The 121,590-nt window shown below is 43.3% G+C and overlaps 10 protein-coding genes across 20 annotated transcripts; 4 read left to right on the top strand and 6 right to left on the bottom strand.

Annotated features, from left to right (window-relative positions):
- Positions 1-12,012: 12,012 nt before the first annotated feature.
- Positions 12,013-12,396, top strand: LOC310868870 (histone H2A-like; the record flags this gene model as incomplete). The annotated part of the gene is made up of 1 exon (XM_083779346.1): positions 12,013-12,396. The coding sequence occupies one exon, from the start codon at positions 12,013-12,015 to the stop codon at positions 12,394-12,396; it is 384 nt and encodes a 127-aa protein (XP_083635472.1).
- Positions 12,397-13,055: 659 nt separating this feature from the next.
- LOC310869242 (histone H2B 1/2-like) lies at positions 13,056-13,455 on the bottom strand. Its single transcript, XM_083779877.1, has one exon. The coding sequence runs from the start codon at positions 13,443-13,445 to the stop codon at positions 13,068-13,070; it is 378 nt and encodes a 125-aa protein (XP_083636003.1). The 5' UTR covers positions 13,446-13,455; the 3' UTR covers positions 13,056-13,067.
- Positions 13,456-14,493: 1,038 nt separating this feature from the next.
- LOC310868687 (transketolase-like protein 2) lies at positions 14,494-16,374 on the bottom strand (the record flags this gene model as incomplete). Its single annotated transcript, XM_083779143.1, has 1 exon — positions 14,494-16,374. The coding sequence occupies one exon, from the start codon at positions 16,372-16,374 to the stop codon at positions 14,494-14,496; it is 1,881 nt and encodes a 626-aa protein (XP_083635269.1).
- Positions 16,375-19,678: 3,304 nt separating this feature from the next.
- Positions 19,679-20,428, top strand: LOC310868688 (THO complex subunit 4-like; the record flags this gene model as incomplete). Its single annotated transcript, XM_083779144.1, has 1 exon — positions 19,679-20,428. One exon carries the CDS (start codon positions 19,679-19,681, stop codon positions 20,426-20,428), a length of 750 nt encoding a protein of 249 aa, XP_083635270.1.
- A 4,508-nt stretch (positions 20,429-24,936) lies between these two features.
- LOC310868414 (histone H2B-like) lies at positions 24,937-25,564 on the top strand (the record flags this gene model as incomplete). The annotated part of the gene is made up of 1 exon (XM_083778859.1): positions 24,937-25,564. One exon carries the CDS (start codon positions 24,937-24,939, stop codon positions 25,309-25,311), a length of 375 nt encoding a protein of 124 aa, XP_083634985.1. The 3' UTR covers positions 25,312-25,564.
- Positions 25,565-29,696: 4,132 nt separating this feature from the next.
- On the bottom strand, positions 29,697-35,324 carry cdk9 (cyclin-dependent kinase 9 (CDC2-related kinase)). The gene is made up of 8 exons (XM_083780601.1): positions 35,198-35,324; positions 34,995-35,108; positions 34,282-34,363; positions 33,579-33,669; positions 32,655-32,821; positions 32,081-32,252; positions 31,249-31,397; positions 29,697-30,575 (listed from the first exon to the last, which is right to left on the bottom strand). The coding sequence occupies exons 1-8, from the start codon at positions 35,284-35,286 to the stop codon at positions 30,210-30,212; spliced, it is 1,230 nt and encodes a 409-aa protein (XP_083636727.1). The 5' UTR covers positions 35,287-35,324; the 3' UTR covers positions 29,697-30,209.
- Positions 35,325-40,469: 5,145 nt separating this feature from the next.
- On the bottom strand, positions 40,470-49,598 carry znf207a (zinc finger protein 207, a). 2 transcript variants are annotated; one of them, XM_083780837.1, is made up of 11 exons: positions 49,470-49,598; positions 48,758-48,884; positions 47,787-47,925; positions 47,041-47,241; positions 46,103-46,178; positions 45,933-46,003; positions 44,252-44,412; positions 43,625-43,717; positions 42,802-43,020; positions 42,374-42,500; positions 40,470-41,286 (listed from the first exon to the last, which is right to left on the bottom strand). In XM_083780837.1, the coding sequence occupies exons 1-11, from the start codon at positions 49,508-49,510 to the stop codon at positions 41,123-41,125; spliced, it is 1,419 nt and encodes a 472-aa protein (XP_083636963.1). In that variant the 5' UTR covers positions 49,511-49,598; the 3' UTR covers positions 40,470-41,122. The 2 variants fall into 2 exon arrangements, with proteins under 2 accessions (XP_083636963.1, XP_083636964.1); XM_083780838.1 differs by lacking the exon at positions 43,625-43,717.
- A 14,112-nt stretch (positions 49,599-63,710) lies between these two features.
- Positions 63,711-72,448, top strand: cUnh17orf75 (chromosome Un C17orf75 homolog). Of its 2 annotated transcripts, XM_083779222.1 has the most exons (10): positions 63,711-64,004; positions 65,266-65,346; positions 66,008-66,133; positions 66,830-66,958; positions 67,509-67,569; positions 67,673-67,792; positions 68,904-68,968; positions 69,125-69,264; positions 69,791-69,894; positions 70,322-72,448. In XM_083779222.1, exons 1-10 carry the CDS (start codon positions 63,862-63,864, stop codon positions 70,535-70,537), a joined length of 1,185 nt encoding a protein of 394 aa, XP_083635348.1. In that variant the 5' UTR covers positions 63,711-63,861; the 3' UTR covers positions 70,538-72,448. The 2 variants fall into 2 exon arrangements, with proteins under 2 accessions (XP_083635348.1, XP_083635349.1); XM_083779223.1 differs by lacking the exon at positions 65,266-65,346.
- A 2,268-nt stretch (positions 72,449-74,716) lies between these two features.
- Positions 74,717-83,064, bottom strand: LOC310868690 (uncharacterized protein; the record flags this gene model as incomplete). Its single annotated transcript, XM_083779146.1, has 11 exons — positions 82,755-83,064; positions 82,406-82,483; positions 82,166-82,198; positions 81,875-81,961; positions 80,935-81,020; positions 79,223-79,536; positions 78,886-78,970; positions 78,185-78,498; positions 77,834-77,938; positions 75,341-75,415; positions 74,717-74,844 (listed from the first exon to the last, which is right to left on the bottom strand). Exons 1-11 carry the CDS (start codon positions 82,815-82,817, stop codon positions 74,717-74,719), a joined length of 1,368 nt encoding a protein of 455 aa, XP_083635272.1. The 5' UTR covers positions 82,818-83,064.
- Positions 83,065-83,606: 542 nt separating this feature from the next.
- rhot1a (ras homolog family member T1a) lies at positions 83,607-118,353 on the bottom strand. 9 transcript variants are annotated; one of them, XR_014570118.1, is made up of 22 exons: positions 117,894-118,353; positions 115,713-115,771; positions 115,173-115,254; positions 114,474-114,517; positions 114,300-114,353; positions 113,178-113,230; positions 111,910-112,018; positions 109,728-109,829; positions 109,286-109,384; positions 108,785-108,893; positions 108,387-108,507; positions 106,787-106,871; positions 105,406-105,551; positions 104,794-104,894; positions 104,359-104,489; positions 95,854-95,937; positions 95,591-95,713; positions 94,400-94,602; positions 92,555-92,677; positions 87,074-87,223; positions 85,804-85,967; positions 84,717-84,848 (listed from the first exon to the last, which is right to left on the bottom strand). XR_014570118.1 is itself a non-coding variant. In XM_083779541.1 (21 exons), exons 1-21 carry the CDS (start codon positions 117,928-117,930, stop codon positions 84,731-84,733), a joined length of 2,133 nt encoding a protein of 710 aa, XP_083635667.1. In that variant the 5' UTR covers positions 117,931-118,353; the 3' UTR covers positions 83,607-84,730. The 9 variants fall into 9 exon arrangements, 8 of the variants coding, with proteins under 8 accessions (XP_083635667.1, XP_083635669.1, XP_083635668.1 ...); XM_083779541.1 differs by lacking the exon at positions 85,804-85,967 and having other exon boundaries at positions 83,607-84,848; XM_083779546.1 differs by lacking the exons at positions 84,717-84,848; positions 85,804-85,967; positions 92,555-92,677 and adding exons at positions 89,591-89,665; positions 91,643-91,732 and having other exon boundaries at positions 87,189-87,223.
- Positions 118,354-121,590: the final 3,237 nt, after the last annotated feature.

Raw genomic sequence — 121,590 nt, forward strand, 5'->3', positions numbered from 1 at the left:
ATGAAACATTTCAAAGTTTCCTTTTCAGGCAAACATGTACACCGTAAGATGAACCTAAGTAGGCTAGAATGGGGTTGCTAGGTGTAAGTATGTAGGACTAGTAGCATGCCAAAGTTTGTGCTATTGCCATAGAGAATGCATTGGGCGTTTAAGTTAAATAACTCATAAACTACAAACCATAAAAATAAAAAAAAGTTCCAACATGTGTCTCCACAGTAAGCTGAATAATAAAAAGTGTGAATGGAGTTTCTAGGTGAAAGTGACTTTTGACGTGCCTATAGAGCTGCCATTGAGCCCCATGTTAAATGTCTCAAATTTGAAAGCACTATATTTCTAAAACTATGAAACATTTCAAAGATTCCTTTTCAGGCAAACATGTCCACCGTAAGATGAACCTAAGTAGGCTAGAATGGGGTTGCTAGGTGTAAGTATGTAGGACTAGTAGCATGCCAAAGTTTGTGCTATTGCCATAGAGAATGCATTGGGCGTTTAAGTTAAATAACTCATAAACTACAAACCATAAAAATAAAAAAAAGTTCCAGCATGTGTCTCCACAGTAAGCTGAATAATAAAAAGTTTGAATGGAGTATCTAGGTGAAAGTGACTTTTGACGTGCCTATAGAGCTGCCATTGAGCCCAATGTTAAATGTCTCAAATTTGAAAGCACTATATTTCTAAAACTATGAAACATTTCAAAGATTCCTTTTCAGGCAAACATGTCCACCGTAAGATGAACCTAAGTAGGCTAGAATGGGGTTGCTAGGTGTAAGTATGTAGGACTAGTAGCATGCCAAAGTTTGTGCTATTGCCATAGAGAATGCATTGGGCGTTTAAGTTAAATAACTCATAAACTACAAACCATAAAAATAAAAAAAAGTTCCAACATGTGTCTCCACAGTAAGCTGAATAATAAAAAGTGTGAATGGAGTTTCTAGGTGAAAGTGACTTTTGACGTGCCTATAGAGCTGCCATTGAGCCCCATGTTAAATGTCTCAAATTTGAAAGCACTATATTTCTAAAACTATGAAACATTTCAAAGATTCCTTTTCAGGCAAACATGTCCACCGTAAGATGAACCTAAGTAGGCTAGAATGGGGTTGCTAGGTGTAAGTATGTAGGACTAGTAGCATGCCAAAGTTTGTGCTATTGCCATAGAGAATGCATTGGGCGTTTAAGTTAAATAACTCATAAACTACAAACCATAAAAATAAAAAAAAGTTCCAGCATGTGTCTCCACAGTAAGCTGAATAATAAAAAGTTTGAATGGAGTATCTAGGTGAAAGTGACTTTTGACGTGCCTATAGAGCTGCCATTGAGCCCAATGTTAAATGTCTCAAATTTGAAAGCACTATATTTCTAAAACTATGAAACATTTCAAAGATTCCTTTTCAGGCAAACATGTCCACCGTAAGATGAACCTAAGTAGGCTAGAATGGGGTTGCTAGGTGTAAGTATGTAGGACTAGTAGCATGCCAAAGTTTGTGCTATTGCCATAGAGAATGCATTGGGCGTTTAAGTTAAATAACTCATAAACTACAAACCATAAAAATAAAAAAAAGTTCCAGCATGTGTCTCCACAGTAAGCTGAATAATAAAAAGTGTGAATGGAGTTTCTAGGTGAAAGTGACTTTTGACGTGCCTATAGAGCTGCCATTGAGCCCCATGTTAAATGTCTCAAATTTGAAAGCACTATATTTCTAAAACTATGAAACATTTCAAAGATTCCTTTTCAGGCAAACATGTACACCGTAATATGAACCTAAGTAGGCTAGAATGGGGTTGCTAGGTGTAAGTATGTAGGACTAGTAGCATGCCAAAGTTTGTGCTATTGCCATAGAGAATGCATTGGGCGTTTAAGTTAACTAACTCATAAACTACAAACCATAAAAATAAAAAAAAAGTTCCAGCATGTGTCTCCACAGTAAGCTGAATAATAAAAAGTGTGAATGGAGTTTCTAGGTGAAAGTGACTTTTGACGTGCCTATAGAGCTGCCATTGAGCCCAATGTTAAATGTCTCAAATTTGAAAGCACTATATTTCTAAAACTATGAAACATTTCAAAGATTCCTTTTCAGGCAAACATGTCCACCGTAAGATGAACCTAAGTAGGCTAGAATGGGGTTGCTAGGTGTAAGTATGTAGGACTAGTAGCATGCCAAAGTGTGTGCTATTGCCATAGAGAATGCATTGGGCGTTTAAGTTAAATAACTCATAAACTACAAAACATAAAAGAAAAAAAAGTTCCAGCATGTGTCTCCACAGTAAGCTGAATAATAAAAAGTGTGAATGGAGTTTCTAGGTGAAAGTGACTTTTGACGTGCCTATAGAGCTGCCATTGAGCCCCATGTTAAATGTCTCAAATTTTAAAGCACTATATTTCTAAAACTATGAAACATTTCAAATATTCCTTTTCAGACAAACATGTCCACCGTAAGATGGACCTAAGTAGGCTAGAATGGGGTTGCTAGGTGTAAGTATGTAGGACTAGTAGCATGCCAAAGTTTGTGCTATTGCCATAGAGAATGCATTGGGCGTTTAAGTTAAATAACTCATAAACTACAAACCATAAAAATAAAAAAAAGTTCCAGCATGTGTCTCCACAGTAAGCTGAATAATAAAAAGTGTGAATGGAGTTTCTAGGTGAAAGTGACTTTTGACGTGCCTATAGAGCTGCCATTGAGCCCCATGTTAAATGTCTCAAATTTGAAAGCACTATATTTCTAAAACTATGAAACATTTCAAAGATTCCTTTTCAGGCAAACATGTCCACCGTAAGATGAACCTAAGTAGGCTAGAATGGGGTTGCTAGGTGTAAGTATGTAGAACTAGTAGCATGCCAAAGTTTGTGCTATTGCCATAGAGAATGCATTGGGCGTTTAAGTTAAATAACTCATAAACTACAAACCATAAAAATAAAAAAAAGTTCCAGCATGTGTCTCCACAGTAAGCTGCATAATAAAAAGTGTGAATGGAGTTTCTAGGTGAAAGTGACTTTTGACGTGCCTATAGAGCTGCCATTGAGCCCCATGTTAAATGTCTCAAATTTGAAAGCACTATATTTCTAAAACTATGAAACATTTCAAAGATTCCTTTTCAGGCAAACATGTCCACCGTAAGATGAACCTAAGTAGGCTAGAATGGGGTTGCTAGGTGTAAGTATGTAGGACTAGTAGCATGCCAAAGTTTGTGCTATTGCCATAGAGAATGCATTGGGCGTTTAAGTTAAATAACTCATAAACTACAAACCATAAAAATAAAAAAAAGTTCCAGCATGTGTCTCCACAGTAAGCTGAATAATAAAAAGTTTGAATGGAGTATCTAGGTGAAAGTGACTTTTGACGTGCCTATAGAGCTGCCATTGAGCCCAATGTTAAATGTCTCAAATTTGAAAGCACTATATTTCTAAAACTATGAAACATTTCAAAGATTCCTTTTCAGGCAAACATGTCCACCGTAAGATGAACCTAAGTAGGCTAGAATGGGGTTGCTAGGTGTAAGTATGTAGGACTAGTAGCATGCCAAAGTTTGTGCTATTGCCATAGAGAATGCATTGGGCGTTTAAGTTAAATAACTCATAAACTACAAACCATAAAAATAAAAATAAGTTCCAGCATGTGTCTCCACAGTAAGCTGAATAATGAAAAGTGTGAATGGAGTTTCTAGGTGAAAGTGACTTTTGACGTGCCTATAGAGCTGCCATTGAGCCCCATGTTAAATGTCTCAAATTTGAAAGCACTATATTTCTAAAACTATGAAACATTTCAAAGATTCCTTTTCAGGCAAACATGTACACCGTAAGATGAACCTAAGTAGGCTAGAATGGGGTTGCTAGGTGTAAGTATGTAGGACTAGTAGCATGCCAAAGTTTGTGCTATTGCCATAGAGAATGCATTGGGCGTTTAAGTTAACTAACTCATAAACTACAAACCATAAAAATAAAAAAAAGTTCCAGCATGTGTCTCCACAGTAAGCTGAATAATAAAAAGTGTGAATGGAGTTTCTAGGTGAAAGTGACTTTTGACGTGCCTATAGAGCTGCCATTGAGCCCAATGTTAAATGTCTCAAATTTGAAAGCACTATATTTCTAAAACTATGAAACATTTCAAAGATTCCTTTTCAGGCAAACATGTCCACCGTAAGATGAACCTAAGTAGGCTAGAATGGGGTTGCTAGGTGTAAGTATGTAGGACTAGTAGCATGCCAAAGTGTGTGCTATTGCCATAGAGAATGCATTGGGCGTTTAAGTTAAATAACTCATAAACTACAAAACATAAAAGAAAAAAAAGTTCCAGCATGTGTCTCCACAGTAAGCTGAATAATAAAAAGTGTGAATGGAGTTTCTAGGTGAAAGTGACTTTTGACGTGCCTATAGAGCTGCCATTGAGCCCCATGTTAAATGTCTCAAATTTTAAAGCACTATATTTCTAAAACTATGAAACATTTCAAATATTCCTTTTCAGACAAACATGTCCACCGTAAGATGGACCTAAGTAGGCTAGAATGGGGTTGCTAGGTGTAAGTATGTAGGACTAGTAGCATGCCAAAGTTTGTGCTATTGCCATAGAGAATGCATTGGGCGTTTAAGTTAAATAACTCATAAACTACAAACCATAAAAATAAAAAAAAGTTCCAGCATGTGTCTCCACAGTAAGCTGAATAATAAAAAGTGTGAATGGAGTTTCTTGGTGAAAGTGACTTTTGACGTGCCTATAGAGCTGCCATTGAGCCCCATGTTAAATGTCTCAAATTTGAAAGCACTATATTTCTAAAACTATGAAACATTTCAAAGATTCCTTTTCAGGCAAACATGTCCACCGTAAGATGAACCTAAGTAGGCTAGAATGGGGTTGCTAGGTGTAAGTATGTAGAACTAGTAGCATGCCAAAGTTTGTGCTATTGCCATAGAGAATGCATTGGGCGTTTAAGTTAAATAACTCATAAACTACAAACCATAAAAATAAAAAAAAGTTCCAGCATGTGTCTCCACAGTAAGCTGCATAATAAAAAGTGTGAATGGAGTTTCTAGGTGAAAGTGACTTTTGACGTGCCTATAGAGCTGCCATTGAGCCCCATGTTAAATGTCTCAAATTTGAAAGCACTATATTTCTAAAACTATGAAACATTTCAAAGTTTCCTTTTCAGGCAAACATGTACACCGTAAGATGAACCTAAGTAGGCTAGAATGGGGTTGCTAGGTGTAAGTATGTAGGACTAGTAGCATGCCAAAGTTTGTGCTATTGCCATAGAGAATGCATTGGGCGTTTAAGTTAAATAACTCATAAACTACAAACCATAAAAATAAAAAAAAGTTCCAACATGTGTCTCCACAGTAAGCTGAATAATAAAAAGTGTGAATGGAGTTTCTAGGTGAAAGTGACTTTTGACGTGCCTATAGAGCTGCCATTGAGCCCCATGTTAAATGTCTCAAATTTGAAAGCACTATATTTCTAAAACTATGAAACATTTCAAAGATTCCTTTTCAGGCAAACATGTCCACCGTAAGATGAACCTAAGTAGGCTAGAATGGGGTTGCTAGGTGTAAGTATGTAGGACTAGTAGCATGCCAAAGTTTGTGCTATTGCCATAGAGAATGCATTGGGCGTTTAAGTTAAATAACTCATAAACTACAAACCATAAAAATAAAAAAAAGTTCCAGCATGTGTCTCCACAGTAAGCTGAATAATAAAAAGTTTGAATGGAGTATCTAGGTGAAAGTGACTTTTGACGTGCCTATAGAGCTGCCATTGAGCCCAATGTTAAATGTCTCAAATTTGAAAGCACTATATTTCTAAAACTATGAAACATTTCAAAGATTCCTTTTCAGGCAAACATGTCCACCGTAAGATGAACCTAAGTAGGCTAGAATGGGGTTGCTAGGTGTAAGTATGTAGGACTAGTAGCATGCCAAAGTTTGTGCTATTGCCATAGAGAATGCATTGGGCGTTTAAGTTAAATAACTCATAAACTACAAACCATAAAAATAAAAAAAAGTTCCAGCATGTGTCTCCACAGTAAGCTGAATAATAAAAAGTGTGAATGGAGTTTCTAGGTGAAAGTGACTTTTGACGTGCCTATAGAGCTGCCATTGAGCCCCATGTTAAATGTCTCAAATTTGAAAGCACTATATTTCTAAAACTATGAAACATTTCAAAGATTCCTTTTCAGGCAAACATGTACACCGTAAGATGAACCTAAGTAGGCTAGAATGGGGTTGCTAGGTGTAAGTATGTAGGACTAGTAGCATGCCAAAGTTTGTGCTATTGCCATAGAGAATGCATTGGGCGTTTAAGTTAAATAACTCATAAACTAAAAACCATAAAAATAAAAAAAAGTTCCAACATGTGTCTCCACAGTAAGCTGAATAATAAAAAGTGTGAATGAAGTTTCTAGGTGAAAGTGACTTTTGACGTGCCTATAGAGCTGCCATTGAGCCCCATGTTAAATGTCTCAAATTTGAAAGCACTATATTTCTAAAACTATGAAACATTTCAAAGATTCCTTTTCAGGCAAACATGTACACCGTAAGATGAACCTAAGTAGGCTAGAATGGGGTTGCTAGGTGTAAGTATGTAGGACTAGTAGCATGCCAAAGTTTGTGCTATTGCCATAGAGAATGCATTGGGCGTTTAAGTTAAATAACTCATAAACTACAAACCATAAAAATAAAAAAAAGTTCCAACATGTGTCTCCACAGTAAGCTGAATAATAAAAAGTGTGAATGGAGTTTCTAGGTGAAAGTGACTTTTGACGTGCCTATAGAGCTGCCATTGAGCCCCATGTTAAATGTCTCAAATTTGAAAGCACTATATTTCTAAAACTATGAAACATTTCAAAGATTCCTTTTCAGGCAAACATGTCCACCGTAAGATGAACCTAAGTAGGCTAGAATGGGGTTGCTAGGTGTAAGTATGTAGGACTAGTAGCATGCCAAAGTTTGTGCTATTGCCATAGAGAATGCATTGGGCGTTTAAGTTAAATAACTCATAAACTACAAACCATAAAAATAAAAAAAAGTTCCAGCATGTGTCTCCACAGTAAGCTGAATAATAAAAAGTTTGAATGGAGTATCTAGGTGAAAGTGACTTTTGACGTGCCTATAGAGCTGCCATTGAGCCCAATGTTAAATGTCTCAAATTTGAAAGCACTATATTTCTAAAACTATGAAACATTTCAAAGATTCCTTTTCAGGCAAACATGTCCACCGTAAGATGAACCTAAGTAGGCTAGAATGGGGTTGCTAGGTGTAAGTATGTAGGACTAGTAGCATGCCAAAGTTTGTGCTATTGCCATAGAGAATGCATTGGGCGTTTAAGTTAAATAACTCATAAACTACAAACCATAAAAATAAAAAAAAGTTCCAGCATGTGTCTCCACAGTAAGCTGAATAATAAAAAGTGTGAATGGAGTTTCTAGGTGAAAGTGACTTTTGACGTGCCTATAGAGCTGCCATTGAGCCCCATGTTAAATGTCTCAAATTTGAAAGCACTATATTTCTAAAACTATGAAACATTTCAAAGATTCCTTTTCAGGCAAACATGTACACCGTAATATGAACCTAAGTAGGCTAGAATGGGGTTGCTATGTGTAAGTATGTAGGACTAGTAGCATGCCAAAGTTTGTGCTATTGCCATAGAGAATGCATTGGGCGTTTAAGTTAAATAACTCATAAACTACAAACCATAAAAATAAAAAAAAGTTCCAGCATGTGTCTCCACAGTAAGCTGAATAATAAAAAGTGTGAATGGAGTTTCTAGGTGAAAGTGACTTTTGACGTGCCTATAGAGCTGCCATTGAGCCCAATGTTAAATGTCTCAAATTTGAAAGCACTATATTTCTAAAACTATGAAACATTTCAAAGATTCCTTTTCAGGCAAACATGTCCACCGTAAGATGAACCTAAGTAGGCTAGAATGGGGTTGCTAGGTGTAAGTATGTAGGACTAGTAGCATGCCAAAGTTTGTGCTATTGCCATAGAGAATGCATTGTGTTGCGGAGGATGAGAGGAATGCTCTCATCCTCCGCAACACCCATTCTCATACACCGCTATACACCGCGAGGATATGGGCTATAGCCCATATCGTACGGCATACTATACTGTAGCACGCTGTTTTTCATCATTTTTGAGGATTTGAAAAAAATGGAAAAAACCATGGGTTATAGCCCATTGTTTTTTTTTATTAAAATATATATATATATCCTCGTTTTTCATCATTTTAGACCATGGGCTATAGCCCATATCGTACGGCATACCATAGCACGCCGTTTTTCATCATTTTTGAGGATTTAAAAAAAAGGAAAAAATGAAGGAAAAAAAAACGATTGGTTATAGCCCATCGTCTTTTTTTTTTTTTTTTTTCTCCTTGTTTTTCATTTTCATTTTTAAAGAAATCACTCCCATATGGTCCATGGTCTCGGAGTGATTTTCATCTTTTCTTCAAATCCTCGTTTTTCATCATTTTTGAGGATTTGAAATAAAGACGAAAATCACTCCGAGGCCATGGGCCCATGGTCCATGGCTTCAGAGTGATTTTCGTCTTTTTTCAAATCCTCAAATGTATAAAAATGGCGTGGTATAGTATGCCGTCCGAGGCCATGGGCTATAGCCCATAGCCTATATTGTGCAATTTTTTCATGTTTTTCAGCATTTTTTGTAATCGTCTTGTGGTTCATACATTCAAACGTCTAAATAAACAACAGCACAACAAACAATAGACAAATCTCCTGTTTTTTTATTTCTTTTTTGTATCAATGTTGTTACTCAAAGGCAAAGGAAGTTTGTGTTGTGGCAGGTAGAAAGTTCCTCAGTGAGTTAGCACACTGGCCACATGATCTGGATATTGTGGGTTCAAACCCCACTCAAGTCTTTACTTGCAAGACCAATTTCCAGAAGAACAACTTCAAAACAAACAAAAAAGCGGTTATCTGTGCAAGCTCAAGTAGGGAAATCAATCACAACGTAGTTTGAGCTCTGTGTCTGTTAGGATGTCACACTGTTGATCTGTAGTAGATTGTAAAGTGAAAGGATCTCCCTGCACCAACTGGCTGTCTGTGTGCCCCTGTGACATCACTCATATGGAGCCAAGTGATTTGTTTGTGATTGATACTGTTAGACAACACACTCCATATTTGGGCATAGCTTCTTTGGGAACTCCTTATATTGGTATGGCTGAGTCACGGTGACATGAGTGTGATGACGTAAAACAAACAAATGGACAAATAATCATACATTGATGATAATAATCATAAAGTACTCTAACTTAAGTATACATTAGTATTATTATTTAGAAACCTGACTTTGATACAAATATTTGGTCCCCCCCCCCCCCCCCCCCCCGTAGTAACTCAGAGTACCCCCTGTTGAAGACCTGCATGGTTTAAACTGTTCCTCATTTTGCTGGGGAACCCCCTTCAAGGACCCCTGGGCCCACATTGAGAACCAGTGTCAAACCACCTGGCCCCTCCTGCTCGTCCTCCTCCAAGTACACCATGCTAGGTTCTCTGCAAAGTCCCACATGTCCTCCTCCTTCCTTCTCCTCCTCATCCTCCTCGCCCACGCCTGCCTCGACTCCCCTCGACTCATCGCAGTCCTGCATGCGGCAACTTTTGCCATGGCTGGTGCTGCCGTCCGTCTCCTCGATGTCAGACCCACTGTCGTCGTCGTCGTCCTCCTCCTCCTCCTCCTCTCCCGGGCTGAGCTCAAAGCGGAAGTTCCCTCCGCCTGGGGGTAGGTAGCGGGCGTCCTCCGCCTCGTCCAGGGAGGAGGTGGGGCTGTGGGGGATGTGGCTCTGGTACCACTCCCTGTTGTCCTCCAGCGTGTCCAGAATGTCCTGAGCGTCGGGGTGGACCAGGTCGGCCCACGTCTCCCACAGAGGATGGACGATGTAGTCGATGAAGCCCACCTGCACAGAGGACAGATGGATGGCACAAGGGGATCAGTTTATAACCCATTCGGGTGTTTGAAGCATTGCGTTATACTTTAGCTAATGAAAAATAGCAGATCTACAAGCTCATAGCTATGAACTTGTAGGTCTGCTATCTTTTTTTAAATGGTAAAAATGTGTTGCAAATCTTTGAATATATATTCTTTCAGAGCGAACGTTTTTAAGTCAAATCTTTGCTTCTGCATGGGGGGGGGATCACTGGAACAACATATTTTTAGATGGGGGTCGGCGGCCAAATGCAGATATTTTTTGGGGTCCTTGACATGAAAATGTTTGAGAACGACCGACATAGAAAAAACACAGGTTTTTCAGAAAACTGTCAGGATTTGGAAGGCATCTGTAGAATCCTCCTCAGGTCTAAATGGGTTAAATAAAATCACACCTGTGTGAAGTGAGGGGCGCTCATATCGTCTCCTTAATTCCGGCCAATCACAATTTGCGTCCTCACTTTTGTCTTCAATGTTTGTGTTTTCACAATGTTTGTGTTTAGACAAACACTCAAAACTGGCCATTCATAGTCAATGGCATTCAATGTCTGCGTTTCAACGAACACTCTGGCCATTCATTGTCAAATGCATTCAATGTTTGAGTTAGGACAATGTTTGTGTTTATACAAACCCTCAAAGCTGGACATTTTGTAAGGTAACTTCTAGCTACTTGTAACGGAGTACATTGCAGTCTACTTTTACTTACTTACTTAAAAAGTGAGTACCGGTACTTTTTCCACCACTGATATTAGATGTTTGCCCGGGACCCAAACTAGTGAAAACAGCAGATCTACAAGCTCACACCAGCGTTTTAAAACCACCGTCTTACGGGTGTGGAGCTAAAGCGTCTGGGGACGGGACAGAGCGAGAGCGTCACCTGGTTCTTCTCCACGGAGGCGTTGTGCTTGTCACACATGGGGCTGATCTCGATGCACATGTCCCGCTCTCGGTCTCCCTGGCCGAAGAACTCCTCCGTGATGCGCTCGGTCCACTGGCGGTACAGCTGCAGCGGCTTGGTGGGGTTGCTCAGGTCAGCACAGTGCACGATGTTCTGGAGGACCTGAGGGGGAACCGCCACAGACCCACTATGAATGTGTGTTCTGGACCAGTGTTGTTGTTTTTAGTTTGAGTCATAGTCTCTTGAATAGTCGCATTTTAGTCACCTGGAATGTTTTAGTGTTTCAGTCAATGTCATATGGTTTTAGTCGACTAAATCTGCAGTTGATAATTGATTTAGTCGACTAATACATTGATCGTAATGACTGGAAATAGCTGATCTACAAGCCCACAGAAAAAAATCACAACCCATTGTCCTGATGTCATCAACATATAGTGCTTAATTCAGAACGTGAGATGCCCCTCGCCCAATGATAAAATGCTCTCACCCAGAGTTCAGAGAGGGGGGTGGGGGGGGGGCGATGGGGGTGGGGGGGCGATGGTGGGGTGGGGGGAGTAGGGGACGGGGGCGGGCGGAGAGGGGGGGTTGGGGTGACAAACAGCATACGTTGATTCAACATTGCTTCGATGTTGGCATTTCAATCATTAAAATTCGACCACAAAACAACCACAACATCTTTTCAACATTGGTTAATTGGTAGCCCCATATGTTCCCTCTCCCTACGCTCATTCTGTAGCTCCGAGATGAGGGGCGCGTTCGGCTATGCGCACCGGGAATGTGGTCAGTTTGTTGAGTGTGGTGGGCGGTGACGTCACAGAGTGCGTTCAGTGTGCCTTATTTACGAACGACCAGTTACAATCAAATTTAGCCTACACTACATTTAGTGTCATATTGCATGGATAATATTTTATCCCACTTGCTCTGAGAGACGTGTGGTCAAGAACCTCCGTCTTTGGGAAGAGTCAGAGTTTAGACTGGGAGGAACCGATCACACCACTAGCAGTGATTGGTGGGGAAACTCATACACACTCAGCCCGCGCTCTCATCCGTCTCTATGATTGGTGGGGCGCACAGCCGCACACACAGAATGTACTACGTTGAATATATAAAAGGTCTCGCACGCCTCTACTCCAGCATATTTCTTCGAGTGCTTATTATTCTAGAAATAAACCTAACCTACTACAAAATGAGTGGACGAGGAAAAACTGGAGGAAAGGTCAGGCAGAAGGCCAAGACCCGCTCATCCCGTGCCGGGCTCCAGTTCCCCGTGGGTCGTGTTCACAGGCTGCTGCGTAAAGGCAACTATGCCCAGAGAGTCGGTGCCGGCGCCCCGGTCTATCTTGCGGCTGTCCTCGAGTATCTGACCGCTGAGATCCTGGAGTTGGCTGGAAATGCTGCCCGCGACAACAAGAAGAGTCGTATCATCCCCCGTCACCTCCAGCTGGCCGTCCGCAACGACGAGGAGCTCAACAAACTGCTGGGTGGAGTGACCATCGCTCAGGGCGGTGTGCTGCCCAACATCCAGGCTGTTCTGCTGCCCAAGAAGACCGAGAAAGCCGCCAAGAAATAAATCTACTTAACTCGACTTAACAAACCCCCACAAAGGCTCTTTTAAGAGCCACCCACTGTTTCTGCATAAGAGTGATTTCCAATATTATAAATGCGCACTTTTATAGCTAGACTTAATATTTATCCAGTCTTTCCACATGTCTGCAATCATAACTGCACAGCGGGTTATTGCTTAATTTATTCAGTTGGAATGGGGAAAAGTGAAATGAACCCGCTCTATTCTACATTAGGTCCTAAATGTCTAATGTACATTTATGCTCCAAATGCTGTTCGTGTAATGCTTGCATATCTAGTAATTATTTCAGCATGTAACCACAATACTTTAAAAGATGTATCGACACATGTCTGAGCACGTTATTGCTGTATTTCTTCAGTTTGAATGGAAAAAAAAGTGAAATTAACCCACACTGCTCTATTCTACATAATGTCTAATGTACATTTATGCTGTTCGTGTAATTCTTGCATGATATCTAGTAATTTCCTTTCAGCGTGTAACCACAATAATTATCTACACGTGTCTGCACTATGTATTCACACATTAACTGGTAGTGGTTTAGCCGACATGCATTGTAATGGCCATGTTCATTATATACATATTTGGTTAAACTCTTCTTGGAAAATATGGGTGGTCCTTAAAAGGACCGTTGTGTTTTTAATAGCAAACTATGCAGTTTACTTGGAGCTGGTGTACTTGGTCACAGCCTTGGTGCCCTCAGACACGGCGTGCTTGGCCAGCTCACCGGGGAGCAGCAGGCGGACGGCGGTCTGAATCTCCCTGGATGAGATGGTGCGGCGCTTGTTGTAGTTAGCCAGTTTGGAGGCTTCACCGGCGATGCGCTCAAAGATGTCGTTGACGAAGGAGTTCATGATGCCCATGGCCTTGGAAGAGACGCCGGTGTCGGGGTGGACCTGCTTCAGGACCTTGTATATGTAGATGGCGTAGCTCTCCTTCCTCCCCTTTCTGCGCTTCTTGCCGCCCTTCGTGGCGGTCTTGGTGACGGCGCCCTTCTTGGAGCCCTTCTTGGGCGCTGGCTTTGCTACTTCAGGCATCGTGCTTGTAGTCAATAGAATAGTTCAGTTGCAGTGAGAATGTGTAAGAGGACGCTCTCGTACCACTATTTATAGAGAGCCAATGCAAATGTAGCGTGGGACTCCTAGCATATGATTGGCTGATCCTGCCACAAAGAGTCTTTGTTGTGCTCTATTGTCCCTGTAACATTGTGAGGGGCTAAATATACTAGATCCTTAATACATTATTAATATGTATGGTAAATGTATAATTTAAAGCCCCTTTTTATCATAATGTGTTTGATTTTGCATTGATCCTCCTTTATGACTGCTAGCTGTTGCTGCTATGACACCCACATTTCCCCATTATAAAGGTATATCTATCTGCATATTAATTTGCCACAACTTAAGCTTTACCTAACATACAGGGAAACACTGTAGGCCTATTCTGAATATTGCAAAGATAAACTGAGTGGGTGTCATGCCCAGGCCTCAGGTCCCACCTGACAGAAACCGGCCTGCTGAAAGCAGGAACCGGATTAACTACTACATTAATTAACATGTTCTTTATTGGCACCAAATTTCATTCATCCAGAGAGAGTACAAGCTTTACCAGAAGTAATAGAAACTGTTGTGTTGTTTTGATAGTTGTTTTTATCCCTTCCTATAATGTTTGTTTTAAAAACGCCATGTATTGACAATGAAGGGATAATTAATTGTTTTTAGTTCAATGTTTGTTTTAAAAACGCCATTGACAATAAAGATAATGTTTTGTTTGATTTATACAGAGCGGTCCTCTTGTCTGGAATTGTAAGAAAGATCCAAATTCATAGTTATGCAATGATGTTTACCAATAAACTTTTGATTGCCAGTTTGTGGCTCCAACTATTACATTCAGTCAGAGGCTACTTAAAGGACCACTTCACCACTTTTCAACCTATCTTTATATAATAGGTCCTCAATAATAACATAGTTAAGTTAAGTTGGCAAACTTGAATGAAAAAGTTATGATGTTGTGCAACATGTAACAGACATGATTCAAGTACAGATAAATATATGACAAGAGCTTGCCTGGGAATGGAGGGCGTCCTCAGTTGTCAACGATTTGGAGCACAGCGTTGACTATATGCTGGGCACTGATGCCGTACTTGTCCAGCAGTTCCTGGGGCCTTCCACTGCGGGGCACCTCAGTCACAGCCAGACGCTTCACCACAATGTCAGGTTCCTCACCCACCACAGCCAGGACCGCTTCACCAAGACCACCCTCTTTGTAATGGTCTTCCACTGTAATTATCTTTCCCCCTGTTACCCTGGCACTGGCCAAGATGGTGTCAGCATCGAGTGGCTTGATGGTGAATGGGTCAATGACTCTGATATTCTTTCCCTCTGTAGCCAGGGTATCAGCAGCTGTGAGGGCTTCGTGTAGAGTCACACCAGCTCCGATCACAGTCACCTGGTCACTGTCAGACTGACGCACAATCTTTGCCAAGCCCACTTCGAACTTCTCATCCGGGGAGTAGATGATGTTGGTGTCTGGTCTACTTGTACGGATGAAACAGATTCCCTTGGTGTTCGCTGCCAGCTCTACAGCTCTCTCTGTGGACACTGCATCACTGGGATAGAACACAGTACAGTTTGGGATGGCACGGAACATCGCCAGGTCCTCCAGAGCCATTTGGGAGGGGCCATCCTCACCAATGGAGACACCACAGTGGGAGCCCACTAGGTTGACATTGGACTGAGAGATGGCCCCCATTCTAATCTGGTCGTAGGCTCTGGACAAGAAGGCTGCAAAGGTGCTAGCAAAAGCAACCATGCGATCACGGGTGGCACAGCCAATAGCCACACTGACCATGTTCTGCTCAGCAATGAAGCACTCGATGAATCGGTCAGGAAAGTCCTTCTTGAAGGTCTCAGAGAAGGTCGAGTTTTTGGTGTCCCCGTCCAAGGCCACCACCCGTTGGCTTGACTTGCCCAATTTGGCCAGGGCAATGCCATATGCCCGCCTTGTTGCCATCTTTTCATCCTTCTTGTAGGCTGGGGGTTCATGTAGGTTAATGGCAGTAAGGTCTGCAGGAGCTGTGTCCTCATTGGGCAACTCAGGCTTGAGAGTGATGTTTGGGACCTGGATCTGATCCTCCATGTCATTCAGCAGGTCATCCACACAGTCTTTGGGGATGGGCTTCCCGTGCCAGTTGTCCATGTCCTCAATGTTTTTGAGTCCTTTGCCCTTGAATGTCTTTGCAACAATGCAGGTAGGCTTGTCCTTAACCTGCTTGGCTTGCCAGAAAGCCTCACACAGCTCCTCTACATCATGGCCATTCACAATATATGTGTTCCATCCAAAGGCTTCACAACGCTTGCGGTAGGTGTCCATGTTATGCTGCAGAGGTGTAGCCTCACTCTGGCCCAGCCGGTTGACATCAATGATGGCCACCATGTTGTCCAGCTTGTAGTAGGAAGCAAAGGCCATGGCCTCCCATACAGAGCCCTCTGAACACTCCCCATCACCCATCAGGCAGTACACACGGTAACTAGATTTGTCAAAGTATTTCCCAGTGTAGGCCATCCCACATGCAGCTCCAAGACCCTGTCCCAAGGAGCCTGTAGCCACATCGGCAAAGGCCAGTCTAGGTGTTGGGTGCCCTTCCAGGTCAGACTCAAGCTTGCGCAGGTTGAGCAGGTCGGCCTCTTTCACATAACCTGCCTCAGCCCACGCTCCATAGAGGATTGGTGCAGCGTGACCCTTTGACATGACGAAGCGGTCATTACATTGGTTTCGAGGGTCATTGGATTTGTAGCGCATAGTGTAGAAAAACAGGGTAGACATGAGCTCTGCTGCACTGCAACATGAGGTGGGGTGACCAGAGTTTGAGGCGCATGTCGCTTTGAGGGAGTGAATCCTTAGCTTGTTAGCGATGTCCTTTAACCCTTGAATAATGTTTCCATCTGGTTTAATGTAACTTGCCATGGTCTTCGATATAGGGTTGTTATCTGTATTTGAAAAGTTAAAATCTAAGGGTAGTTGAATTACTGTGTTAGTTTTCTAGCATGTATTACGTAATTTGAACAGTCTGTCCACCAATGCATGACTTAGATTATGCCTCTCAGTCAATTGCGTTAGGTCACTCACGTATACGATAACTGTATATGGCTTTGCCTGACAATGTCTAAAAACAAATCATTGCCTCAACACGCATGTGTAGTAGCTGTTATGAGTGCTGTGGGTATAATGATGGCCGTTCTCCATTGTCACAGTATTTGGGGTACAGTCTATTACGTCAGTCATGTGGTAGACTATGACTGAATTCAGGGATTTCCATATATGGGGGATAAAGTGACAAAGGCAACAGACAACACAGACAGAGTATCTTCTCTCTGTGACACTTGAGTTTTCTCCTCGATTAAAACAACATATAACAAACTACCTTTTATTTTATGAAATGCAACAAAGAGCTGACCAGCACTCTGGTTTTCAAGTTATATGCTCAAAACATCACCCTTCCACAGTCCGAGCAGTGTTTCCTCCTTTATATTTATTCTAAACCATTTAAAACTATGTCACATTAACAACAATACTCACAATCCCTTTAGCAGACATTCATGGCGACTTGATACCATAAATAAACTATAGGCTACTGTTGTTCTGTCCTTAATTTTTATATAAATGAAAGGTTTTCTGACCCCAGTAAACACACTCCAGTTAAAGTCAGCATGATGGTGGAGATGATCCTGACTTCCAATGACAGATTGTCAGCTGAAAACTTGGTCCATTTGTGGACAAATAACTTACTGTAATCAACTACAGAAAACAAAACGTGTTTAAATCTTCAATAAACTTCGGTGTCTGATCTGATTATGGTTTCACTGACACAGTCCCTTCCATGTACCACTGATAATGTGTAATCAGTCAATTGTGATAACATGGTGTATACAGAATGAATTATTTGACTAATCAGTGTTTTTTTAACACATTATATTTAGTTTCAGTTTGTAGCCAACATTATTTTAGTATACATAATGTAAAAAGAACCACGCTCATCCGCTGAAAAAACTTAAGTGAGGTGCTGGAGCCACAAAGAGAACATGAGAAAAATAAAGGGAAGCTCCGCACACTCAGATCTGCGCACAATCAATGTATTTATTTAGCAATAGGCATGTAACGATATATCGTATATCGCGATATATCGATTTTATATCCCGACGATATGTATCGATTTATTGTAGCTGTAATCATATTCCATCATATTCACATGATTTTGGAGAGAAATGAGACAGTAGAGGCCTGCAGAGGGGAGCTGTATAAAATTATGTGTCTGTGACTGTGCCCAGGTGATGGTCGTTATTGATGCTCATTAATACATCAAGGAAGGCAATTATCTTTGCAATGTAGTTAAATAAAAATTGTGAGCTTTGGGGGGAAGATAAATCATAAATTTGTCTGGAAAATCATTGTGTTGAAAATATCGTGAAAATTTGTATCATGAACCTCATATCGTGATACGTATCGTATCGTGAGTTGAGTGCCTATTTAGCAAGCTTTCGGTCTACTGACCTTCTTCAGGATAGGATCAGTATACATATTTAAAAATCGTCACATTTTACACGGTCCCACCTTGTAAAAAAATACATCTTGTTATTATTGCAATCACATGGACAGTATCACATCATCATGGTTAGATATCACAAATTCACTATCCTCACACTATCATGGTAAGCGTTTTGTCAGTATCATTTGAAAAGATAGGTAGTGTATGTAATAGTAATATTACATACACTACCTATAATGAGATAGAGATAGACAACATTGGAATGTCATTCATTCATTTGTTTTGTTGTAGGACTAGTCTATTAGTAATATCAGACATACTTCAAATGTAAGCCAGTTAGTCTCAAGTATGTATGTTTAGAATCCATACATGAGGGAGTTAACCTTAAACCTTAATGTGGTTGTGATATTGTACTGTGATGTATTAATTACTCTGATTGTATTAATTACTCTGATGACAATTCTTACACTAAATATACCTATACTAGAAACATGCTCAACCCCCACCTGTGCTTTGAGAAGCCACTGAATAGACATGTAGATTAGATTTAAACCAACACTCTAGACTTGCTTGGTACAGAAGAGTCTCATTCCGCACCCATTCCAGGACGATGAAGTGTGAACAACTGCTGGTTTTGGTGTGAGTTCAATACAATGAAACAATGCCTCCCCTCTGAGTGAGTGATTGAAGTTTTTAAAAACACATCAGCATGGGAATGCGATTGTGAACAGGTGGGTTTTCAGTGAAGATTTGAAGGTAGGAAGTGAGGGGGCATCTCGGATGTGTTTGGGGAGAGCGTTCCAGAGGGTAGGGGCGGCCGTGGAGAAGGCCCTGTGTTCTTGGAACACCGTGAAAACTCTAAATTAGAAAATAAATATTACAAATCAATGATTTCATAGTTTAACAATAATATATGTGCATTAAATACATCAATTGATTACCATCAACAATGCAATTCATAGTCAATATAATACAGTGTGAGTGATACAATAAATCAAATCATTTCAAAACAAGACCAATACAATACCAAATATACCAAACCAAACAAACCATCAAACCCAAAATACAATTAATTAAAGTAAATCATGAATGAAACCCAAAACAGAAAACATAATAAATATACCTCACTCCACTAGGGCTAGGGCTGGAAAGGCCACACAACTCCAAACATCAAGTCACAGCATAGCAGGCACTTTGTACACCAAACGATCAGATATTGTGGTAAACACTGTGGACAATGTAAAAGGCTCAGTCAACTGATGCTACAAGTCTTGATAGTTCAACATTACCAAATAAACAGTGTGAAAACATGAATGTTGCAAACAAATTTTACATTTTATATATATATATATATATATATATATATATATATATATATATATATATATATATATATATATATATATATATATATATAGATATATATATATATATTATATATATATATATATATATATATATAGTAAAGGTTTCAGCAACAAAGACAGCAAAACAGGTTTGGCACCGCCCAGTGCACTGCAGAGCAGTCTGCCTGTCCTCACTTAGGTCCTCAGAGCACACTTAAAAAGAGGAGGATCTGAGCTCATCATTCATTCACTTTAGAATCTTCAACGTTGTCCAGGCAGATCGTTCAGTGAGAGACAGGGTTTCGGACCAAGTTAGAGTCTAGGTTGTACTACCATTTTCTATTTCATTCTAAGTTTAGCGTTATTAGGCTCGGGCATAATGGCAGATAAAATTGATATGTCCTTAGACGACATTATCAAACAGAAAAGGTCGCAGAGAGGAGGAGGCCGCAGAGGCAGAGGCCGCAGTGGTGGCCGTGGCGGCGGTGTCGGCCGTCTTGGAGGAGCCACCGGGGGAGCCACCGGCAGCTCCGGCCCCATGAGGAGCCGAGGCAACCTCAACCGAGGTCGAGGCAGACCTACGCCGTACAGCAGGCCTAAACAGCTTGACATGTTCGACAATGCTGGTGGTGGAGGAGCTGGTGTGGAAACTGGAGGGAAGCTCCTTGTCTCAAACCTGGACTTTGGTGTCTCTGAAGCAGATATCCAGGAACTTTTTGCAGAGTTTGGTACACTGAAGAAGGCTGCTGTCCATTATGACCGCTCTGGAAGGGGTTTGGGGACTGCAGATGTCCACTTTGAAAGGAGGGCAGATGCCCTGAAGGCCATGAAACAGTACAACGGCATGCCACTTGATGGGCACCCCATGAACATACAGCTCGTCACCTCACAGATTGATAACCAGCGACGGCCTCCCATGCAGGGTCTGAACAGAGGTGCCGGTAAGAATAGGCGTGTTGGTGGCTTTGGAGGCAAGCAGAGGGGACTTGGAGGCCGCGGCGCAGGCGGTGCCAGAGGCCGGGGGAGAGGCGGACGCGGTGCTGGTGGTGCCAAAAAACAGCCGCTTTCTGCAGAGAAGCTTGATGCCCAGCTAGATGCATACAATGCCAGGATGGACACAACTTTGTAGAGCTTATTGATCTACCAACAACCCAAATGTTCTTTTAAGAGCCACCTACATGCACTGTTGTAGCCAATTTGATGATTTTATACTGTGGTGAATTTGTTGCTATGACAACCTGGGCATAGGCGGGTTCAGCCAATCACAGGTACAGCCTACTTGTATGTGTCACAGGTGCACGGCAGCAGGGAATTTGGGAAACTCCACAGGGAAGCCACACAGTTTTTCAACCGTGCGTGTTTTGTTTGTTTTCCAGTTGTTGAGTTAATTTGTTTATTTTGTAGCACCAGTTTATTGTTCATTTACAGTTAAGTACCTGGTTTCTGTTATGACATCCTGCAATCAAAATAAAACCCTTTAAATGCACTTAACAAGATCTGATTTACTGTCAACACCACCACACGTTGGAAAGAGCTTCATTCACACCATATTTAACATATCCACAATAACCTAACCCACTACAATGACGCTTTTAGCCAGTTATGTAGAAACTGAATTGTATTCATTACCATAATAATATATGGAGGCTTTGGGATCTGGTCTTACTGATCTAATTTACTAATCAGTAATAATAATGCATCTAACTGAATTAACTAGATTTTAATGTGTGATTTAAATCACCTCAATCACTCAATCAGAAACTAGAATAAAATGGTGTGACTATTTTTGGTTAAACAAGTTTACCTCTCAAGTTTACATGACAATGGGCCATTTGCTTTTAATGAAAAGTGTGAGTCCCATGTGATGAGTCACATAGGAGTCACATGGGTTGACCAAACATTTGTGTTTGATTGCTGATTGTTGGTGGTGTTCTGCCCCTCCCCCCTCATCAAACACAAATGTTTGATCAAACCATGTGAATCCCAGGCTTCGTACACATAAAGAACAACTGTGCTGTGCTCTGCCTGTGTTTCATGGCCGCCCCAATGCTTTTCCAATGGAAGTCACGTGTTTTGACCAAACACTTGTTTGATTGCCCCCCCCCCTCCCCCCGTCACACACAACTGTTTGGTTGTTGGCTTTCATCTCAGATATATTCATGAAAGAAAGGCACATGTGTGTTAACTGGTCAGGTCTTATTTGAATTAATTAATATACACAGTAGTTTGTTATAACTTGTTTTAATCAAGGAGAAAACACAAGTTTTGTGTGTGTTGACTCTACATGGGTCTCATGTCGTGTTTAAGTCCAGCCCCTGCAGAGCGTTCAGCATCCGTCTTTGAGAGTTTACTTTGGAGATTGAGAAGGAACAGCAACCTACTATAGGCAATAATGGCAGAAGTCGCACCAGCTCCGTCACCGGCTAAGGCAGCCAAGAAGAAGGCAGCTCCCGACACAAGAGGACCGGCCCCAGCGTCGCTGAGCTGGTCGTCAAGGCCATGTCCGCCTCCAAGGAGTGGAGCGGTGTGTCCCTGGCTGTGGTCAAGAAGGCTCTGGCTGCCGGCAGCTACGATGTGGAGAAGAACAAGGCCCGAGTCAAGATCGCCGTCAAGAGCCTGGTCGATAAAGGCACCCTGGTCCAGCTCAAAGGCACCGGTGCGACTGGCTCTTTCAAGATGAACAAGGCAGAAGCGGTGAAGGTAAAGAAACCTGCTGCTAAGAAAGCAGTTAAAGCAAAGAAGCCAATTAAGAAGCCTGCCGCCAAGAAAGTAGCTGCTAAAAGCCAGAAGGCCACCAAGAGCCCCAAGAAAGTGGCTAAGAAGCCCGCAGCAACCATGAAAGCTCTAGCCAAGAAGGTTGCCAAACCCAAGGCAGCAAAGAAGGCAGCTCCCAAAAAGAAGTAAACTGTCTCCATACCCGGCTCCATACCCACAAAAGGCGAGCCAACCACATTATTTTATAAGAGTATCCTAACTTCTATTTTTAGGTCATCATGGTCACATGTGAGCACTGGAATAATAACCACCTTATGTCGTTTTATTAATACATTTTCGTATGCCTTATGAGCAAAAATATGGACCCTTTCTAAAATATTTATTGCAAATATTATGTAGGACTATTGCAAAAATATATGCTTTCCTGATCCAGAGGGGGGGGGGGATTCAGATTTTACGGGGGCCAGTTTCGAATTGCAGCCGTCCGTAGGTGCCCTTTGAGAGCGGCTTTGAAGAAGTCAAGGGATTAACATGTCTTAATGACTGTTGGTAGGGCGTTCCACATTTTGGTGGCATAGGAGCGAAAATAATTGAGTCCCTTGTTTGTGCAGAATCTGGGTTGTACATGGTTTGTTGCACTCCCTCTGGTGTTGTGGGTGTGGACTTCGTTTACATTAAGGAAGTATTTAGACAGGTACATGGGTATCTTGGTGGTGTATCGAATCTTGTGGATCAGACCCATTGCAAGATGCTGTACTCTGTCATCTAAGACTAAGCCATCCCAGCCTGTCAAATTGGGCAGAGGTGAGGTGGGTTCGGGGGGTGAGGCCAAGTAGGAGCCTGACCAGTTTGTTTTGGGAGGTCTGGAGCCTTGTTTTAAGGGCCTTGGTGGAGCTGTGGTACCAAGAGGTGCATGTATAGTCAAAGAAACCTTGTACGAGGGCTCCTGTTAAGGTCTTCAAGGTGTTTTTGTTGACCAGTGAGGAGATCCTGTAAAGGAATCTTGTTCTTTGATTGACTTTTTTGATTACGTTGGTGGTATCACTGGAAAGATTGGCCTCAAGGATGGAACCTAGGTAGGTAATTTAATCTTTTCGTGTGATAATATTGTCACCCACTCTAACCAAGAAGCCATCTGTCTTGCTGAGATTACTGTGTGATCCGAAGAGAATGGATTCAGTTTTTCCCAGGTGTAAGGATAGTTTGTTATCAGCGAGCCAGGTGCAGATCTTACCAAGTTCAGAGCTGAGGGTATTTTCAACCTGCAGTTTGTTCCTGTCCGAGACCAGCAGTGCTGAGTCATCTGCGAACAGGAACAAGTTGCAGTCACAAGCTGAAGTCATGTCGTTTACATATATTAGGAACATTAAAGGCCCTAGTATGCTTCCTTGTGGAACGCCACAGCTCACTGGGAGGAGGGGGGGGGAGGGGTCAGTGTTCCGTTCACCTCCACCATCTGTTCTCTCCCCTCCAGGTAGGATTGCATCCAGCTCACTGATGTGCTATCAAAACCAATAGCTTTTAGCTTGTTAACCAGTATGGAGTGGTTCACGGTGTCAAAAGCCTTTTGGAGGTCCAGCATGACCATGCCGCAGTATTTGCCAGCATCCACCTCGTGTTTGATGTGGTCGCTCAAATAGAGGAGGCATGTGTCAGTGGAGTGGGATGTTCTGAAACCAGATTGGAACTCGTACATTAATTTATTAGTGGCAAGATACTTTTCAACCTGTTCATAGACTATTCTTTCCATCACTATCGAGATGGAGCTTAGAATAGAAATAGGGTGGTAGTTGTCGGGTTCTAATTTACTCCCTTTTTTGTACAGGGGGGTTACTTTGGCCAGTTTAAAATCTTGGGGGACCTGTCCATGTTTGATGGAGAGGTTTACCATGTGGGTGATGACTGGAGCTATGGAAATGGCTGAGTCTCTGAGAAATGTGGAGGGAATATTGTCATGGCCAGTACATCAAAGTATATTCAGTTAATAAATATTGACATATTTGTGAATGTTTTGCTATGGCCTTGGCCGCTGTTTTGGTTCAAGGTTTTGTTGTTCAACAGCATTTAAATGTAGTAGTACCGTTACAAATGTAATAGTAATACAAATAAAGAGAAAAAACAGTAACCCGTCCATCTCTATACATCATCAAATTGAAATCGCCAAGTTATACACGAATAAGCAAGACATTCATTTGTGTGATATAGGCACAACACATGGTATCAAATGCATAGAAATAGTCATCAAGGATGAGAACATGACATCTGTCTAACAGTATAATATCTGTAGCCCCTACAATCAATGAACCTATGTGTCTAGTACATTACACATGCTATCGACATTACATAGTTTAGTCTTTGCATACGCCTGTAAGGTCGTCGAGAGACTCGAGAGTCGAGACTACATAAATTCAAATTTAATGTGTAATAAAACACGAAAGCGATAGTTATACGATGCTTTATAGTCATATTAAGATAGAAGTCGAACCGGGGCGCCTGGGTGAAAACCAGGAAGCCTATATAACATAATACCTCCTGCATCTTGAATCATGAACATGATTGAAATGTGATTGATTTGAGGGGTACAGACTGGTCAGTGACATGGCACATGGGTCATATAAATATCATCTCGGATTAGTAGCAAATAGACTGACTGCAGTAAGTGGACTTCCAACTGTTTTTTTAATAGCGCTATTAATTAAATGTTATTACTTATGTTATCTATAGTTTAGCGGGACAATATTATATCAGGCATGCGGGAGAACATTGTACAGAAACAAAGACAGTGTGAGACTCCTCCCTCTGTCTGTGGGTCCCAGGCCCAGCAGAATCCAATCATTTGCTGGGAGTCGCATACTTGATTTGCTTTGGCTTGGTATAAATGCTGGTGCAAAGCTGACCAGAGTTCACTTCTTCGAAAGAATAATGCCTGAAGTAGCGAAACCAGCGCCCAAGAAGGGCTCCAAGAAAGCCGTCACTAAGACCCCAGCAAAGGGCGGCAAGAAGCGCAGAAAGTCCAGGAAGGAGAGCTATGCCATCTACATATACAAGGTCCTGAAGCAGGTCCACCCTGACACCGGTGTCTCTTCCAAGGCCATGGGCATCATGAACTCCTTCGTCAACGACATCTTTGAGCGCATCGCCGGTGAGGCCTCCAAACTGGCTCACTACAACAAGCGTTCTACCATCTCATCCAGGGAGATTCAGACCGCCGTCCGCCTGCTGCTCCCCGGTGAGCTGGCCAAGCACGCCGTGTCTGAGGGCACCAAGGCTGTGACCAAGTACACCAGCTCCAAGTAAACTGTTCTGTCTGCTCTAAACACAACGGTCCTTTTAAGGACCACCCATCTTTTCAAGAAAGATCCATAAGTTGATCCATAAATTAATAATTACAAATGCGTTAAACAGCCATGTTGACCTGACGAAGATGTAATTTAAACATCGAAACGTTATCACTTTTTACCTGCACCCTGTTCTTAAACTAAGGGCCCAAATTGTCCGAGCTGCTCTAGTGCCTTCTTTTTCGCATGTAACCTGTCCTGCTTCTGATATGCACCAGCCTGGCCTGCCATAGGCTAGAGACGCGGTTGGAACTCCGTTCTATATTCTGCGTTAAACAGCCATGTTTGAACATTATGGCAAAGTGTGGCTTCATGTCTAATGACTGCCTCAAACAGGACGAGGATTACAATGTATGCATTTAACCGAATTAATCCAGAACAAAGCTAGAATAAAAACATGGTACATGTACAAATAGTGTACAGGCGGACGGCGGTCTGAATCTCCCTGGATGAGATGGTGCGGCGCTTGTTATATTGAGCCAGTTTGGAGGCTTCACCGGCGATGCGCTCAAAGATGTCCTTGACGAAGGAGTTCATTATGCCCATTGCCTTGGAAGAGATATGTCAGGGTGGACCTGCTTCAGGACCTTGTACACGTAGATGGCATAGCTCTCCTTCCTGGACTTTCTGCGCTTCTTGCCACCTTTAGCAGCGGTCTTGGTGACGGCTTTCTTTGAGCCCTTCTTGGGGGCTGGCTTGGCAACTTCAGGCATGGTTATTTTCTTTTTCTTAATGGATTGAAGAAAATAACTTAAAATTGAGCAGTTCTCGGCGTTGCACCAGTATTTATACCAAGCCAATAGCCTGGGCACCATTTCATTTCGGTATATGATCCGGGCTGGAGCCGGATGATATGCTTACGTCATGTTGTAGGCAATGGTTTGCCTACAACAAACAGGAAGAACAGGCGGCGACAACTTCCTTTTCCCTCTCAATAAAAGCTCTCGCTTACGAGAGCTTTTATTGAGAGGGAAGTTGCCGCCGCCTGTTCATCCTGTCTGGCGACTACAAAACAATACTACAACATGACGTAACCACATCATCCGGCCCCAGCCCGGATCATACAGACTTTTGAAACAGAGACCAGGCTTTCCTCCGAGGCGGTGGAAAGCCTGGTGATGCGAGGTTACCAAGCCAATGCAAATGCGACTCCCAGCACATGATTGGCTTCTGCTGCCACTGCTCATGTGACCCACAGAGACGGGTATCTCTGTCTTTGTTTCTGCATAATGTTCTCCCGCCTGCCTGATATATTGTCCCGCTAAAATATAGACTAGGGTAGGGATATAATTATGACAGCTATTCGACTGAATCGACTCAAATTTAACTCCAGTGGTAACACACTTTCTAGTCAACTGTCTGTCTGTCTGTCTGTCTGTCCACTATGTCCAAAAGTAAATAACAAACAAGCAAATAGGCCTGCAAAGCAATGAGAACTTCTTAAAGGACCGCTTCACCACTTTTCAACCTATCATCATATAATTTGTCCTAACTAATGTTCATGATAAAAGAGTAAAAATAAAAAAATTATTTATACTCAGTCTGTCTCATTGGAGGGCAGTGGGCAGTTCAAAAAGCCATCCACCAGTGACATCATAGGCAGATTTTTCAAATATATTTATATTTGTATTATCGTGAGAACGATGGCTTACATTTTCGAATTGCAACTTTTCAGGAATAGAACGCCGGCCATTTCTATTAGCTTGGATTCCCCATCGATGTCACTGGTGGACGGGTTTCTGAGCTGCCCACAGCCCTCCTATGAGACAAAGACAGAGACAGAGTAGGATTTTGGCATTTTGTCATGAAGTAGGAGAAAAAAATGTGGCATTTTATCATGAATTAGTGAGGACCAATGATGATGGGTTGAAAAGTGATACTATGACCATACTCGTAGGTTTTCTACTGTTTAAAGTTGACATTTATACTTTTAAGATTGAATGAACAATTCCCTCAAACCAGGTTCTGTGTAGCCTACAGTCATCTTTATTTGAAAAGTAATACTGTATTTAATACATTGGAAACTTTAAAACCAAACAAAACTATGTGCCTCATGTTTATGGTTTATTATGCCTTGCTCATTAAATTGATATCTGGTGACATCTAGTGACCATTTGTAGACTAGCAACAGCAGCAAACTGAATGAATGAAGGCAATGCAAAGTGCTTTACAGTTTACACAATATGAATGGACACTTACGTTTTAGGGTATAGACGTATAGTAGGGCTGATATCGTTTAATGGGGGGGGGGGGGGGGACCATTGATCCCAAGAATATCTACCTTAAAGCAGTTTCAAGTCCACTGAAACAATGGATGAGGTGTATTGGCAATGGCATGCAGTGTGCCAATCTCCAGGTCTTTCCATGCATTCAGAAGCATGTCCAGTCCAGTGTGTAGTGTACCTGTGTACCTCTGGCCATTGTGCTGAAAGGTGAATCTTTTCCCCAGTCTCAAGTGAATAATACAATATACATGTATAATCTCCATTCTTTTAACATGGTTTCCCCCCTGCTGCCATTTTGAAAGATAAACAGCTAAAAGTAATACGATTAATTGCGGATAGTTACTTATAGTTTACTCTACCGGCGTGTACAGTACAGGAGCAGAGCAGTCCATGCTGGCACCCACCCACAATAATTAATGATATCACCTTCAGCCGTTTCAATGGCAGCAGTGTCACAGCAGCCATTTAAACACCATACCAACAACAGGTGAACATCGTCCATTGACTGGATGCCCAGTACACTTTTCTGTTTTAGTTCTATCGAGTTGAACATGGGAGTAAAGATTTCATGAGTAAATATTGTATCAAATCACCCCTTTCCAAGACAAACTTCAGTCCAGCAGTTTGCCAAACACACAAACCAATAGGCTTCCACAGAGCCATGGCAGTTGCAGTGGTGCAGCAACAGGCAATCTTGGTGTGAGGAACTGACCTGGGATGGCACAATATGTACAGAATATGTTTATACGTTTTAGCTCGAGACCCAAAAGATACATTTGGTCTCTTTCCGGGAACTAAACATGCCCCTTTTCACAATTAAGAAAGCAGATCTACAAGCTCATAGCACAACATGTCTGCAAATTCTTGAATAGCCATTGGCTAAAATCAAATGCTTTCCTGGTTTTAATGAGTTAAGTCACGATGCGAGCTTTGCCTGAAGGAACGTATTAGGGATAAAATGTAAATGTTTAATGTCTATAGCAAGTAGGCCAAGGCAATATGCTGTAGTGTAAATACACTGAATTAGCATGAAATGTCTATTGTATTCCATTAAGCTCCCCATGACAAACATCTGCCTTCACACGAAGACAGTGGTTACACATTCAAATGCAGTTTGCCATTAGGACACATTTGTTTGAGCTAATGGCAAAAAAAAGCATTAAACAGGACATGACACCCAAACTACTACTAAAAATTATATTTAAGCATCTTGGTTTGTATAGTAAGATTGGGCTAATGAGACAAAGTAGTCAGTAGGATTATTTTATATATATATATATTAGGGCCGGGACTAATTGCGATTAATTTAGATTAATTAACTACAGAAAAATGAATCGCGATTAACTAGATAAATTAATCGCACCTTTCTTTTCACCGCGGAACGTTTCTCACTGGGCGCTTTTCTATAGTAGGCCTACTGAAAACTGGAAATAATAAAAAGTCACCCCATTTTGTGTTGCCTAGAACTGGAGGTCTGACAAAAAACAGTAACAATATGAAGTAAGTACAGCTTTGTGACGTCACTGAGATGTACTTGTTACTGTTACTATTTTTGTTTCAGACCTCCAGTTCTAGGCAACACAGAATGGGGTGACTTTTTATTATTTCCACAACAGGTATATTAATGACAGTAAAATGTTGAAAATGAGTGGTATCCTGTAGTCACTATTCGTTGATTCACTGGGATACCAAAAAACATTTAAAAAAAAGGTTTCTCGCTGTTCTCGGGTTGAATATTGATATGCGATTAAAATGCGATTAATCTAGATTAATTAATCACAAAGCCTCTGATTAATTAGATTTTTTTTTTAATCAAGTCCCAGCTCATATATATATATATATATATATATATATATATATATATATGTTACCAGCTGTATAAAAATACAAAATAAAAGTGTCTGTAAAACAAATTCATTAAAAATAAATAATTTGGGCATTTCGGTAAATTAATGTCCTTTCATCAAACGAGTCTCACACAACAGTAGTGAAAATGCATAAGCTCACGTGTTGACACATTGAGGTTGTATTTGTATTAATTTTTATAATGAAACGTTTGAGATCCAGGGTTTCATGCAGACAGCAACGATATGTTAAAAACATATTGCCAAAGACCAGATCGCTGACACAACCGCTTTATTTTTTAACTAGCCCATTGTGTGTGCTTGGCATACAAATAAAAACAAATCACCGTCATGGTATGAAAGAAGCACGAAATTTAACAAAACAAAAGGGATTTCAGCAGACTTTCCAAGTCTTGATATCCTTCCAAATCCTGTAAAAGAAAACATGTTAAAAAAAAGTCGGTTGCTTGCAAAGAATAATTCTCCAGATTGTGCAGAAACCCAAAGAGCCTGGTCAAGGCACTGAACAACACAGGTGAGGGGAATGCTCTCTAGTAGTTTGCAGTTGCACAGCCTCAAACTGGATTCAATTCCACAGCTCGCCTCAACTGTGCAAGCTTAATTTCTACTTAGTTAAGCAGTGGTCTCCCAAGTGAAAATTGATCTTGTGAATCTGCAAATTGTCAGTGTGCAACTACAACATAACAGTTAGCTGCTTGCAGCTTGAACAAAAGGTCCCAACCAATCCAACCTTCTAGCCTAGTCTGTAGCCTCTCCTCGACATTCCTTCAGAACACACGATCAAATTCAGTCTGGCTTGTGGTGGCTGGGTTTCTGTTCTGGTTGGGCTGCTGCTGGGGCATGTGGCCCCTCCGTCTAGGTGGGGCCAAATATTCAAACATGGAGGTATTGTGGGTGGAGAGCATGTTCTTCAGGTCAGATGGCATGGGGTCGGACCAGAAGAAGTCGTGGTTGAGTGCATCGTCACTGTCCGTCCGCTGGGCCGGGTCTAGAACCAGGAGTTTGTCTATTAGATCCAGGGCATAGGGGTCCTTGACGTAGGCTTTGAGCCGATCTTTGACTTTCCTCTTCTGCCCTTTTGGTAGTTCCATTTTCTGGTACAGCTCGTATTTCTTGTCCACGCCAGGCCACACCTAAAAAATCAAAACAAGAATGTATTTTAGAGCCGTTGCAACCTATATGTTGTTATACCTTTCAATCCGGGAGCTACCTCTGTGTCTCATTTGTTGTTGCTATACACGTAGCATCATAAATTATTCTTATTCTTTTGGAATAAGAATTTGAAGGTTTTCAGAAATCTTCAGTTAGGTTTTCAACCCTTGTTTTTAAATTCTGCACAGAGCTGCCTTGAAGCCTCTTTAAAGTTTGCCACCTTCTTACCTCCTTCCACATTGATCTTTACTCAAAGGTATAGAACTTTTATAGAACTCTTGTGCAGGTTTATGTTTTCATAATCTGTTATTTTAGTATGCTATGTCAGTGGTTCAACCTTGTGAAGCTGTGAGCATGCAAAAAAATTAATTAAATTCACCGTCATCTGGGAACTAGTATTCTACTCTATTGTACCCTCTTCTCATTCATAATGTAGTATTATATTTTGTTTTACTATATTCAAATTTGAAGCAGGGAATTTGGGAGACAGTGGTGCAGTATCTCCACGTTTGCTTTAACAGACAATATTTACAAAATATTAAGTTACAGCATTCCTATGCTAACCTAGTCAAATGACAAAGAAAATGCAACTCTAATCAATCTTATACTCAGTCTCAAACCTCATAATACATAGTCGCCCCATATGTATCTTACCTCAGCAGTGATGGAGCCACAGAGCTGGCTTATAAGAGTCAGCTGGTGTTGCTCAGTATTCCCCTGCATGATGGGACTCCTTGTCCACATTTCAGCCATAATGCAGCCTGCACCCCACAGGTCAATAGGTGGCCCATAGTCTCGCTCGCCTACCGGGGGGGAAATGAAAATGCAAACTAGAACTATAGCACTAGTTGACCGCACACATTTAACCTTAGCTGAACAACTGCATCAGAGGCCCTTAGACCACATTAAAACAGACCCTGTTTTGGGCGTTAGTGGTAAATAAGTTAAAGTCAAAGTTAAAGTCCAAGAAAATAAGGTTTCACGGTTACCTTTAGCAATTACCTTATTGACTACAGGAAATAAGTCTCTTGTGCACTATATGCTGCATTACATGCCCACAGGCGTTGACACTAAGGGTTGCCCCTGGCAGGTAAATAAAACTTTGGGGCAGGTGGAGTCTGCTTCCAGGTTGCCCGACACAAAATATGAAACACCTGAACGTGGCCAAAGCGCTCTGCCTTCTTGTCTGTGAAATGAAAATAAGAGCACCGTTTACCTATGACGTGCCATTTTCACTGTTGTTACACTTAAAATGATAAATTATCAAGTGTGAACCCATAGTAATTCATAGCTAGGTATTTGGCATAGAATTTTTTATCGTACAGCCTAGTGAACGGTAATTCAAATTTGACCTACCTACAAAGAACATTTGTTTTTACTTTTCGGGCAAGTGCTTCTGAGACCTTAGTGTCAACCCCTGGACCATGTCCCAGTTAGAAACATCCAGCCACAACTATTTACACTGAAGGGGAAAAATGTCTCTTACCTAGTAGCAGTTCTGGGGGTCTGTACCACAGGGTGACCACACGGTTGGTGTATCGATTACCCTGGCTGTTTTTGGCTAGACTAAAGGCCCTCGCTAAGCCAAAGTCTGCCAATTTCAAAACGCCGTCTCTGGTGATGAGCACATTGGCTGCCTTCATGTCTCTGTGGAGGATCTGAATCAGCACAATGACAACGATATACAGGATTAATGACAGTATTGTTTAGACACTCAGCAATAATTAGTTACTTATATTTTATTTGTGCTTATGCAGTCTTTGGCCAAAAGTTGAAGTGTTTACTTCTGTTGTGATATGCTCTATGGTCCTAATAGTCTAAGCCGTGGGATGATTATAGTAGTGACAAATCAATTTTACTCTCTTTACACTCTTATTCCAATTTAGTCGTAATACCAATTAATATTCCCCACACATTTGTGATTTGCCACTGATGTACACACACAATATATGCAACTACGTGGTAACACTTTTAAATACACAAAACTACAATCAATCACTGTCAGTGTTGACACTTTCCTTCGGTCCTACAGTCAATGCTCAGTCGGAGCCAAAACTCACCTTGTTTCTGTGAATATAGTACAGGCCATTGAGAAGCATCTGCATGACCTTCTTGATCTCAGCCAGGGTGAATTTAACATTGGCATTACTTAAAAGACCTGCCAAGTCATGTTCGCAGAAATCAAACACCAGGTAGATGCTGCCTTTGTAGCGGTTGAACTGAGTAGCTGGGGAAAATAATATAGAAAAGCTATAATATAGCAATAATAATAACACTATTAACTGCATCATTAGAGCTTTAGACAATATTAAAATTATAACGATATCTGATAACCGATTAATTGCAATACAAGTTTATTGTAGAGTAATTGCAATACAAGTTTATTGTAGAGTAGAGTTTACCATGCACTTGTATGTTATACGGTAACAGTGATTCTGGGTGCAGATCCAGACTTCTTTTATGTAATCTGCAGTGTTTGAGTGCACCCAGATGTACGCGACAAGGGGCGGCAGGATGCCGCTTACAGCAGGCATCCTGGTTATTAAACAGCTGGTGGAAGGAAAATGCCGCTCGCGCACGGCTGCAACTTGTAGCGTGTACGTTGCTATTGGAACGCTCTGCCCTCGCTGCAAGTTGCAGCCGCGCACAAGTGGCAATCCCCATCCACCAGCTGTTTAAAAACCAGGAAGAGACTCCTGCTCTAAGCAGCATCTTGCCGCACCGTGTCGCATATATGGGTGCACAGTTTCTGATAAGAAGCTGATAGTGTGGGGGTGAGCATTAATGCATGCATGCTTGCATGCATGCTCGTGCAGTGGGTCTTATTTGCCTTTTTTGGTCAATTTGCGGTCTCCTACTGTGGTAGCCTGCCACAAAATAATGCATAAGGGAAACACTGAATCTGGATTTTTTTTTTTTTTTAAAGCTGTCCATCCCTAGTTTCAATATTAAGAGGTGAAACCAGTTTGTTGACTGAGACTCACCTTTGGTTCGACAGATCTCAATTAGATTAACCACATTCTCATGTTTAAGCAGCTGTAGTATCTTTATCTCCCTCAGAGCGGTGATGGGGAACTGCAAAAGTAGCCACAATGTGTGTAAGATAAAGAGTATGCAGAAGTCACATATTTACAGCAAATAAATAGAAATACAGTGCTGCTCATGGAACACAGAACTACTGATAGAGAGACCAGGGCTAGGTGGCTATACAATTTAAGTAGATCTTGTAAATCTCACGAAAGACGGTGGATATTTGGCTAAAATGTATAAAACTACTACTAAATGTATGTACACTACTGCTTCAAGGATTAACGGGATTATAAAAAAGTGCTCACCACAAAAAGGTTTAAAAGAAAATCAGGGTATGTATTAAAAATTAAAAAGTCAACATGGTTCAACATGAAGACTCACTGTAAGATTATGTTTTCCCACGGTCAGCATCAGCAATAAGTATGACAAAGACGTGGTTCTGCACTACCGTCAAAGAAAGTCTAACCAAAGCTGTACAAGAAGTTCTGGTAAAATGACAACAATTAGTCCTGCACTTCTAGTTAGATATTTTCTGGTTAGAGCCTAGCTTCCCAGGCTTTATCTCCTGAATATACACAACTGGGAGAGGTTAAAAGCTCCAGCATGTTCTACGCCCACTCTTCCTAGGTACAGTGAATGATTGTCCCTTACTCTTACCCCTTCTTTCTCATTTTCCATCAAAACTTTCTTTAGTGCAACTTTCTCCCCCGTCTGCCTGTGTTTTGCTTTGAAGACTTCCCTGTGGAAGAAAAAACAACAACAAATCTTGCAATGGGCATCTTTTGTTTATCATTTCCACATAGCAGTTTCATTAAAATGTTAAAGTAATTTATTGCCAAATATAGCTTTTATTACATTTATGTGATTATCGAAGTCCCCACTAGATGGCAGTATCGGAGGGAGCACAAATGATAGATGTTCATACAAATCATACACAACAGAAAATATAATCCACAACACCCATGCAATTGCAGTACACATGTTCTTCTCAAAAAGTCCCCATTCAACAACTAGCCTCGGAGACCGCGGGCGTTTTGTTTCCCCAACAACAAACATCAGACTTAACTTAATAGCAAAATAGCCCCCATGTGAATATGGTCAATATCATTTTGTTTTACTGTTAAGCCTCATTTATACGTAGGCTGGTGTACTGTGAATATGAGATATTATACAAGCTCGCATGATGAGCTTGTAGGTCTGCCATGTACTGAGCACTGTGGCGTTCCGTAGTATCCGTTACAGGCGCCATGTTTACTTTGGATAGCAAAACATGCTAGCAGTATAGCACAATAGCTGCAGCTAGTAGCCCAACACAGATGTACAGTGTAACTGCACAGACATGAGTGCAATGGACGTGTCACAACTCTTACCCGAACGTTCCTTGGCCAATTTTAGCGAGTTTCTCATATTTGGAGAACTCGTCGCAGAAAGGGAACTCAACCCCATCGTAGTACTTGGACATGATGGCGGCCTCCCGGTCGGGCCTAGAGGGAGATCACATAAGACATGTTATTATTCAACGTTTGGATGCAATTTGACGTTAAGGACATTATTAATGCGACGAAATGCATACTTTTCAGCCGCCGCTGCTGCGGTGGTGGTGGTGGTGGTGGTGGTGGCGGCGGCGGCGGCGTTGGATGCCGCTTTCTCTCCTCGCTGCATCTTGTGTTTGTCCAGGGAGAAGGCAGCAGAACGGCCAGTAAAAATGATTAGACCGGGACAAAAGACGGTCGATGAAAACAAGACGATCCAACATCTAGTCATTTCCTGTAGACGTATACGTAAGGGTGACCCCGCCCCGTTAAGAGCCCGGAAGTGCCCCCCTAGCCTTGGGCAATGGCGAGGTTTGAACCAAGAGTATCTATAGTCTGTTGAGGATCTTTGATTAGAATAAATAAATAAATAAAATAATCCGTTTCCGATATCTTGCGAAAGGTTTTCAACCTTTTTTCATACTATAAAGGTTCATTATTTATTCAGCCTTGACCTAAGCCTTTCAGACTCAAAACTTTGAATATTTTGTTATCGTTGGATAAGATTTTGTCCAATGTCCACAATTCCATGTTGTATTAATGTGGTATCATAGGAGAGATAACAGGCAAATGATCAACATAAAACATCTTCTACATTCGCCAATAAGTGTAGACTTCACAGATAAACTCTTGAGAATGTAAAATATACACTAAGTCTAAAGACATTGATAGGGGACCCTTATTAAGGGTCCATTAGGTTACCAACCAACATTATCCATCATTTAGCTGGGGATCACAGGTCTGGAACCCCCCCAAGGACCACTTATGGTCCCCAGACCAGTGGTTGAAAACCACTGTCTTATGACAAGTTTCTTCCAGGTTAAAAAATAAACAAGGTAGTGAGTGCATTTCCCCATAGCCTATGGGTGCGTTCAGATTCAAATGCTCACCGGGAGCACACTTGCCTATTAGTTTGTATTGGCAGTGGACTCAGTGTGCCTATATCCAAACGCACCCTATATCAACATGGTTGACAGACCACAATGGAAACAAGCCCTATAGGGCTTTTTGTGTTATCTTTAATCTTTGTAACAATCATTGCAAACCGTAGGCTACCTCTGTACAATTGTACAACAGATCAATGGATTCACAGATTAATCTGCAAATATGTTAATAAAGTATTAAATCAATCAATTAATGGTGGTCTCTTTTCACGTTTATAGATAAACGTTTTGTTACCACCGCGCACCAACTCAACTCCTCCAGTACCAATATCATATTCCAAAAGTGTAGATTCACAGACAGACCAGGGTACAGGTTTGTCCGGTTGATTGGTACGCCAAAGAGAAACTATTCACCAATGGTGTTAATGTGTGCCAAGTTACCAATGTTGCCAACTGGCACACCAAAATCAAATACAGTATACAATAATAAATTGTATTAGCTCCAGCTCAACAATCTTTATTCTGCAATGACAATCCTCTGTATTGAAATGTTGAATCTAGTGAGTGAACAATCCTGATGGTAATTTATTGGATGTATATTTTTTCACCATTCTTTTGGTAAAGCATTACTTTACGAATTCGATCCTAGTGGATCTTCGTCAGGTCAGTATAACTGTACTGACCTGACGAAGATCCACTAGGATCGAAATGTCGTTTAAAAAAAAAGAAGCAATCCTTTACCAAAAGAATGGTGTGCGGGCCATACCTCCTTCCATGTATATTTTGGGACTCCGAAATTATGACTACACTACAGTACAATCCATTTGTCGTTCTTCCTGCTTATAGTATGGAGTAGTTTAGTTAGAATTTACTATAAACAATATCACATTTAGTAGCCTATAAGCATGAGTAGTGTAGTATATAGAAAATCAAACAGACATTAATGTAGACAATAAATGTGTTCGAGTTTGCTTCATAAAAAGTACATTCTATAGTTGTCACTGAAGAAATAAAGTGTAATAAACCTTATCTACAAGTACAACCGTACGTAGTCTTCCACAACATTCACAATGCATAGCATAATGAGCATGTGGTGAGAAATATAACCATGCAGTCAAACACCAGTGTTTACAGTTTGTGGTTTATTAATAGTTTACAGTGAGGATCCAGACATGGTGGCATACATCACCAACATCATCCAATGGAGAACAAATGTAAGCAGTAATCCTCAAATCTACTTGCTGTCCTTTATTACCCATTAAGACCTGAGGCACATTCTACAAATGCCTTCTAAATCAGTTCTCAAACGTTTTCGTAATTCAACACTTTCAAGATTTTTTTCAAAAAACTGCAGATGTGCATGCTTGTATATCTGCTATTTTTTAATAGACGACGCAAAAATCTAAAATGACACAGATCTGTAGCACCTGCAGTGCAAATTCCATATCTCTTATGCTTTTCCTTGACTTTTACCATACCAGTCAGGTCCTGACTGATACAGAATATGAAATGATTACAAGAAATAGACAGTGTTAATGTCATGATAGTGGCATTTTCATATGACACAGTACATCAAGGTTAACAAAATCCAACAATAGTGTAATATTGGTTTGACATTTTGTTATACAGAGAAGTTAAGGTATGGAATAGGTGAGACTAATGGCTCGTACACACTGCACGATATTTTCTCAGATTATGCTGTCGGGGATCATTTTTGGCGCTCGCCGACAAAACTTCCGATCTGACGCAAGACCAGGCATTGATCACCGAGGTTTTGCTCGCTGTGTGTGAAAGGCTCTGCGAGAAGATATAGTGGCGATAAAAGCGCTCGCCTTCCCGAGCGTTTCTGAATATCAAGCAGGGTTGGTATTTGTCTCTGTCGCCGACTGGACATTGTACAGTATGAACGGGGTTGTGATCGCGTCCAGAGAAGTCCTGTATTACAGCCAATGAGAGCACAGGACAGCTGTGCTCACAGCACAGCTGTCTGTCTGTCGTGTCGACTGTATCGATAGATGATAATATATAATCTTTATTCCTTGGGTAAATCCCTGTCCTGTGTCGTACATGGTAGCCATATTAGCCCAATGTTGCTGTTACATAGTCTATAAAACCATAACCAACTCATTTCACTTGAATAATGTTGATAAAACCGCATCGGAGCAAACTTTTGGACCTCTCTCTCTCTCTCTCTCTCTCTCTCTGTGTGTGTGTATGTGTATGTGTATGTGTATGTGTGTGTGTGTGTGTGTGTGTGTGTGTGTGTAAGTTGGTTGTGAGGGGCTTACAAATGGCCGGCCATTCCAAAAGGAGAGCCAAGCAGTTAGCGAGGTATTGATCAGTTTCAGCCATCATAGGAAGCCGCTCAATTTGGAGGAGGCGTTGTTTCCTTTATCCATGATTTATGACTGCTGCCCTGTGTCCGACATGTCAGCTGTACTGTATGTAACGATGCTTTGCCGTCCATGCACGTTGTAACTGGCTGCTCTCCCACTGTCAAACTGCACTGGCAGTGTTTATGTCCTTTGTACAGTAACAAGGTATTCCTGTACTTCTCATTATGTGGACATAAATAAACATTTCAAATGTGTGCGCGCGCGCCTGGCTATTCCTGTGTGTGTGGCATGCACAGAGAGAGAGAGAGAGAGGCGTCCTCTGTGTCGGTCTCGCGCTTGTATCACGGCATCCTGCAAGTACGTGAGATGTAAAAACGAATAAAATAAAAACAAATGAATATCAGATCTGGATCGCATCTTGGTGAACTCTTGCAGTGTGCGATGCCTAGACTGCGACCAATCGTTTAGTGTGAAAGCCACAACGATATAATGACAGACGATAAAAAACAAAACAAAAAAAGACTCCTACAGTGTGAAATACATAACGATCTGATGACTCGCCGACAACTTTAAAACTCCTACAGTGTGTAGGGGCCATTAGCTGATGCAAACTTGCAAAGCCAGTACTTACTACTTACCTATGAAGATTTTGCATGTGATATATTAATCCAATTCACTGAATGGCTTGGTTACTCTTACATTGTCAAATGTAAACTAAATATTGGCACCAGGCGACCGTTATCCCCCCAAAAATCAAACTTTGTCCACAACAACCCACTATGGGATTGTTGCATAAGATCTTGTGTGCACACACAATAAAAACAAAACAAAACCAAAAGACAAATCTAAGGAATTTCTAGCAGTGGTACTTACAGCTGTAACTAACCTGTTACTGGCAGGGTTTCTCCTTCATTTAAGTAGTAAAAGTCAAATGATCAAGTGAGGAAAGCTGATGAAAACAAACAGGATTAAGTGGCAGAAACCATTTTGCAAAGGTATGACGTATCAATTTGCACACAAAAAAATAAAAAAATAAATAAAAATAAGAAAACATTTAATGCATTCCTGGCTGTAGGTGACAGGCTTTTGAGGTTGAGCTGAATGTGGCAATTGTGTGACATTTCTGAAGAAAATTACAAGTTCCAAATTGAAGTGACTACTATAGGCGTGATTAATGTCTAAAATGTATGACATTGTTACTTTAGGTACAGATTAATCTCGCTGTCCATCACAGAATATTTTTCAATGGCATATGGAAGCATCACAGGTAAAAGTAGGTCTTACGTAAGCTAACATGCCTGAGGAAAAATGGTACCTAAACGCCAACAAAAACAAACAAGGGCCTTCACCAAACTTGCTACAAGTTTGGGGACGTTGACGGTCCAACAGCGTGTACGTACGCTGTGAGGGCCCCTGCTGGTAATGAATGAGAAGACAGAGAAATGTGAGAGACTTGCCTCGGGCTGACACACAGGGCTACACTGAGACACGGCCTCAGCCAGTCCCCCCATGGCATCGCTACAGGGAGAAGAGAAATCTGGGTTTTAGCACCACGGCCACTGGCACCCATACTGCAGCTACAGTACATATACAATGCACTGACTTTGTCTAAAGGCCAATACACTACAGATCAGACAGCATATACATTCAAGAATAAAGACCAGCATTAATTAACCACTTTTAGCCTGCCGTCCCAATTTTGGGAATGTCAATATAGGCGACGGGCAGAAACGGTCAAAGATTTCCCCCAAATACTGGAAATTCAACACTTTCAAAGATAGCAGATCTATAAGCTCACACCGCGCTGCGAGCTATAGATTTGATATTTTATATAGCTATTGGTAATACGATGAATATAGGGCTTGAGTGGGTAATTAAAACATATAATACAATAAAGCGGTTAATTTATGTCATGCATGTAATCAAAAGCAAAATAAAAACTTACTGCCCAACATTTTCACACAAGTTAAGGCTAGAAACAACGACACAACTTCTGGATTCTGGACAGAACAAAATCTTTTTGAAAACACATGACTGGAGTACAAACCTGCTGTGATGCGTCTTTCCCCGCTAATGTCCCGTAAAGAAGAGTCTTAGGGTTTCAGGATGTTTTATTACAATACAGTTTTACAACAGTACATGAACCAATTCGTATGGTAACTGTGTGCGATGCATACACTTAGCATTACGAGTAGTGTAGCCTAAAGAAAATGCCAGTGAGCACAGCATTACAAATAAAACAGTGAATACAACAATCTGAAGCCCTCACCAAACAAAGTTGGGGACACTAAGTCCAACAGCACCTAAATGTGCTGTGAAGGCCTCACTGCTTTTCTTTAGAACGGTAATGTAGTATGAAAACTTGCCTTGGTAAAAGGTGGGTACAGCTCATGTAACTCCAGCGCCATCACAACACTACGAACCATATCTATTACACTTCTACACACCTAAATGAAACATGAGAAGGACAAAAAAAAACAACAGCCACAAGACAAAGATGGTTTACAACAACAGTTCATAGGCTTGATTAGGTACAGTGTAAATACATTTTTTTCCCCCCATGCGCTGTGTGATACGTTTTATAGATCACTTCTCTTTGCTGTGCATTCAGTGTCTCTTCCTCATAGCGACAAGTACAATGTACAGTACATTGTTCTATGTTACAATACTGGCTTGTCTACTATCTAGTCGAGGACGTTAGAAAAGGGTTGAGTGTCCAAACCTATAGAAGACAGTAGGCCAGGCTTCAGTAGCGGCCTCCTGGAGACATAACAGGGGGTCTCATGCCCATGGGTGGCCGTGGGGGAGCTCCTTGGTACCCCGGGGGAACCATTGGGAGACCTTGTCCGTATGGAGGCATACCTCCTGGCATGTAGCCTGGCATCCCCTGGGGCGGACCGCCATACTGACCTGAGACGACACAAGGATTGGATGACTGTTAGTGATTTTTTCCCCTCATAATCAGATCTAGAGCGTTAAAAGATGAATGAATCTAGTTTAAGCGTGGTAACTTTCATGTTTATGTTTACAGTTGATCAAATCAAATACATTTGATTTGAGCACATTTAAAAACGACTCATCGTACCAAAGTGCTTCACAGGTCAGAGAAAACAATACGATACAGTGCAATACAATACACCAATACAATACACCAGTGAAAAAAACAAAAACAATGCATAGTTATGGTACAGTAGACAAGAGGGGTGATGGGTTTGGAAGCACCAGGCAGGTACTAAGAGACTAATAAAGTGGGCCGCATCAACAGGGATCGTTGCTGCCCGTGATAATTGGGAATCTCTGTAAAGATGGGCCATTTCATTGTTGCAGCTGTCGGCAGAGTGTACCAGTTAACATTCACAAAACTAGAAATCCGCATTATTTCTAATGATAAAAAAGACGTTTCTTTCTTCTTTTTGAAGTAGCCTCTTCTTTACATACCAATAATAGACAGTCATGAACAATGGTCACAAAATTCAATTAATAGCTAATTGATACTTTCCTGTTCACTCCGCTCTCCTTAAACCATTCTGACCGGGCACCCATTTTGGTGTCGGCATCATGTTATGCTTTAGCTATTTCAAAATAGCAGATCTACAAGCTCATATCGCGCCACCGAGTGGCGCGATACGAGCTTGTAGGTCTGCTATTTTTTGAAAAATCGAAGAGCGACTGACATTTTTAGAATCTGATCTCAGGTCAGAATGGGTTCATCAGACCAGTGTGTGTCCGGCGGAAACCTCGTATGAATCTGATCTCAGGTCAGAATGGGTTAATCCAATAAAACCGGGAAAGCATGTGTCATTTTCGCAATCTGCTATTTTTGAACAGTTTTTATAAATCTTGAAAGTGTGAGAACCACTGATTCAGAAGGTATTCGTTAGAATCGGCCTCAGGTCTTTAATAGGTTAATGAATCCGTCAAAGTGTCCGTCAGATAACTAATTCTGGTTTGTCAGGTCATGACAATTGTAGAAATGCACACACGCATCCATACATACCAGGTATTGGATGCCTCAAGCCAGGCTGCTGAGGAGTCATCATGGCCACTGGGGGCGCAGCAGCGGTGGGTTGGCCTTGGCGAGAGAGGTTACGCTGGTACCTAGGCAACTGAGCCCGCAGTTCTTCCTACAGCACACACAAAACACAGCAAAGACGACAACCAATTACACACTGACAATGTAATAAACAGGGTGACAAAATAAACAAAAAATGGCAATACAGATGAGTCACGAAAGATGTTGTTGAATGCTACTGTATAATGTAATCAAACAGCCATATAAATCTTTTTTTAAATTGATTTTTAACTTGATTTAACTGAACATTGCTGACAGTTACGGACTATGTTATGGATAGACAGAGTGTTAGCCACTTACTGTACAAAACAAAAACAGCTAGAAAAGGAGACTGTAAGAGCAGGGCCACTTACCAGCGAGATATCCTCATCGGGGTGGATCAACTTACTGGTTGCACTGGTGGTGGTGAGTGTTGCGGGCTTACTGGTCACAGTGGAGGGAGGCTTGGACACTGTGCTGCTGCCAGTGCTGGGGCTGGCCACCGAGGCAGTAGCCTGGGTGTAGGCTGGGAATGTGGGCTTGGAGGGGTCGGGGGCTGTGGAGGTGGTGGGGTGTGGTGATCCCGACACTGTCTGTTGATCGAGAAAACATTTTGAAAGGAAAGAAGGAATGGTTAAAAAAAAGACAGCATTTACAGGAGGAGTAAAACATTTGTCCTAAAGAAAATAAATCATACTTTAAGGTTACTCCCATGACGTGTGGAAGTGATGTCAATTGTCAACACCATGTTGTTAGTAATAGACCTACAGCATGTTTATCACCACCACACATAGTGAGCAACTTCAGAAAGTATGCAAAAGAAAATGAGCGCATTTTACAAATCTCACGATAGCGGATTTATCAAGGGCCCGTATGTGGAGTTCGGTGCAGATTTGTAGTAAAACAAAAACAAAAGAAGCAAACAATGGCATAATAGTCAAACCATGGAACCGTTTGCAGGCCACTACTGCAAAAAACAAACAAACAACAGCAATTAGGATAGCATCCCTCAGTCAATGCCACACAAGGATTTGGAAAGCATCTCACTGCAAAACATTTAACCCAAAAAAGCCTCCATTAAAAAAAAAAAAAAAGATTTAATCTATTTTATCTATAAGCAAACGATATCCAATTGGGTGCATGCCCATTGTAAAGCTGTATTTTGTCAGAGAGTGGGGCAGGCAGACAGTGGCATACTTGTGGCGTGCTAGGGAACACATTAGAGGAGGTGGACTGAGAGTCCGCACTCGACGAGCCTGCACTTGTGCTTGTTGTAACCCGACTCCCGATCTGTGGCAGAGGAAAAGAGTAAAGAATAGGAATAGTGAAATATACTGCAGTGATAACAAAATGACACTCGTTTGAGTGGTGCTGTTCCCTTTTCAATCAGCCTATTGTATCTAATAGTATGTAGATTAGAACAGTAGAGATATTCTTTCCTGTCAGAATGCTGGAGATTAGGGGGGGGACCTGTCTCGCATAGCCAGACAACTATTCCACAATCTCCGAATGCTATATAGAGTCCGGAATTGTCATTTCCGTTCACGAAAATATATTCAAAAATATCTTTACATTAAAAAATATATATATATCCATCATGCTAAGCAGCAACCAAATAATGCTTAGACGATTTGATTCATATTAGGACAAATGTGTGAAGACGAAACGGACGTGTGGAGTAGGCTTCACATCCACTTTATATTTTACTTCCGTGCTCCATGACTGTATGACCGGAAACATTCGAAAATTGTGGGAGACAACAGTCTGGCCACGCGATACTAAGGCGTGGACCTAGATATACATTTCGGGGAGCCGAAAGGTTACCTGTCCAGCACTGGGGAACAGAGGCTTAGCGACAGCAGGCTGGGTTGAGGGGGCAGTGGCTGCGGGCATAGTGGGTCTAGTCAGCATGCTTGGTCCTGCCGCAGGCGGGCCCTGACCCATGTGGCCCAGACCTGGACGGTGCCCCAACGGTGGTGGCATGCCTGTGAAGACGGAACGGAAGGACACATTAGCAGTGGTGGAACAAGTATTCACATGTTTTTGTCGGAATTCAAAATTGACTTGAGTAACAGTATTGGTATATAAAAAAAACAGCATTTGGTATAAAAATTTACATAAAGTACGAAAAGTAGAAAGTACTCATTATTGCAGAATGCCCCATTTCACAAGTTTTCAAATTGCATAAAAAGCTTGTAGATCGTCTATTTTCAAATGGCTGAAATGTATACAGCGTTGAAGTGGTTAATGTTTGTTTTTTAATAATACTCAAAATCTACAAAGTTACTAGTAGTAAGTTAAGTTTTCAAATAATTGCAGTGGAGTAGAAGTACAATATTTGTCTCCACCAGGCCGAAAGCATGGGGGGAGAGTATGTTTTGCACTCCGTCCGTCCGTCCGTGTGTCCGTCCGTGTGTGTGTCTGTGAGCAGCTAATCTCGGCCACCGTTAAACCCGGTCGATGCCAAATTTTGCACACACACTCCCTGGATGCCAACAATGAACCTCTGCCCCAAACTTTCCAGAACGGCCTGTTATAGCGCCACCAGGAGGCCGCTTTGTGCAAAACAAGTTTTTGCACAGTACACCTACAGATTTTGTCCAAACATCGCGCAAATTGGTACACAGTCTCTCTAGAGCCATTCAACGAAACGGGTCTGTCAGATTTCTCAGACTCCATCCTGATTGGTTAAGATTGGCTTCCAAAGTTCACAGGAGTGCTCAGTTTCAAACAAAATGCTGCAAATCATGAACACATCGCGTGATTTCCGTGAAATTGTGCACGCACATTCCCACTAGGCCGAGGAAGAAATGCCACATGAACAATTTCAACTCAGCCTCAAGGTGGCGCTATAACTGGACGAAAAGTGTTTTTACCTCTAACTGCACGGATCTGTGGATAACTTTGTATGCCAACTCCCTAGTTTACTTTTGTTGCCCTTTTATCCAACCACCAGATGAAGGCAAGCTGCAATGTCCTACATTCCTATCCTGGTGGAGACCTGTGCCCAGAAGGGCACTTTTTCTAGTTGCCTCTGAGATGTCGTAAAAGTAAATGTACTGAAAACTGGAAATACTCCAGTTACAGTAAACATACCTCAAAATTACCTCATACACTACTTGAGTAAATGTACTTACTTTAAACCACTGCATATTAGATCATGTCACACTACGACACAGATGTACAACAACAACAAAAACAAAAACTGTTGAAGACTTTGAACAGTTCCATATCTAGGGGTCTTAAGCCCTAACCACACCAAAGGGTCAAGACGGTTTTAGCGTTGTCCCTGTGGTGTGACATGTCTTGTTGCACGTTGACCCTAGTGATTCAACGCATGGAATTCAATGGCCCAAACCACACCAAAGGGTCGAGACGGTTTTAGCGTTAACTCCTTGCAACCGTTTGGACCCAAGGAGGTGCATGGTGACCCTTTAGTGTGGTTAGGGCTTTAGACATCTGTATGTGCTACTGCTTCATGATGGTTTGAAGTGTGTAACCATACCCAGTGGCATGCCTGGCATCATGGGGGGCATCCCTGGTCCTGGAGGCATCATTCCACCCATTGGCATCATACTAAATACAGAGAAAGACGAATATATCTTTATAGACAAGACACAGTGATAGTGACTAAAATGGCCAGCAATAAGATGAGAAGAAATACAAATCCCTCACCCTGGTGGCATTCCTGGCATTCCAAGGGGCATCCCGGGTATCATAGGTGGCACGCCTGGCATCATTGGTGGCATCCCTACATAAAAAGATGAAAGAAATAATTCACAAAGTGATACACCAGGGATATGGTCTCAAACACAAAGGTATTGCATACACAAAACATGAGTGAATGATTTAAACATCAAATTTGTTGTCTATAAGAAAGTGATCTATCTGTTTGAACATCTACAACTGTCAAAGAAGCTTCTAAATTTGCTTTGTAGATAAAATTCTGCCAATTTGAAATATTCAATAGTTAGCGAGAGATGTGCTAAATTGACGAATTTGGAAAGGAAGTCTACAATCAAATCTAACATAAAAAACTAACACAATACAGTGACGTCTGTCTTGCAGTCATTTTGATTAGACAAGACATGCAGCATTCCAAAAGGAGCAGGTGGCATTACTTTCCCAAATCAGAATCGATCACCATCAATCGTCGGTACTAACTGAATAATTAGATTAGATTCAGGTTAAAAGACTATAGAGGCTATGCACGTGACATCATCGGAAATTATGCTGGAACGCCTACTGACTGAGTGGCAAAAAAACAACTTTCTGGCCTTGACAGCCCATACATCCAAACAGAAAAGTCCTATCTGATTGTATTAAACAACATTAAACTCACCAACATTGCACCTGTACGGAAAGCTTGAATTATCCTCTTTATATCGGCAAGGTTTTTGTTTAATAAAAATCCACTGTAGACATGTACCGTAGACAGCTACTTTCTGTCAATACATTCCGTGCAAGGATTCTGTGCACAGAGTTTGGAAGTGCTCGTTTTCAATAATGCAATGTCCTGCTGCCTCCTGCATTATGTGCGATTTAGAAACAGGTGGCATGCAGGGGGGGCCACTCAGTCTAGATGAGGGAGGAAGGGGGGTGGGGGCACTGACCCGAGTAGGTGCCTGGTGGCATCCCCGGTGCTCCAGCCCCAGGAGGAGGCATGATGCCAGGCTGGGTCATGGGAGAGATGAAGCCTGCCTGGGGCTGCTGGGCAGCAGCAGCAGCAGCAGGCTGCTGGAAGGAGGGTCCAGGCTCATCATCCTCGTCATAGTCGTCAGAGTCATCCTGGTTCAGCTTCTTTTTCTGGGACTCTGGTATTGAATGGAGCAGAAGGGCATATTGATTGTGATTAAAACATACAAGGACACGTTTTATGCTTTTTTCATACGACTGGTGTCCTTGGACTAATTGTGTGTGTTTGTGGAATAGGTTGTAATGGATGAAGATCAGGGACCATGTTGGAGAAAGGTATTCTCACTTTATAATATTATCATCATATTATCCATCAGCCATCACTCAAACAAACAAAGACCAGTAAAGACAAGTAAGAAGGCCTGTCACAATTATTACATAATCGTCATTATATGATCATTGCAATTACGTTGTCATAACCATCTCCATGTTGAAAAGTGTCCAAGCTTACAACATGTCACTACAATGCTGATCTACAAGCTTACAACGCGTCACTTCGTACATTTGTAATCGTGACAACCCTAATGACATTGTTGATTAGACATTGTACTGTTCCTAACGCCAAATCAAATGGGTTCCGATCTGAGCCAAGTCTCCTGAGCAACCACGTCTGAGACAGGGGTCTCCAGGGGACGTAAAAACAAACAGCTGTCATTGTTAATACCTTGGGTTTTCTGTTCAAGTACTCTTCTTCTTTCCTCCATGTCTTTCTCTGGAATCCCTTCCATGCCATATATTTCCAATTCAATGTCTGTTCTCCCAGGTATTGCATTGGGAACTCCATCAATGGTCTCTTTATGAACCTAAAAATATATATAATCTTATAATGGCATCGGGTGGATGAGTTTAGTCAAGTTACATTTATTTGTATAGAACATTTCAACAAGGCAATGCAAAGTGCTTCAAGAGCAGCAAGACACATTATGAAATGCTGTTTGAAAACATTAAACATAGTTATTAACGAGTTATAAGAAGAAAATCTAAGGAAAAGTAAGTTAAAACGGCATTAAAGAATAACTTAACATAACCATAATGCCATAATGTAGCACAAGATCAGAAATGTTTTGGTCCGTTCAGGGCTTTATAGAAAACTAATATACTTGTATTTGTATCCTTTGACAGAAGGGGGGCAGAGTAAAGATTGGACAAGTGGATTTAATCATAGGATCGACTTGGGTATTAGTGGACTCCAGCAGCATTGTGAATCAACTACAGCTGTAGAGAGCGCAGCAGTTGATTTTCTTAGGGAAATCTGTAGTGCAAGTAAGGGATAGTACAACCATTACAGTAGGCTCGGCAAGTCTACTATAAATGCATGGACATATTTTTCCAAATCCTGCTGAGAGAGACATTATGTCCTTTGATCCTCTATATAAGTTTGATGATAGTAGGCTGACTTTTAAATAGTTTTTATGGTGGCTGTTCAAATTCAGGCCTGACACTACACATATAAGTCAGGCTTTTAACATGAACAATCAAATGAAGCTGACCACTGACTTTGTAATTATTTATTCAAAATAATACTGCTGAAGAAATCTGCCAGTCTCGTCAAGGTGAAAGCAAGAGTGCATCTTTAACAGAAGTTAAACGTTCTGGTCTGAAGAGACGTCGTTTCATGGTCTCAAATGGACTCACCTGCATGCAGTGGATGGCCAAACCGGGCCCTGTATACAGTTTTTTGTGACAGATATGACATTTGAAGTGTTTGGCTTTCTGATGCTGTATGAGAATCTTTTCATCGTCGAAGTCCCTGTTGCAATACCTGATGCCATAGTTTAGGGAACACGGTTTATTACTGTTTGACAATAGCATGCCCCATAATACACGGTGCTTGTTGTGTAAATGCAATGTCAAAAAAAGACACTGGGTATCACACACAAAAAGTACAATTTGTTGTGACCTTTTTATTTATTTATGTATTCATTGATTTCTTTATTAAGAAATCAGAGGCAGTGCCAGGACAGCCCAACCACAGTGCACAGCATTTATTCAGCAATACTGACCCCCTGGAATCTGGATCACAATTAAAGAGACTAGAGTAGATGGAGCTTCTCTGCTTTACCATTACCCAGACATAGTGCACTACATCTGGACATAATGGCCGTCATATTGGTCCTCTGACTCTGGACCACTAGGAGATCGAAGCTCAGGCTAAACTACTGCACTTGGCTAACAGTACTAACCATGCAGTAACCACCACAGCTAAGCTAAACATAGGGTGTCTGCTGACTGAGCCCGACTCTCTGCTACCTACAGTAATAGCCAGGGCTAATATTCTACCACACAGAGCAAACCACGTTGACATGATAATTAAAACCCCATTCCAGGGGAGCATTTAAAAGGATACCAGCACCATGGCTTCATTTGCTTTTTCTTCTTTCTTCCCATGTCCGTCCGCTATGATCCTGTCAACCAACCATCAGCTGTAACAACACAAACAACAACCCAACTGAACTCAAGATGGCGTCAGCTGCTCAACAAACCCCTATGAACAAACCTGGCTCCGTCTTTTGAGCTAATTTAGAACTTCCTGTCTGAGAGCTAGCTAATTTAAGACATCCGGTTGCCTTCAGAATAAAATAAGGTTATTTAATTAATAATTATTACATTACATTATTAGTATTATTATTACATTACAGTTATTGTAAAGACACACATTATGTTTCTGTGTAAAAATAAGTAATTAAATAACATCAAAAAGTTATCTAAATGGATAAATGCTATTCACTGGAGTGAATATTCTATTATATTCTAAAAACGACTTATAAATCCTAAAGCCTTGTTTATACTTCACTGTGCAACGGTCCTATGCTGGACAATAGCAGATATGCAAACTCACAGCACATCTCATTCAAGACACTGAACTTGCAGATCTGCCATTTTTGAACACACTATAAAGTTAACCATTTATCATGCTGCTCTACGTGGCACTGCATTCTGTGACATTAAACCAAATGGCATTTTCCACTCTATGACACTACTGTTCTACATTTTTGTCTAATAAAATAGGCTATTAATTTAATCAATCAAACTGCATTAACTAACAGAGATACTACTAACCAAGCTATCCATGTCAACATGCTCTATAGGAGTCTCAATAACAGGTATAAGTAACGTTTAATGTTTAGTAATGTTTAATGTAGCAGAAGAGGCCATTCATTGAACAGAGTTTTGCACAATTTTAACATCCCAGATCGATTGAAATATGAATCTACTGTGCTGTGCTACACCATGATATATTAAGAGTACAATAACATTCCATTGTGAATAAAAACCTATTAACCACAGTGTAATGCTAAAGGTTTCATCACAGGGCTGTCTGCTTCATGTAATATCATTAAAAGTGTTGTTGGTGACAGTTATATGAGTTGGAAGCATTAAGACCCATTTTAACCCTCAATGGCTTCCTTTCTGACAAATAACGTTATTGTAAAAAAAAAAAAGATTCACGCGTTCATAATTATGTAGCTATTTTGCATTAGAAGCGGATGGGACCAAGGGACCCGGATGTAACGTAAGAGGACTACAATATGACTACAATAGATTCCCGGTTAAATCTCGCGGGCGTGGCCTCACACCGGAAGGAAGTGCCGCCGCCCTCAAATACGGAAGAGACGCGTGGAGGTAGGTTTGGTCAGTGTTTGTTTGGAACGTGCCACGTCACCATCGCGGGTCCGTCTTCGGAGCAAGTAAGTGATTAAATGTTATTTAATACTTAACGCTGTTGTTGTTTGTGTGTTCAAACGTCTATCACTTGAAGTTACTTGTTATGATGTTTATATATGATGTTTGTACGAAACTGTAAAACAGTGTTTCAGTAGCCGAATGGTTAGTGTCGAAGGTTTATAAACAACTATGCCCGGCCTCAATGTTTACTAACCGTCGACAGTACCCACTCGACTACCGAAACACGGCTTTAAAGAGTAGTATTTACATATCTAAACACAACAAGTAACTTCAAAAGTGATAACATGTTTGAGCCACGGACCACCATTTCACATTAATAGACTCTCACAATGGTGGTCAGTGGCTCAAATGGGTCTGAGAGACTAGATGGCCTCAAATGGTGGTCCGTGGCTCAAACGCTGAATAAATAATCGACTAGAGGTGAAAATAGTATTGTTTGGTAGGTAAAAGGACAAACATTCTGTGAAAATTGGCACGAAGCAACAAACATTCTTTGAAATTGGTGGGATTTCGGGCACTCATGTTAACAAAGCTCAGTCACTAACCACTATGCTACAATCAGCATTATATAATCAAAGGATCAAAAGTAGCAATCTTCTACATTCTCTAATTGTGTAGTTTTTTTGGAAATTAAGCAGATGCTTAACAACAATTGAACTATTGAGAGTGTAAAGATCTACTATTGGGGTCAATTTGGTTACCTAAATTAAATTGCTCTGTATTGTGACAGTAATCATTGCTATAGTGTGTGTTCAGTAACAGTGTTAAATAGCTCTATAGTGTGACAGTAATCATTGCTATAGTGTGTGTTCAGTAACAGTGTTAAATAGCTCTATATTGTGACAATAATCATTGCTATAGTGTGTGTGTTCAGTAACAGTGTTAAATAGCTCTATATTGTGACAGTAATCATTGCTATAGTGTGTGTGTTCAGTAACAGTGTTAAATAGCTCTATATTGTGACAGTAATCATTGCTATAGTGTGTGTTCAGTAACAGTGTTAAATAGCTCTATAGTGTGACAGTAATCATTGCTATAGTGTGTGTTCAGTAACTTGCAACACAGCAGCCAAGTATATGCAGAACACATATACACGCATTTGACATAACACAAACAACAAGACAATTTACATACATAAAGACATGAAGAAAAGAGCAATATCCACCGCTTAGATTATCCTGTGGCTACTACAACTCCTGATTAAACCCTTTTCTATTTATTAAAGAGCTGGAGAGACAGGAATATTCCTGTTACTGAACACACACTATAGCAATTATTACTGTCACAATAACTTTGTACTTTTGCTACTGATGTTTGTGTGCAACATTTGAGCTGGTGTCAAGTCACCTTAATTCAAGTGATAGATTATATACAGGGGCATGCCATATGGTCTACCTGCACAGCCTTTGTGATTACTGGTAGATCACGATGTACCTTTTGGGCACCCCTGCAATACAGGATTCCTGTCCAGAATTGTTTTTTATTAAATATAGAGGGTTTAAGTGTAGGGTTTGTCATGTTGGTGTTCTCTATAACCTTTCGTCCTGGGCATGACGTTAAACTGTCCAGTGTAACTCCAAGTTACATGGGGTGGGTATGGTTTGAGAGTTTGTGATGCTCAGTTCTTTTTTTGCGTCTCGGTTCCTCAGGTGGAAGCTGCATAGTTGGGTTTTTGATGGGTTGGGTTTCAAGTGGCTGGTCGTTTGTTTAGATATTGAAAAGGAGGGGGGCGAGCGCGCTACCTTGTGGGAGGCCGTTCTTTTCGGCTTTCCATTTACTCCTCTGGTCATTTAACTGAACATAGAAGCGCCTGTTGTTGAGGAGGCTTTTCCTGACCATTGTGCGGTGTTGGACAGTGTCGTAGGCAGCAGAGAGATCTCTGAATGCTGCTCCAGTTATTTGTTTCCCCTCAAACCCATCCTCAATGTGTTGGGTGAGGTTGAGCTCTGTCCAGCACAGGAGCGGCTGGGACGGAAACCAGCTTGGTCTTTAGTCAGCTTGGTATCTATGAGTGGCAACAAGGCGTTGGAGTAGCAGCTTCTCATATAGCCTTGTAGGTGATGCAGAGGGAAATGGGTCGGTAGCTCTTTGTGGATAATGGGTCTATGCCAGGTTTAGGGATTGCAACCACGTTGGCCTTTTCCCAGACAGAAGGGATGGTTTTCTGTGCTATGCATGTGTTCAGCATCCCCACAAGCCAGGTCTTTGCGTTGGGTCCCAGGTGCTGTAACATTTCTGCCAGTAGGTCATCAATCCCTGCTGCTTTTCCGGGTTTCAACTTTCCCATTGCAGTTTCAAGTTCTTCTAGGTCGAAGGGTTTGGTTTGAGGGCTGGCTGATTGTGGTTGGTCTGATACCACTGTGCGATGGTATTCTCCTGTGGGTCGGTGGCGGTCTTGGTCACAACTGGTGGCCAACAGTTGTAACCAACACCGCCACCGACCCACATAGAATACCATCGCACAGTGGTATCAGACCAACCACAATCAGCCAGCCCTCAAACCAAACCCTTCGACTTAGAAGAACGTGAAACTGCAATGGGAAAGTTGAAACCCGGAAAAGCAGCAGGGATTGATGGCATACTGGCAGAAATGATACAGCACCTGGGACCTATCGCAAGGAACTGGCTTGTGGGGATGCTGAACACATGCATAGCACAGAAAACCATCCCTTCTGTTTGGAAAAAGGCTGGAGTAGTTGCAATCCCTAAACCTGGCAAAGACCCATTATCCCCGAAGAGCTACCGACCCATTTCCCTCCTCTGCATCACCTACAAGCTCTATGAGAGGCACTACAATTTCTGAACAGACTATATTTACATCAATATGTCTGGGTCCCCACCTACTCACTCAGGGTTGACGTGTCACACCTGCAGTGATGGGAGGGGCACCAAAATGTGGTATTTTGATTGTTTAATGGGGGCACTCCCTTAGTATAAAAGTGTATGTTTTGTGTACACATGACCTGATGAAGATCAAATGGATCGAAACGCTGTCAGTATTTCAACAAAGAACGTCTTTCTTATACCTGTGGTGTGCGGGCTCCATCCAATACCTACACCAGTTGTGATGCAACAGAGTTTGCTGTGACCGTTGTGAATTATGGGTGGTGTGGTTTTTGCCAAGACGGTGGATTGTGGCCCATGCCTTCCTGCTGTTATTTGACATGTTGGTGTTCTCTATATCTTTTCGTCCTGGGCATGACGTTAAACTGTTCCGTTCGAGAGGACCAGCGACCCTCGAATGTAAACGGCCACGAAAGGAAATTATGTGTGTGTGAGGTGTTCTCTATAGGTTGGGTTTCAGGTGGTTGTATTGTAGTAGCTTGACATTTCTTGGAGGGCACTTTCAAGGACAGACTCAATCTTCTGGAAGTCTGCTTGTTGGGTCGTAATGCAGAGGTTGTCGGCGTAGATGAAACGCTGGCATTAGGCATTGGGTAGTGGCTGGTCGTTTGTGTAGATATTGAAAAGGAGGGGGGCGAGCACGCTACCTTGTTGGAGGCCGTTCTTTTGGGCTTTCCATTTACTCCTCTGGTCATTTAACTGGACATAGAAGCGCCTGTTGTTGAGGAGGCTTTTCCTGACCATTGTGCGGTGTTGGACAGTGTCGTAGGCAGCAGAGAGATCTCTGAATGCTGCTCCAGTTATTTGTTTCCCCTCAAACCCATCCTCAATGTGTTGGGTGAGGTTGAGCTCTGTCCAGCACAGGAGCGGCTGGGACGGAAACCAGCTTGGTCTTTAGTCAGCTTGGTATCTATGAGTGGCAACAAGGCGTTGGAGTAGCAGCTTCTCATATAGCCTTGTAGGTGATGCAGAGGGAAATGGGTCGGTAGCTCTTTGTGGATAATGGGTCTTTGCCAGGTTTAGGGATTGCAACCACTTTGGCCTTTTCCCAGACAGAAGGGATGGTTTTCTGTGCTATGCATGTGTTCAGCATCCCCACAAGCCAGGTCTTTGCGTTGGGTCCCAGGTGCTGTAACATTTCTGCCAGTAGGTCATCAATCCCTGCTGCTTTTCCGGGTTTCAACTTTCCCATTGCAGTTTCAAGTTCTTCTAGGTCGAAGGGTTTGGTTTGAGGGCTGGCTGATTGTGGTTGGTCTGATACCACTGTGCGATGGTATTCTCCTGTGGGTCGGTGGCGGTCTTGGTCACAACTGGTGGCCAACAGTTGTAACCAACACCGCCACCGACCCACATAGAATACCATCGCACAGTGGTATCAGACCAACCACAATCAGCCAGCCCTCAAACCAAACCCTTCGACTTAGAAGAACGTGAAACTGCAATGGGAAAGTTGAAACCCGGAAAAGCAGCAGGGATTGATGGCATACTTGCAGAAATGATACAGCACCTGGGACCTATCGCAAGGACCTGGCTTGTGGGGATGCTGAACACATGCATAGCACAGAAAACCATCCCTTCTGTTTGGAAAAAGGCTGGAGTAGTTGCAATCCCTAAACCTGGCAAAGACCCATTATCCCCGAAGAGCTACCGACCCATTTCCCTCCTCTGCATCACGTCTTTCTTATACCTGTGGTGTGCGGGCTCCATCCAATACCTACACCAGTTGTGATGCAACAGAGTTTGCTGTGACCGTTGTGAATTATGGGTGGTGTGGTCTTTGCCAAGACGGTGGATTGTGGCCCATGCCTTCCTGCTGTTATTTGTCATTATGGTGTTCTCTATATCTTTTCGTCCTGGGCATGACGTTAAACTGTTCCGTTCGAGAGGACCGGCGACCCTCGAATGTAAACGGCCACGAAAGGAAACTGTGTGTGTGAGGTGTTCTCTATCATTTCATTCCAGACTTCACTGTCTATCTCCTGTGTTTTCCATTCATCTTGAGCGTTACACAGTCGTCTGATGTGCGGGGGGAGGTGCCGGCTAGCGCATAAAGGCACGGACGGGACAGGTGTTGTCTTGACCCATCCCGTGATGATGCAACAGGTGTCATTTAGGGCTGTGTCGACCAATTTGGTGTGACGTGATCGGCTCCAGCTTGAGCAGGCATACTCTGCTGTAGAGAAAGACAGGGCCATGGCAGTTGCACGGATTGTTTGTGGGTCTGCGCCCCACTTGGGAGTTCACTAGTTTTCACAGGATGTTATTGTGGGTGTTGACCGTGGCTTTTGTGTTCTCCAGGTGTTTTTTTGAAGAAGAGTGTCCTGTCCAGTGTAACTCCAAGATACATGGGGTGGGTATGGTTGGAGAGTTTGTGACCATCCCAAGTGACGCTCAGTTCTTTTCTCGCGTCTCGGTTCCTCAGGTGGAAGCTGCATAGTTGGGTTTGTGTGTCTTTCTTTTTCTGTCTTTCTTTCTTAGGACGGAGATCAAGGTAGACGCCATAGGAAGGCTCAACACTAGCCGATGCCCCTAGAGATCCATCCCAAAGCTTCCCTCAGGGAGCACAGCAAGCCAGCTAGCCAGCAAGCCTGCCCAGTCAGCCAACGCAGCCAGTCAGCTCCGCCAGTCAGCCAGTGTAGAAAGTCAGGCTGCCAAGCCAGAGCATATCAGCCCTTGCAGTCAGCCATTGCAGCCATACCAGCCTTGCTCAGTCAGCTCAGCCAGGCCTCTCTTGAGGCCTGGCTCTCTGTCTGCCTGGCCCGGTCTGCCCTGCCCTGCCTTGCAGCAACAGAACCAGCCTTTCTGGAAAGCCAGCCAGCTCAGAATGCGAGCTGAGCAAGCCAGTGCAGCAGCAAGCCCAGACTAGGTTACCGCAGCCTTACTGTGCAGCCACAGCCACTCAGTCTAGACCAGCAGGAGCTGGCCAGGCTCCAACCCTTGCAGCGCAGCCTTAGGCCGGACAGTCCCCCTGCCTGCACTTTGTTGCCTTCCTGGCCTGTCTGCCTGCCTAGGCGCCTCGGTCTTCCTGTCTGTCTGCCTTGGCCTGCCAGTCTGAAACTGGTTTAGACTAACTGCGTGCTTGCCAGCTGCGCTGGCTTGCTGAGCTCGTATTCTGAGCTGGCTGGCTTGCCAGCAAGGCTGGTTCTGTTGCTGCAAGGCAGGGCGGGGCAGACCGGGCCAGGCAGACAGAGAGCCAGGCCTCGAGAGAGGCCTGGCTGAGCTGACTGAGCAAGGCTGGTATGGCTACAATGGTTGACTGCAAGGGCTGATGTGCGCTGGCTTGGCAGCCTGACTTTCTACACTGGCTGACTGGCGGAGCTGGCTGGCTGCGTTGGCTGACTGGGCGGGCTTGCTGGCTAGCTGGCTTGCTGGACTCCCTGAGGGAAGCTTTGGGATGGATCTCTAGGGGCATCGGCTTGTGTTGAGCCTTCCAACGGCGTCTACCTTGATCTTCGTCCTAAGAAAGAAAGACAGAAAAAGAAACACACACACAAACTCAACTATGCAGCTTCCACATGAGGAAGGCAGGCAGGCACGCAGGCAGGCACAAGCTGCCTGCGTGCTTGCTTCGCCCTCCAGTTGCTGCTCCAGTTATTTGTTTTCCCTCAAACCCATCCTCAATGTGTTGGGTGAGGTTGAGCTCTGTCCAGCACAGGACGGGACGGAAACCAGCTTGGTCTTTAGTCAGCTTGGTGTCTATGAGTGGTATGAGGCGTTGGAGTAGCAGCCTCTCTTGTAGGTGATGCAGAGGAGGGAAATGGGTCGGTAGCTCTTTGAGGATGATGGGTCTTTGCCAGGTTTGGGGATTGCAACCACTTTGGCTTTTCTCCAGACAGAAGGGATGGTTTTCTGTGCCATGCTTGTGTTCAGCATCCCCACGAGCCAGGTCTTTGCGTTAGGTTCCAGGTGCTGTATAATTTCTGCCAGTATGTCATCAATCCCTGCTGCTTTTCCGGGTTTCAACTTTCCCATTGCAGTTTTGAGTTCTTCTAGGTCGAAGGGTTTGGTTTGAGGGCTGGCTGATTGTGGTTGGTCTGATACCACTGTGCGATGGTATTCTCCTGTGGGTCGTGGCGGTGTTGGTTACGACTGTTGGCCACCAGTTGTGATGCAACAGAGTTCGCTGTGACCGTTGTGAATTATGGGTGGCTCCCTGAGGTCCTTGATCGCCATTGGGTCCAACAGTGGTCATTGAAGCGTGCACACACATGCACCTACACACACAGGGGCACATGCGTATGCACACCTGGACCTTTAAATGAACAACAACACAAAAACTAAGGCACTGGTGTCGGACTTCTGGTTTACCGGAACGGGGTTCAACTCCCTGCAGTGCCCTGCTCAATGTGTTGTATTTCATTCATTGGTCCATGGTCTCAGGTCATTGAGCGGCGCGCTATAGTGTGCGATTCTTCATCATTGTTGAGGATTTTTTAAAGGTGAAAATCAAAAGGCTATAGTCCATGGTCACGGACCGCATACTGGTCAAGGTCATTTATACTGGTGAAGATCATTTACTAGTCTTCTAAAGGTCATTTATACTGGTGAAGATCATTTACTAGTCTTCTAAAGGTAATTTATACTGGTCAAGGTCATTTACTAGTCTCATGAAGGTAATTTATACTGGTCAGTCATATACTGGTCACGGTCATTTGTACTTGTCAAGGTCATTTATACTGGTCAAGGTCATTTACTAGTCTTATTGAAGGTCATTTATTCTGCTCAAGGTTATTGATCAATATCAATGACCTTGATGACCCCAAGGTCATTAAGTGGCATGCTATAGTGCGCGATTCTTCATCATTGTTCACGATTTGAAAAAAGGTTAAATATTGCCTACAATGTCAATTGTGAAATTACTTTACCGTTGCAATGCAAAATTTACATTTCAACGAATGGACCTCGTAAAACAAAACAAAAACCAAGGCACTGGTTGTGGTACTTCTGGTTTACCGGAATGGGGTTCAACTCCCTGCAGTGCTCTGCTCAATTTGTTGTATTTACATGGTTCATTTTTATTTTCTGCTCATTGTGTTGCCTTTTCATAGATGATAACCCCCAGGTTCTTTAATGTGTTTGCACTCCCTACAGTTAGGTTACCAAGTCTATTTATTTATTATTTCTGTTCACTAGAACTAGAACCAATTACCAAAGTAGGCTTTCTAATGACACAACTCGCCTTTGTTTTTATGTGTAGCAAAAACGTTCTTTTTATTTACGCCAAAGAGTAGAGGCTGGTCTGCATTCATGCGAGCGGGGAAGTTTAGAGTAACATAGCTCTAAATGAAACGCATTAGAGCTATGGACCAGAGCTAGTAGTCATAGCACTTCATGGTATATGCATAGTTTATATAGTTTCATTATAGATATATTAAACAGAGAGGACTGGAGTCAATTGGGTTATATTATGTTTAACACTAATTTGAAGCTGTCAAAATCTGACAGACTTCTGGCGGCCATGGCCACGCCCACCTTTTGGTAACGCCCACTTTCGGCCAAGCCCACAAAAAGGACCCCCCATGTCATTTGCCAGGCAGGCTCCACTCTCAGACAGATATTTGGCTCCGTCTTATGAGCTAATTTAGAACTACCTGTCTGAGAGCTAGCTAATTTAAGACATCCGGTTGCCTTCAGAATAAAATAAGGTTATTTAATTCGTTAATTAAATAATTGTCAATGCCCCAAGGCACAGCACTTTTTTGAGCGTTGACCTCAGTAGAAGGTCTGCTGCCGTGAATTTTACACCTCTCCCACTTAGCGGAGAGTGGGGTGTGGTACAGGACATCTCCCCGAACGCGTGGGTATACTGCATCTACAAGTAGTACAAGATAAATTGAAACCATTGACACCTACTTCGATGGTTCAGTTGTCATCTATGCCGGGGAATTTAGCAGCTCTCATTCAAGCGTTTTTTTCAAAATCCAGGTCACACATTTGATTGCAAAACAATCTGTGGTGTCACTCAACAACTAGTGAATAGCATCTTACTTGGCCTTAGGAATGCACAATGACCCATTAGATTTTATACACAAACTAGTAGTTTGGTTGAGTATGTGTGGTGTCCACACAGTTGTTCAAGCAAAACATACAGACATCTGTACATTCTGTGCCTGGACAGTTGAAAGCAATTAACAGAACAATAACGGAGGACAATTTGGAAGAAGATGATGATGATGATGATGATGTGGTTTTATGCAATGAAAGTCTAAATGACAATATGTGTGAAGCTATACCATTACCAATTCTAACATTTCTACAACAGACATCTGCTATCAAAAAATGTCACACACGGCTTGAAGAAGCAGCAGCGCAGGACTCAACATTTAGACGGAAACTTGAGAAATTCAATCTAGCCAACACATCAGTGTCATTAGTGTCTCAGAAATGTTCTAGGACAGAAGTATGCACCATATTAAATAGATTTGTAGAATACACACTTCGGTCTCCTTTCCTTGGAGATGACCTGCTTTGCCTGAAAAGTCTTAGTCTGTATAGTTGTACTCAATGTGGTGACAAGGCCTTACCATCTACAAAGAACATGTCACAATTCATAGTGCAGCCACTTGACGTGTCACAAAAAGGCATCTTAGACACTATTGCACAAATATTACCTGATCAATCTGAACAATGTGAAACATGTCAGCAGGAAAAGAGCTTATCAACATATGAAGTAATTAACAGCCCACAGACCTTACTTCTCCTGTTAAGAGCTGGCACAAAAATTCCAAAAACGTTCAATTTATCCTGTCTGTACCACCAAAATGAGTATGCTTTGACCAGTATGTGTGTATTTTTCGACAGGCCACCATATGCGTCATTGTACATCCTTAAAGATCATAAATGGCATATCTGGACAAATGAATCGAATGACACAGCAGGCTATACCTTTGAGCTGATGCAAAGAACATCCGCTCGACAGCACACAAAGACAGTAGTCACAAGTAGTTTCTATGTCGTGTCATACGAGAAAATAAACAGTCGAGAAATAATCAAGTTTCGTCAGGACAAACAAATGCATAAATGCACAGACAGATGCAATCAACGCACACAAGTGACACCCATTCCAAAGCTAGAGGTAACTCCTTGACCTGACTTAGCTTGCGTAGAGAAAGTGATTTCATGTCAATGCCCCAAGGCACAGCACTTTTTTGAGCGTTGACCCCAGTAGAAGGTCTGCTGCTGTGAATTTTACACCTCTCTCTCTTAGCGGAGAGTGGGGTGTGGTAGAGGACATCTCCCCGAACACGTGGGTATGTCCAGATAGTTGCCTCGCGGAGGCCTCTTTGTCCAGTGTCCATTCTGGGTCCGGAAACGGTACTTTTTGTCAGCATTGACCCCAGTAGAAGGTCTGCTGCTGTGAATTTTACACCTCTCCCGCTTAGCGGAGAGTGTGGTGTGGTAGAGGACATCTCCCCGAACGCGTGGGTATGTCCAGATAGTTGCCTCGCGGAGGCCTCTTTGTCCAGTGTCCATTCTGGGTCCGGAAACGGTACTTTTTTCAGCGTTGACCACAGTAGAAGGTCTGCTGCTGTGAATTTTACACCTCTCCCGCTTAGCGGAGAGTGGGGTGTGGTACAGGACATCTCCCCGAACGCGTGGGTATGTCCAGATAGTTGCCTCGCGGAGCCGTCTTTTGTCCAGTGTCCATTCTGGGTCCGGAAACGGTACTTTTTGTCAGCCTTGACCCCAGTAGAAGGTCTGCTGCTGTGAATTTTACACCTCTCCCGCTTAGCGGAGAGTGTGGTGTGGTAGAGGACATCTCCCCGAACGTGTGGGTATGTCCAGATAGTTGCCTCGCGGAGGCCTCTTTGTCCAGTGTCCATTCTGGGTCCGGAAACGGTACTTTTTGTCAGCATTGACCCCAGTAGAAGGTCTGCTGCTGTGAATTTTACACCTCTCCCGCTTAGCGGAGAGTGGGGTGTGGTACAGGACATCTCCCCGAACGCGTGGGTATGTCCAGATAGTTGCCTCGCGGAGCCGTCTTTTGTCCAGTGTCCATTCTGGGTCCGGAAACGGTACTTTTTGTCAGCCTTGACCCCAGTAGAAGGTCTGCTGCTGTGAATTTTACACCTCTCCCGCTTAGCGGAGAGTGTGGTGTGGTAGAGGACATCTCCCCGAACGTGTGGGTATGTCCAGATAGTTGCCTCGCGGAGGCCTCTTTGTCCAGTGTCCATTCTGGGTCCGGAAACGGTACTTTTTGTCAGCATTGACCCCAGTAGAAGGTCTGCTGCTGTGAATTTTACACCTCTCCCGCTTAGCGGAGAGTGTGGTGTGGTAGAGGACATCTCCCCGAACGTGTGGGTATGTCCAGATAGTTGCCTCGCGGAGGCCTCTTTGTCCAGTGTCCATTCTGGGTCCGGAAACGGTACTTTTTTCAGCGTTGACCACAGTAGAAGGTCTGCTGCTGTGAATTTTACACCTCTCCCGCTTAGCGGAGAGTGGGATGTGGTACAGGACATCTCCCCGAACGCGTGGGTATGTCCAGATAGTTGCCTCGCGGAGCCGTCTTTTGTCCAGTGTCCATTCTGGGTCCGGAAACGGTACTTTTTGTCAGCCTTGACCCCAGTAGAAGGTCTGCTACTGTGAATTTTACACCTCTCCCGCTTAGCGGAGAGTGGGGTGTGGTAGAGGACATCTCCCCGAACGTGTGGGTATGTCCAGATAGTTGCCTCGCGGAGGCCTCTTTGTCCAGTGTCCATTCTGGGTCCGGAAACGGTACTTTTTGTCAGCATTGACCCCAGTAGAAGGTCTGCTGCTGTGAATTTTACACCTCTCCCGCTTAGCGGAGAGTGTGGTGTGGTAGAGGACATCTCCCCGAACGTGTGGGTATGTCCAGATAGTTGCCTCGCGGAGGCCTCTTTGTCCAGTGTCCATTCTGGGTCCGGAAACGGTACTTTTTTCAGCGTTGACCACAGTAGAAGGTCTGCTGCTGTGAATTTTACACCTCTCCCGCTTAGCGGAGAGTGGGGTGTGGTACAGGACATCTCCCCGAACGCGTGGGTATGTCCAGATAGTTGCCTCGCGGAGCCGTCTTTTGTCCAGTGTCCATTCTGGGTCCGGAAACGGTACTTTTTGTCAGCCTTGACCCCAGTAGAAGGTCTGCTACTGTGAATTTTACACCTCTCCCGCTTAGCGGAGAGTGGGGTGTGGTATAGGACATCTCCCCGAACGCGTGGGTATGTCCAGATAGTTGCCTTGCGGAGCCGTCTTTTGTCCAGTGTCCACTTTATAAAGTCCATGCACTCCAGTGAATAGCATTTATCCATTTAGATAACTTTATTATTATTATTATAAGGATTTAATTACTTATTATTACACAGAAACATAATGTGTGTCTTATAGCATCATATAGCATCATTTAAATGCTTAATTTGTAGTTTTAATGTGCAAATTAAACTTTTTTTCAATACTCTAGAGGGTACTCTTATTTTGAAGAGATCGTCCACCGGAAGTCTTAAATTAGCTCACTAGATTAGCTCACTAGACGCTGCCAACAAACCTCATCCCACAAGTCTTTGCGGACACTTTTTGTTTTGTTGTTTTTTTCTCCCCTTATATTGTATAGCTTTATTGATGTCGCCATCTTATATAAATACAATAGTACTACTGTATAGTGAGACGATAGAAACAGTTTGAATGTAATATAATCTAATATAATAGGCTAGCCTATATATTTATTTATATGAGTGCAGCATTTCAGCAATTTAGGCTCAGGCTGCATTGGAATTTAAAGAGAGCATTACGTTGCCTTTATACTTGTTCACTATATAGTTTAAAAACATACAGGCTACACTGAATATAGTCAGCAAATACGTGTTTACAAAACCTCCTATTCAAACTGTCTGCCCACTACAATTATCATAATTAAACATTTCCATTGAATTCCATTAAAACCCGATGAAAACCATTTGTATCCGGAACCAGGAACCAACGTTTGATGAGATGATTACTAATCGGGCATTTTTGACACGCGTACAGAGTCAGACAGAGAGAGCAACGGTGCGCATGCGTGCAAAATACTCGATCTTCAAATCGTCAACAGATCATTCATCAACGTTTGCGCAGTGTGTTTACGTCCGTCCACATGTGCTATGCATCTACTCTTTCAGTCAGCGACGTAAAAGCCCAGATTAGATAAACTATACTCTAGTAGTGAGTCTGCTGTCATCTGTGGGCTTAAAAACACTAACAGCTGCCAGCCAGTAAAGATGTTTACCTCCCAGACCTCGTCCTTCCAAGACTCCATTGACGTGGAAGAAAAGGACGACTTTGACAGTGAAGACATTGCGTCGTACAACCAGAAGATCCAACTGAACTGCTACTACACCATATATCTTTATCAAGGCACCAGGTAACAGCTCATATCCCCCCACACGGACAGCTTTCGCCCTGTTCTTCATGATGGTGAGGTGTGTGTGATGTACATGCTAGTTGTACAATAACTGAACTGGATGGTTGATAGCCTCGGTCCCAGGCTTACTTATCTGCGAAAAGAAAAGGATGGGTGAAGGATTATTATTGAGCTGATGATGCTTGTATTGCAATGCACTTGAATGCATTGGGATATGACCTAATGTAGTTAGTGTTTTTACATGTGCACGCCTGTCAAATAGACTATTAATATGCTTTTTTTGTTTACATAACAAATGCATCTTGTCTCTTTCTGCAGAACACACACACACTAGAGTTGTTCCGATACCGATACTGGTATCGGGTACTCGGCCGATACTAGCCTAAAGTACTCGTACTCGAGTATCTGAACCGGGCCCGATACTTTGAGACGAGTACTACAACATTCAATTGACACTGGCTGAACGCTCAATGCAACGGGAGCAAGTCTGACCCAACACGGCAGCAAAATGAGCAAAGCGCCCAAAACGGCTGATCTACAAGCATAAATGACAACTGACAAGTGTAGACGGGAGGTGGTAAAATAAGTGGTTACTCAACAAAAATAAAAAGTACTCGTATCGGTACTCGGTATCGACGAGTACTTAAAAGAAAGTACTCGTACTTGGTCTGAAAAAAATGGTATCGGGACATCTCTAACACACACACACTTGTAGCAGCCCTGCATCTCATAACTGCCACAGTCTTCTAGTTTGTGGTTGTTAACTTGTTTGTATGTTCACAAAGAAAAAAACAGTTTGAATTGACAAAATATGAGACTTTCTGGACCAAAGCCAAACAATTATAATTTAAAAGCTGTATTGTTAGTTTCTTTAGTGAATAAAATGTGATGTCCAATTTGTATGGAAGGTATGTTTTGTTAATGCAATTTAACTTGTATACAATTGGTGTGGTTGTATTTGGTCTCCCTGCTCTTCTATTAAGAGTGACATCTAGATCCTCCAATGTCTGGTTTGACACAACCTTTGACACAGTCCTGTTTCTGGTGTAAATGTCACAATGACATTTCTCCCCTGGGCAAGCAGGCAGGCTCAATTAGCTCAGAAACTAGGTAAAAAATGGTCCCTGGCAAAATGTGTATACACATGGGGGGGGGGTCTCACTCTGTGGCCAAAATGCATATTAATTTGACATTGGAAAAGGTTGAGAACGCCCTGCCATAAATAACCACCAAATGAAGAGTGAACTGTCAACTGTCTTAGATCTGAGGCATCTGGAGACAGTGCGTCATCATCATGGAACCAGAGACGAGCAGACTCCACGACCAGTCAGGAGGACTTTAGGTAACCATGGTGAACCATGGGTCCTTCCCGCCGACCTCGCTCTCGCTTTCAGTGGTTTGTGATTCTGTGGCTTTAAGTGTTGTGTGCATTTGATATATCTACCACGCTGGGAACCCGCCACAGGGATCCAATCAACATAATGGAATCAAATGTCGTTCCTTTTCCTGATTGTGCTTTGATTTATCATCACTCTGCAGACATTTCTACAATACTGAGTTACACAGTCCTTAATCCTTTTAGCATTTTTGATATTTTCAATTGACTACTCCGGTTGAGGAGATGGAAAACCTTTGGATATGCTGGTAGACACATGGAATCGAGGCAATACTTACAATTACAGTGTTGCACTTGCAATTGGAAAATACATACAGATAGTAGCTGATCTTCAAAAGCTATTTTCGTTGTATGATAGGAGCATAAATTATGGGCAATAGAAAACATGCCAGTCATTGGAAGCACCACGAAAGGCTGTGCTGTGTGACTCGGTTGGGCAAATGAAAAATGTGATGTAACTCTTATGTTGTGGACTTAACCATCTTGACCATCATCTTCCTCCATCTGCGCTCCATTGATCTGACTGTCTGCAAGCTTCCTCATCACCTCTCACTGGCTGGCCGCATATAATATCCATGTTAACCACCTCCTCTGTCCCTGTCCACAGCCTGACCTTAGTGGACAGCAGCCTGCCAGCGGAGGCAGAGCCGGAGCTACGCAGCTACATCTCCAGGAGGCTGAGTAAAGGAGCCCTGCTGGGGGGAATGGGCAACATCGCCACTGTGGAACTCAGGTGATAAGAAGATTCTCACTGAACATTTTGCATCCTCCATTACATTAAACATGTTACTTTTATTAAACTAATTTTATTTCATAGTGTTCCATTTCCAATTTAGTTTGTTCCCTTTTGTTTGTTTGTTTCATCACTACTGATTCCAAGTTGTTTATCCTGTATCCTGTATGAGTTCTCTCTCCTGATTGGACAAAATTGGTACCCAGGCCGTAGCGTAACGGTCTGGGCACCGGACTGGTAATCCAGTCGCAGTGTGCCGCGGGTTCGACTCCCGGACCCGACACGGCCTTTACTGCATGTCATCCCCCCATCTCTCTCCCGTTTCCTGTCAGCCTACTGTCTGTCCCTTCAAAAATCAATAAAAGGTGTAAGCCGCAAAAATATCTTAAAAAAAAAAAAAAAATAATATAGAGCTATTTAACACTCATTTTTAACAAAGAAATAATAATATAACTTACTCTACCTTTAACGACACAACTCTATAGAGGGTATGCGCGTGACATCATCATCATACCCGGAAGTAATGCGGGAACGCCTACTGATTGGCAAAAAACTACTTTCTGGCCTTGACAGCCCATACATCCAAACGGAAAAGTCCTATCTGATTGCATTAAACAACGTTAAACGGACTTTGCCACTATTTGCCACTCACTTTATGCATGCGCATACCCTCTATTGCCGTTTAATTCTTCCCAGTGTCCCGGAGCAGGCAGTCGGATGTTACTGCTGTCTTCTAGAGCAGGAGAGATCCCCCGACCAACCCGATGCTGATGGAAATGGATACGTCATCTGCTTTATGGGTGGCTCTGAAAAGGGACTCAACTTATATCCTTTGCTGTGATATACTGTACATAAAGTTGACATGACATAAACATTTCTCCAAATGCAGTACATTACAAATGTATCAAAATAATTGAGTCAATTAGTAATGAATCACAGAAATTTGAATTAAAAAATTGAAATACATATTTCCTCCAGGGACTTTTTTTAGGCTAGATTTCAAATTAGTCTGTGCTTTAGAATGCAACAATACTGTAACTTCGGAATTCCTATCTCAAGCAAGTCTCTGTAAGATTAAGGAATTGAGAAATTAGGTCAAGTATAACGTGAATCGCAGTCGATGGACTACACATGCCAGTTTACCAGAATGGTGTTTTTAAAGACTTTGATTTGTAAATATATATTTCTTTGGAAAACATCGGTTTTACTCAAGTTTTACAGACATCACCAACATAAGCAAACCTATTGCAGCCCCCAAAAAAAACTTCTCCGCTGCTTCTCCGCTCCTTATATTTTTGGAGATTTGATTACATATGTATCACTAATATTGCATCCATGAACAAGCAACCCTTCCGAGTTCCTTGACTGTCGTCACATTCCGACTAGAGCTCGACAAATATGTGCAAGGCCTGCAGAGCAGTTTACAAACTCCAGAGGTAGAACCTGTGTTTTTTATGTTTTCATAACAACTCTCTGTCCTGTCGTGGACGACGTAACCAATGACTTGACGCCCTTCCTTCCTTCCGTCTGCACCATCAGCTACAGAACCTGGAGATGGAGGTGCGTCCCTATCTGAGCCGCTGGTATGAGGAGTCAGTGATGCACGTCCATCGAGTGGTGCTGCTGGTCCAGGGGAGCATCAGCTTCCTGCTGCATGCCGTGAGTCACCTCTCGCTGCATTGTTGTTGCCCTGGCCTAGAATATATCTCTCAAGGTTCAAGATTATTTAACCCATTCTGACCTGAGATCAGATTCTGAAAATGTCTGTTTGAAAATGACAGTTTTCTGAAAAAGCTATGTTTCTATGTGAGTCGTTCTTCGATTTGTGTAGCATTGTAGCCATTTAAAAATAGCAGATCTACAAGCTCGTAGCGCGCCACTCGGTGGCGCGCTATGAGCTTGTAGATCTGCTATTTTTAAATAGCTAAAGCATGACATAATGCTAACACCAAAAGGGGTTCCCGCCCCCAAAATGGGTTATGTGATGATCAGAGTTTTACTCTCATTTACTTGCTCCCTGGGGAACCGTGAAAACTACAAATGGATTGTGCAAACCTGTTCTTATTTGCATGTGTGTACGGTAACTCTACACAGCAATTGGTCCTTACATTCAACAACGGTACTTAGCAAGCACTCAGTCTACTTGTGTTTTGGCTTGACAAACCAAATCATTGTGTAAGTAATAAACGGAAAAACAGGAACCTGCAGTATTATGTTACCCATCTGTATAATCATGTCATCACAAGACAAATATGTGTTTACTGTGGAATGTAACATATCCATGCATTGATAGAATGCTGTGGTTAATGATTACACTGCTGTTCATGTTCAAGACATCAAAATGCCAAAAGGACGACAATGCAATGCCAAACAGAGATTAAAATAGGCTGCATTTTGCATCCCAAAACTCAGTTTATAGTTGAGGGACACAATACAACGACGACCTCTGCATCCACGGGATGCACTACTGTACTGTTATTTTTATTCTAGTTTATTTTGCTAGCTTTAGTTAATAATAAATAAATAAATAATAATTTCTTCTTCTGTTTTCTACATATAACCACATTATAATTATAACCATATAAAATGAAGTTAGGAGTCATATTTTTTACAAATTGCAGCATTCTAACGTTGTTGAAGTGGGACTCATAAAATGTCCCTGGGACTCATCTAAAAGACAATCCCTGCATCCCGTGACTCATTACATTGAAAACCTATTTACATCACTGAGAAAGGATACATTTGTAATCACTAAGCTTCTTGTGTACAGGCTCTGAGTCACGTTCTTGTGGAGGTTGTCAATTCAGATGAGAAGACAAAAGCTGACGTAGCCAGGTGAGTTAGTTTGACCAACACAACAAAGAAATCACATGGCTAAAACAGCTCCCTGCTGTGCTGTGTATACGTAGCTCCCACTACCACCACATTATAGCCAGCATGTAATCGACTACTGTTGTAAAATGCCTTGTGTTCTGTTTGGGGACTGTTTAGGTTTGTGAAAGCAGCCAGTTTGCAGGGGCTTTCCCAACAGGACACCACCACAGCGTCGCTATGCAAGGCCATGTCTGAGGACATAAACACTAACCTGATCATAGACTGCTCCACCAGTCCACCCACATTCTCCAACACTGGTAGGTGGTAATCAAAGTAATCTAGATTCTAGAAGATGATTGAATCTGGCATCCCTATGTTGGGCATACTATAGGTGAAAAGTCACTGTAGGGCGGCTATTTGTCGTACAACTAAGTGTATAGGGCTTAAGTGGTTAAACTGGGTCCAGGCTGCACTAATCTACTACAGGTTTGGGCCATATTGGCCTCCCCCGATTACATGTTATAATAGAGAGGAACATCCTGGGAGATGAGCCTACAAGATATCAAAGTTACACAGTCGGCCGAGTCAGGTGTACGTAATGACGTTTTTACATACAGTAAGACCGGGTGCATGTCAACGGCAAGCATATGATATAGATTTTTATCAATTTTGAAATACACATATCTTGTAAAAGACTATGTACCACTCACCTACCAGTCTGCATATAGGAAGACTATGTACCACTCGCCACCAGTCTGCATATAGGAGAGTGAATATCTTCACAATTGACTGTTATTGTGCTGCAGTCTGAGCCCAACTTGACATGGTTTTTCCGTCCCCCAGTCAGTAATCGTTTCTGTGATGACTGGATCCAGGCGTTCCTGAATGGAGCAGAGCGTTGTAATCCCTTCCTGCTTAGACAGATCCTGGAAAACTTCAAACTCAAGGTGACAGTAGGCGACATGAATGTGACATTTAACACAAAGTACAACATGTTTGAAAGTTCCCCTCACAAGTTCCCCTCCCTTTTCATTCTTGTGGAACGGTGGTTCTCAAAGTGGGGTCCTTGAGAGGGGCTTCCAGAGGTCCCCCAGCTAAATCATTGATAGGTCGGAACCAAATGGACCCTTAACAAGTCTGTAAGTGTGTATAAATCATCTGGAACCATCTGGAATGTTTATACTCTCTTATGGTGGTCTAGACAAATGCATACCAAAGTGGGGTTCCTTGAAATACGGTATAGAATAAATAAAAAGTTTGAGAACCACTGTTGTGCTCCTTTTCTCTCTGGTCCTTTCCCCTAGCCTGGCTAATAATAAGCCACACTGTTGCGGTAAACCAGACTAATATTTTGCCAACCTATTTTGCCTGCAGGCCATCCAGGACATGAACAGCCTGAAGCGCTTCGTGCGGCAGGCGGAGATGAGCCACTACGCTCTGTTCCGCTGCTGCCAGTTCCTGCAGGGCTGCGGCAACGGCGACGTGCTGCTGCAGAACGCCAGGAATGAACACAGCGACCTGCCCGAGGCCTGCAGCATCATCACTGTCCTGGAGGAGTTCCTCGGGGAACAGTCCCAGGCCAAGGCATGATTCCCTTCATTTCCAGACAGAGCCCCTGGGCTGTGAGAAGTTACAACTTCAGCCAAAATGCCAAAATTAATATGATCAACACTTTGGCTTAATGTAAATCGCTCTGGATAAAGAGTGTCTGGTAAATGCCTAAATTGTAAATTGTTTGGCAATGACTAGTAAGAGTATGTACTCTACCAGCCGTTTGGTGGTTACCTGACCATCACTGTGAATATAAAGTTTATTCTTAGAAGGATAAAATCCCCCAGTACATTCCTGCCCTGGCTCCCGGACAGAAAGGTGTTTGTAGAAATTAGGGAGGCATCTTGTAAAACACTAAATCCACAAATTAAAATCTAGGCATGTCAAATGTGTATCTTCCCGTTACTGTATCTAAGTCATCTTTGACATACTAGATTGAATAAATTCTAAACAACTGCACAGGTCTTGCCTAGTATTAAATGTCAGGTGAGATGAGGTGACAATAATAATTAGATATTATAGGACATTTGGAAAAACATAATTGACCCAACTTGGGTGAATTGTTAAATGCCTATCTGAAACTAATTCAATTCCAATGAGTTTATATGCAAGCCTATCAAATGGAGCCAATATTTTAGTTACTAAAATGTATAAACAATTAGCAATTTGACTTACTGTGTTTTTCACGTTGTCCATTGTGTCTCTCCTGCATGGCTACATTACATGATATGTATCTTCCTCTTTCTACTCATGTTCTACATGAACACAACTGGAATCATGTATTGTACACTATACCAAAAATCTAAAATAACCATTGCTACTTTTTAGTTCAAAAGTCTTTTAGACTACACACCATGAAATCCTTTATGGATGTTTATTTCTCAATTGTCATGCTGTTATTTTTTGGGGGGTTATTTGCCTTGATTATTTTCTGTTCCAAAGAGAAACGTGTTGTTTTTTTTATTTTTTGGGTGGGGAAGAGAATGCACAAATCACTTTTAACCATTACATTCATTCCACAGCTCGTTTTTCAGCTTGTAGTTCAATGAATTCCCTGCACTACTATAGTTTTGTCCTATGAGAACTGCTATCTTTGTCTATGAAGTGATATTCCAGAGTCTATTTAATCCTTGTGTGGGAATGCTTTGTTGTGAATCTAAATCTAGTGTAGTTTTGAGTCTTCAAAGTCATCAAGTGTCATGATGTAAAATAATGCTCTATATATAACTATCATTTTCACATCTCTCACCAGCCTGGTTGTCTCTTGTGAGAGCCAAACTACGCCAATATTCCATCCTCGTGCCTGTATGACACCATTTTCCGGATCGGGTTACTGAGCATTTGCTGGAAGGTTACATCTGCCACACAGCAAAACATAGTGGTGTAGCGGGCCATTAATGTTCTGCCTGTGTTGTAGTTAGTTGGGGAAAGTGGATTTATTCTATTTTGGTAATCCTCAGTAAATCATAGCTACTATTATGTTAGATGTTGCTATCATCATTCAACTAGGTCTAGTAGTCCCTCACTTTCAGCCTGGGATCCCTATGTTCAATGTTCAGAAATCACGGAAATGGCAGTTCTGCAACTCGACAGTCGCAGAGTCGCAACCTTTTACAGTCTATGGTCGCGACGTCGACTGAGCTTGTAGATCAGCTATTTTTGAAAGCATGGAAGAGTGGTTAAAATAAATAACGGAGTACACTTAATGTTTCCTTAAACTAGACTTGAACCACGCATAATAAAGCAATATTGATGTTGGGTTATTTTTATGTTTTTTTATTTTTATTTTTATTTAACTGAACAAAAGTGACGTGTTGGTGAATAAATATGCTATTGTTGTGACTGACCTCCTTGCACCTGTAACACTTCTCAGCTCTGTACAGTGTGGCACAGTATATCATGTTAATACTTGGTTGGTTCTCTGTCTTGTAAATAGAAGCTCAAAGACAACTGTACTGTGTCAAGTCTCTTTATTGACCATAGATCATGGAAATAAGAAGTACTGTAGTGTACAACGAATGTCCTCTCTACAGTGTAAAGACTAATCTATTCCAGTTTGTGTTCAAGATGAAATATTGAAATCATACCAGATTGTGCAAATGCATGAAGTACATTATCTCTGTCGGGTGGAAACGTCATACAGCATCATGACCAAAACGTACTTTACAGGATTCAAATTAAAGAAAATAGCAAATGTGGCAGTTTTACAAGCCACGTCTCAAGCTTCTGGATTTGCTACGCATGTGTGACGCTGTAGTAGTATGACCATGATTCATGTAGTAGGGCATAGTTGGGAGATAAGATGTTTCTGCCTGACAGCAATGATTGAATGAATACCCTGTGTTCAGTATGAACCAGGGGATGGGACACATCTGTAGTTTTGGGCAGTGGCCACAAGATGGCAGAGGGTTTGATTCTGAATGCGTGGGGATTTGTGTGGCATATCTTTTCATCCTAAAGAAAGAAAAGCAGGTGCAGGCTGGATGCCTTTTTAGTTTAGGCCTTTCCCATCTGCTCTGAGGAAGGCCGAGGCCGAAACGGCGTATGCATCCCAATAGATGAGAATGTGTATGTGAGCCAGCATCCTTTATTTTAGAGGGCCACTTGTCCCACTTCGGTGGTATTTGATTTAAGATATATTTTCATCCTATTATTTGCCCTTGCTTAGATAACCGTCTTTATTCCACTGTCTTGTCAAAGTGGAAAGTAACTAAGTAGCCTACATTTAAACAAATTGAAATGGTACTTTTACTTTAATTGAGTATTTATCAAGTTTATTTGAATACATTTTACCTTTACTCCACTACATCTCAAAGGCAAATTGTGTTCATCCACTACAATTACTTTACAGCCTCAGTTACTAGATACTTTACAGATTTTGATTATAAATGCAAAACATACATTAACCTAACATGTAGCCTACTGCTAAATTGTGATGCCCAGCAGCAGCACATAGAGTAGAGTAATTCAAATTAGCCCCACCGTACCCAGCTGCAGCATTAAAGTGAATGCACTACTAATTACTGTACAATCCTATATAAGATTGTGAATTGCTGGGCCATTCTACCAAAACAATGAATTCTTCCACCCGTGCATGTAAACAAAGTGGTAAAGTATCTGTACAAAGTACTGAGTCCTTGAGGTTAAGGGCTCAATGGCCTATGTGCTGTACGCACTACATACTGTACACTTAATACTATGTACATATATGCCTATGGCTGAATCACATGCATACGTACACCAGTGGTTCTCAAAATGAGGTCCAGGGACCCCAGGGGTCCTTGAGGGTGTTCAAGCAGGCCCCCAGCTAAAGCAATGATTACTAGGAAACAAATTGACCCTTACACAGGTCTACAACCCAGAGACTTTCTGAGTTATATGGATCCGTGGTGGACCAGTGTGTACCAAACTGGGGCTCCTCCTTGAAATTAAAAAGTTTGAGAACCACTGCTGTACACAGACCGATGACTATTTACAGAAGCCAAACTTATCAGCAGAGAGAATTCAAAGCTGTGTCCAGCGCTCAGTGTCTAGAAGCATACAGTATGGGTGTGCATGGTCTTGCTTGTGCTGCAGTCTCTCTGCCCCCCCAGCCTCCCCCGAGACTGGACATCATCTCCTCCAGCAGGCTCCCACCCTCCTCCAGAACCCCCTCTGCAACCACAAACAAATGGAATATATGAGAGAGAGAGAGAGAGAGAGAGAGAGAGAGAGAGAGAGAGAGTCTGGAACCAACACATACGTAAAGGGTGTTCAATAGCATTGATTTTTGAAGACAAATCATTACATTTTAACGCAGAAACACAGCTTAAGAGGGGCTTTTCAAACTGTTCCTATTTTGGGCATGTCATTATCTGTATATAATTGAAAATTGCGGATCCATATTCACTATTTTCACTGTTTGCCATAGGAACTAAACTGTATAGTTAAACAGACAAGAGCAATTGGCCAGTCGTTTCACCACTGACATTCATTCTTATTAAGATAAGGATCTATGATCATTTGTGCCAGAGTGGAGTAAGTAAGAGACATGGCCCCGCAAAAAAACAGTGCTTTTCAGGGTTCTTTAGGGGGTCCCCAGTCAGATGAGGAGTAATTCAATTCACTTGAATGCAATTAGTACAGTTAACTATTCCACCTGTCCCTATGACAGAATCAACTGTCAACCACAACCTAATTTAGGGGTCTGTGACGTTCGAGAACCCCTGCTCTGTGCCATCATTTGAGACGCGAACAAGACATCCAGTGAAGTGACAGTGACATGATGAAGGCAGACTTACCGTCTGACGTTGTCCTCCAAAGAGTGCTTGGGACGTCGTAGATGTTCTCCGTCGTCTCTTGGTCTTCTGAAATGATCACGGCAAACACTCCTACTTTGAGAATACCGTTGCTGTCGGGCAGCGGTTTTCACACCGTGGCGATTTGTAAGCTCGCACATTGCCATTTTTGCTACATTTGAATATTTTTAAAAAGAAAGTGGTTAAGTCTGTCTGTGGGTTTTATAAATACTGAATTTAGTTCAGTCAGATAACTCACAAATAGAATGAACCAAGTGTGGATATGATATTATATTTATATATATAATATTTCAGAGTATTATCTCCCTACTATTTAATAGTAGGGAGATAGATATACAATAACAGCCGCATAACAACAAACCAGGGACACATACGCAGAAGGAACGCAGATTTAGGTGAGCTTGTATAAGTATAACCCGTCTTGCATAACACCCACATAGTAATGTGCACGAGTGCAACGTCTCAAGAACTAATAACCTCGCAGGCTACAGTAGGCTACATATCTATAGCTATCATGTAGCCTATGTGTAGAAGATAATCTCACCTGTGTCAGGAACATCATACAGCTCCTCGCCCTGAGACAAGTCCTCCTCTGATGAACCATTCATTTGACGCATCACTAAAGAGGACGCAATAGTCATAATTATCTTGTCTGTTTATATTACACGTTAGAAATGCAATGATATTTAATTGACGTTAAATTATGAATCCCAGCACTGCCCGAGGAGGGTCGGTGTGGACACCCCTTTCAACCTTTTGAATTGTAAAACATAAATGTTTTAGTTATTTTCTCAACAACGAAAATAGCAGATCTACAATAAGCTTGCAACACGTTGCATCTACCATCAGTGTTGGGGAGTATTAAGCTACATGTAGCTGAGCTACGTAGCTGAGCTACATTTTGCTGTAGCTTGTGGTATTTTAGCTACATTCATATTTGTGTACCTCGTCAAGTAGCTCAGCTACCTTTTGGGTCATTTTTTGTAGCTTAGCTACTGAAGTTACAAGCTACAATTTTGGGCAATAACATGAAAGAAATATATAAATTTTGACCATTGGTTGCTGTGTTAATTCTTGTACTAGAACCCCCTTTGAAAAATCAAGGACTGTTCCTTTTTCTGATTGCTTTGAGGGCATATCAGCACTTGACAGCTGCCTCTAATTGGCCTCTGATTGGCCCTGGTATCACAGGGTGGGAGGGGTCTCCCAGGGGGGAGCAGGGGTCTCCTAGAGGGGAGGAGGGGTCTCCCAGAGGGGAGCAGGGGTCTCCTAGAGGGGAGGAGGGGTCTCCCAGAGGGGAGCAGGGGGAGGAGGGGTCTCCCAGAGGGGAGCAGGGGGAGGAGGGGTCTCCCAGAGGGGAGCAGGGGGAGGAGGGGTCTCCCAGAGGGGAGCAGGGGGAGGAGACCCCTCCCAGAGGGGAGCAGGGGGAGGAGGGGTCTCCCAGAGGGGAGCAGGGGTCTCCCAGAGGGGAGGAGGGGTCTCCCAGAGGGGAGCAGGGTGGGGGGGTCTCCCAGAGGGGAGCAGGATGAGGAGGGGTCTCCCAGAGGGGAGCAGGGGGAGGAGGGGTCTCCCAGAGGGGAGCAGGGTGGGGGGGTCTCCCAGAGGGGAGCAGGGTGGGGGGGTCTCCCAGAGGGGAGCAGGGTGGGGGGGTCTCCCAGAGGGGAGCAGGGTGGGGGGGTCTCCCAGAGGGGAGCAGGGTGAGGAGGGGTCTCCCAGAGGGGAGCAGGGTGGGGGGGTCTCCCAGAGGGGAGCAGGGTGGGGGGGTCTCCCAGAGGGGAGCAGGGTGGGGGGGTCTCCCAGAGGGGAGCAGGGGGAGGAGGGGTCTCCCAGAGGGGAGCAGGGTGGGGGGGTCTCACAGAGGGGAGCAGGGTGGGGGGGTCTCCCAGAGGGGAGCAGGGTGGGGGGGTCTCCCAGAGGGGAGCAGGGGGAGGAGGGGTCTCCCAGAGGGGAGCAGGGTGGGGGGGTCTCCCAGAGGGGAGCAGGGTGAGGAGGGGTCTCCCAGAGGGGAGCAGGGTGAGGAGGGGTCTCCCAGAGGGGAGCAGGGTGGGAGGAGGGGTCTCCCAGAGGGGAGCAGGGGGAGGAGGGGTCTCCCCGAGGGGAGCAGGGTGGGAGGGGTCTCCCAGAGGGGAGGAGGGGTCTCCCAGAGGGGAGGAGGGGTCTCCCGCATGTACATTCTCAATTTAACGCTGAAAAATAAAAAGTAGCTGAGCTACTTTGAGCTACTTTTTCCATGTAGCTGTAGCTTTACAAGCTACATCTCTCCGGTGGTAGCTATGTAGCTTGATCAAGCTACTGCCATGGTGAGCTACTTGTAGCTTTACAAGCTACGCTTTCAAAGTAACTTGCCCAACACTGTCTACCATGGCATCAACATTAGGTATGGGTCCGATTAATCGATTATCGTTGATAGGACCCGAAATCGATTATGAAAATTAATAATCGATAATCGTTTTTTTTCTTTTTTCTTTTCTTTTTAAATGAAAATCTGTTGGAAAGGCAATATTGTCATCCAAACAGAACAGGGTTATAGGCCTACCAAAGTGTGCCTGGGATGTGTCTGTGTAGCTGCATGACTGAGTGGAAATTGATTCCAATCAAGATACAGGTTTGGAGGATTTAGCAGGTGTTGGGAATTTACCTAATCAGGCCTAGGCTGGGGTTGCTATGGTGATCAATTGGATCAACAGTGGTCCAGGGACCACCAGTGGCCCTCATTTAAAAGATGGAGTTAGTAACCAAATGAACCCTTATTAACTCTCAAGAGTTACAATTATTGTTAATCAACTACATCAGGGGTTCCCAAACTTTTTTGACTTAGGTACCCCTTGGGGGGAAGATTTATTTTATTTGTAGGGTTCATAAAAAAAATAAAAAAAATGAAACGCCCCCCCCCCCCCCCCCCCCCCGTTAATATTGAATTATACAAATCGATTTTCATTTTGGACACATTTACACATCTCTAATCAACATGTCACATAGATTGCCATGTTTTCTACAGGGGGTTAAGCAGTCTACACAGACTATAGTCTGTACTCACCCTTTGGAGGTGGTAAAATGTCATAGTCTGCCTCTTCCACCTCTTCCTGTGTCTCCTCCTCATTCTTGAAGCCACTGGTCTCATGTTCGTCGGCGTGTCCATCACCTGAAACACAACCTTTAGCACTTCCTGGTTGTTTAAGTTTTACACACTTTGCACGACATCTATTGGAATTGTTTGTGTCAATTAATTTATATAATGTTTAAATCGTCCAAGGAATACGCCCCTCGATTACCTTTTTGTGTCATTCTTTTAGCCTAAAATATCTGACTGTACCTTGTGCCGTTTACATTTCTAACTAATAAAGCATTCAAAACACACACTCAAAACCTTATCCCTGTGAGGACTTACAGACTGATAATGTGTTTTGATAGATGGGCTCTTCTTCAATTAGACATGAAACGCGAACGCCATGAGACTCATGACGGCGGACCAGCACTGTGTCATCCATGGCAAGATCTTCACTGTCCGGCTTCTCCGAGAAGAAGGACATGGAAGAGAAGGTGATAGTGTTCTGGTGGAGGTGCTGGGTAGGACATGCGGGGACCGAGAAGGGCCGAACAGCCATGGCGGTGTCATCGTCACAGGCTGAGCTGACGGGAATGCTGGAGTGCACCCTCTCACTTTGGTGACAAACATCCAGGCTGTCAGAAGAACCAGTGTTTCTATGTGATAAAATGTGGAAAAGTATGTAATTGCTGTACTTCCTGTGAAGCAAAGTAACATCAAATTCACTGTAAGTTTATAGATTTAGAATGGAACATATAGTCTGTGAGCCGGTAGGGTTGGTCTGAGGGGAATAATGCTCATAGTTATCTTTGACCAGGTATATATATCTAGAGTTAGAAAATATGTGATAGCATTTCACCAGTGGTAGCTTTATGTGTGCTGTCTTGTATTATAACACTACCAGAAAACGAGACGGGTCAATAGCCTACAGCACCTGTATATGAAAATAATATAATTTACTGGTTTGGGATAGTGAGTTATTTTTATAGGGGTGCTAGCGATTACAGTACATCCTATGGTAGCCATTTAAGAGCACTTATTACGTAAATCGTTTGCCAGCCAAGTCTTCCTGTGTCTCCTCCTCATTCTTGAAGCCACTGGTCTCATGTTCGTCGGCGTGTCCATCACCTGAAAACACAACCTTTAGCACTTCCTGGTTGTTTAAGTTTTACACACTTTGCACGACATCTATTGGAATTGTTTGTGTCAATTAATTTATATAATGTTTAAATCGTCCAAGGAATACGCCCCTCGATTACAGGACCTTTTTGTGTCATTCTTTTAGCCTAAAATATCTGACTGTACCTTGTGCCGTTTACATTTCTAACTAATAAAGCATTCAAAACACACACTCAAAACCTTATCCCTGTGAGGACTTACAGACTGATAATGTGTTTTGATAGATGGGCTCTTCTTCAATTAGACATGAAACGCGAACGCCATGAGACTCATGACGGCGGACCAGCACTGTGTCATCCATGGCAAGATCTTCACTGTCCGGCTTCTCCGAGAAGAAGGACATGGAAGAGAAGGCGCTAGTGTTCTGGTGGAGGTGCTGGGTAGGACATGCGGGGACCGAGAAGGGCCGAACAGCCAGGGCGGTGTCATCGTCACAGGCTGAGCTGACGGGAATGCTGGAGTGCACCCTCTCACTTTGGTGACAAACATCCAGGCTGTCAGAAGAACCAGTGTTTCTATGTGATAAAATGTGGAAAAGTATGTAATTGCTGTACTTCCTGTGAAGCAAAGTAACATCAAATTCACTGTAAGTTTATAGATTTAGAATGGAACATATAGTCTGTGAGCCGGTAGGGTTGATCTGAGGGGAATAATGCTCATAGTTATCTTTGACCAGGTATATATATCTAGAGTTAGAAAATATGTGATAGCATTTCACCAGTGGTAGCTTTATGTGTGCTGTCTTGTATTATAACACTACCAGAAAACGAGACGGGTCAATAGCCTACAGCACCTGTATATGAAAATAATATAATTTACTGGTTTGGGATAGTGAGTTATTTTTATAGGGGTGCTAGCGATTACAGTACATCCTATGGTAGCCATTTAAGAGCACTTATAACGTAAATCGTTTGCCAGCCAAGTCTATGGACTTTAATGTTTGTTTAGGACACTAATGATGTAAGACGAGGGGAGGAAACCTTTGTCTAACATCTTGAAAACAGAAGTACATCTTGTGCAATGTGTAGTAGTCACTAAAGTATGTTGTCACTGCCAGTAATAGAGAACATAGCAGTCTGATCTAGGTCATTTTACGTTGAAGCGTCCACATAGTGGACTATGTGGAAGCGTCCACATAGTCCACAGGAGTTGCTCTTTCCACTAGGCATTATGCATGTATGTTGCCCTGTTTATTGTGTACTGTTGTTTTGCACTTGGTATTTTAGTATATATATTTTTCGAGTGGTGCACCCTCTCCAAGGAACAGCAATGTCCTAAACCTATGTGTGTGACTATGAGTAGCAGTAGGGGCAAAAGTGGCGCTGTTGTGCCAGAAACAGAGAGAAAGAGATAGTGCTTCACTGTTGCCTGCTAATGAGAGACAGAGAGAGAGAGGTTACAGAGTGTACAGCACTTTGGTTCAACATTGTTTTTTTTTAATGTGCTCTATAAATAGTGTATTGGATTGAGCTATGCCCACCATTTTTCAAAACGAGAGGGTCAATAGGAGGGAACCATCAGTTTGAAGTGTCCATGTACAAGTTTAGGCTACATTTTGAAACGTGTTTTGGCATGCATGGGGTTAAACGTTTTCTTTTTTTCATTACACTGCATTACACACAGTAAATTCTAAACTTAAAATTCTAAGATTGAAATGCCTGGTATTAAATCTTTAGGTTATTTACAGTGGAAACGATTGTGTAAAGGCCAGTCCACTCCAATGATTTGCAAACGCAACTAGTTGCAACCATTTCCCCAAAGGCACCTGGCCAGTCCAGATTGCAATGCTGCAATGTCTTGCAACTAGCGGTTGCACGTTGCAACTATAGTTCAAGGCCAGGACCCGCCACAGGGTGTCCGATTATGACTTAACCAGAGATGTCTGCCCAGCGAGACTGGTCTTATCATCTTACCGTGTGCTGCCCTCGGGGTTAGTGAGGTGCATGGCTTGCCATAGCTGCCCGATCCATTCCTTTCTCAAAGCAGCTGTCTCTGCAGCCTGTGACACACACACACACACACACACACACACACACACACGCATGCACAGGGTCATTGTATGAGTCACTTACAACACAACATTGTCAGAATGTGATTAAGCCTTCATATTAGGGACTGATCGATTATTGGTTGATTTAATGAACAAATCTGTAAAATAGTGTTATAATAATCATTCAGAGACCAGCCTTTCCGGGTTGGTGAGATTGAGAACATTCTAATGTTTATTTGACAACGGCTATTGAAAGTTACTGAAAGACTTGCAGAATAAAAGATGTGCAATCTGCATGGGGAAAAAAGCATACAAATTGAAGTCTTGGTCAACTAAGACTTGGATTAATGGACTATGAGGACATAGAAGGCCCTCATAGTCCCTCCCTTACCCTGAAACCAGACCTCCTGAACACTATGTTTGTGTAATTATTTTGTATGAAAACTAGTATATGCACGCATTTAATTCAGTCTGACCCGAAGCATGGATAAAACATATCCCCAGTCGGATATCAAATGCAGAAGCATTGACCTACACCCCTATGACACCCAGCATAAAGTGGGTGCATGCCTTATGGTTTGTGAGGATAAGATGTTTTGAGCCGAATGCAAACCAAAATAAAAGCCTGGGTTCGCCCCAAGACATAAGTTTAGGGTTAGGCATAGTTTCACTGAGGTTAAGATTATGAATAAAGTTAGGTTTTAATTGGCACCATTTTACTTAGGTTACTTTTAGGAATAAGGTTAGATTTTGACACCGTTTACTGAGGTTACGTTTAGGAATAGGTCGACGGATTTGCCCTGGGGCGAGTGTGTTTTGGGGCGAGCGTTCTGGTATTCATTCAAATAGCAGAAATGACTCACCAGCACCTTTCTCTTCCCATTGGTCATGGTGATTTCAAACACAAAGCCCTTGCTGTCGTCCCTCGGCAGCTCTCTCACCGACTGAACCTGCCAAGTGACACAGAATTCAACACAATTAATGCACCTGGTGCTGCATCAACACATCACTAAACACAACTACCGGTATTAACAACACATAACTATAAGCACAACTATTATTAACACATCACTAAGCACAAGTCACGTACTGTCCAAAATATCTAAACACAGTCGAATTAATGGATTATTTATAATATATCATGGTGGACTCACAGTGTAGATGTAGTACAGGCCCCTCAGATGTAACTGTGGAGTGATGGGATCAAAATGAATTAAAATGAATACATAGAGATGAATACATACTGAATATGTACAGGAGCACACCACCAACATAACACCTTAAAAGAGTGTTTTTCCCTATGGTGACGCTGATAGGCTAGCTTCAATGTATAAATAATATTGACTTTTATAACATGTATACATTGGTTCCATTACAGCAGATGTATTACTTACGTCACTGCCACCTTTGTTGTTGTAGAAAAACAATGTTGTATTTTGGAGTCTGAACCAATACGTCGACCACCGCATTTTCTAGAGAGAAGACGGTATGGTAGATACTAGATAGATCGATATACTGTAATTGTTTTGATAAACCAGTATCAAACTTTTTCAAAAGACATGAAAAGTAGTCATTAGATCACAGATATATGATATAGGTAGGTAGGTACCGTAGGTACAGTAGGTGTTGATCAATAGGTATGATAGGTAATAATTTGATGAATGATACTGGTAGATATTACTGATCAATAGGTAGGTCAAACATTTCTAAACAACAAATATATATTTTTAAATTCCATCTTACCATAGTATCTTTTTGCTTTTTTAAGAAGCCCTCGAACAGTAATCTATTCCTGTCAATCGACATGGTGGCTTGCTGCAGCTTATAGTTGTGTGTAACTGTGTTGCTGGTCTAACTTCCTCCTCACACAGTGACATTCACCTCTTTACTTCTCTATTCGGACGTCAACGAACATGAAAAGGTCTGTTGGTACCACAAGTGAAAGTAGCCTATTCATGCAGAATGTTCCATTTCACAAGAAAGTAGCAGATTTCCAAGCTCACAATGAGACGGATGGCGACATGCTGCGAGCTTGTAGATTAGCTATTTTCAAATATCCAAAGTATGAATAAAGCTTAAGTGGTTGATGTTTTCTCTCTTTTTTTGTATTAACCCATTCTGTGCAGGAACCCCTTTTGATGTTTTAAACATTGTTATAATTTAGCTATTGAAAAATAGCATATCTACAAGCCCACGAGCTTGTAGGTCTGCTGAAAAATCATGAAAATATTTATTTCAGAAAAAAAAGAAAAGAAATTGAGGTCAGGCCTAAATGGGTTAAACAAAATCTACAATAACTAATAACTAGTTCTCAAATAATAGTGGAGTAAGAGTACAATATTTTCCTCCGAGATGTAGTGGAGTAGAAGTAAAAGCATTGAAATTTGGAAATACTCCAGTAAAGATGCCTCAAATGTGTACTTTCCGCCAGTGCCAAGTTAACCACAGCCAAGTTTGAGGTAGTACGACACCTCGCCGATTCCCACTAGTCAGCAGTCGTTCCCCACCAGGAGACACAGCGCCGGCGGACGAGAATCTCTCACCAAACCTCACGTGCCACATTTCATAGCTCAATAAAACGGACATGAGGTCAGACGCGATCACACAGTTCTTTATTGTAAATGCTGGAAAAGTCAATGAGAATAAACATTTCCATAGTTCTCTTTTTAAGGTGGGACAGGTGTGTTTGAATGGCCTGTTGTTGTTAATAACAGCATCATCTCTCTAGCTCCGTAGTGTCTACGATTTCATAAAAATAGAATATGACAGGTAAGGCTCTATTTGAAAACCAGAAAAATAAAAACAAGAGGCAGATAGTCATGAAGTAGACTGTGAATACTAAATACAAAAAGTGCATGACCGAGTGTGTGTCACGCAGTGCAGAGCAAAAAAAAAAAGGGGGGGGGGGGGAATGGAGAACACTCAAAACAAAATATTACATTGACACAAAATAATAACAGGTTAATAAATTAATCTCAAAAGAAAGGAAATGTGCACAACAACACCCATGAACTTTATGCTGTTAAAAAAATGGCTTTGCTGTGTTGCTGTGTGTGCAGTGTAAAGAGCTGCGGGTCATTCACCGTGGCAAACTAACCTTCAGCTATCTTGTAGCTGGGAGACGCCGTCCTAAAAACACAGGAGGAATATACAACTGCAGTCCCTTTTTCACTGTTACCGGTGTGTTTGCTGCCCTCTTCTGCCTCTGATCTATTCTACACAACCATCTAAATAATAATAATAATAATAATACTGACCTGAGGGAGGGGAGGGGGGGAGGAAAAACAAACGTCTGGATGTACAATCATCTGTTAATACACAACCACCGACTGCTAATGTCTGACCTGGACTAGACGAGACCAGCAGAACCCAGAATGCCTGCAGTTAACATTTTTTGAACGTTTTCTTACTTGATATTGCCAAAGAACCTCTCACATGCCCCAATCAACAAAAGAGGGAGAACATAACTTGGCTTACAAATAATAAACGTTGTTCTTCAGTTTCAAATGTATATAAAAAATTAAATCTATGGTTTCCGTCTTCTTGCATGTTGTCATTATTTATTTATTTATTGGGGGGGGGGGGGGGGGGGGGGGGATGAGGTGTGCCTGAGGCCACGGGGATTGGTTGGTTGGGTTGTCTTTTTTAGTCTTTCAGGGTAACGAGGGGGGAGGAGGAAGAATTTGTCTCATGCGTTTTTCTGAGTGGGCCGTTTCGTTTCATCGCTGCTTGAGCAGCGCTCTGTACATGGCGAAGCCCAGCACGGCACACACGGTGGCGCCCACGCTCGCTCGGAGCCAGAACGTCGAGTTCTTCACGTCCGCTTGGGCCATGTGCCTGTGAGAGAGTGAAAGGGAGAGAGAGGGAGAAAGAAATTAAAAGGGACATAAACATTTGAATACATTCAGTTTTAAATCAAAATTGGGACCAGTTGCCAAATGACAAAACAAAAAGTTAATTTCCGTCACATAATGGAAACCTCCTGAAAAAAGAAAAGAAAAGAAAGTGCTCCTAGCAGAGTCCATTTCCCATAAATCAAAGGTTTTCAAAGTGGGAGCTGCCAGGGAGTTTCCGGCATTTATATATTGGCTCCGTCATGGGGGAAATACTTATAGATAGGGCTTGTAGATCTGCTACTTTTCATACTTTTGTTTGACGCTGTAGTATGGTGTTAATGAAACATTAAAAAAAATATGGATAGGAGGTTTCTGCCCGACAGCAACGATATATTTTGCGGTTCTTGCCATGGAAAGACTTGGGAACCCATGGCCCTACATCAAGACCTTATCCAGTATACAAACTACTACATTTGTTTCCATCACACATGCTCGGCAAAAACAGGCTTTTCTCTTGTCATTTGGCTTGGCTTGGGAAGCAGGGTGAAATACAGCGAAGCAGCAGCAGGGTGAACAGAGGAGTGATGTTGCCTGTGGGACGCAGAGACAGAGGCAAAGAGGCCGAAACATAGCTAATACACACAGATGTGGCTAAAACAAAACAGAGGAAACAATTCAGACCTTTGCTAAGGAATAGTCGTGTAACACCCACCTCCGCTCTGAAACATTTCCTCTCATTTCATGTCAGCTGGCTTATCCTTCGACGTGCCATTAGACAATAATTAGTAATTACATTTTTCAACCTCTGGGAATATGTTAAAATAGGGTTTTCAGCGCCATGTTTGACAACTAACTAACTATAGCTGTGCATACTATGATACATCTTAGTATGAGGTATAAAGTACAGCAGCCTTGTATTCATACAACAGAAAGATTGGGTATTAGTTAAGACTGACATTTATCTTTCATGAGTCCTTTCACTGCTTCGTCTCAACCATTACTCTTGGTCTCAGCCACCACGTTGTATTTCTTGACATTCCGTTTCTCTCCAAAGTTGAACGCTGCCACCACTGTTGGAGCAGCCATAAACTACACAGGTTCATCCCGATGTTCTGGGCATCTTTGTAAAGTTAGTGTTAGTAAAAAAGCAGGTAAAAGAGTAACGTTTGAGTAAAAAAGCAGGTAAAAGAGTAACGTTTGAGCAGACTAACATCAGTCACTTTCCCATTCAATGTAGTAGTAGAGCCGACTGTGTATGTCGTCTCCGCCTGCCCTACAGGAAATACGTTGCCTGCGACAATGAGACCCGTTTCTGAATCGGTCTCTATCAGCACAGTCACTCAGTCTCACACACATTTAGCTATTGAAAAATAGCAGATCTACAAGCTCATAGCGCGCCACTCGTAGGTCTGCTATTTTTGAAAACTGTCATTTTAGAATACATTTTTAGAATCTGATCTGAGGTCAAAATGTGTTAAAGAACCACCATTCTTCTGTGCGTTAGAATCTGATCTCAGGTCAGAATGGGTTAATAAGGTGGGACGTCCTCATGACCAGTGCCAGTGTGTAGCCTACTACAGACAGAGACCTCAGTACGCAGTCAGCAAGGGAAGTCACAGAGATATACGCACGTCCTACCTTCACAACAACATTAACTGTTTATTTAGCCATTTTAAAACCACGAATGTGAACAGACCATTTTAATCTGACCTCCGTCTTGTCAAGTCACGCAGGTCTCTCTCCCTCTCTCTGCGCTTGGTCTCCAGTATCTTTACACTGATCTATCCATAACTAACATGAAATGCCCCAAATTACCAAAGGATCTTTACAAAACAAAACATGTGCCCAGTGCGCACACCCCCACCCCCACCCCCACACACACTGTGATTTGTGTTAATCAATCTTCGGTGAGAAACGGGGAGTTTTATCAGGATTTAAAAAAAAATTAAACACGCATCTTAAAAGAATAAAGCAATTCACGCAAAAATGTCAATGTCCGTGTACGATATGGCACTCAGATTTAAGATTTCTGCATGGTCCTATGTATGGTTGTATAATTTGTATTAGCAATTAAATTAATCTGTGCTAGTCGCCATGTTACAGTCACCAACATAGTGTACACACACACACACACACACACACACGTTCCACACACATACTGGCGTACACAACCCTCCCACACGGGCGAGCGGGTCCTCTGCCCTTAGGTCTGCGCTCTGTCTTTACCTGTGTGGAGGAGGCTGGGGTGGTTTAGCAGAGGCCTCCATGTAGATGGATTCCTCTACGTGGGAGATGGCTGTAACCTGATGACTCAGGCCGAGATCATCCTCCTCAGCCAGCAGGTAGGACCCCACACCCTCCACCCAGCCCCGTAGCCTTACAGTACATCCGCACACACACACACACCCACAACAGGCACGGACAGAACACATACACACAGTACACACACACACACACACACACAAATACAGTAGGCAACTTCAACCTCCACCCAAACACCTCACCTGACAACACAAACCATGAGCCCAAATCAAACCTGGTCAAATAAAAACGGCATTCGAAGAAAGAAAAAAAACACACACACTGCGTCAGCCAGGCTAATACACACACCTCATTTACACGCCGCTTGGAAGCCACATCGGAGGGCTGTTCCTAGTACATGGTTATCTAATCAAATGCATGATGGTTGCAGGGTTTGTTTTGTTTAGTTTTTACAAATGCATGACCCACCATCCCTAATTTGTATGTTTTAATAGTACTACAAATTGATCCTGAATATTTAAAGATTATGTATACAAGCTACGAGTGGTCTGGACTATTAAACCTAACGTATGGTTCTATGCTGATGGGGAAAATGAATGTTCTCTTAGATCAGGGTTCGTGGGCAGAGACAATCAATATCAAGACGACAGTTAGCCGTGGTCAAGTAAAAAGTTAATTTGACACTTTCCAACAAGGTTTCTTTAGTTGCAAAACAGAAGAAGATCCAAGGCACTCTGTTGCAGTAGAGTATAAAAAGCCTCACCATTTTGGGCGGGAACCCCTTTTGGTGTTAGCATTACGTTATGCTTTAGCTATTGAAAAATGGCAGATCTACAAGCTCATCGCGCGCCACCGAGTGGCGCGCTACGAGCTTTTTTCAAGGTCAGGCCTAAATGGGTTAAAAAAAACGTCCGACACGTTTCGGCTGTCGACTGCAACAGAGTGCCTTGGGATCTCTTATTTAGCCATTATCGAGCCCTCGCCAACGAGCACCCGTTTACAGTTTTTATAAGCACACAGACCACGGCAGCGCTTCCTGTTCTTTGTATTCAAGGTTTCTTTAGTTATTCCAAGTAAAACATGTCATGGTTCCTCAGAAGAACCATGACATGCTGTGTACAGTAACGGCACTGGAATGTTTTACTGTAACAAACAAATCTCTCTTGAAAGAACTTAGTTGGTGGAGCTGAATAATAATAGATTTAACATGCAGGGAGGTGGAAGATAAATGCAGAAGGTGAATCGCGAGTCATCAGCCGCATTGGAACCCATGTTGTCATAATGTAGATCTGGGTAGGGAGACCTACATAATTACAACATGGGTTCAAATGCTGGCTCTACGTTGCCTGACCCCAACCCGTGCCAACAGGCAACAATGCGGAACCTAATTCTGGGCCAGCCAAACCCATTACTGCTGTCAATGTGGTGTGTATATATATGACCGTAATATACTTCATTAAATGACCACACCCAATGACAAATACATTCACTTTCAACTGAAAAAGTGCATCAAAACGTTTGCTTTTTATATTTTTATGACGTGGTCGTTTTCACAAAGTATAAATTAAGCCGTACGCCAGAAATGGATAGTTTATTGTCATGATCATGCTATTAATGGTCAACTCCCACGGCCGCAGGTTAAAGGAGACATCACTAGAGTTGCTCCGATACCAAAGCCAGTATCGGAAAAGCTGCCGAATCTGCCTGAAAATCAGTGAGTCATGCCAGTCTAGTTCCGATACCATGTAATTTATCACGAGGATACGTCATTTACAGCAATCAATTATTTTGTATTTTGAATGCTTTAGTTGATGTTACTGCACTACCATTTTAGTCTTACTGTAATATTTGCATTATTACTTGTAGCTGCAGTTTAATGGATCCATATTTATTCCTAGAATGTCAGTGGTTTCCCAAACCTTTTTAATTGAAAGGACCCCCATAAGCCTGAGAGTGTATGACCCCCTCAAGGACCGGATGGTCCGAGGACCCCTGGTATCGGATCGGTACTCAGTATTGACCGATACTACGCAAGTTGCTTGTATCGGGAAGAAGAGAATGGTATCGGTACATCTCCAGACATCACCAGGACACAGCGATAACTGGGCATGCCTGGGCCCCTGAATACCCACTCAGAAGTTTTTACTTTGTTTACGTTTTGTCCTAACCAAGCCATTGCAGGCCACAATATCACCGGTGAATGTAGCAGGCCAAATCCAAGAAAAAAACCAGTTCACGCACGACGTAACTTCAAAGTAAGCCATTCATCAACACCAAAAGGATCACGCCACCACCCCTCTACCCCTTGTATAAACACTACTACTACTCTCCAGTCTGCAAGGGACTGGCACCTAACCCCTACCACCAACAGATGGCGACATCACGCCAAGGCAAGCCCTAGGTTGTGGCTATAGTAGTACTGAAAGCCAGTTAGAAAGAATACTGTATGAGGCATGCAGAATGGTATATATGCTGACGAACAAACTGCATCAGCACTGGGTGGACACATGCAGGAAGAAGAGGAAGAGAGGCAACCAAACATGCATGTGTGAACACCTACAGAGATGGGAGGGAGGGAGGGAGGGGGGGGGGGGGGGGGGGGGACGACACAAGAACAGGAAAACGGTACAACATAGAAAAACAGCATGGAATTAAAAGGGTGATTGGTGGGTACAGTAATAAATCAACATCAACGTTTTGATTTAGCATTTCATGTAAACACCAGACAAATCAGTTAGGGCATTGCAGAGAATAAACTCACAAGAGAAGACGATTAACCCACTAAAAACGGGAAAGTGTATAATTGTAGATTTTAGCTATAATATACAGTAGCTAAGATTTCAGACAAAATTGCATATAAATATATATATATATTTTTTCCCCCTGAAAACTAACATCTACCTTTTTTTTGGGGTCTAATTCTTGAAAGGGTGAGAACTAGCCTACAAATGTAGAAGGCATTTATAGAATCGGCCTCGGATCTTAATGGGTTAACAAAGGCTGCAACAATTGACTGCAATTAAAATGTATAATAGAAGCTCAGTGGCTCTTGGAACATTACGGAGGCATCTCCAAGACATTTGAATGACTTTTTCAAAAGGAAAAACGCCTCTCTTGTGGGTTTGGCGGAAGAAATTTTATGAGTTTAACTTCAAGACTGAAAACGTCATAGGCAAACATTCATGCACGTTGTTTCCATTATGTATGCAGGTGGTCAAGTAGCAAAGAGACACGAATGCAGTATGCACAAGAAGAAATTAAAACATTTTTTTTTTTTTATAATGATTAAGAAGGAAATCACAGAGCCAAACGTGTACACATGCAGAAATCAATGAGGTTCTCCAGCTTTCTTTCAGGAGTGTGACAAAGCACAAACCAAACTACAGAGCAGTGGTTTTGCGTTTCGTTCACTCGCTATGCAAACTATGCAGCTTTAGATTGTTTTGCAGTGTTAAGATAAGATTTACGATTTGCATATCCACCTCAGGTCTCACCCACCACAATCTAGGGCCAGATGGCTTCCAAAGCATGTTTTGGTTTGGTCCCTGGTTACACATGTTCCCTAAATCCCTAGACTTGGTTTTATAAATCTATTCAATGGAATTGATATTTCGAATAGCATTCAATGTATTTATAATAGTGGATGGGCAAAACACACACACACTACCATGGCAGCAATTAGCCATAGTATGGAGATATAAAGTCTGTACAAACTACTTTTACACGTCTTTGTGCAATTATTTTTTACTTTTCCAGGTCTTAGAATTAGGTCCACTTCCACATGGTTCACTGTTCAAAACAGTTAATTTATTTCATAGATAGCCAGGATCCTCGCTATCTGCACAAGTACAATTCCTTAACGATTCCCAACCCATTCTGGGCGGGAACCCCATTTGGTGTTTTACCCCCTCAGGCCGGGAACCCATTTTTGGGTTCTGTACAGTATTCAAAAATGTTAAATATTGATCAATATTTAAAGTTTTTCATAAAACTTAAGTCAAGATTTAGAGGCGTTTTTAGAATCGGTCTCAGGCCTAAATGGGTTAATGGTCCGATTCCTTAACAGTTCCCTTTAACGATTTCTATAGGGGGTTCCAAATGGACCCTTACAGGTCCATTTGTAAACTCTCAGAGTTATAGTGGACCTTGGAATTAAAACGTTTGAGAACCACCAGTATAGTAATTGTAGACGTGAAGTCCACATACCAGCTCTGACTGACAGTGTGATAAAAACGGTTCCAATATCATGGAACAGTTTTCCGGTTCTTCAATGTTCGATCCGGTTCGCGGATCCCACACCTATGTGAACCAATGTTAAAAAAATATGACGTACAAGATCACAACCCACTGGGACAATGCGACACGTTGTGTTGTGGGCTTGTAGATCGGCCATTTGACATAGCTTCGAATTCTCGGGCCTATTAATGACATGCGCAAAACAGGTACGCGAGTTCGGAAAGTGGTTAGGACATGGTGCAGTGAGTATACTATTCATGCAGACTCGCAAACGTCACCGCACACCGTTTCCCTCACCTGGCCAGTAGCCGAGGTGCTAGCTCACGCAGTTTGGTCAGGCTGCAGCCCTGTGTCAGGCTGGACAGAATGGAGGTGGGTGGAGTGGAGCTGGGGCGAGAGACCAAGACACTCAATCACAACCTGACCTCGCCTCGGTATACCCAGGCTTGTATTTGCGTTCGCATCGGCTCAAACATTAAAGCCTGGGGGGGAGGGGGGGGAAGACACATTTTCCGGGACATTTTCCTGGGAGTGAACTACAGTGCAGAGGGATGGAGGGGGTTGTTGGAAATTGGGTGACATCGGTTTTCTCTGCGGCACCCGCCCCTCTACACCAGAAAGCACGCTGGCTGAGCCAGGCTACAACCTGACCTAACCCCCCTGGCCTAGGGGACACTCAATCACAACCTGACCTAGCTAGCTAACCCCCAGGCTGGCTCAGCTCATCAGGATGACGTGGCCTCACCTGGTGCGGCCATGCAGGTCAAATTCCTCATACTTAAAATATATATTATGATTTATGAACGCTTTCAATGAACCAATAAAACCCAACAGCGATTAACTGGACGCCTTCGATTGGACAGCTGGCGATAACCAGTTGAACTATTTACTTTATATGAAATAATATCTAAACCACTGCAGCCAGTGGATAGATATTACCGTTAAGTTCTCCTATTCTTTGTAGTGGATATGCAAAGTAAACCAGACTTAACGAGTAGCATTAAGGGACAGTAATGGAGCATTTTTTAATCATTAACTACTAGTGTTAAGAAGAGAGCTCATGTTAGAGAGGTGGCTCTGTGGCCCAAACCCCATGGAGCAGAGGCTACTCCAAAGGACAGAGACAGAGAGAAGGAAGGTGAAGGCTATGTTAAACCACTAGGGCGATATATATATATATATAATATATCTCTATAGCAATAATGAGACCTGTTGAACACGACCCTGCGGAGGTGAGCCTTAATACTGTGCAGTAGTTCCGACTTGAGGAGGCTCTGAGACAGGCAATAGGTGCACCTGTTGCAGGTGCACATGCAGCGGAGACGGGCATGGCTGCGGAGAGACACACACACACACACACACACACACACACACACACACACAGACACAAACACACACACACAGACACAGACACAAACAAACACACACACATGCACGCACATCCCCAAACATACATATGCCCACATAAAAGAGGTCAAAGCCTCGACCGTCCATGGTTGACAAAATGTTCAGCCAAATACCGGTCAGGGAAAAAGAGGATCATGGTGACATGGTAAAAAAACTAAATAATGTACAGCCGCCATTAGCTTGTAAATCCTTGAATATTACTTTCATCAAAGTAAATAACAAAATGCAACAAGCAACAATTAAAAGATCTCCAAAGCACCTTTGCGATCACAGTCAATTTAAGGAGAATAGGAAAGGAAAGCCACAAAGGGGGGGGGGGGGGGGGAGCGTCAATGAGACCAGACTGAAGGTAACATGTAAATAAAACAGTTTAATACTAAAGACCTTAAAGTCTCAGGCCATTATTCATGCACTGTAGTCTATAACTGACTGTAGAACCATTGCGTTGTAGACATTCCATTTATAAATTAACTAAAAGTCAGGGTATGCCGGTTGCTGCCCAGATAGTCTGTTTGGACCACATAATCAAGCCGTCGCGCTAGAGTCAAATTACAGAGCTGACCAAGTGATTTCCTCTGAATCCCTGCCTTGCTGCAAATACCTGTTACTCCTGCTCCACATCACAGTTGAATCTAATGGTCTTAGTATCACACATAATAGGATCTGTGCAGTTGTTAAACCAAGATTAACACGCGTGTCCAATTCCGTTTGCATTAATCCACTTTGAATTGTAATCCGATGAGAAAGCCTTAAGGAGTCAATAAGTCTCTCCAGAAGCGGGATGAAGTCAATGGACTGGACGAGCACCACGTCAATAGCTATGCACACGCACAACTGACTAGGGAGCTTTACTGTGAGACTAAACAGAGCTACGGTATTTATGTAATCTGTGTCCCACTTTCATCACGAACGCCTTAGCAACATAACATATATCAACTAACCAAAAGGCCAAAGATAACAAAGCAATCTCTATTGTGCTGGGGACTGACTGTCGGACAAGTACACCCCACTCAGACAGAAACGGCTGGGATTCCTGATTTTACTGGCTTTTCTTTAATAGATAGAAAAGACTAAGCCGGGTTGTTAACCTTCCAAATTGTACCAGGGTAGAACAGTCGAGCAAGGACAACTTTCTCTACTCTAATAACAACCTAAAACATGAATCTTGGTTGAAAAACCACAACCACAACCAAAAACGTACCAGCATTTTTGCCTGGTATTTCCCATCCTGACTACATACGTACAGTACAGTACAGTACAGTACAGTACAGTACAGTACAGTACAGTACAGTACAGTACAGTACAGTACAGTACAGTACAGTACAGTACAGTACAGTACAGTACAGTACAGTACAGTACAGTACAGTACAGTACAGTACAGTACAGTACAGTACAGTACAGTACAGTACAGTACAGTACAGTACAGCGTCAATGGCTGAGGGCAAAGCTTCACTGCTAAATGGAAAGGCCCCGTGTGCCAGCCAGGACAGTCACGCACAGGAGCAGACAGTGATGATGGATGCAGTGGTATTCACACACATGCAGTACGGGGGTGTCTCCAGTCAGTCAGAAAAGGGATGAGAAAAGCGCGATAATAATAAAAAAAGGTTAAGTGAGGGGCAGGTCACAGGAAGGTGTACTACTCACGGGTACATGGCCATCGTGGTGAGTTTGGTGTAGATGTCTTTGCCGGGCGCGTCCACGGTGTTGCAGGTGAACGGCTGGGGCGGGTGGAGCTTGTGCTTGTGGCAGAAGGCCAGCGGCGCGAGGTGGTAGTGCTGGCGCACCTCGTGGAGGTCCGACTTGGCGGAGATCATCATGCACGGCGTCTTGCTGTCCATGAAGTATTGCTGCAAGACACGGGGAGCGTCAGATGTCACTCAGGGAAGCCGAATATACTGTATATACACCACCTTCGCTTGGCAGCGTCATGCAGCCATTTGATTTCGTCGAATAATACTATGGAGAAAAATGTTCGTCGACTACCTTTCATCACTGACGAAAACTAAATGGAAACTAAGCTATGGTGACGAAAACCGGGACTAAAATATTGACAATTTCGTCAACAAATAAAAACTAGACAAAAATGTTAGGAAATGAAAGGACTAGTGGCCAAGAGATCCAGTATAAGTCATTTTACACTTGGTTGCATGCTGAAAATCGCCGATCTACAAGCTCACAACTCATCGCGCTGCGACACGTTGTGAGCTTATAGACCAGGTATTTTCAAGTGTAAGCAAGTGTAAAATCAGTCACTATGACAGCATCAAGGCTCGCCAAAACACATTTTGGTCGACTTTAATCAACTGTAGATTTAGTAGACTAAAGTCTTATATTTAGTCGACTAAAACTAGACCAAAACAAAAACATTCCAGGTGACTATAACGAAATGAGAACTATTCAAGAGACTAAAACCAAAATCTGCTGCCAAAATCAACACTGCATGCAGCTTGGATGCAATGCAATTGTACCTTTTTCCACGCTTTGCTAATCGTTGCAGAGCCTTGCATCGTGTTATGGTCAAAATGTAGCATTTCGGTCCGTTCTATATTGCCCCTTTTTGGGGAAGTATTTTCTCCCATAAAAAACAGGCACAGTATACTTAAACAACTGACTAAATGATCAATGCTATATGTATACACAGTAAAGTCCTTAGTGTGCATTTAAGAGTATGCAAACGGAACCAAATTGGGTGCATTTGGTTAACATTTGAAATGCATGTACAGTAGCCAGAAACGTCACAGCACTTTAAGGGTGCAATAAATAAATACATTCTTTAAATGGTGCGAGCGTTTGTTAATTTTTCCACATTCTTAATCCACACACACACACGCGCACCTTGTACACCTTGGCGCAGTATTCGAAAGAGCGAGGGTCGTTGACGTCGTATACCAGGCAAACCACGTCACACGCCAGATCTGAGTCTGACAGGAAGTCAAAATCTGGCATCACCTCGTGGAGCTGGGAGCGTGCGTACCAAAAGGGAGGTCAGAGAGAGAGAGAGAGAGGATTAACTACACAGCACAATGATGCAAGACGATATGACGGTGTATAACTGTAATCTAGAAGTGCAGAGATACCCTCTCCCTGGCTGCCCTTACCAGTAGGTACTTCTCCTGACCATAGACATAGGTGGTGCTGATGGCGTAGAAGGACTTATGGTCTTCTCTGATCCTCCGGTGCCACTACGAATGGAAAAGAATCAACGTCAATTATACTGACACATCTATCGCATTTTAGGACCGACGTCGAAATGTAAAAAATGTATTTTTAAAATGTATTTTTTTCTGAAAAACCTCATGTTTCTATACCAGTGGTTCTCAATAGTTAATGTCAAGGACCCCCAGAATTATCAGAATTTGGCTGCCGACCCCCATCTGAAAATATGTTGTTCCAGGGACCCTCCAGAAGCAAAGTTCTATTTCATACCTACTGACCGCCAGAGGGGCGGTGTTTTCAACACCTGGATATGCATCACGCGCTCGCGCATTGGTCGAATATTAATACCAACACTGTCACTCGTGACCACCTGTGGGCGTGAGCCATGGATATAGGTGCTCAATCCACAGGGATCATCCTCTTTCATCTTTTCGCCTCGAAAAGCGCAGGTCATTTGAAAACTGAAACAGCTACGCTTTTGTGTCTCGAAAACCAACACGGTTAGGAGCTGCCTTGTGCCCTCCAGAGACGCGTGGTTTGTTTCCATTGTTTTTTGCATGACTGGGGTTCCCCCCCGTGCGTTCGATAAAGTTTGTCATTGGAGGTAAGTTGAAGTGACAGACTGTACTGGCATTGAGGGTGTCTTTCGCCCCGCCGCTGCTGCTGGCGTGCGTTCTGTAGAAACAACGAAGTGTTTCTGTAAGCAGCTCGCACGTGAGTAACCTATACTTTCTACTGTTTGACAACGTGTGTTGTGCTAACGTGAGCTAACGAGAGTGTACTTCGCTCCACCGCTATCGTTGTAGCTGGGATCTGGATAGTATGTTTATTACTTTCTACCGTTGTTTGACAACGTGTGTTTTGAACCAGCGCCGCTGCGCGCTGTGTTTGTGCTGCTAACGTGAGCAACGAGAGTGTACTGCGCTCCACCGCTATCGTTGTAGCTGGGATCTGGATAGTATATTTATTTTCTACCGTTGTTGGACAACGTGTGTTTTGAACCAGCGCCGCTGCGCGCTGTGTTTGTGCTGCTAACGTGAGCAACGAGAGTGTACTGCGCTCCACCGCTATCGTTGTAGCTGGATACTATTGGGTTTACTGTCCCGCTTAAAAGTTACGATCCTGACACGCACAGAGTAACTTGCGCTCTGCCGTTTACCACTGCCTGCCAGTGCCACCGGTTGTATTTGGTTAATCCATTCAACGCCGAGGGCTGATTTGATTTATTTCTTATTAATTGCCCTGTTCTACTTTTGCATTAATATAGGCTTGAGAGTGCCTTACGCTCTGCAGCCTGCCACCGTACTTCCGAAAGGGCTGCTACGCTGTGGTTATTTTTTGGTTGTATTTCATTCAACGCCGAGGGCTGATTTGATTTATTTCTTATTAATCGCCCTGCTCTATTTTGGCATTAATATAGGCTTAAGAGTGCTTTACGCTCTGCAGCCTGCCACCGTATTTCAGCAAGGGCTGCTACGTTGTGGTTATTTTTTGGTTGAATTTGAACTCATTCAACGCCGAGGGCTGATTTGATTTATTTCTTATTAATTGCCCTGTTCTACTTTTGCATTAATATAGGCTTGAGAGTGCCTTACGCTCTGCAGCCTGCCACCGTACTTCCGCAAGGGCTGCTACGCTGTGGTTATTTTTTGGTTGTATTTCATTCAACGCCGAGGGCTGATTTGATTTATTTCTTATTAATCGCCCTGCTCTGTTTTGGCATTAATATAGGCTTAAGAGTGCTTTACGCTCTGCAGCCTGCCACCGTATCTCAGCAAGGGCTGCTACGTTGTGGTTATTTTTTGGTTGTATTTTCATTCAACGCAGAGGGCTGAGTTGATTTATTTCTTATTAATCGCCCTGTTCTATTTTTGCATTAATATAGGCTTAAGAGTGCCTTACGCTCTGCGGCCTGCCACCATATTTCAGCAGGGGCTGCTACGGTGTGAATACTTAATTATTTAATTATTTAACTCATTCAGTGCCGTTACGGTGTAGTGCCCATATAGGCATTAAGAGAGTGTTCTTCGCTCCACTGCCTGCTGCCGTGGTTCAGCGTGGGAGACTACTGTCACGTACAGTCATCTAACATAAGCATCGAGAGTGTATTTCGCTCCACCGCTCGCCATCATGAACAGCATCTGTACTGAATGCTCGGCCTTACTGAGTCTGGAAGATGGCCATGATATGTGCCCGACCTGCCTGGGCATCGCCCATCTAAGACAGGCACTGACAGAGGAGGCCTGTACCAACTGTGCCAGCATGCCCTATGCGGCGAGGACTGCGAGGCTTGCTGCAGTGGAGAACTTCTTTAACGACACAGCTTGCCCAGTAATGCCCACCCTGAGCCCGGTGGGTGATCCCCGTAAGCGCAAGGGTGTGGGGGCAACGCCCAAGGGCTCAAAGAAGCCCAAAGTAGCCACGGTGGTTAAAGAAGCCACTGTCACCAGAGATGACCCCTTGGCTCACAAGGTGGACACGTTGGCCTCTGAGTTTGCACAGATTAAGGCCCTCCTGCTCAATCTGCAGCCTGGTGTTCCTACCGCCGATACTCTGGCTTCAGTGCCTCGGCACCGGGGCAGAGATGACCACAATGGTCATGCCAGGGAGAACAGAGAGCGGGATGAAGATGCCATTTCCATCACAGCCTCTGACTCCCTCTTCACTAGCGTTGATGCAGATCTTGATGATCTGGGAGAGGACGACGGGGGGGCACACTCGCCCCACCGCTCAGAGACGAGCTCTCTGGGACCGGAGGGGGATGCTGCTCAGATTCCTGGGCACGACCTTTCTGTAACCAAGCAGGCCATCCTGGTGGCATTGTCACGGCTGGGGCTTGACACCCCTGAGAGTACGACCCCAGTGCAAAATGCCTTTTTTAAGGGCACTGGTCAGCCTACGTCATTCAATGTGCCGCCCTCGGCAGATTTCATAAAGGAGCTCCAGTCGTGTTGGGGGGATCCGAAGTCGAAGCTCCACTTCGCACAGGACTGCAGGGCCTTGTTGGCCATGGGGGATGCGGCCACATTGGGTTTGGACCACATGCCTCCAATTGGTGAGACCGTTGCCTCCCTGGTAGTGTCCCCAGATGAGGCCCTCAGGCCTGATGCTCGTTGTCCACGAGCGCAGTGCAGAATCACGGACGATTTCCTGACAAAGAGCTACGACACAGCAGCTCGTATGGCACGTCTCGGCAACTCCCTTTCCCATCTTGTCCTGGCCCTATCCCAGTCTCTCCAGACGGCGGGGGCTGATGCCCCGACACAGAGCCTGAGCGACGTTTCCCTCAGGACCTTTGCCTATATGACCAGGGAACTTGGCAGATTGATGTCCACCCTGACCATGGCCCGTCGCCAGGTATGGCTCGCCCAGGCCCCATTGTCGAGCAGATGTAAAGATTCGCTCCTCAAGCTGCCTGTCGTTCCAGGGGCGGTGTTTGGGCCCGCAGCTCAAGAAGCCCTGGAGCGTGGTGTTCAGGCGAGGAAGTCCAGGAAGCAGTATGCAGACCTGCGTCAGGGATCTGACAGGTCTGCGTCCCGGGCTGGCAGATACTCTGCTCCTTCCTACCCAGCAGCGGGTGCTAGACGTTCCTCGGGAGGCAGGGATTCCTTCCCTCGGCAGGGCCGACCCCAACAGAACCCCCAGCAGGCGTCCTTTCGGGCACCCACAGGCAGGGCGCCTAGGCGTGGGGCCTCTAACAGGCGTTTCTCCGGACCATCTAAGGCCCGGGGGAGTCGGACATGACCCCCCGGACCCAGGCCCCAGCAGGTTCACCCCACAACATCTCAGCCGCTGGGAAGCCTTGACCACGGACCCCTGGGTGCTAACGACGCTGTCCAGGGGCTACAGGATCCAGTTCAGACGTCGGCCTCCGCCATTCAATGGGGTAAGAATGACCGTGGTCGACGACCCACTGAGGTCTCAAGCCCTCAGTCGGGAAATTACAGAGCTCCTACAAAAGGGAGCCATAGAGCGTGTACCCGGTGCAGCTCAACTAAGAGGGTACTACTCTTTTTACTTTCTAGTTCCAAAAAAGGATGGCAGGCTTCGGCCGATCCTCGACCTCAGGCGGTTAAACCAGCACCTGAAGGTGTTTTCTTTTCGGATGCTGCGCACGGTGGACGTTCTCCAGTCCGTGTCAGCGAACGACTGGTTCACGAGCATCGACCTGAAAGATGCTTATTTCCACGTGCCAGTGGCACCACACCACAGACAGTTCCTTCGCTTTGCCTTCATGGGGCAGGCTTACCAATTCCGGGTGCTCCCGTTCGGTCTCTCTCTCTCCCCCCGGGTCTTCACCAGGTGCATGGCAGCGGCACTTGCCCCACTGCAAGCCAGAGGTATGCGGATCCTTCCATACCTGGACGATTGGCTCCTGGCCGCCTCGAGTCGAGAGAGGGTGCTCTGCGACACGGCTGCCCTGCTGGACCATGTGGCACAGCTGGGACTCACGGTGAATTTCACCAAGAGCGCTCTGACTCCTCGTCAGGACGTGGTATTCATTGGCATTGCCATCAATTCTGTCTCAATGAGAGCTTGCCCCTCCCCGCAGCGGGTGGACAGCATCCTGGAGCTTGTCTCCCGTGTCCAAGGGGGTACAAGGTTGACCTATGGCCTGCTACTCCGCTTGCTAGGCATGCTGACAGCGGCATCCACAATCGTGCCCCTGGGACTCCTCTCTTTGCGCCCCCTACAGAGGTGGACCAACGCCTTGGGCCTCGACCCCAAGAGGCACCAGAAGAGGCTGGTGAGTACATCCAGCCAGTGCCGGCGGTTGCTGGATCCTTGGAAAAAACGGCAAGACCTTTGCCACGGTGTCGTCTTGGGCTCAATACCCTCCCGCCGGGAGGTTATTGTGACGGATGCGTCCCTCTCAGGCTGGGGGGCCGTGTGGGAACACAGAACTGTCAGAGGGACCTGGGACCCACGGCGGAGGCAGCAGCACATAAATGTACTCGAGCTCCGTACAGTGTGGCTTGCCCTCAGGCATTTTCTCCCTGCCCTAGAAGGGAAACATGTCCTTGTCCGGACAGACAATACATCGACTGTCTACCATATAAACCATCAGGGAGGCGTCAGATCCGAGCAGTCTCTGCAGGAGGCCCAGAGACTCCTTCGGTGGGCGTTCCCTCGCTTGGCGAGTCTCAGAGCGGTGCATCTCCCAGGGCTGAACAACCAGGCTGCAGACCTGCTTTCACGTGGATGCCCTCCTCCGGGGGAGTGGAGGCTGAATCCCTCAGTGGTTCGGGAGATATGGAAGAGGTTCGGGAAAGCTGGGGTGGACCTGTTCGCCTCGAGCGCGTCGACGCACTGTCCTCAGTGGTTCTCCCAGTTCGAACCATCCAGCCCGTTGGGGCAGGACGCACTGGCCCACCCCTGGCCTCGGTACTGTCTGTTGTACGCGTTCCCTCCACTCCCACTACTCAAGCTCACGCTGCACAGGATCGCCACAGACGGGCACACAGTGCTGCTGGTGGCACCATACTGGCCTGGGAGGGTTTGGTTCCCCATGGTCCAGCAACTCCTAGACGGGACGCCTTGGCCTCTGCCATCGAGGCAGGATCTCCTCTCTCAGGTAGGGGGCCGCATCTGGCACCCCCGTCCGGACCAACTTCGGCTCCATGTCTGGCCCCTGAAGGGCCGGACCTCCTCCTGAACGCCTGTGATCAGGCAGTTATCCACACCATGCTCAGCGCTAGGGCGCCCTCCACTAGAGCGCTTTATGCAAACAGATGGAAGCTGTTCTGTGGCTGGTGTGAGGAACAATGTGTGGACCCAGCCACGTGCTCGGTCCCGGTGCTGCTCCGCTACCTGCAGACGCTGCTGGATAAGGGTCTTCAGCCCAATACAGTGAAAGTGTACCTGGCTGCCATTTCAGCCCGGCATGTGCCAGTCGACGGGCGTACCCTGTGGTCTCACCCATGGGTGGGTAGCTTCCTGAAAGGGGCCGTTAGGTTGCACCCCCCACACGTCACCCGAGTGCCTTCATGGGATTTGCCTATGGTGCTGGAAGCCCTGTGTTCAGCACCTTTCGAGCCACTGGAGCGAGCTGACCTCAAGTGGTTATCAGTCAAGACTGCCTTCCTCCTCGCCATCACATCCGCCAAGCGGGTGGGGGAGCTCCATGCCCTGTCAGTAGCTAGCGAGTGCGTTAGGTGGGCTGCGGACGGATCTGGGGTCACACTGTGGCCCAACCCCTCTTTCCTCCCCAAGAGGATCTCAGCCTTTCACGTCAACCAGCCAGTCAGGTTGACGGCTTTCACCTCGCAGCCGGGAGCGGAGGGGCTATTCCCTGCCGCTGGGCTGTGCCCCATCCGGGCCCTGAGGCAGTACATAGCCAGGACGACAGGCCTTCGGAAGTCAGACGCCCTCTTCCTGTGCTATGGAGGACACAGAAAGGGGTGTGCCGTCTCTAAACAACGGCTTTCCCACTGGGTGGTGGACGCCGTTTTACAGGCCTACAAGCACCGGGGGCTGCCGGCTCCCCCTGTCAGGTGCCACTCAACTCGGAGTGTCTCCACCTCCTGGGCCGCGTTGAGGGGTGTCCCGCTGGCCGATATCTGTGCCGCAGCGACATGGGCCTCTCCGTGCACGTTTGCCCGCTTCTACAGGGTGAATGTGACCACCCCTCACCCTGTGGCGACGGCAGTGCTGTCCGCCTCTTCAACCTGCAACTGAGGTTCGTGAGTGCAGGTTCCTTGTGACCATGTTGGTATGAGTCATCCAGGTGTTGAAAACACCGCCCCTCTGGCGGTCAGTAGGTATGAAATAGAACGCAAGTTATCTATATAACTATGGTTCTATGAATACCGGATGACCGCCAGAGTTCATTGTCACTCGGAATTCCGACGAAAAGATTTCATGAGGATGATCCCTGTGGATTGAGCACCTATATCCATGGCTCACGCCCACAGGTGGTCACGAGTGACAGTGTTGGTATTAATATTCGACCAATGCGCGAGCGCGTGATGCATATCCAGGTGTTGAAAACACCGCCCCTCTGGCGGTCATCCGGTATTCATAGAACCATAGTTATATAGATAACTTGCGATTTGAGTTAAAAACTGAAACTCTGAAAGAATATATTTATTCAAAGATTTGAGACACATTTTCACGATTTTTCAAAAATAGCAGACCTACAAGTTCATAGCGCGCCACTCGGTGGCGCGCTATGAGCTTGTAGATCTGCTATTTTTCCAACAGCTAAAGCATAACATAATGCTTAAAACACCAAAAAGGGGTTCCCGCCCAGAATGGGATATATACACAGTAGCCCTTCACTTTACATCCATAGGCAGACTTGACAAACAAACAGCAGCCAAAGATCTGTTTCAAATCATGCACGTTGGTTGAGGAAGTGCAGCAGAGATTCTCTCCACGTATTAACATTAGTGTCCCCAACTCGCTATCCTGGGCACGTCATAACAGCCAAGCATTCAGTGGTAATAGACAATCTTAGGAGCTCACAGAGCTCACCATGACGGGGGTTACTTGACACCAAGGTCTCAGAGACACTTGCCTGTCACACAAGTACAGGTCATGTTCTACTTGCCCGAAGGGCATGCCCCGAAAAGTAAATTGTCCATTATAAAATGATAAGTTACACTTAAATCTAATCGATAGCTGCCGAGTGGCGACAGACAGTCACAACAGAATGAGTGAAACTGCTAGTTGTAAAAAGGTAGCATTGTTCTTCATGAATAGCCGATAACATTGAATTTAGATGGAATGCACTTGGCAACCTGTAAGCAAACTCCACTTGCCCGAACGTTTTATTTACTTGCCACAGGCAGTCGGCCAACCGCAGTCAACCCCTGATATGTCTGGCTTCTGTGGCGATGTATTGGTGTAGCTTAATACATTTTCTCATTCGGCTAGTGTCTTCTTTGGTGGACCTGTTTGGGTCTGCACAGTTAGTAGCACCATTATAACAGACCACACACCACCTCCACCTATAGACTTTATAGTGCCAAATATTTGGTGTCAAAATTCGACATTAACCCATTCTGAACGGGAACCCCTTTTGGTGTTTTAAGCATTATGTTATGCTTTAGCTATTGAAAAATAGCAGATCTACAAGTTCGTAGCGCGGCACTTGTAGGTCTGCTATTTTTGAAAAGTCGCGAAAATGTGGCTCAAATCTTTGAATATATATTCTTTCAGAGCCAAAGCTGGGGGGTCCCTGAGGGGTCCCTGGCACAACATATTTTCAGATGGGGGTCGGCGGCCAAATACATCTTGGGGGTCCTTGAAAATGTTTGTTTGAAAACGACTGCCAGAAAACTGTCAGGATTTAGAAGACATTTGTAGAGTCGTTCCCAGGTCAAAATGGGTTCATGGAATCCAGAGCCGACAAACGGCGGGGCATACAAAGGATCTTAAACTTAAAATAAATAAAAATATAAAATAAAATAATAAAAAAGCAGGGATCTGTGCTGCCTGCTGACCTGCAGGTTCCTGCCCAGGAAGGCTTGCAGGAAGCCACTCTTGCCGCTGCCCCGCGCTCCCAGGATGTTGCAGCGGAAGACACTGCGCTGCGTCTGCTTCTTCTGCAGGTCGATGCGCTTGTTCCGCGTTACTGTGGAAGAGAAGGATGCAGACACATTTTAAATGTCTCAGTGCACAAACATTTTAAGCAATAATTAATATAAAGGAATAATAAAAGTAAGATGTTGTCCATCCCGGACTTAAGCGCTATACAGTACAACATACACACTTCTTTTCGTTTCCTTTTGTCTATAATGACACGCCCCCAATAATGACACTGTTAATATTGGTACAACGCACATGCATATTCATTGGACCAAAAACACATGACTCCGTTATACTGGACAGGACTCCCACCAGCATCCATAGTGGAGGACCGGCATGCCCTCGCTCACCTGTGATGGCCGCTGCTTGGGACTCCTGCTCGTAGATGATGGAATATCCCAAATAGCCCAGATACTCCAGACTGCGCTGCACATCCAGGTACGTCGTTAACCTGGCACAGAACAAGACGCGGGACAAGCCATGAGTCCCAGATAGTATGAACTGATACTGATACCCTCAATAGCCTCAATATCTGACTAAATACCTCTAAAATATGAGCGACACCCACAGCCACAATAATAAAGAGGAAGCGTAAACAACGATTTGGTAAGTCACCTTTCAGGAGGCGCTTTCTTTACAGAAATATTGCATTTCGGGTGTTATGTTGATGAATTGGATATAGGACCCCCATGAAAACAAGGCCGCAAGGACTTTTTGGTGTAATCCTTTTAGACAAAATGTTTGACTATACCTGCAGTGTTGCATTTCTGTCTAATAAAATATTCAATCAATCATATTGGATAAATCCTAATCCCTGTAGTCTGTCGTTTTTCATGATTTTGGAGGATTAAAAAATGTTATAAAATCATGAAAAAACGACATGCTATAGTTCATGGTGTAGTAGTTCATGTGTGTGTGTGTGTGTGTGTGTGTGTGTGTGTGTGTGTGTGTGTGTCTCTTACGTCCACTGAGAGAGGTATCCTTGGTAGGTGATCCAGCCCTGGTCGTTGGTGCACACTGTGTTGTTGACGTCATGACCCCAAGGCATGTGTGGAAACACCTTGAACAGGTCCTTTACCTCCTCAGGCGACAGCGCACAGTCTCTGTCCTGAAGGCGCGCGCGCACACACAGTCACACACACACACACACACAGTCACACAGTCACACACAGTCACACACACACACACTTTTTTTATTTGGATCTGCACAAAAGGCACAATACATCAGATCCAAACACTGATCAGAAGAAGGTTACAATACGGTCAAACCAGATACAACTGCTGCACGTGCTTAACACACAGAGGAATTTCTATTTTAGTTTTAGACATTTTAGTCACCCGGAATGTTTTAGTGTTAGTCTAGTTTTAGTCAACTCAATGTCATGAGATTTTAGTCTACAGTTGATTTAGTCGACAAAAATGCGTTTTGGCGGGCCCATCGTAATGGAAGATTTTACATACAATTATTTAATACAGAAGGATGGTCTTCCTGCTTTCTTTGTTGCACCTCCAACGGTGCCATGGTAGTGAGCTTGTAGATCTGCCATTTTCAGCATGCAACCAAGTGTAAAATGACTTACACTTGATCTCTTGTACACTAGTCCCTTCCTGACATTTTAGTCTAGTTTTTATTTGTTGACGAAATTGTCAGTATATTTAGTCTTAGTTTTAGTCATCATAGCTTAATTTTCATTTGTTTTCGTCAGTGAAAAAAGGTAGTCGACGAACATTTTTCATCTTAGTTTTAGTCGACGAAAACACTGAAACATGCGCACTACGATGAGATTTATTTTCTTTGGTTCTTGAATTACAGCCTAACTAACAGTAGTATTATAGAGACCATGATATGACTTCTATACTATAAAAGGGATGTCCCGATTAAAAGATTTTGCTCCCGATCCGATTGCGATATCCAAAATCACAGACAATATCCTGTCTAATATCATGATATCGATATAATAGTGGTCCTAGGACTCCTATCATGTATTTCTTTGCTCCCGATCCCGATCATGGGGCGGCGGTGGCTCAGTGGCTGGATGGGAACCGCAAGGACACTTCGAACCCAGGCCAGAAGTGTCCTTGAGCAAGACACTGAACCCCCAATTGCTCCCGATGTGCAGGTTGGTACCTTGCATGGTTTCTTCCGGCATCGGTGTATGAATGGGTGTGTGAATGGGTGAATATATAATGCACAATCTATGTAAAGCGCCTTGGATAAAGGCGCTATATAAATGCACCATTTACCATTAGAAAACGACGTGATCGGCCCCGATTTCCGAGCACGTGATCGGGACAACCCCAAGTCGAATCATGAATATTAAAGAGCATTCCTGACTCACTCACTTTGTCATGCTTGTCGAAGACACTCTGGAGGAAGAGATAAGCGTTGTGGTTAAACTCCGTGGTGCAGTCTGGGGGGACTTTGAGCCTGGTGGACAGAGACAGAGTACAGACAGGGTTAGGTTTTCTTTCCTTTCTTTTTTTTTTTGAATAAAAAAGAAAAGAAAACCACTTAAAGGACCACTTCACCACTTTTCAACCTATCTTCATATACTTGGACCGTTCAAAATAGCAAAAAAAATAGCAAAGAAATCTAATCTGTCTGTGTCTCATAGGAGGGCTGTGGGCAGTTCAGAAACCTGTCTCCCAGTGACATCATCGTTAGACAGATTTATTTCATAAAACAAGAATCATTTTGATTTTTATTATCGTGAGAACGATGGCTGCCATTATCACATTGTAACTTTTCAGGAATAGCTTGGATTCCCCACCAATGACGTCAGTGGAAGTCGGTGGGACTAGGTGCCTTAGTGCGAGTCACGACACGTCACCAGCAGCCAAGCGAAGAACAGTGTAGTGTGACAGTGAATCACTTTGGGATGTTAAGCAAACAGCAGCAAGACGTCTTGCATTGGAGCAAGGTAATTGCTATAATCAGGTCTAACTCCACAGTCCATGACCACAATAAGACTTAATTTTCAAAAAGATGAACGTGGTATTTTGCAAGACTATGAAATGCATTGCAGCAATGGCATGAGTGATACCATTGCTGCAGGTGCAATTTATAGTCTGGTAAAATACCTCGTCCACATCACACATGCATACAGTACGTTGCGTTACAGTGGTGGCTGCAGGTGGTTTCATCCGTCAGGGCCCCAGTTGCAGTCATTAAGCACCAAGACTAAAAATGGTTTTATTTAGTGACCATGCGCTGATCATGAGGCCATTCATTCTAAACACAGGCCTTAACGTGTTGAGGGGAAATACATTTGTATATTTATTTCCATTTTTAATCAAATGAGATTACAATGTAATCTCACTGGCATGTGAGGATGTTCCCATTAAATGTCCGTGTTTTGCCCGAGCCAATCATTATAATCTTTTTATGATGATTTCCTGTTTTTTACTACAGTATAACAAGTGTATATTTGTACGTCTCTAAATGTTCTGATTAATTGAAAATGGTGGACCCTCTTGTAAACAAGTGTAATGCTTTGTGGTGTCATCCCACATTTAACAGTTTTTTGTATTGAGTTGTACTTGAAATGTACTGTAATTCTACAAACTGTTAATAAATACTGCAGCCTAACTGCAATCAATCAATAATTTCACTGATAATTTGTTGGCACATTGCACGTCTGTGTACAGTAAAGGAATAGTTCAGTAATGGCGAACGAAATCCTTTCCTTTGTATTATCATTGTTGCAATTTGAACATGGCATAGTGTTATATATACCGGTACACAATATTTATCTATTCCTTTAAAGCTACTAAATCCAATCCATTTTGGGGTCCGATGCCCCTAGCTCACATTCAAAAAATTTAATCTGTTGTCAACATCTTGTCAAGTGTGCCGAGAGGCTTCGCCATGTCTCCGGACTCTCTCTACTGAACAAAGTGCTCCACCTAACAATGAGAAACAGAAAACGCTGGCGCGGCTCACATGGGGAACAGATACTCCTGTGTGAGTTCCAGGTCGTCATCGTAGCCGAACCTCCTCAGCACCGTCCAGGTGGTCTCGTGTCGGCCTCTCTGGATGAAGAGCGTGTGCAGGAACAGAAACCCTGCGGTTTGCAGAGGAGATATATAGGGTCATGGGTCAGGGTCATTCACACAGGGACAAAGTGACATGAAGATAGTCAATTGACACTTTAAATATTCGAGAAAAGGCCTTGATACAAGAACACCTCATATGCAACATTGGCTATTTTCACTAAGGTAGTTTGGGTCCCAGGGAGACGTCAAACTAAAACATTTGGGAACCACTGGACATGAATAAACTGTGTGTGCGCGTGTGTGTGTGTGTGTGTGTGCGCATCTGTGCGTGCGTGCAGTGCAGACCTTTGAGTGTGAGTCCGTTGTCGTTGACTCCATCGCTCATGTTCCTCCTCACCACGTTCTTCACGTCCTCCAAGGCCTGCGGCGCCAGCGGCGTGTTGAAACACGTTCTCTACATGCACACGGAGATACGTATGGTGTAGTATGTATGTATGTATGTACACACCTATCACATACACATGCAGATACAGTATAGTACACACCTATCACGTCAATCACATAACAAACTGACAATTAATTTTGCTAAATGTCAGACAGCAACTACACAGTTCCTCGAAGTCTGTGAAGTCATATAAGGACACAGTCCTTAAACGTGAATATTTTTCGAGGTTCTTTTCAGGTCTAACCTGCCTGATAAATTCACCCTAAACTTCTCTGTTTTTTGTGTGTGAAGCAAATCAGCAGGTTATTTCACTTGTGCCACACTTCCGCAGCCAAAGCGCACAGTGCAAACCTACTTGTGCCGTAACACTCGGGGGATTTTGAAAAAAATCAAGAAGTTACCTGGAAGAAATTTAGCTCATTGTCGTTGAGGATGCCATCATTGTCCAGGTCTGACACTTTAAAGATTCGAGTCAAGGCCTTGATACAAGAAGGCTTCATCTGCAACACAGAAAACATAATGAACCATAAACTACTATGGGGATGGCTACACAAAACAGCAGGCAACTCAGAAGTTATTAAGCAATCACGTCAGAAAGAGAAAAGGGAAATTGCAGGATAGGATAGTGATAGAAATCGATAAATTCAACAAAAAGAAATGCCGTAAACAGAACGCAAAATTGATTTAGTGAGTGCTCTTGTAAAAGGAAACTCTTTAGTATTCAATACACTAAAGTGGAACCCTGGATGTCGTGCGTGGCCACAGTGGTTTATCATGATCTCATTGGCAACCGAGTTTCCTGCGCAGGATCAATAAAAAGAGTAAACAATCTGCAGGGCTCACCTCCTTCTCCTCTGGACAGTACAGGGGTCCAGTGGGGTGCAGGACAGCCTTCTGGGCGTAGTAGAAGAGCTCAGAGATGTTCTTCAGGTTTTTGGCAGAGCACTGAGAAGACAAGGAGACACGTGGTAATTAATAAGTATGAAAGTCAAAAGTTACGAGTAAAGGCCTCTCCGTATAGAAAACCAACCACACAGAGATTGTATGTGTGATTTACTTAGTAGTTTAAAGATAAAACCGAGCTATGACTGACTCAGACTTCTTCATTGAGGACCAACTAAGACAAAATGTCCTCATGTAAATTATGAATGCCATTTCTATAGCGCTTTTCCAAGTGCTCAAAGCGCTTTACAAAGGTTCATTCATTCTAAAGATTCACTATGCATCGAAATGTCTCATCTATTCCTCAATAAAGAAGTCTGAACCATTGTTCTGTGTGCTGGTTCTATCTTTAAACTACCGGTATGTTACATTGTTAACCTAGTTAGCACCAACTGTTGAAGTGTGCATAGTCAACACAAGTGTGCAATATGTCACACAGTGAAGGGGCACAGAATAGGACAAATTTGCTCTTGGGTCCGTACCAAATGAAGCTTAATTGAAGCTGCTTGAAGGTGAGATAAGGGGGGGAGAAAACAGGAGTTTTTGTGTGCAGAACTTTGTGTGCAGAACTGTGCACCAATGTGTTTTTTTCCCCCCAGCTGAAACCACAAGCGGCTATTTAGAAGTGCTGGATGGGCACTTCCAGTAGGAAGCACTCACCATGTAGGCGGAATGATCTTTCAGCTGAGAAACTGGTTGTCAGGCAAACTAAGGTGAGGGCACAAGGTGGAGTACTTGCTCTGGATGAAGGGAGGATGGACCCTCCCGTCTATATCGCTACATGAAGTTATGTTGGCAAAATAAATAAAAATCATAGCCAGTAGTATCACACTGTACTTGTATGACATTTCAACACTGTAATCACATACATGCCAATGTAATCACCTTTGGTGTTATCTCATGGGAACACTGATTGACACGTCACTGACCACAAGTCCAACGCACACGCTGCTATTGTGTGTCCATCCCCAGGCACTCACCACAATAATCAATGATACATAAATGGCAAGAGGAAATTAAGAAGAACGGTGTGTGCGTGTGCGTGTGCGTGTGTGTGTGTGTGTGTGTGTGTGTGCATACTGTGCACATGCTTTTGCGTGCATGTGTGTGTACACATGTGCTGTCTCACGTAGTCCCCATCATCTCCTACTTTTAGCCTGGTAACTAATACAACTGGGGAGCAGCGCCACCAATGAAATTGCACATGACACGGAGGGGAAACTTGAATTTGACACAGCGTCCTCCATTACACCCTTGCCTCCGAGCACACTCTCTCTCTCTCTCTCTCAGTCAGTCAGTCAGTCAGTCAGTAGGTCACGGCCTTAGAGCACAGCATTCAGTAACATAAACCATTAACCAGTCAGTCGGTGCAGTGTAAGAGGAGTCGGTACTTGCAGCAGCTTGGTGGGACCCATCTATCCTGCACGCCAGCGCTCTCTCACTGAGCTCGGTCGACGTATCGGATTGTGAGCCAACGGGGCAAGGCATCGCAAAGCCAGAGTCGTATTTCATCTGTCATTTCATCTTTCGCGAATGCTCCGTCACAAAGCCTTGCCTCCGCAAAGATGCTAGCGACCCTCGCCATCCGGGAAGTGCGTGTGTACTAGTAGGGGTGGGACGATTATGGGTACCTCACGAATCACGATACGATATCTGTGGTGATGTTGGGCTACTCGATAATGAAAATATCACGATATTAGATATATATATATGTTGCAAAATATTTCATCAACGATATATCACAATATCTGTAACTGAATATGAAAAAATAACCATAAGGCAAAAATCTGGAATTATGTATTTATTCCTAAATCTTGCAAGATGTTTTGTGTCACAAACTGGCCAATAAGTACATACAACTTGCCTCCTCCCAACAGTAAAACACTGACTGCAACTTTGAAACTTGTCCACAACTTGCCTGTCCACAATGGGTAGCCTACTACTACTAATTAATCAATATCATATTCGATATATTGCGATATTGCAGGGAGGACGATACAATATATCAGTATCGTGATAGATATATTGGCACACCCCTAGTGCGTACGTGTAGGTGTGTGTGTTTTTAAATATGGCAGCTTACCTCCACACAGGTCTCAATGTCCTGGTACTGATTCATGATGGGGAGGATGGTCTCCATGCTGCTGTGTTCCACCAGGTCCGACTTGTTCCCCACCAGGATCAATGGCACCCTGCAAGTAACACCAGTTTATTAACCCGTTAAAACAGGTTCCGTCCATCCAACGTGGGAGTCCATCATAGGGAATCCATGGCCGCTTTTTCCAGAGTAAAAGCGGCCATGTCTTCCCCGGAACCCGAGAGCTCCTATGTTGAAGGAATCCCGGGAATGATTGTGTTAAGACCCGAGGACGATTCTACAATTAATGCCTTCTAAGTTTTAAATCAGTAAAATGTTCCAAGGACCCCCAAATTGATAATGCATTTGGACCCATATTTGAAAAGGTTTTGTGCCAGGGAGGGACCCCCAGAAGAGATGATTTCTGTGAACTGTATTAAAAAAAATAATAATAATAATAATAATTAATAGCACATTTTGAGAACCACTGTTCTAAATCCTAACCTTGTTTGGCAAACCTTGGCATGGGTTTATTCTGCTTACTCCGATTTAGCAATTTGCCCTGGATATTAGCATCTGCTAAATGTCTGTATTTGTAATTGTACAGAAAATTGTTCCCCATGTCCTAATCACATGCAGGATATGACTAGCAATAGGGAGTTCCTTCCAACCGCGCCTTTAGCCTATGGCAGGCTAATGTGGTGCATCTCAGTGGCAGGACAGGTAGCAGGAGGAAGGAAGGCACTGGAGCAACTCAGACTGTTTAAGCCCTTATTTTATTCACAGGGCGACGAATCGGTCACATCCTCGTCAGGTCATCCACGACGACGACCTGACGAAGATGTGACCGATACTACTCGTTTGTCAGATCGTACAATATCCGTTTTGGGTGACTGAAGGTGTAAGACATTGTTATTGTCACACTATGCGCTGTAGTGTACAAGATATTGAGTCAATATCTGACTCTTGCATGAAACCCTGTCAAACCTGTTGCTGAAGCCATGAGCGAGAATCACATGAACTAATGGGCATGCTCTCTGTTGAGGCAGGTTTACCATTGGGACAGAACTCATAGGCGTGTGAAAAGCAGGTCAGTAGCTGCCTTAGCACGGATGGCATTCTATACCATGTAAACATAAATAGGACTCGATAAGTCTCAAGAGTTCCAGTAGGACAGCTGTCATTGATCCACGGGGAACATACACAGATGTATGTGTCGTGTACACACACACACACACACACACACACGCACAAATAACATGATATAAACACACCTGCTATCCTTGTCCGTCCTGTCATTTATGAGTGGAATCCAATGGCTTGTCACCTGTGGGAACAAGACACCACAACATAAAGCGCTGGAAGCTGGCACAGATATTCATGACCAACGCACACATGTTTTGTTTGCGTAACACATTAAGATCTGAGATTCTACAAATGCAACGCACACATGTTTTGTTTGCGTAACACATTAAGATCTGAGATTCTACAAATGCATTCTCTAATTCAGTATTTACAATTTGCAATTCAGGAATTTAGCAGACTTACAGTAAGCGAGAACAAAAACATGGAAATGCATCAAATACAAAAAAAAAAGTCATCAAGACTCATACGTAAGCTAAGAAACTAACAGTGGAATATCTATATAATGAAACAATGCATATACACTAGAGTGCTACAGTATGTCTACATAAAATGCTATCTAAGTTACATAAGTTGAGCCTTTGCATACGCCTGTAAGGTCGTCAAGGCTAGGGCAAGTGCTATGACAACGGCTATGGGCTATGGAGTCTGAAGAGGTGGGTTTTCAGACTACGGCCGAAGATTGGGAGTGAGTCTGCAGTCCTGATTGCAATGGGAAGTGCATTCCATAGTTTTGAAGCCAGAAGGGAGAAGAGTTTGTGAAGTAAACGTTGCCCCAGTGTTTTTAGTGAATGTACTTCCAGCTTCCCTACGTTGGCTGATCTGAGCGTGCGGGTGGGTTTGAAGGGTCCGATCAGACTTGCAAGATATGGGGGTGCCATACCTTTGGTTGCTTTGAAGGCCAGCATCAAAGTTTTGTACTCTGTGCAGGTAGCGACCAGGAGCCAATGGATGGAGCGGAGAAGGGGTTCAAAAATAGCAGATGCACAAGCTGGCGTTGTGGCACGAAGTGACACGCTGTGAGCTTGTAAATGTGCAATAGCAGCCAACGCATAAAATCGAAGATGACATAACGCAATAATCTAAGATGACATGTATGCCAGACAGGTCGACAATGATTCACCAAATGCAGCATGCTGCTTCATATTGTAAGTCAGACACAATGTATACTGTATTGTCAGACACACCGCAAATTAACTTTCAACATGTAGCAGGATGACCAGATTAATAACACAGGGGAAAACTAAGCTCACCTTCTCAATGGACTTCTTGTTGTTTACCGAATACACTATGCAAATAACGTTTGCCTGTAAGAGAAGAAACATACTATGTTAAGCCCGAACACTACAGTAATGCACTTTAAACACACAACACAGGCATGAGTCTTTTTGGGACCGAGGTTAAGGTTATGACGAATTCCAACCAACCTTGGATATTTCTTGATAGAGCTGATCCTCTGACTGCTCTGCCTCTGTGGGGTAAATAAGGGCACGTCAGTGGAGAATTCCTAATTACATGCATTACACTTCAAATGTAATTATCTATTCTAGAGAAATCATACTGATCCTGACAGTTTTCTGATATAGAAACATGAGGTATTTCACCTCATGTTTCTATATCAGTGGTTCTCAATATATCATGTCAAGGACCCCAAACATTATATGAAATTGGCCGCCGACCCCCATCTGAAAATATGTTGTTCCAGGGACCCGCCCAGAAGCAAAGATTTGAGTTTGTGCCACATTTTCACGATAAAAAAATAAATAGCAGACGTACAAGCTCGTAGCGGCACTCAGTATATCTGTACAATTGAATTATAAGTATACACTATAGAATGCTATCGCCATTGCTACATAATATGCTATCTAAATTACATAATTCAGCCTTTGTACACTGCAAGGTCATCGAGGCTACAGCAAGTGCTGCGGGCTAAGGTGTATTCTGAAGAGGTGGGTTTCCAGACCACGGAGGAAGATTGGGAGTGAGTCCGCAGTTCTGATTACAATGGGAAGTTCATTCCATAGTTTGGGGGCCAGAAGGGAGAAGAGTCTGGGACGTGTGGAGCGTTGTCCCGGCTGTTTTAGTGAAGGTTCGGCCAGCCTCCATGTGTTTAGATGAGTAGTTACCCGAGTAGTCTACGATGTGTGTAGGGACCCTCTCTGGGGTGACGTCAGCTGGAATGGTGATCTCTTCAGCTCGGAGGGGAACCTGGAGGACACCGAACACAGAGGGACATCAGAAGCTGACATTGTAAGAAGAATGAATGCTGCCTACACCTAAACATCGGAGGCCCTCTCCTTCTCATAGTAAAGGTTGTTAAGATACTGGGAGTGTTTTTAAAAATTTGGTGCGATGAATTTGCATTAATTTTAACAGCCATGTGCCATGAATACATGCATACATAACAATGTGATGAAGTGACAATTATTTTTTCCATGAATAAAAGCATCAAGCATAAACTATGAATGGGAAATGTGTGACGCAATTTTAGATCACACTAAGTTGAGGCCCAATAACAACATTTCGGTGAAAATAATGCATTGTTTTCCCTCTCTGCACAACATTTCAAAAGAAATCAGCACATACTATTTAACTGTGCAATCGTAGTACAGTAGACTACAGTGAGTGTGGAAATGAAAGCATTCTGTTGATCCATCCATAGTTACCTCATCAGGGAACTCCTCGCTGACCAGAGACATGATCAGGGACGTCTTCCCCACTTTGGCTGTGTAAACACACAAGACAAATCGGCATCAGTGCACACATCATTTGATTATGACCTGAAGTAATGCATATGTTTCAGACGAGAGAAGGGGACATTCTCTGACGTCTCTGGTTAATGGCTGGAGTGACAGCACAGGGCACAGATATTAAAGACCACAGTGGAGAGGGTTACATAATTATTGTGTTGCGGTGGTGGCTGAGCATCAAGGCGTTGGAGAGAATATTTTGACTGAGGCTGAGGCGGCTGTAAACAAGGAAGGTGCAAGGTGGTGGCAGGGCTGGCACTTTTTTTTTATATATATATACCCAATCCATCACATCCCACGGGGGAACTTCAGTTTTCAGCTTCACCCAGCAGTGAAGTGCTGCCCATGGCATGGGATGCACACGCAGATTAGACACACCGACGGACCGACATGTAGAAACTACGGTCGGACTGTGCTTGCGGTAAGGGTTAGGTTAGGGTTTGAGGTAGGTTGTCGGTCTAATGACGGTCGTACCCGCTGCCCACAGAGGAGCTCAGGGACACTTCGACTCATTGCTGACTGAGGGCTGGAATCGTACCCGAGACCTCCGGCGGTGAGCCCTCCATGGTGGGATCACCAACCATTCAGCTTAACTTAACGACTTCACTTTGACACAAGTAATCCATCCTAGTGTACATAATGTACATAATGCTGCAGTGGTATTGCTATGCCTCACTACCGTACATATATCTGCATTAGTAAACAACATTACCTTTCCTCTAAAATCATAAAACACAAACAGGCTAAATGTTTTGGTCTCCAACCTGAACTAGCAGTAGAATAGCATAGTAGCTGCAGTAATAGTATACAACGTAGACTAATATCCAATCATGTGCATGTTTTGAATATCGTTCTTCAACCCCTTTAGAATTAGATCTTTGACTACATGGCACTACACTCCCCTGCAGCACACACACGACTGCATGGGGGCACGTAGCATTTTGGCTGACCCGGAGCCCCCCTCACCTCACTCACCACCCAGCATCTAATGCCAAGCAGCGGAATCTGGCTATGTAGGCCACGCTGCTGTATCACCACCACAACTGATACAGTATATAAATAGTGCAGACAAACATATGCTGGAAAGAAAAAGAGCAACAAACCAGGGGGAGGGTACGGAAACAGACCAGGGGAGGAGGAGAGCAACACAGTCTTTGATGTGACAGTGACACTGCTGAACTGCATGTAACACCTCAAAGTAAACATACAGTACATCATATTTGGTGCATGACACGTAACTTCTGATTTAGCCTCGGGTGGATCAAAACTATGGTTGATGTATTTGATATTTTTATTTTACATTAAACATTTGCATATATATCATTGATACGAAAGTAAGTCAGGTTACTTCTGATTCAAAATCATAACAGTGTTGGGTCTACTGAGATCTGATCTAAGTGAATGTTGATTACCTATTTTAAGCCATTTACACTTGACATTAGCATTACATGTTACAATGAAGCTCAAAGCATGGTTTAATTGTGCCAGATGTAATAACCTGCCTACTGCCAATAATAATAAATTATGTTGAAACTGAAGCCTGAACTGATGACATTGTCTGGCGTTGTGTCGTTAACACCTTTTAAAGTACACCTGATGTTGACCAGATCAGCACCAGCTAAAGAGCGACACAGTGCAATATATATATATATATATATTTTTTTTAAATACATCAATAATAATTAGATGAGAAATCAATGTGTTGTTATAACCAAGTAAGTAGCCTATTGGACTGCACATTTCACAACTGTATGGTGGTTACACAATTGATTTCTAGAAAAGCAAAAATCTGCCCATGTGGTATGACTGTTGTGTCACTTGTGACACTATGAATGTAGTGTTTGTTTGATTGATTGATTGATTGATTGAAGTACTATTTATTAACAGTTTGCAGAATTACAGTACATTTCAAGTACAACTCAATACGTCACGTGAGCTAAACATTAGATTGTAGATGTGTTCTTTTGGGGGGGGCAAGGCAAGCCAAAGCGACATCCTTTTCTTGCTGTGCAAGAGCTAGCATCCTCGCTAACACAAGTCACTGTGAGTGTATCATCAAATCATCTATTATGTATTCCTCCACCGGTTTTAACTTACGTTCCCCTACGAGCAGTATCCTCACGTCCTTCCTCATGGCGGCGTGAACACGTCGTTTCTATTATTCTTCCTCCAACACACACACGACACGGACGGACCCCGCTTGGGTCTTATTCTTTCATCCGTCCACCGGTGCACCTCCTCTCGGCCTGCGCGCTGCGCTCCCACCGCTGTCTGTCTGGTGGGTTTAAGGACAAACGGGACGGATCGAGAGGTGGGTTTTTTTTTACTTGTTCCTTCCTTCCCCAACGTGTAAACTCTTCCTACCCGGAGCCAGTGACACTCTAATGAAAAAAAGCCCTGGCTGGTTGTTGTAATGAATGTGATGTTTTGGTTGTTGTGGGTATCTTCTTTTCCGAACTTCAACGGCGCATTTCGCAGTGGGGTTGGTTCGGTTGTTTCAAGCGCACGCCGCCTGACCTCCACCGCCGCTACGCAGAACGCACTTACGCACCCACCCGGCAGCTACTACAGCGACTCGTAAAGGACAAACTTCATCCTGTTGTTCCGTTCCGTTCCAAAAAAAAGAGGCATAACAAATAAATAAGGTACCGGTATGCATTAAGTCGCCCTCTGGCGTTAACAAAATGAACTGTGATTTCATTATTGGCTATATGAAGCGTTCCACTTGTGAGACGATTGATTGATTGATTGATTGATTGATTGATTGATTGATTGATTGATTGATTGATTGATTGATTGACATTTTTATTTCACAGTTTGTAGAATGGGTGCATTACAAACGAAAGCAGCACAAGTCAATACAAAAACTGCTACTTTTAGGACAAAACCATGAAAAGCACTAAGACGTGTTTACATCAGGGTCCTCCATTTTCAATTCATCAGAACATTTAAAGACGTACAAATATACACTTCTATGAAGAACAGGAAATCATCATCAACATCATTCGAGTGCCCTCGAGATCTGCGACATTAACCTTCCACTGGTCTCTGACTCTCTGTTGAACGTTGGGCTGCTAGCATCATAATAATAATAATAATAATTTATTTGTATAGCACCTTTCATGACATGAAATGCAGCTCAAAGTGCTTTACAGAACAATGGAGAATAAAAGAAAAGCAAGGCAATGACATTAAAAAACAAGCAGTAATGCAGTACAGTGAGGACATGAAAAATAAAAAATATAAGATCAATTAAAGGCAATGTTGTAGAAGTGGGTCTTGAGCTGAGCTTTAAAAATGTCTACAGAAGTCTAGATTAGCTATTTTCACAAGTTTTTCCTCTTTATTGACAATTTGGCCAATGGTTGAAGTTTATATAGTAGTTTTGATGACTTACGACGATGGAGTACCGGTAATGGTCTTTTTTAATTAAATGTATTATTATTTATTTTCTTTTAGGTAGGACAATTAGGTAGGCCTATATAAAGGTTCTATTCAACAAAGTTTGACATTGAATTGGCTCAGCGGTCCAGGCACCTTGGATGGTAATCCAGTCTGGCAGTGTGCCGCGGGTTCGACTCCTGACCCCGACGGCCTTCACTGCATGTCACCCCCTCATCTCTCTCCCCATTTCCTGTCAGCCTACTGTCTGTCCCGCCATAAAAAATATAAAATAAAGGCAAAAGGCACAAAAGAAAAAAAGTTTTCCAATGGCCCCAGAATTTGTACTTTTACTCCATCTTTTGTTAAACTCTGGCTAGTTGTTTCTAATTTTGAAAGTTATCTCCAGGGAGCTCACACTGTGCTGTGGTCTCGCGTCATTCCAATAAAACAATTCAGGACAAAGGTAGTCAGAGGAACAGACATAAAAAGAGACAACTAACTGTTCGCTACATGGAGGGACCCCCCCCCCCCCCCCCCTTATAATTAAGCTGGACATAGGAGCCGGAGGGCCTTGCGCCCCTCAAAAAAGATCTAACTTGTGTGAAGTGAGGGGCGTTCTTATCGTCATACATCATCATATTCCGGCCAATCACTTTTGTCCTCACATTTTTGAAGGGTGCTAGCCCCTCCTATACAGCTTTTGTCCTCATACGTCTCAAGATTTGTCATTGACAATGAGAGGGGAATTCAGGTCAGATGTCCGCTAAATCTTGTCCCCACAAGTCTCAATATTTGTCATTGACAATGGAAAGAGAAATTAGGGTTAGGGTTAGGGTTAAAAAACCAAATATGACTTAAATCAAACATCTTATTTAAACGCCATTGACATTGAAGGGAAAATGTACGTCATTAGATGTAGACGAGCAAATCTGCTAACCAATCACATCGGTGTGAGCGCTTCGCCAATATAAGGGCGCTTAAGCACTTGGCCAGAAGATATCAAAGGCAAAGCTCTATTGATTGGCCAGTATGAGATGACGCATGATGACGTACGGTGACAAGAGCGCCCCTCACTTCATACAGGTGTGATTCTTCCAGTCACTTATTAAGCCTTCAGCCAATTAAATTGTCATGAATGAATGAATGAATTAATTAATTAATTAATAGTTTATTTCGGTGCTGTACAATTACATGGTAAACTTCGCCATTTGCATTTATGTTATACAAAGAGGTAGGCTGAAGCGTTTTTCAAGCCTTTTTTTTTACTTTGTGTGTCATGTCACAAAGCTGGGCTAGGAGGCCTTCAAAAAGAAGATTGCATGAAATGCAATATGAAATAAAATTGCAATAAAAGTATTAAAAATCACACCCATGTGAAGTGAGGGGCGCTCTTATCATTATACAATACATCATCATACATCATCTCATGAACAACTGAATTTATGAGCTTGGTTGGTTAAATGTACGCCATATTTGGCGGACATTTGACCTAATTTCTCCTTTCATTGTCAATGGGAAATAATGAGACGTGTGGGGACAAAAGCTGTATATAGGAGGGGCTATAGCGCCCCTCAAAAAATCACACTTGTGTGAAGTGAGCAGCGCTCTTACCATCATACATCACATTCCGTGCTCAGCCAATCAGCTGGGCACATTATGTGCTCATGCAGACACACAAAGCTGTGCACATGCAAGAGCAGCTAGTGCCGCTCAAATACTATAAGACAGAGGCAAACATGCCTCTGTCTAACAAGCTGATATACAAGCACTGTGAGCTTGTAGATCGGCTATTTTCACAATATGTATCTGCGAAACCGAGTCAAACTAAATGTAATGCCTCAACTCCTTTTTCTTTTGGGGGGTCCCTAGTTCAAATATGAGGGGGTTGTGGCCAGAAAAGGCAGAGAACCATATTGCACTAAACCAGATGAGTGGGGCTCTGTCAACAAAGTCTTATACTCTACAATTAACTCCAACCGATAGAACTCCTGTTCCGAAACATGTGATGGAGGACAGGTCCAAGTGGGTGAAGCCTCCGGCGCACACACACAGATCAACTACATGGTGACGGCCCACCAGGGGTCCAAATGGAGCCGCAAGAGCTACATTTAGGAGATCCCAGACATATCCAAGGGTATCAACCGGGGGTCCGTGGCCTAATGGGGCGGCAGTGGCTCAGGGATAGAGTGGTCAGGAAGAACAGCCGGGTGGGAAACGTGAGGTTCCAAGTTCGATCCCGGGCTCCCCCAGAGTTAGTGCCGAAGTGTCCTTGAGCAAGACTGGTTGGTGCCTTGCATGGTTTCCTCGGCCATTGGTGTATGAATGGGTGAATGTAATGAACAATCGGTGTAAAGCACTTTGGATTGAAGCGCTATATAAATGCACCATTTACAGTTTTGAATGCATATCA

This window comes from Protomyctophum parallelum (assembly GCF_964188405.1).
Source record: "Protomyctophum parallelum genome assembly, chromosome: 13".
In the NCBI taxonomy this organism is placed as follows: domain Eukaryota; kingdom Metazoa; phylum Chordata; class Actinopteri; order Myctophiformes; family Myctophidae; genus Protomyctophum; species Protomyctophum parallelum.

What these genes read in the sequence shown, in the direction of transcription:
- rhot1a (XM_083779541.1), bottom strand. Translation starts at nt 117,930, where the DNA reads ATGAGGAAGGACGTGAGGATACTGCTCGTAGGGGAAC. An exon ending in ACAAGAAGTCCATTGAGAAG is followed by an intron (nt 113,231 to 114,299) that starts GTGAGCTTAGTT and finishes TTGTTCCCACAG; the next exon opens with GTGACAAGCCATTGGATTCC. An exon ending in ACTGCGCCAAGGTGTACAAG is followed by an intron (nt 94,603 to 95,590) that starts GTGCGCGTGTGT and finishes CGTGTCTTGCAG; the next exon opens with CAATACTTCATGGACAGCAA.
- znf207a (XM_083780837.1), bottom strand. Translation starts at nt 49,510, where the DNA reads ATGGGAAGAAAGAAGAAAAAGCAAATGAAGCCATGGTGCTG. An exon ending in CAAATGAAGCCATGGTGCTG is followed by an intron (nt 48,885 to 49,469) that starts GTATCCTTTTAA and finishes CTATGGCATCAG; the next exon opens with GTATTGCAACAGGGACTTCG. An exon ending in CTTGAGGCATCCAATACCTG is followed by an intron (nt 41,287 to 42,373) that starts GTATGTATGGAT and finishes GTGTCGTCTCAG; the next exon opens with GTCAGTATGGCGGTCCGCCC.
- LOC310869242 (XM_083779877.1), bottom strand. Translation starts at nt 13,445, where the DNA reads ATGCCTGAAGTAGCAAAGCCAGCGCCCAAGAAGGGCTCCAAGAAGGGC.
- cUnh17orf75 (XM_083779222.1), top strand. Translation starts at nt 63,862, where the DNA reads ATGTTTACCTCCCAGACCTCGTCCTTCCAAGACTCCATTGACGTGGAA. An exon ending in ATCGCCACTGTGGAACTCAG is followed by an intron (nt 66,134 to 66,829) that starts GTGATAAGAAGA and finishes AATTCTTCCCAG; the next exon opens with TGTCCCGGAGCAGGCAGTCG. An exon ending in GCAGTTTACAAACTCCAGAG is followed by an intron (nt 67,570 to 67,672) that starts GTAGAACCTGTG and finishes CTGCACCATCAG; the next exon opens with CTACAGAACCTGGAGATGGA.
- cdk9 (XM_083780601.1), bottom strand. Translation starts at nt 35,286, where the DNA reads ATGCAGCGAGGAGAGAAAGCGGCATCCAACGCCGCCGCCGCCGCCACC. An exon ending in TGAGATCTGTCGAACCAAAG is followed by an intron (nt 32,822 to 33,578) that starts GTGAGTCTCAGT and finishes TATTTTCCCCAG; the next exon opens with CTACTCAGTTCAACCGCTAC. An exon ending in ACCCCCAGAACTGCTACTAG is followed by an intron (nt 31,398 to 32,080) that starts GTAAGAGACATT and finishes CCCCCCCGGTAG; the next exon opens with GCGAGCGAGACTATGGGCCA.